This window comes from Oncorhynchus nerka, linkage group LG10 (assembly GCF_034236695.1).
Source record: "Oncorhynchus nerka isolate Pitt River linkage group LG10, Oner_Uvic_2.0, whole genome shotgun sequence".
Taxonomy (NCBI): Eukaryota; Metazoa; Chordata; class Actinopteri; order Salmoniformes; family Salmonidae; genus Oncorhynchus; species Oncorhynchus nerka.
In genome coordinates this window covers 73147640-73265203 of record NC_088405.1, presented here as the reverse complement: position 1 = coordinate 73265203, position 117564 = coordinate 73147640, and the positions used below count along the sequence as shown (strand labels likewise).

The 117564-nt window shown below is 42.1% G+C and overlaps 4 protein-coding genes and 1 long non-coding RNA gene across 9 annotated transcripts; 3 read left to right on the top strand and 2 right to left on the bottom strand.

Moving 5' to 3' along the window:
• The first annotated feature begins 16338 nt into the window (after nucleotides 1–16338).
• On the top strand, nucleotides 16339–18570 carry ripply3 (ripply transcriptional repressor 3). The gene is made up of 4 exons (XM_029626053.2): nucleotides 16339–17139; nucleotides 17225–17285; nucleotides 17501–17574; nucleotides 17787–18570. The coding sequence occupies exons 1-4, from the start codon at nucleotides 17036–17038 to the stop codon at nucleotides 17992–17994; spliced, it is 447 nt and encodes a 148-aa protein (XP_029481913.1). The 5' UTR covers nucleotides 16339–17035; the 3' UTR covers nucleotides 17995–18570.
• A 10234-nt stretch (nucleotides 18571–28804) lies between these two features.
• pigp (phosphatidylinositol glycan anchor biosynthesis, class P) lies at nucleotides 28805–30545 on the bottom strand. The gene is made up of 5 exons (XM_029627983.2): nucleotides 30541–30545; nucleotides 30355–30442; nucleotides 30097–30169; nucleotides 29771–29889; nucleotides 28805–29255 (listed from the first exon to the last, which is right to left on the bottom strand). The coding sequence occupies exons 2-5, from the start codon at nucleotides 30434–30436 to the stop codon at nucleotides 29143–29145; spliced, it is 387 nt and encodes a 128-aa protein (XP_029483843.1). The 5' UTR covers nucleotides 30437–30442; nucleotides 30541–30545; the 3' UTR covers nucleotides 28805–29142.
• Nucleotides 30536–35118, top strand: LOC115105690 (uncharacterized). Of its 3 annotated transcripts, XR_010464917.1 has the most exons (4): nucleotides 30536–31153; nucleotides 31571–31646; nucleotides 31794–31948; nucleotides 32568–35118. It is a non-coding gene; the product is annotated as an uncharacterized LOC115105690 (long non-coding RNA). The 3 variants fall into 3 exon arrangements; XR_003859901.2 differs by lacking the exon at nucleotides 32568–35118 and having other exon boundaries at nucleotides 30539–31153; nucleotides 31841–32557; XR_003859902.2 differs by lacking the exon at nucleotides 32568–35118 and having other exon boundaries at nucleotides 30541–31153; nucleotides 31794–32557.
• Nucleotides 35119–44117: 8999 nt separating this feature from the next.
• Nucleotides 44118–81390, top strand: LOC115105691 (dual specificity tyrosine-phosphorylation-regulated kinase 1A-like). 3 transcript variants are annotated; one of them, XM_065023729.1, is made up of 11 exons: nucleotides 44118–44419; nucleotides 60949–65464; nucleotides 67189–67308; nucleotides 67634–67822; nucleotides 68981–69128; nucleotides 73661–73947; nucleotides 75972–76118; nucleotides 76487–76627; nucleotides 76736–77039; nucleotides 77323–77438; nucleotides 77654–81390. In XM_065023729.1, the coding sequence occupies exons 2-11, from the start codon at nucleotides 65228–65230 to the stop codon at nucleotides 78242–78244; spliced, it is 2280 nt and encodes a 759-aa protein (XP_064879801.1). In that variant the 5' UTR covers nucleotides 44118–44419; nucleotides 60949–65227; the 3' UTR covers nucleotides 78245–81390. The 3 variants fall into 3 exon arrangements, with proteins under 3 accessions (XP_064879801.1, XP_029483847.1, XP_064879802.1); XM_029627987.2 differs by having other exon boundaries at nucleotides 44119–44419; nucleotides 65268–65464; XM_065023730.1 differs by having other exon boundaries at nucleotides 44120–44419; nucleotides 67216–67308.
• Nucleotides 81391–95585: 14195 nt separating this feature from the next.
• Nucleotides 95586–112897, bottom strand: kcnj6 (potassium inwardly rectifying channel subfamily J member 6). Its single transcript, XM_029627990.2, has 2 exons — nucleotides 111975–112897; nucleotides 95586–96928 (listed from the first exon to the last, which is right to left on the bottom strand). The coding sequence occupies exons 1-2, from the start codon at nucleotides 112876–112878 to the stop codon at nucleotides 96570–96572; spliced, it is 1263 nt and encodes a 420-aa protein (XP_029483850.1). The 5' UTR covers nucleotides 112879–112897; the 3' UTR covers nucleotides 95586–96569.
• Between the last annotated feature and the right edge of the window lie 4667 nt (nucleotides 112898–117564).

Genomic DNA, 117564 nt, shown 5'->3' with positions numbered 1-117564 from the left:
GGTATCTTTTAGTCTTCACTGTATTAGACTAAGCATAGTTGTATTGATGATATTGACATGTTGAAGTTGAAATGGTGTTGCAATAGTGGAGGCAGCAGGTTTTCTTTGCAACTTGTGACATTTGTTATGAATATAAAGCATTATTTTTAGGGCAAACCCAACACAACAAATCACTGAGTACTCATGTTATGGGTATGCTAGGGAGTTTTTTTGTTTGGGGGGGGGGGTAAAACAATCCTAGAGGAAAATCTGGTTCAGTCTGCTTTCCAATAGACACTGGGAGACAAATTCAGCTTTCAGCAGGACAATAACCTACAACACAAGGCCAAATACACTGGAGATGCTTACCCAGACAACAGTGAATGTTCCTCAGTGGACGAGTTACAGTTTTGACTTAAATCTACTTGAAAATCTATGGCAAGACCTGAAAATGGTTGTCTAGCAATGATCAACAACCAATTTGACAGAACTTGAAGAATTTTAAAAAGAATAATGGGCAAAAGTTGCACAATCCAGGTGTGCAAAGCTCTTAGAGGCTTACCCAGAAAGACTCACAGCTGTAATCGCTCCAAAAGGGGCTTCTACAAAGTATTTACTAGTTATGTAAATGAGATATTTCTGTATTTATTTAAAAAAAAAACATTTGTAAACATTTCTAAAAACATATTTTTCATTTCTAAAAACATTTTTTATGGGGTATTGTGTGGAGATGGGTGAGACAAACATCTATTTCGATACTTCCGGCGCCGACAGAGATGGCCGCCTCGCTTTGCGTTCCTAGGAAACTATGCAGTTTTTTGTTTTTTTACGTGTTATTTCTTACATTAGTACCCCAGGTCATCTTAGGTTTCATTACATACAGTCGAGAAGAACTACTGAATATAAGATCAGCGTCAACTCACCATCAGTACGACCAAGAATATGTTTTTCGCGACGCGGATCCTGTGTTCTGCCTTACAAACAGGACAACGGAATGGATCGCATGCAGCTACCCAAAAAAACGACTCCGAAAAAGAGGGAAACGAGGCGGTCTTCTGGTCAGACTCCGGAGACGGGCACACCGTGCACCACTCCCTAGCATTCTTCTTGCCAACGTCCAGTCTCTTGACAACAAGGTTGATGAAATCCGAGCAAGGGTAGCATTCCAGAGGGACATCAGAGACTGTAACGTTCTGTGCTTCACAGAAACATGGCTCACTGGAGAGACGCTATCCAAAGCGGTGCAGCCAACGGGTTTCTCCACGCATCGCGCCGACAGAAACAAACACCTTTCTGGTAAGAAGAGGGGCGGGGGCGTATGCCTTAGGCTTATGGCTAACGAGACATGGTGTGATGAAAGAAACATACAGGAACTCAAATCCTTCTGTTCACCTGATTTAGAATTCCTCACAATCAAATGTAGACCGCATTATCTACCAAGAGAATTCTCTTTGATTATAATCACAGCCGTATATATCCCCCCCAAGCAGACACATCGATGGCTCTGAACGAACTTTATTTAACTCTTTGCAAACTGGAAACCATTTATCCGGAGGCTGCATTCATTGTAGCTGGGGGTTTTAACAAGGCTAATCTGAAAACAAGACTCCCTAAATGTTATCAGCATATCGATTGCGTAACCAGGGGTGGAAAAACCTTGGATCATTGTTACTCTAACTTCTGCGACGCATATAAGGCCCTGCCCCGCCCCCCTTTCGGAAAAGCTGACCACGACTCCATTTTGTTGATCCCTGCCTACAGACAGAAACTAAAACTAGAGGCTCCCACGCTGAGGTCTGTCCAACGCTGGTCCGACCAAGCTGACTCCACACTCCAAGACTGCTTCCATCACGTGGACTGGGATATGTTTCGTAGATAACAACATTGACGAATACGCTGATTCGGTGTGCGAGTTCATTAGAACGTGCGCTGAAGATGTCTTTCCCATAGCAACGATTAAAACATTCCCTAACCAGAAACCGTGGATTGATGGCAGCATTCGCGTGAAACTGAAAGCGCGAACCACTGCTTTTAATCAGGGCAAGGTGTCTGATCTACTTCCGGCGCCGACTGAGATGGCCGCCTCGCTTCGCGTTCCTAGGAAACTATGCAGTTTTTTGTTTTTTTTACGTGTTATTTCTTACATTAGTACCCCAGGTCATCTTAGGTTTCATTACATACAGTCGAGAAGAACTACTGAATATAAGATCAGCGCCAACTCACCATCAGTACGACCAAGAATATGTTTTCCGCGACGCGGATCCGGTGTTCTGCCTTACAAACAGGACAACGGAATGGATCGCATGCAGCGACCCAAGGAAACGACTCCGAAAAAGAGGGAAACGAGGCGGTGTTCTGGTCAGACTCCGAAAAAGGGCACATCGCACACCACTCCCCAGCATTCTTCTTGCCAATGTCCAGTCTCTTGACAACAAGGTTGACGAAATCCGAGCAAGGGTAGCATTCCAGAGGACATCAGAGACTGCAACGTTCTCTGCTTCACAGAAACATGGCTTACTGGGAAGACGCTATCCGTTGCGGTGCAGCCAACGGGTTTCTCCACGCATCGCGCCGACAGAAACAAACATCTTTCTGGTAAGAAGAGTGGCGGGGGCGTATGCCTCATGACTAACGAGACATGGTGTGATGAAGGAAACATACAGGAACTCAAATCCTTCTGTTCACCTGATTTAGAATTCCTCACAATCAAATGTAGACCGCATTATCTTCCAAGAGAATTCTCCTCGATTATAATCACAGCCGTATATATCCCCCAAGCAGACACATCGATGGCTCTGAACGAACTTTATTTAACTCTTTGCAAACTGGAAACCATTTATCCGGAGGCTGCATTCATTGTAGCTGGGGATTTTAACAAAGCTAATCTGAAAACAAGACTCCCTAAATTTTACCAGCATATCGATTGCGCAACCAGGGGTGGTAAAACCTTGGATCATTGTTACTCTAACTTCCGCGACGCATATAAGGCCCTGCCCCGCCCCCTTTCGGAAAAGCTGACCACGACTCCATTTTGCTGATCCCTGCCTACAGGCAGAAACTAAAACAAGAGGCTCCCACGCTGAGGTCTGTCCAACGCTGGTCAGACCAAGCTGACTCCACACTCCAAGACTGCTTCCATCACGTGGACTGGGACATGTTTCGTATTGCGTCAGATGGAAATATTGACGAATACGCTGATTCGGTGTGCGAGTTCATTAGAACGTGCGTCGAAGATGTCGTTCCCATAGCAACGATAAAAACATTCCCAAACCAGAAACCGTGGATTGATGGCAGCATTCGCGTGAAACTGAAAGCGCGAACCACTGCTTTTAATCAGGGCAAGGTGTCTGGTAACATGTCCAAATATAAACAATGCAGCTATTCCCTCCGCAAGGCTATTAAACAAGCTAAGCGTCAGTACAGAGACAAAGTGGAATCTCAATTCAATGGCTCAGACACAAGAGGCATGTGGCAGGGTCTACAGTCAATCACGGACTACAAGAAGAAACCCAGCCCAGTCACGGACCAGGATGTCTTGCTCCCAGGCAGACTAAATAACTTTTTGCCCGCTTTGAGGACAATACAGTGCCACTGACACGGCCTGCAACGAAAACATGCGGTCTCTCCTTCACTGCAGCCGAGGTGAGTAAGACATTTAAACGTGTTAACCCTCGCAAGGCTGCAGGCCCAGACGGCATCCCCAGCCGCGCCCTCAGAGCATGTGCAGACCAGCTGGCCGGTGTGTTTACGGACATATTCAATCAATCCCTATACCAGTCTGCTGTTCCCACATGCTTCAAGAGGGCCACCATTGTTCCTGTTCCGAAGAAAGCTAAGGTAACTGAGCTAAACGACTACCGCCCCGTAGCACTCACTTCCGTCATCATGAAGTGCTTTGAGAGACTAGTCAAGGACCATATCACCTCCACCCTACCTGACACCCTAGACCCACTCCAATTTGCTTACCGCCCAAATAGGTCCACAGACGATGCAATCTCAACCACACTGCACACTGCCCTAACCCATCTGGACAAGAGGAATACCTATGTGAGAATGCTGTTCATCGACCATAGTACCCTCCAAGCTCGTCATCAAGCTCGAGACCCTGGGTCTCGACCCCGCCCTGTGCAACTGGGTACTGGACTTCCTGACGGGCCGCCCCCAGGTGGTGAGGGTAGGCAACAACATCTCCTCCCCGCTGATCCTCAACACTGGGGCCCCACAAGGGTGCGTTCTGAGCCCTCTCCTGTACTCCCTGTTCACCCACGACTGCGTGGCCACGCACGCCTCCAACTCAATCATCAAGTTTGCGGACGACACAACCTTGGTAGGCTTGATTACCAACAACGACGAGACGGCCTACAGGGAGGAGGTGAGGGCCCTCGGAGTGTGGTGTCAGGAAAATAACCTCACACTCAACGTCAACAAAACTAAGGAGATGATTGTGGACTTCAGGAAACAGCAGAGGGAACACACCCTATCCACATCGATGGAACAGTAGTGGAGAGGGTAGCAAGTTTTAAGTTCTTCGGCATACACATCACAGACAAACTGAATTGGTCCACTCACACAGACAGCATCGTGAAGAAGGCGCAGCAGCGCCTCTTCAACCTCAGGAGGCTGAAGAAATTCAGCTTGTCACCAAAAGCACTCACAAACTTCTACAGATGCACAATCGAGAGCATCCTGGCGGGCTGTATCACCGCCTGGTACGGCAACTGCTCCGCCCTCAACCGTAAGGCTCTCCAGAGGGTAGTGAGGTCTGCACAACGCATCACTGGGGGCAAACTACCTGCCCTCCAGGACACCTACACCACCCGATGTTACAGGAAGGCCATAAAGATCATCAAGGACATCAACCACCCGAGACACTGCCTGTTCACCCCGCTATCATCCAGGAGGCGAGGTCAGTACAGGTGCATCAAAGCTGGGACCGAGAGACTGAAAAACAGCTTCTATCTCAAGGCCATCAGACTGTTAAACAGCCACCACTAACATTGAGTGGCTGCTGCCAACACACTGACACTGACTCAACTCCAGCCACTTTAATAATGGGAATTGATGGGAAATGATGTAAATATATCACTAGCCACTTTAAACAATGCTACCTTATATAATGTTACTTACCCTACATTATTCATCTCATATGCATACGTATATACTGTACTCTATATCATCGACTGCATCCTTATGTAATACATGTATCACTAGCCACTTTAACTATGCCACTTTGTTTACATACTCATCTCATATGTATATACTGTACTCGATACCATCTACTGTATCTTGCCTAGGCTGCTCTGTACCATCACTCATTCATATATCCTTATGTACATATTCTTTATCCCCTTACACTGTGTATAAGACAGTAGTTTAGGAATTGTTAGTTAGATTACTTGTTGGTTATTACTGCATTGTCGGAACTAGAAGCACAAGCATTTCGCTACACTCGCATTAACATCTGCTAACCATGTGTATGTGACAAATAAAATGTGATTGATTTATTTAATCAATTTTGAATTCAGGTTGTAACCCAACAAAATGTAGAATAAGTCAAGGGGTTTTCTTACCCCTTGACTTATTCTACATTTTGTTGCGTTACAACGTTCTGAAGGCGCTATGTTTTTCAATAAAATTAGTAGAAAACATTTCTCTCTATATGTTGTGTGATTAGTACCATTGCAAAACACTTAGAATGTGTGTTTGGGACTTTTACTATTGAAAGTCCTTAGAGATCATCACATTGAAACCGTTAGACGAACATTGGCAGTAGAAGTATCCGTGTGTGGAGAGAGGTGTCATGGTGGACTGAACACAGCGGTGCAGAATGCCTCAAGATAAAAACGTAATATTCAATATCTGTAAATTTAATAAATATTAATACTTCACTCAACATACTCGTGGGCAATAACCTTCAATCTGGATAACAACACAAAACAAATGATAAGGCTACAGAAATGTATCGACCAATATCACCAATACAATCAACACCCAAACATGTCAGAGAGTAAGCATGGAGAACCAATCCCCAAAAGAAAACGAGGCTCCTCGACCGACACACGATTTATGTTTTTCACCACCGGGAATGGTGGTGAAAAGGAAATGTAGAAACCGGAAGTGTAGAAACCGACTTGCTAAAGTTGATAAATGATATAAACTGGGCATGAACTAGTCAGTAAAGCTGTGAAGGAGTTGAAGACGAGCCTCGAGATGAGTGAAGAAAAAGCTGCGACAATGGAGAAAGAAACAAACAAGCTAAAAAGGTATAGGCAATACGATTGAAACGGACGTTAAAGAACTTAAAAAGGAGAAGATGTTTCTGAGAGAAGCCTTACTTGAAATACAGACTAGATCTTTGAGAGAAAATCTAGTAATTGTATTTAACAAAAATGAGGGTAAAGATCCTGAAAGTGTGGTGAAATAATTATTTATTACAGTGCTATAGATCCAAGGTGATACTGTCGACAAAATCAAACTTGAACGTGTACACCGTTTAAGGACAGAGATATGAGCGCCAAATTGTTGCCAATTGTTAAAAGCCTGGGTAAAAGACTCGCTGGCACGAAAATAGGCATAAATTATCAGTTCCCGAAGAAAATTGCAGAACGGCGCAAAGTTCTGTACCCACTCTTCAAGGTGAATAGATTAAAAGGGAAACGTGAGGCTCTCGTAGTTGATAAACTATATTGATAACCAAATTGTTCCGAGACACCAAGACTACTCCATGGCTATTCTAAATATTACAACGTTCCCATAGAGTTGAATAATGGAACACCCAATATTATCCATGGTATGGATTGTAATAATAGAAAAATATTTAACAATAGAAATAAACTACAAATACAGTATACCATTCAAGATAGGAAATGTTGTCAAAATAATTAGTATTCAACTTTCTAATTATAGTATTTATAAATAGATAAAGCCAGCATCAGAAGAAAGGATCTTTATTGAAATAATACATCTTCATTTATAAGGAACTGGAACACAAAAGTACTCAAAAGTCAGAAATTAGGTAGGAATCAACATGGTAGGGATAAAAACACAGCTAACAGAGGACACAGGAAGGCACAGTATGTGGGTATGTGCAAGTGTATTGTGATGGAAGGTGAGGTGTGCGTTTTTGTGTTTGGAAAAGTGTGGAGATAAGTGAGTGAAAAAGGAAAATGGTTGCAAATGCCAGAGCCCATGTGTATCTGTGAGCAGGACTTGTGACAGAGAGAGCTTTCAATTTTATGCAGATTTAAAATAAATTATATCGTTTTTGTATTTATTGTCCTATCAAGGTGGAACAGTCCCCAACCCTATACACCCACCTGAGCGACCCATACACTAAGGAGAAGTCCTTATCTGTTTTACAGTGCCTTCGGGAAGTATTAAGACCCCTTGACTTATTCCATATTTTGTTAGGTTACAGCCTCATTCTAAATGGATGAAATCGTTTTTTCCCCCTCAACAATCTACACACAATAACCAATAATGACAAAGCAAAATGTTTAATTTTATTTCAATTTTTGCAAATGTATATAAAAAGAAGAAGAACAGAAATACCTTATTTACATAAGTATTCAGACCATTTACTATGAGACTCGAAATTGAGCTCAGGTGCATCCTGTTTCCATTGATCATCCTTGAGATGTTTCTACAACTTGATTGGAGTCCACCTGTGGAAAATTAAATTGATTGGACATGATTTGGAAAGGAACACATCTGTCTATATAAGGTCCCATAGAAAAAGGCACCTAAAGTCTCTTAGACCATGAGAAGCCAGTGTGTGTGTGGGTTTAAGGGGAAGGGGTTGTATCTGAACTCCATCAGCTACAGTAGGACAACCCATTCTTGCTAAATTTTGCATGCCTTCTCAAACAGCTACAACTGTATATGCATTCGCACATCAAGTCCTTTCTTGAGTTGGGCTCAGGTATGCAACAACTGTTGAACATCTGAGCTTGTAGTTGTTTGTGGGGGAAGGGTGGGGAGTGTGTATGAGCGTGTCTGTGTGTGTGTGTGTGTGGGGGGGGGGGGTAATGATGTTAAGGACAATATAGGATGAATAACAAGAATTCTTTGCAAAAATTATAATTGCTTGCCAAAAATGTAAATTTTGTAATGGCAGTTCTGGTGTAGGTAACAATCCTTCACATGAACTGCCTAAATTATTATGCATAATTATTAGTTCATTGTGGAAATTATGCTTGTATTATTTTATACATTCCACAACACATATGGAATCATGTAGTAACCCAAAATGTGATTAACAAATCAAAATATATTTATATTCTTCAAACTAGCCACCCTTTGCCTTGATGACAGCTTTGCACACTCTTGGCATTCTCTCAACCAGCTTCACCTGGAATGCTTTCCAACAGTCTTGAAAGAGTTCCCACATTTGCAGAGCACTTGTTGGGCGTTTTTCCTTCACTCTAAGGTCCAACTCATTCCAAACCATCTCAATTGGGTTGAGGTTGAGTGATTGTGGAGGCCAGGTCATCTGATGCAGCACTCCATCACTCTCCTTCTTGGTCAAATATCCCTTACACAGCCTGGAGGTCATTGTCCTGTTGAAAAACAAATGATAGTCTCAACAAGTGCAAACCAGATAGGATGGCGTATCGCTGCAGAATGCTGTGATAGCCATGCTGGTTAAGTGTGCCCTGAATTCTAAATAAATCACCAACAGTGTCACCAGCAAAGCACCATCACACCTTCTTCTCCATGCTTCACGTTTGGAACCACACATGCGGATATCCTCCGTTCACCTACTGGAACCAAAAATCTATAATTTGGACTCATCATACAAAGGACATATTTCTACAGGTCTAATGTCCATTACTCACGTTTCTTGTCCCAAGCAAGTCTCTTCTTATGATTGGTGTCCTTTAGTAGTGGTTTCTCTGCAGCAATTCGACCATGAAGGCTTGATTCACAAAGTCTCCTCTGAACAGTTGATGTTGAGATGTGTCTGTTACTAGAACTCTGTGAAGCATTAATTTGGGCTGCAATCTGAGGCTGGTAACTTTAATGAACATATCCTCTGCAACAGAGGTAACTCTGGGTCTTCCTGAGAGCCAGTTTCATGAGAGCCTTCTTCATGAGAGCCAGTTTCATCATAGCGCTTGATGGTTTTTTCAAATGCACTTGAAGAAACTTAAAAAGTTCTTGACATTTTCTGGATTGACTGACCTTCATGTCTTAAAGTAATGATGTACTGTCATTTCTCTGCTTATTTAAGATGTTCTTGCCATAATATGGACCTGGTATTTTACCAAATAGGGCTATCTTCTGTATACTACCCCTACCTTGTCACAACACAACTGTTTGGCTCAAACGCATTAAGGAAAGAATCCCACAAATGAACTTTTAATAAGGCAAACCTGTTAATTGAAATGTATTCCAGGTGACTACCTCATGAAGCTGGTTGAGATAATGTCAAGAGTGTGCAAAGCTGTCATCAAGGCAAGGGGTGGCTACTTTGAAGAATATCAAATATAAAACATTTGATTTGTTTAACACTTTTTTTGGTTACTACATGATTCCAAATGTTATTTCATTGTGCTGATGTCTTCACTATTATTCTACAATATATAAAATAGTAAAACTAAATAAAAACCATGGAATGAGTAGGTGTGTCCAAAGTTCACATACACTTAGGTTGGAGTCATTAAAACTCGTTTTTCAACCACTCCACAAATTTCTTGTTAACAAACTAAAGTTAACAAAGTTTTGGCAAGTCGGTTAGGACATCTACTTTATCCATGACACAAGTAATTTTTCCAACAATTGTTTACAGACAAATTATTTCACTTATAATTCACTGTATCACAATTCCAGTGGGTCAGAAGTTTACATACAGTAAGTTGACTGTGCCCTTAAACAGCTTGGAAAATTCCAGAAAATGATGTCATGGTTTTAGAAGCTTCTGATAGACTAATTGACATCATTTGAGTCAATTGGAGGTGTACCTGGCCTACCTTCAAACTCAGTGCCTCTTTGCTTGACATCATGGGAAAATCAAAAGAAATCAGCCAAGACCTCAGAGAAAAAATTGTAGACCTTCACAAGTCTGGTTCATCCTTGGGAGCAATTTCCAAACGCCTGAAGGTACCACGTTCATTGGTACAAACAATAGTATGCAAGTATAAACACCATGGGACCAAGCAGTCGTCAAACCGCTCAGGAAGGAGACGTGTTCTGTCTCCTTGAAATGAACATACTTTGGTGCGAAAAGTGAAAATCAATCCCAGAACAACAGCAAAGGACATTGTGAAGATGCTGGAGGAAAACTGTACAAAAGTATCTATATCCACAGTAAAAACGAGTCCTATATCAACATAACCTGAAAGTCCGCTCACCAAGGAAGAAGACACTGCTCCAAAACCGGTTTGACTACGGTTTGGAACTGCACACAAAGATCATACTTTTTGGAGAAATGTCCTCTGGTCTGATGAAACAAAAATATAACTGTTTGGCCATAATGACCATCGTTATGTTTGGAGGAAAAAGGGGGGTGCTTGCAAGCCAAAGAATACCATCCCAACCGTGAAGCACGGGGGTGGCAACATCATGTTGTGGGGGTGCTTTGCTGCAGGAGGGACTGGTGAACTTCACGAAATGGATAGCATCACGAGGAAGGAAAATTATGTGGATATATTGAAGCAACATCTCAAGACATCAGTCAGGAAGTTAAAGCTTGATCGCAAATGCGTCTTCCACATGGACAATGACCCCAAGCATACTTCCAATGTTGTGGCAAAATGGCTTGAGGACAACAAAGTCAAGGTATTGGAGTGGCCATCACAAAGCCCTGACCTCAATCCTATAGAAAATGTGTGGGCAGAACTGAAAAAGCATGTGCGAGCAAGGAGGCCTACAAACCTGACTCAGTTACACCAGCTCTGTCAGGAGGAATGGGCCAAAATTCACCCACCCTATTGTGGGAAGCTTGTGGAAGGCTACCCAAACGTTTGACCCAAGTTAAACAATGTAAAGGCAATGCTACCAAATACTAATTGAGTGTATGTAAACTTCTGACCCACTGGGAATGTGATGAAAGTGATAAAAGCTGAAACAAATAATTCTCTCTACTATTATTCTGACTTTTCACATTGTTAAAATAGTTTGTGATCCTAACTGACCTAGGGCTGGGCATTTGTACTAGGACTAAATGTCAGGAATTGTGAAACACTTATTTTAAATGTATTTGGCTAAGGTGTATGTAAACTTCCGACTTCATCTGTATATATAAAAAATAGGGGGGTTTGGAAATTATGGAGACAATTACATTGATGGAAGCTACAATCTATCTGCAATATTAAGCTGATCTACCCCCCACAACAACAACAAAATACAGAACTGCTGGAGCCTAATAGTTTGCTTGTTCTCCAAACACACCTATGGCTGGTTTCCTGGACACAGATTAGCTTAAGAGAAGGACAAACTGAATTGTTTTCATGGAGGACTGGCTTGAATTGTGAGGATGCCCACACCATTTATTTTCATCATGAGACAAATCTATTGGTTTTCTACCAAAAGTTGAAACACAACAGACCAGAAAAAATGGATAAAAGGACAGTATCAAGAACAGCAGCATCAAGGGGGTAGAACCTGGTACTTTCACTTAATTAATGGAGAAAATGCAAGCAACTTCAATGGCTAATTTTTTTAACAGGATGGGATGGGGAAAATATCACCAAAATGAATAAACAATATTTGCAACTTCATACATCTTGTCAAACATAGGGAACTTATGCTGTATACTGGCCATTGGGGGTGGGCTTGGTGTGGGGTTTGGGTTTAGTTTATTAATTCAACCATTCTAAAAAACAAGCACACATAAAACTTGAAAAAGCCATACATGCACATTAGTAAAATCATTGAGGATAACACACAATAAGGTCTGGGACTTACTTCCATTCTAGTCCTCTTGAAACAAGATGGCTAGGCAAGATCCAGCACGGTTGAACACAGTATGACAGCATGGGTGGCGTTTGATCATTTATTTGGATTCCTCGCATCTTAATCATTGTTAAGAGGTTTTATTATATCATTCCTATAAATTGAAATTGACAATTTGGGTGCAATTAATTATATTGAACAAAAATATAAACGCAACATGTAAAGAGTTGGTCCCATGTTTCATGAGCGGAAATAAAAGATCCCAGAAATGTTCCATACGCACAAAAATACAATTTCTCACAATGTTGTGCACAATTTTGTTTACATCCCTGTTAGCAAGCATTTCTCCATTGCCAAGATAATCCATCCACCTGACAGGTGTGGCATATCAAGAAGCTGATTAAACAGCATGATCATTACACAGGTGCCCCTTGTGCAGGGGACAATAAAAGGCCACTGTAAAATGTGCAGTTTTATCACTCAACACAATCCCACAGATGTCTCAAGTTGAGGGAGCATGCAATTGGCATGCTGACTGCAGGAATGTCCACCTGAGCTGTTTCCAGATAATTTAATGTTATTTTCTCTACCATAAGCCACCTCCAACGCCGTTTTAGAGTCCTACATACTCACCATATATGTTATCCATTGAGCACGTTTGGGATGTCCTGGATCGATATGTACGACAGCGAGTTCCAGCTCCTGCCAATATTCAGCAACTTTGCACAGTCATTGAAGAGGACTGGGACAACATTCTACAGGCCAAAATCAACAGCCTGATCAACTCAATGCAAAGGAGATGTATCGCGATGCATGAGGCAAATGATGGTCACACCAGATACTGATTGGTTCTGATCCACACCCCTACCTTTTTTTAGAAGGTATCTGTATTACCAGTCATGTGAAATCCATAGATCTGGGCCTAATGAATTTATTTCAACTGTAACTCAGTTAAATCTTTGAAATTGTTGTACGTTTATTTTTGTTCAGTGTAGCTTAATTTCTCAGAGATCACATATTTCAACAAAATAATGTTGCAGAAATTCGTATCTAATCTGTTTCATAAACATAAACAATTTCAGAACAATCTGAGATGGTGGGTGTCGAAATCCTCTTTCTTGTGCTTTTTAAAGTGAAACAACCAATATTCAATACTTCCTTTTTAAAGCATGACTTCAGAGGCCAGAGGCTTTCTCTTTCTTTGAGCATTTTTAAGGAGAAAAGCCCCATTGAACACAGAGTGGGGTGAAACCGGTGCAGTCCCACCCAGACATGAGGAACAATGGAGCGGAGGGAAACACTCGGAAGGAGAGACAAAGTGGCTTGTCTCAGGTTCCAAACCTCTGTCAACTCAGCACAAGAGAGCCCCCTCCTGAATTCTCGAAGGCACAGACATATAAGCATGCATCCTCTCAGTCACGCACCAATACACCTTCAATACAGTTAATGGCTGTATTGTAGACCTCAGTGTCTAGTGGTGATATAGCAGTTGGGACTTATTCACTGCAATATAAAACTAGTGTATTGATGTTTTTTCTTACCCACTGTGCACAGACGAAAGTTGTTATTTTCCATTTAACCTTTATTTAACTAGGCAAGTCAGTTAAAGAACAAATGATTGTTTACAATGACGGCCTACCCCGGCCAAACCCTAACAACGCTGGGCCAGTTGTGCGCCGCCCTATGGGACTCCCAATCATGGCCGGATGTGATACATCCCAGGATCAAACCAGGGGCTGTAGTGACGCCTCTAGCACTGAGATGAAGTGCCTTAGACCGCTGCGCCACTCGGGAGCCCCAGTTAAACGTGTAGTTTTGAGTGACATTTGGTTGTTTTCAACTAATGTGAAATCAACAAAAAATCTATTCAAATTGTATTTTATTTTAATGCTCTGAATAGAACAGGTAGAACCTGACCATGAATAGAACCTGACCATGAATAGAACCTGACCATGAAATGCTTACTTACAAGCCCTTAACCAACAATGCAGTTCAGGAAAAAGTTATGAAAAGATTTACTAAATAAACGAAAGTAAAAAATAGTAAAATAAAAGTAACACAATAAAAATAACGAGGCTATATACAGGGGGTACCGGTACCGAGTCAATGTGCAGAGGTACAGGTTAGTCAAGTTATTTTGTACAGGTAGGGGTAAAGTGACTATGCATAGATAATAAACAGCAAGTAGCAGCTGTGTAAAAACAAAGGGAGGGAGGGCATGGCAATGTAAATAGTCCGGGTGGCCATTTGATTAATTGTTCAGCAGTCATATGGCTTGGGGGTAGAAGCTGTTAAGGAGCCTTTTGGTCCCAGACTTGGCGCTCCGGTACTGCTTGCCGTGTGGTAGCAGAGAGAACAGTCTATGACTTGGGTGACTGGAGTCTTTAACCATTTTTTGGGCCTTCCTCTGACACCGCCTAGTATATAGGTTCTGGATGGCAGGAAGCTTGGCCCCGGTGATGTTCTGGGCCATACGCACTACCCTCTGTAGCACCTTATAGTCAGCTGCCGGGCAGTTGCCAAACCAGGCGGTGATGCAACCGGTCAGGAAGCTCTAGATGGTACAGCTGTAGAATTTCTTGAGGATCTGGGGACCCATGCCAAATCTTTTCAGTCTCCTGAGGGGGAAAAGGTGTTGTCGTGCCCTCTTCACGACTGTCTTGGTGTGTTTGGACCATGATAATTTGTTGGTGATGTGGACACCAAGGAAGTTGAAACTCTCGACCTGCTCGACTACAGCCCAGTCAATGTTAATGGGGGCTTGTTCTGCCCGCCTTTTCCTGTAGTCTACGATCAGCTCTTTTGTCTTGCTCACATTGAGGGAGAGGATGTTGTCCTGGCTCTGAGCTCCTCTCTATGGGCTGTTTCATTGCTGTCTGAGATCAGGCCTACCACTGCTGTGTCGTCAGCAAACTTAAAGATGGTGTTGGAGTCGTGTTTGGCCACGCAGTCGTGGGTGAACAGGGAGTACAGGAGGAGACTAATCATGCACACCTGAGGGGCCCAAGTGTTGAGGATCAGCGTGGCAGATGTGTTGCTGCCTACCCTTACCACCTGGGGTCGGTTCGTCAGGAAGTCCAAGATCCATTGGCAGAGGGAAGTGTTTAGTCCCATGGTCCTTAGCTTAGTGATGAGCTTTGTGGGCACTATGGTGTTGAATGCTGAGCTGTAGTCAATGAACAGCATTGTCACATACAGTTGAAGTCGGAAGTTTACATACACCTTATAAAAACATTTAAACTCAGGTTTTCACAATTCCTGACATTTAATCCAAGTAAAAATGTCCTGTCTTGGGTCAGTTAGGATCACTACTTTATTTTAAGAATGTGAAATGTCAGAATAATAGTAGAGACAATGATTTATTTCAGCTTTTATTTTTTCATCACATTCCCAGTGGGTCAGAAGTTTACATACACTCCATTAGTGTTTTGTAGCATTGCCTTTAAATTGTATAACTTGGGTCAAACATTTCAGGTAGCCTTCCACAAGTTTCCCACAATAAGTTGGGTGAATTTTGGCCCATTCCTCCTGACAGAGCTGGTGTAACTGAGTCAGGTTTGTAGGCCTCCTTGCTTGCACACGCCTTTTCAGTTCTGCCCACACATTTTCTATAGGATTGAGGTCAGGGCTTTGTGATGGCCACTCCAATATATCCACATAATTTTCCTTCCTCATGGTGCCATATATTTTGTGAAGTGCACCTGTCCCTCCTGCAGCAAAGCACCCCCACAACATGATGCTGCCACCCCCGTGCTTCACTGTTGGGATGGTGTTCTTCGGCTTGCAAGCCTCCCCCTTTTTCCTCCAAAGATAACGATGGTTATTATGGCCAAACAGTTCTATTTTTGTTTCATCAGAGCAGAGGACATTTCTCCAAAAAGTACAATCTTTGTCCCCATGTGCAGTTGCAAATCGTAGTCTGTTTTCTTTTGGCGGTTTTGGAGCAGTGGCTTCTTCCTTGCTGAATGGCCTTTCGGGTTATGTCAATATAGGACTCGTTTTACTGTGGATATAGATACTTCTATACCTGTTTCCTCCAGCATCTTCACAAGGTCCTTTGCTGTTGTTCTGGGATTGATTTGCACTTTTCACACCAAAGTATGTTCATCTGTAGGAGAGCGTGTCTCCTTCCTGAGCGGTATGACGGCTGCGTGGTCCCATGGTGTTTATACTTGCGTACTATTGTTTGTACAGATGAACCTGGTCCCTTCCGCCATTTGGAAATTGCTCCCAAGGACGAACCAGATTTGTGGAGGTCTAAAGATTTGTGACCTGTTGCCACAAGAAAAGGGCAACCAGTGAAGAACAAACACCATTGTAAATACAACCCATTTTTATGTTTATTTATTTTCCCTTTTTTACTTTAACTATTTGTACATATTATGACATTTCAAATGTCTTTATTCTTTTGGAACTTTTGTGAGTAATTTTTACTGCAATTTTTTTAATTGATTGTTTATTTCACTTTTGTTTATTATCTATTTCACTTGCTTTGGCAATGTAAACATATGTTTCACATGCCCAAAAATCCCCTAAATTGAATTGAAATTGAAAGCGAGAGGGAGATTATTTGCAACTTTATCAGGGAAAGAAAAATTCAAATTTATATTAGGAGAAAATACACAATGTGAGAGCCTATAACTGTTCCTCAACTCACCAAATGTTATACAGTTGCTTTCCTTAAATGAGAATTAAACTAATTCTAATCCATTCAATCTAATTGTACCCAGAACAAATGCATGTTACCTGTACACTTACCAAGAACTATAGGATAGCCCTATAAAAGAAATGCATGTTACCTGTACACTTACCAAGAACTATAGGATAGCCCTATAAAATAAATGCAGAGACAGCCAGGGCCGAAAAGTTAAACAACATAATGAAAAAGAGAACAACAAAACATGATTGCTTTTATATCTGAATAACTAACTTTTCATGATCATCATTTGAAAAGCTTCCATTTCCATATCCTTAAGGGACCAGTGGAGGAAGGGGACCTGCAACTTGACAGCTGAAGACAGATCTCAGACTCCCCCACACAACTCCACTTTTGTTTATTCAAGTGAACGGTCAAGATGAGAAAACCTTGATAAACAGCATACCTGACCATATGCCTCTCAGTCTCGGAGTTTTCAGGTAGTGGGTCAGTCGAGGACAGAAGATGCTCCCTCTTGGTCTGGATACGCAGCTGCCGTCGCTCACTATGAAAGCCAAACCAATGAGTTGCATGAGACGATACGCGGAGACTGAAGAGCCACTTCAAAGGTATGAAAGGTATCTTTAGCCTACTTAACCTACTTGGAATGTGGAAGTAAAAACCACTTCAATAAATTGTTTTCAACATTTACAGTTATCCAGTAATTTGGAGACCATGGATTCCCTGTCACAGAGAAACTGGACTTCTAGATAAAGTAAGGCATTCCCTTCTCTGCAACTGCTTAAGGCCTACAATTAAATTATAAAATCATTCAATTTCATCCAACCTATCAGCACAAGAAACCTGTAGCCTAGTGACCAAGAGTATCTAATACTTAACTGTCACAGGTCCTTGGCAATGCTATATTTTGTTATTATATAGGTCTGTTAATTTGAATTGAAAATTATCATGCCTTCTTGTCCTCTTTAGTTTGGCCAAGGGAATGTGTCATCAAGAACCAGACAGGTGAACAAAGGTGCCCATGGATTCCAGCACCCTGTCAGGTATGTAGACTGTTAGCAGTTGAGGGAAGAAAGCAAGTTGGTATTGTGACCACATTGAGACAAATTTTGGGAAAAGAGCTGTGTCCTGAATCAATTTGATGATTTGATGTTACTATCAACTTCATGATGACAATTGTTGTATATTCTACTTTCTTTAAATAGTAAAACACTGATGTATTTTAAAATACTAAATACATTCATCTGATCCATAGGCTCTTCATGCCAAAGTCCAGGACTGAGGAATATCTGTCTCATTTGGGGAAGAAGGTCTTGGACAGTTTCCCTGTCCAAGCCACTCTCCACTTCTACAACGATGACTCCAGCTCTGAGGAAGAGGATGATGAAGATATGGAGGAAGAGCTGGAGGTTAATTCACTCAGTTTGGATCACAGGTCCCATCCCCTCAGAGAGAATTCATAGGTAGTCTTTGCTGTTTTGGAAACAAGCAGGGGTGATTGGACAAGGGAGAGAGACAGTGCAGCAGGTCACAGGAGATATGCTACTTCCATGGTGAGGGTCTAGTAGAGGATCCAAGGTGTTCACCTGAGACAGCCACAGGAAGCTGGGAAAGGCCAGGTCACTGGCTGCAGTTGGCCTCACTGAGGTGATTCTGTTTACACCAGCTCAGTGTCAACACACCTTTAACCCAGATATGGCCATTTTCCTTGACAACGTCCTATGTTCTCAGGACCTTGTCATGCAAACTCAAGTTGGCCTTGTGCTGGTCCCTCCTTTTTGTTTGTAGTGAAACATTTTCTCTGCCTTCTATCTTTTGTATTTATAATAATTTTTCATTTGTTTATGAAAAAGTGTGTTATAAATTGCTGGACATTTGAGTTACTGTGTAGATGGTTTGTTGGTTGAAATGTAAAGAATGTATGTGGATAGAATTGAGTATTAATGTGCTTAGCTAGTGAGTGAATATGTTGGTATGGATGCAAAGTAAACTTAAAAGGCCTTTTTCTTTATTAATTTCAATTATTTTAGCATTTGAGTTAAGCAATAAACATTTATTTCAAAATCGTATAATTTTCCTGCACTTCTTGTGGACGTGGATGAATACTTTTGTTCAGGTTTGATTCACATGTCAGGGTCTTTATTATACCCTCAGACAAGACATAAGTCATTTCCAATGGGACATGAATGATAAGCCTCTCTATGTCCTATTAATGTCATAACCATAGACACATAAGAAATGACAACCACCCAGATTAGCTGATTTAGTCATCAAGGTTGAGTATTGATTTTATAGTCCATGAGCCAGAGGGTGGGGGGGTCGGTTGAGCTCAATTGAACCGACAATGTCTGGGTTCCTAGAGATGGAAAATGTGTGATAGCAAGCTACCATTGCTGCACTGCTATGTGTTATCACTCTTTCTTTTTTTACCCTATGACAATGTCAGTATACAACAAGTTATTGCTCGCTTATAACCTTTAATCATATATAATTGGAAAGCTTAGATTCAGAGTCAATTTGACCTTTGACCTCTAGGGTATACAGTTGAAATCAGAAGTTTACATACACTTAGTTAGGAGTCATTAAAACTCGTTTTTCAACCACTCCACAAATTTCTTGTTAACAAACTATAGTTTTGGAAAGTTGGTTAGGACTACATTGTCCATGGCACAAGTAATTTTTCCAACAATTGTTTACAAACAGATTATTTCACTTAAAATTCACTTTATCACAATTCCAGTGGGTCAGAAGTTTACATACAGTAAGTTGACTGTGCCCTTAAACAACTTGGAAAATTCCAGAAAATGATGTCATGGCTTTAGAAGCTGCTAATTGTCATCATTGGAGTCAATCAATTGGAGGTGCACCTGTGGATGTATTTCAAGGACTACCTTCAAACTCAGTGCCTGTTCGCTTGACATCATGGGACAAGAAGTCAGCCAAGACCTCCAATTTTTTTTGTAGACCTCCACAAGTCTGGTTCATCCTTGGGAGCAATTTCCAAATACCTGAAGGTACCACGTTCATCTGTACAAACAATAGTACGCAAGTATAAACACCATGGGACCACGTAGCCATCATACCACTCAGGACGGAAAAGCATTCTGTCTCCTAGAGATACACGTACTTTGGGGCGAAAGGTGCAAATCAATCCCAGAACAACAGCAAAAGACCTTGTGAAGATGCAGAAGTATCTGTATCCACAGTAAAACGAGTCATATATCGACATAACCGCCATAAAAAAAAGCCAGACTACGGTTTGCAAGTGCACATGGGGACAAAGATCGTACTTTTTGGAGAAATGTCCTCTGGTCTGATGAAACAAAAATACAACTGTTGGCCATAATGACCATCGTTATGTTTGGTGGAAAAAGGGGGGTGTTGGCAAGCCGAAGAACCCCATCCCAACCGTGAAGCATGGGGGTGGCAGCATCATGTTGTGGGGGTGCTTTGCTGCAGGAGGGACTGGTGAGCTTCACAAAATACATGGCACCATGAGGAAGGAAAATTGTGGATATATTGAAGCAACATCTCAAGACATCAGTCAGGAAGTTAAAGCTTGGTCGCAAATGGGTCTTCCAAATGGACAATGACCCCAAGCATACTTACAAAGTCGTGGCAAAATGGCTGAAGGACAACAAAGTCAAGGTATTGGAGTGGCCATCACAAAGCCCTGACCTCAATCCTATCGAAAATTTGTGGGCAGAACTGAAAAAGCATGTGAGAACGGAGGCCTACAAATCTGATTAAGTTACACCAGCTCTGTCAAGAGGAACGGGCCAAAATTCACCCAACTTATTGTGGTAGGCTACCCAAAACGTTTGACCCAATTTAAACAATTTAAAGGCAATGCTACAAAATACTAATTGAGTGTAAACTTCTGACCCACTGGGAATGCGATGAAAGAGATAAAAGCTTAAATAAATCACTCTCTCTGCTATTATTCTGACTTTTCACATTGTTAAAATAAAGTGGTGATCCTAACTGACCTAAGGCAGGGAATTTTTACTAGGATTAAACGTCAGGAATTGTGAAAAACTGAGTTTAAATGTATTTGGCTAAGGTGTATTTATACTTCCGACTTCAACTGTATATCCAAATTACCTATATAAATGGCTTTAAAACGGAAACCCTGATACATTTTTATCTTTGTTTCAGAAGTGGTTCTGAAAGGTCATGATTTTTTAATGTTTTATCGCCCCATGTTGTACCATTGACATTAGAATGTTGGAAGAAGCTTAGCCATAGAATTCCATGTGATGGGGTAGCTATGTTTTTGGATTTTTACTTTGGTAATAGAAGCACCAAATTGCACACACACAGCTTAAAACAGGTTTTAAAAAATATTTGTAGATACAGGGCCATCACATAATTCACCCATTAACCCCACAGAAGCCTTTTTCCAATATGGCCACCATACAACTCAATTGGGTCTTATTGGACAATTTTGCTTGACCATATCTGTGTGAAATATCATTTTAGTATGCCCAGAAATATCTTAAAATTTTCATAGTGACATAGAATACACAACCACATGAGCTAGGTGTGCCGGACATATAAAGTTGTTAAATTATTCACATAACTGGTGTAAGAATGATTTGCTGATTTCTGAAGATGTTATGATTAATAATTGCCATTTTCATCTTCAAACATGTAAAATTGATATCTACATGTGAATAGTCATGGATATGAGCTGATTAAAATGATCAATGTTATCTTAGTAGCTGTTTTCATTATGAGGACCATAAACCATGCCCTGCTCATGCCATTACAATGTACAGTAGTAAAATCCAATGTTGGGCCTTTTGAGGCCAATTATATTACTTTTAGTAGTCTAGTAACAGACCAATCTGCTATGGCCCCATAGTAAGAATGCATTTTAATTTAGATGAAATGGTTTTCTGCTCTCATCATCAGGTTAAAACGTGTAGGCCTTCCTATGGAATATTACATTGTAATGTTTGCGGCAAGTTTCTAGTTCTCTGTTTTATGAAAACAGTTAATAGGATAACATTGAACATCATTTTAATCAGTTCACATCCATGACTATTCACATGTACATGTCAATATTATGTTTGAAGATTAAATATTGCAATTATTTATCATATCTTCAGAAATCAGCCATTTAGATAGCTTTTGGGCACATTCTTACAATTATGTGAATAATGTAACATCTTTATATATCTGGCACACCTGGCTTACGTGGTTGTGTATTCTACATCACTATTAACATTTAAGATATTTTTGGATATACTAGAATTATATTTCAAACAGGTATGGTCATGCGAAATTGTCCAATAAGTCCCCATTGAGTTGTTTGGCAGCCATATTAGAAAAAAAGGCTTCTGTGAGGTTAATGAGTGAATTCTGTGATGGCCCAGTTGTCTACAAATATTTTTTAAACCCTGTTCTAGCTGTGTGTGCCCATATTACAAAAGTTACAATCCCTAAACATAGCTGCCTCATTACAAGGAATAATGTGGGTAAGCTTCCAACATTCTAATGTCAATGGCACAATATGGGAGATTTTAACAATAGTTGTAGCTGGTGCTTTAAAAGTTGGTTATATTATATATCATTTAAAAGGTAATTTCATGACCTTTCAGACAGAACCACTTGTCAAACAAAGTTTAAAATGTACCAGGGTTTCTGTTTTAAAGTCATGTATACAGGTAATTATGATATGTACCCTAGAGGTCAACAGTCAAAGTTCTATTGATCTGAGCTTTCCAAAAATGTAACTGATGGATAACTGCCAATGATATATGATTAAAGGGTTTATGCGAGCAATAACTTGTTGTATATGGACATTGTTAATCATAGGGTAAAATCCCTATGGGAAAAATGAATGGAATGGAGGGATGAAAGCTATCATACTTGCACTGCTATCACATATTTTCCAACTCTGGGGACATACACCTTTAAAGAAATCACTATCATCGGCCCAAGTGAGTCCAATTGCCCAAATCTGGGGGTCTGGCTCATGGATTATTAGAGGTATTTGCTATTCAGGACATTACTCCCATTTGGGAGTAAAGTAGTAAGTAACATATTCCTAAATATACAAACACCACAGTGAGTATCAATAATATAAATGGGCTGACCAATACTCTTTTTTTTAAGGGAGCAGATATTGCTCCAAAGGGACATTACCGTGCAACACAAAGGCAAATGGAATCAGATGGCATGAACCTGTCAACATTTAGGCCTTGGGGTCCTAGAAGGCCTCGCTAACCCCTAGGACAAGCCAGTACAAGCTCATGCTACAAAGGGAAGAAACAGATCCAATCAACCGTTATAAGCAAAATAGAGGACGAGGAACAGGCATATGTCAAACACTGCAAATCCACTGACTCTTTAGTACATACATTGAGTTGACAAAACATTAGGAACACCTGCTCATTCCATGGCATAGACTGACCAGGTGAAAGCCATGATCTCTTATTGATGTCCTTTGTTAAATCCATTTCAATCAGTGTAGGTGAAGGGGAGGAAACAGGTTAAAGAAGGATTTTTAAGCCTTGCGACAATTGAGAAATGGATTGTATATGTTTTCCAATCAGGGGGTGAATGAGAAAGACAAAACTTTGCTGGGTTTTTCATGCTCAACAGTTTCCTTTGTGTATCAAGAATGATCCACCACCCAAAGGACATCCAGCTAATTTGACACAATTATGGGAAGCATTGGCGTTAACATGGGCCCGCATCGCAGTGGAACACTTTCGAAACCTTGTAGAGGACATGCCCCGACAAATTGAGGCTGTTCTGAGGGCAAAAGGCGTGCAACACAATATTAGGAAGGTGTTCATGTTTTGTACACTCAGTGTAGAAAAGAACATCTCTCACATGAATAACAATGAATTTCAATGGCAGAGAAAAAGTATACAAATGAATTTACAGTGACTAAGGTTGTGATGATCTTATATGGGATCTTCTAAACATTATGGTCCACCACTGAATATTTCCCTGGAACTCAGAGAGATCAGAAAACAGTTGGAAAACCATTGGAAATAAGTTGGATTGGTCACTCCCTAATCACTCCTAATGATACTGGATCCAGTGATCAAAGCCTGGGCTAAAGGTGAGATTGGGGCAAGTTTAGCTCTCAACTGACTGGACAGCATGGCCTTTCGCCTGGCCCCAACCCCCCCCCAAAACAACCACACACTCACAAGGGGGAATGGCAGTGGTCTCTCCATCATCAGGTCCAGCTTGGTTTCCAAGCAAGGCTGAAGGACCTGGTGGCACTCCAGAGGTTAAACTCTGGCCAGCCATCTGATCCCAACCTCTTGTTTGTTTATGATAGTTTATCTGGGCGGCCTGGCTGAGGTGGCCGGCTGACCTGTCTGGTGGGCTGGCTGGGACAGGCTAGGGCCGAGAGGAGAGGATAGGGGGTTGTCAGGCCCCAGTGGGTGGCTTGGTCACTGAGGTGGGCAGTAGACTGATTGAGGAGTCTCAGCGAAATCCTGAAGATGAGGAGATAGTGAGGTGACCATTTCACTTGCAGTCTGATGAGTTCAGAAGGTCATAAACCTACTCTCCTCACCAACTGAATGGAGCACATCATAGAAGCACAAGCATAATACTTGATTTAGATCATCCAAAGGTTAATGCATTCTAAAATGGAGAAGTCAATGATCTCACATTTATGACTTATCAATAGTCATTGGATTAACATAAGACCAACTCGTCTCGTTCCACACAGCACCCCTAATTCTATACATTCCATTACACAACCTTTTCCATCTGCATTTTCATTAGTTAGTCGAGTGGTCGGTGATGATGGATTATCAAACGATGTTGAAGAGCAGATGATGTGCAAGCTGCTGTGGTCAGGTCACCTGGCTGCCCAGGGTTCATCTGCAAGTCAAATATTTGTCCTGTCACATGGAGGTGATGGAAAAGGTGCATCTAAAAACCTTAACCTGAGGAGTGATGCCAGTTATGGCGACAAAACTGCTCTCTGTTTGTCCCAAGCCTTCACTAAGACAACAGGCTCAATACAGTACAGTGGATGGTGGACCATTAAAAATCTAATCAAATTTTATTTGTCACATGCGCCGAATACAACAGGTGTAGTAGACCTTACCGTGAAATGGTTACTTACGAGCCCTTAACCAACAATACAGTTCAAGAAATAGAGTTAAGAAAATATTTACTAAATAAACTTGAGTAAAAAATAAAAAGTAACACAATAAAATAACAAGGCTATAAACAGGGGGTACCGGTACCGAGTCAATGTGCGGGGGTACAGGTTAGTTGAGGTCATTTGTACATGTAGGCAGGGTTAAAGTGACTATGCATAGTGTAAAACTAAAGGGGGGGGGTGTCAATGTAAATAATCAATGGCCACCCGGACTAATTTTTCAGCAGTCTTATGGCTTGTGGGTAGAACCTGTTATGGAGCCTTTTAGACCTAAACTTGGCGCTCCAGTACCACTTGCTGTGTGGTAGCAGAGAGAACAGTCTATGACTTGGGTGACTGTAGTTTTTAAAAATACGTTGAGCCTTCCTCTGACACCGCCTAGTATATACAGTGGGGGGAAAAAGTATTTAGTTAGCCACCAATTGTGCAAGGTCTCCCACTTAAAAAGATGAGAGAGGCCTGTAATTTTCATCATAGGTACACTTCAACTATGACAGACAAAATGAGGGGAAAAAATCCAGAAAATCACATTGTAGGATTTTTAATTAATTTATTTGCAAATTATGGTGGAAAATAATTATTTGGTCACCTACAAACAAGCAAGATTTCTGGCTCTCACAGACCTGTAACTTCTTCTTTAAGAGGCTCCTCTGTCATCCACTCGTTACCAGTATTAATGGCACCTGTTTGAACTTGTTATCAGTATAAAAGACACCTGTCCACAACCTCAAACAGTCACACTCCAACCTCCACTATGGCCAAGACCAAAGAGCTGTCAAAATACACCAGAAACAAAATTGTAGACCTGCACCAGGCTGGGAAGACTGAATCTGCAATAGGTAAGCAGCTTGGTTTGAAGAAATCAACTGTGGGAGCAATTATTAGGAAATAGAAGACATACAAGACCACTGATAATCTCCCTCGATCTGGGGCTCCACGCAAGATCTCACCCCGTGGGGTCCAAATGATCACAAGAACGGTGAGCAAAAATCCCAGAACCACACGGGGGGACCTAGTGAATGACCTGCAGAGAGCTGAGACCAAAGTAACAAAGCCTACCATCAGTAACACACTACGCCGCCAGGGACTCAAATCCTGCAGTACCAGACGTGTCCCCCTGCTTAAGCCAGTACATGTCCAGGCCCGTCTGAAGTTTGCTAGAGAGCATTTGGATGATCCAGAAGAAGATTGGGAGAATGTCATATGGTCAGATGAAACCAAAATATAACTTTTTGGTAAAAACTCAACTCGTCGTGTTTGGAGGACAAAGAATGGTGAGTTGCATCCAAAGAACACCATACCTACTGTGAAGCATGGGGGTGGAAACATCATGCTTTGGGGCTGTTTTCTGCAAAGGGACCAGGACGACTGATCCGTGTAAAGGAAAGAATGAATGGGGCCATGTATCGTGAGATTTTGAGTGAAAACCTCCTTCCATCAGCAAGGGCATTGAATATGAAACGTGGCTGGGTCTTTCAGCATGACAATGATCCCAAACACACCGCCCGGGCAACGAAGGAGTGGCTTCGTAAGAAGCATTTCAAGGTCCTGGAGTGGCCTAGCCTGTTTCCAGATCTCAACCCCATAGAAAATCTTTGGAGGGAGTTGAAAGTCTGTGTTGCCCAGCAACAGCCCCAAAACATCACTGCTCTAGAGGAGATATGCATGGAGGAATGGCCCAAAATACCAGCAACAGTGTGTGAAAACCTTGTGAAGACTTACAGAAAACATTTGACCTCTGTCATTGCCAACAAAGGGTATATAACAAAGTATTGAGATAAACTTTTGTTATTGACCAAATACTTATTTTCCACCATAATTTGCAAATAAATTAATTAAAAATCCTACAATGTGATTTTCTGGATTTTTCTTTCTAATTTTCTCTGTCATACTTGAAGTGTACCTATGATGAAAATTACAGGCCTCTCTCATCTTTTTATGTGGGAGAACTTGCACAATTGGTGGCTGACTAAATATTTTTTTGCCCCACTGTAGGTCCTGGATTACAGGAAGCTTGGCCCCAGTGATGTACTGGGCCGTGTGCCTTACGGTCGGATGCCGAGCAGTTGCCATACCAGACCGTTATGCAACCAGTTAGGATGCTCTTGATGGTGCAGCTGTATAATTTTTTGGAGGATCTGGGGACCCATGCCAAATCTTTTCAGTCTCCTGAGGGGAAAAAGGTGTTGGACCATGATAGTTTGTTGGTGGTGTGGGCACCAAGGAACTTGAAACTCTCGACCCACTCAACTACAGCCCCGTCGATGTGAATGGGGGCGTGTTCGGCCCTCATTTTCCTGTAGTCCATGATCAGATCCTTTGTTTTGCTCATGTTGAGGGAGAGGTTGTTGCCCTGGCACCACACTTCCAGGTCTGACCTCCTCCCTATAGGCTGTCTCGTGGTTGTTTGTGATCAGGCCTACCACCGTTGTGTCATCAGCAAACTTAATGATGGCGTTGGTGTTGTACTTGGCCACGCAGTCGTGGGTAAACAGGGAGTACAGGAGGGTACTAAGCACACACTGCTGAGGGGCCCCAGTGTTAAGGATCAGCATGGCAGATGTGTTGTCTCTACTCTTACCACCTGGGGGCAGCCCGTCAGGAAGTCCAGATTGAGATTGTGTCATTTGTGGATCTGTTGGGGCGGTATGCGAATTGGAGTGGGTCTATGGTTTCCGGGATGATGGTGGGATGATGGTGTTGAAGTGAGCCACGACCAGCCTTCCAAAGCACTTCATGGCTACCGACGTGAGTGCTATGGGGTGGTAGTCATTTAGGCAGCTTATCTTCGCTTCCTTGGGCACAGGGACTATGGTGATCTGCTTGAAACATGTAGGTATTACAGAATTACAGACTTGGTCAGGGAGAGGTTGAAAATGTCAGTGAAGACACCTGCCAGTTGGTCTTCGCATGTTCTGAGTACACATCCCTGTAATCCTTCTGGCCTTGTGAATGTTGACCTATTTCAAATGTTTTGCTCACATCGGCTACGGAGAGCGGGATCACACAGTCGTCCGGAACAGCTAGTGCTCTCATGCATGCTTCAGTTTTGCTTGCCTCAAAGCGAGCATAAAAGGCATTTAACTAGTCTGATAGGCTTGCGACACTGGGCAGCTCGCGGCTGGGTTTCCCTTTGTAGTATGTAATAGTTTTCAAGCCCTGCCACATCCGACGAGCGTCAGAGCCGGTGTAGTACAATTCAATCTTAGTCCTGTGTTGACGCTTTGCTTGTTTGATGGTTCGTCTGAGGGTATAAGCGTCCGGATTAGTGTCCAACTCCTTGAAAGCAGCAGCTCTAGTCTTTAGCTCGGTGCAGATGTTACCTGTAATCCGCGGCTTCTGGTTGTGATATGTACGTATGGGTACTGTGGAGACGATGTCTTCAATGCATTTATCGATGAAGCCGGTGACTGAGGTGGTATACTCCTCAATACCTTTGGATGAATCCCGGAACATATTCCAGTCTGTGCTAGCAAAACAGTCCTGTAGCGTAGCATCATCTAACCACTTCCGAATTGAGTGAGTCACTGGTACTTCCTGCTTTTTTGCTTATAAGCAGGAATCAGGATAGGATTATGGTCAGATTTACCAAAAGGAGGGCAAGCTTTGTATACGTCTCTGTGTGTGGAGTTAAGGTGGTCTAGAGTTTTTTCCCTCTGGTTGCACGTGACATGCTTGTAGAAATTAGGTACAACGGATTTAAGTTTGCATGCATTAAAGTCCCTGGGCACTAGGAGCACCGCTTCTAGATGAGCATTTTCTTGTTTGCTTATGGACTTATACAGCTCGTTGAGTGCGGTCCTAGACCTTGAAATCGGTTTGTGGTGGTAAATAGACGGCTATGAATAATATAGATGAAAACTCTTGGTAGGAAGCGTGGTCTACAGTTTACCATGAGGTACTCTACCTCAGGCGCGCAATACCTTATATCATGCAGGTATATTTTAAGATTAATACCATTGATCAACAGCATATCCACAGCCTGGAATCCTATATAAGTTAAACCAAAAAGCACAAATACAATAATTAATATCAGTTCACATGGTTTTAAAACGAGAAGATAATGAACATATTAACATGAAAATGTGTGTGAAGTTTGTGATAAATGTTACAAAATTGCATCCAAGAACTTTCTACGGAATGCTCTTCTTGAGGAGCTTCTGAGATTTATTTTTCAGACGACTTGTGAATCCAGGCCCAAATCATTTAAACCACAAAATGAAAATTCCAATAAAAAAAGGAAATAATTTGAAAGACATTTACAATAGGGGGAAAAAACTGTAGCTCTTGACAAATACTAAATAAAGATCATATGAGAAAACACTTTTCCATCAAGCAATTATCTCTGCAGTGCATATAAAACAGTGCAATCAATCATCTATTTGTTAATTTTCTTAGTCAGCATCCTCACTGAGGTAATGCCATACTTCCTGGTCCCGTATTCACTTTGCGACGAATCTGGTTGTCATTGAGGTGATAAATAAAAAATTCTGTTCACTTCACTGATGGAAACATCCTTTAATCTGGGTATGGCCCTCTTCTGGCAATCATCTATCCGCTGACCTCTGGCATAGACATCTGTTCAAGACAATAAGGTAGGCTATAGGTTACAGTGAAGGTTACTAGACTAAGAGAGGCAGATATTAGAAAAACGAATAGAAAACAAATCTATGGTACAAAATCCTTTAGCGCTAAAAACTTATAGGTAGTAAATACTGTCATCTGTTAGTCTAATTTTGGACAATTTTGGAGTTCAGTTTCCTTTCTCGGCCATGACTCACTACAAAATGTTTTTATTTTCATGTCAAATGGGACTTCTTGGTTTAAAACCAGGACAAAGATATGAATTCACAACAATAGAATGATTGTAGAACTTTCCAGACATCTGGAGGAACCAGATGAACCTGATCACTGAATTAAGTTACCATGAAAATCAAGGGAAAACATTTCCGGCACTCACACAGGTCTGGTATACTGAAATCTTACAATGCAGATTCTCACGAATTATACTTTCAGATCAGACATACAGTAATTCCAACTGACTGTATAGACATTGTGTCCATACAGTCAGTCTCCAGCTGCCTGATGCTTACCTGTTATGTTGTCCACTGAGCTGAGTGGAGCAGTGTTAATCATGTTCACCCCAAACAACATGACTATACAGACTACTACTGCAGCTAGCAGATAGATTGGCACAGCAACAGCCCAATACCTACAGAGACAGCAGACGGGATATAAAAAATAAACTCACTCAGGACCATCATGGGTAATATACAAAATACGGGTATCAAGGAAAAAGACTAGCAGATTGTCAATAAGTTCAGTAATGTAGCTCTACCTGATATAATGTATTATTTGTCTATATGGATTATTAAGTAAATCATAAACATGTTCAGTGGTCTCATTTCGATTGACTTACTTTTGAGGCCAGTAAGTAAGCCCTATTGAATGAAGCCATTCATCTGGTACATAGGCCCACACCAAATACAAACCTGCAGAAGGAGCAGAAAAGGGTCAAAAACATAAAGTACATAAAACAATTCTGATTGACACTACATCTGAGAGCACATTGGCATTTTCACATAGCCTACAGATAATGATATGGCATTGAATCCCCAACTTCAACAGTAATTGCCTTAAACAGACTAAACACAAAGGACATATGACTGGGACTTACAGAAGCCAAATTGTGAGCCAAGGAACAGAACAAAGCCGTAGATGGCTCTTTCTGGCAGGGGGGAGGGAGAATTTTCCACCATCACAATCTGAATCCACATAGAAAAGAGAGATGAGATAGAGTTAAATATAACACAGCTGAATTGATTGGTTGTAACAGGCTATATGTATGATTACATATATTCACCACAACATCAGCATGCTTCGTTCGAAGATACAGAGACGTGACGCTTTTTCGTTGGGCTAGGAAGGGAATCTTCTAACCATCTTCATTATTTTGTTTCTCTACATTCCGGAAGTGGATGTTGGTAACTTTGTCATGTGACTTTGTCATGTGAACGTAAACTAGGTGGAATGGTTCCACTCGCTATACCGTAAAAATTCATTAAAATAAAAATGTGGTTTTAATTTAAGGTTAGGCATACGGTTATCAGTGTGGTTAAGGTTAGGTTTAAAATAACATTTTAAGAAGACACATTGTAGAAATAGGCGGGGTTTATGACTGCTTATTTATTTATGTACGTATGTGTGATGTGGTTAGGAAACTAGCAACATATTATAAATGCAAGCAACGCCTCCTTAATGAACATGTTGCAAACCATAAAACAGATTTACAAATAATTTCAAGAAGTGAACAAGAAAAGCAAGGTGTGTGCACTGGCAATTATTTTTTTTGTAGCTAGTGTACTTAATGGTCGTGGTGTCGAGATAAAGTAGCTGAATGTTGTCGCGGCAAAGCGAGGAAAGAACGGTGCGTAGTTGCTAGTAAGCGAGCCAACAAATCTAACGTTTGTTTCAAGGTGAGGTTCGATGCTCCGGGCAATCAGATGCCCCCCCCCTGTAGTTAGACAATGGCTCACTAGTTGGATGGATGTATAACTTTCCTGTCTATCATCAAGCTAACGTTCTAGTTAGTTAGCTTCTGGTAGGAAGCACAATACCAGATAACGTTAGCTAACTAACCCAGTTTATTGTAATGTTAGCACTTAGCTAGACAAGTTATTTAGAGGCGGAATTGTCACTTTTAGCTAACGTTAGTTAGCTCGTTTTAGCAGTCAATTAACCTGTGGTACGTTATCTTGGTAACGTTACATGTTCACTGAGTAATAGCTAGCTAACTTGGCTAGTTGGCATGTCGATATAACTAACTAGCGAACGTTAACTCATGCAATGTTAGTTAGCTACTGTGTATTGTCATGACATGATTCTTATTTCAGACTTACCAAAATGTCAGATTCATACTCTGGTCCAGAGTTTGTGGACTACGATGATATCAGACACGGGGCAAAATTTGTAAGTAAAAATGATTATTGTTGACGTGTCATTAAATATGAATGTAAGACCGAAGGGAATACTTATAGTATACATTTTAAAAATGGACTCTACTAGTGTTATCATGTATCATGTCATCTACAAAATTGCTTCCAACACTCTACTCAGCAAACTGGATGCAGTTTATCACAGTGCCATCCGTTTTGTCACTAAAGCACCTTATACCACCCACCACTGCGACTTGTACGCTCTAGTCGGCTGGCCCTCGCTACATATTCGTCGCCAGACCCACTGGCTCCAGGTCATCTACAAGTCCATGCTAGGTAAAGCTCCGCCTTATCTCAGTTCACTGGTCATCCGTAGCACGCGCTCCAGCAGGTGTATCTCACTGATCATCCCTAAAGCCAACACCTCATTTGGCCGCCTTTCGTTCCAGTTCTCTGCTGCCTGTGACTGGAACGAATTGTAAAAAATCGCTGAAGTTGGAGACTTATCTCCCTCACCAACTTCAAACATCTGCTATCTGAGCAGCTAACCGATCACTGCAGCTGTACATAGTCTATCGGCAAATAGCCCACCCATTTTTACCTACCTCATCCCCATACTGTTTTTATTTACTTTTCTGCTCTTTTGCACACCAATATCTCTACCTGTACATGACCATCTGATCATTTATCACTCCAGTGTTAATCTGCAAAATTGTAATTATTCGCCTACCTCCCTCATGCCTTTTGCACACAATGTATATAGACTCTCTTTTTTTCCCCTACTATGTTATTGACTTGTTAATTGTGTACTCCATGTGTAACTTTGTGTTGCTGTCTGTTCACACTGCTATGCTTTATCTTGGCCAGGTCGCAGTTGTAAATGAGAACTTGTTCTCAACTAGCCTACCTGGTTAAATAAAGGTGAAATAAAAAAATGTTTTTTTCTCTTTTGAAGGTCCTTTGGGGGGCACCTTCCGGAAGGCCGACAGGCAGAGCTCCGCCAGCTAAGCGAGCTGCCCCGGGGGCCGAGCCGGGCACCAGGTCGGACCAGCCTGGTTCCCAGGCGCAATGCCTGTCTGCCTGGTACAAGCGCGGCGTTGCTTCCAGGGGCGAAGTGCGAGATGGTCCTGCCACGGTGCATGTAGTTCGGTGTGGCACGGCATTGGGTCCTCCCTTGTCAGCTGCCCCAAACATCTGTGGTGACAACAGTACTCAGAACTCACAGATGGCCGAAGCCCCCCCGAACCCAGAGTGGACCAGGATTCAAACAAACATTTGCACCGAAATACATTGTTTCAACCCCATTGTTTTCAGGTTTCAGGAGTTTTGTGAGTTCAATAAAACATGTCCCTCCACATTCAGACAAGGTTTTCAAGAGTGGTGGAGGTAATAAAAAAAAATCTCCCTGTCATGCTCCCTCAGATGGCGGTTACGGGAGACTCGATGCCTGTTCCAATCAGTGGTGCGCATGAGCAGTTTCGCCCTGGATAAAGAGAAAATTACGTTGGGGCACAGGCTACAATTCGTTGTACGCCCCCCAAGTTTTTGCAGTGTCATCATGTCGACTGTTCCCCTGGCCTCAGCGCCAGTATTAAGTGAGAAAATATCCTCCCTGCTCCAGAAATGGGCAATACGAGTGGTTCCTCTGTCGGAAGCCCAGTACGGCTGGTACAGACGGTATTTCCTGGTTCTGAACAGGGACGGGGGTTTACGCCCCATTCTAGACATGCGTGCCCTGAACAAACGTCTCAGAGTTCGCAAATTCAAGATGCTCACAAACCAGCGGCTGTTGCGATCCGTGCGTCCCGGCAATTGGTTCATCACCATCGACCTAAAGGATGGTACTTTCACAGAAAGTTCCTGTGATTCCATTCCAAGATGATAGACACATTTTTGGTACTCCCATTCGGCTTGTTCCTCTCACATTTCAAAGGTGGTGGAAGAAGCTCTGGCACCCTTGAGCGGCCAGGGGCTAAGGGTATTGGCTGGTAGCAGCAGAGTCTAGGGAATGAGTAGTGTTACACACATCCAGGGTGGAGCAGTGCTCTCTTCAGGAGTGGAGACTACACCAGTGGGTGGTTGGCCAGATATGGGAGAAAGTCGGCAGGGCAGACGTAGATCTTTACGCATCATGAGATAACAGTGTCGTTTATTTTTAAGCCCTCCCAGTTTCTGTTTTGCTAATTCAGTTCGAGGTAAAGCAATCTCTAAGCAGCGGTTACCTCATTGGATTGTGGAGGCATATACAGTGCATTCAGAAAGTATTCAGACCCCTACCCTTATTCCACGTTTTGTTACGTTATAGAGCTTTGCACACTCTTGGCATGCTCTCAACCAGCTTCACCTGGAATGCTTTTCCCACAGTCTTGAAGGAGGTCCCACAAATACGGTGCACTTGTTGGCTGCTTTTCCTTCAACAGGTGTGTTGGATCATTGTCCTGTTGAAAAACAAATGATGGTCCCACTAAGCGCAAGCCAGATGGGATGGCATATCGCTGCAGAATGCTATGGTAGCCATGCTGGTTAAGTGTGTCTTGAATTCTAAATAAATCACTGACAGTGTCACCAGCAAAGCACCCCACACATCACACCTCATCTTCCATGCTTCACAGTGGGAACCACACATGCAGAAATAATCCGTTCACCTAATCTCCGTCTCACAAAGACACGGTGGTTGGAACCAAGAATTTCAAATTTGGACTCATCAGACCAAAGGACAGATTTTCACTGGTCTAATGTCCATTGCTCGTTTTTTTGACCCATGCAAGTCTCTTGTTGGTGTCCTTTAATAGTGGTTTCTTTGTAGTAATTGCAGTAATAAGGCCTGATTCACACAGTCTCCTCTGAACAGTTGATGTTGAGATGTCTGTTACTTGAACTCTGTGAAGCCTTTACTTGGCCTGCAATTTCTGAGGCTGGTAACTCTAATGAACTTATCCTCTGCAGCAGAGGTAACTCTGGGTCTTCCTTTCCTGTGGCGGTCCTCATGAGAGCCATTTTCATCATAGCGCTTGATGGTTTTTGTAACTGCACTTGAAAAAACTTTAAAAGTTCTTGAAATGTTCTGTATTGACTGACCTTCATGTCTTAAAGTAATGATGGACTGTCCTTTACATTTGCTTATTTGAGCTGTTCTTGCCATAATATGGACTTGGCATTTTACCAAATAGTGCTATCTTCTGTATACCACCCCTGTCTTGTCACAACACAACTGATTGGCTCAAATGCCTTAAGAAGGAAATCAATTCCGCAAATTAACTTTCAACAAGGCATAACTGATAATTGAAATGCATTCCAGGTGACTACCTCATGAAGCTGGTTGAGAGAAATCAAGGCAAAGGGTGGCTGCTTGGAAGAATCTCAAATAGAAAAAAATATATTTTGATTTGTTTAACACTTTTTTGGTTACAACATGATTACATATGTGTTATTTCATAGTTCTGATGTCTTCACTATTATTCTACAACGTAGAAAATAGTAAAAATAAAGAAAAACCCTTGAATGAGTAGGTGTGTCCAAACTTTTGACTGGTACTGTAGTTGTAAAAGTTTTAAAGAATTTGAAGTTAGAATAGCCTGAACATGTGAAAGTCAGTGGTAGTGTCGGCAGTAGTTGACTGGTTATAGTTTAAAAGATTGGTTGGTTGGTTTAAATGACAGGATAGCCTGAACATGTGAAAGATGGTTTGGTGTTTCTAGCTGGACTGGTTCAAGAGTTACAATTATTTTTTTCCTAATTTCTTTTCCTAATTTATCCTAGATCGATAGAGCTAGGGTCACCATATTTGATTACAAACAACTTATATATTTCCTCTACCATTAGCAACTGTAATTTAATTTATAGGGTAAATGAGTTTAAATTAAATAGACCAAAAACAAAACTACCACGACCTTACTTTTGTACCTGCCGGTTGGGTGGGAGTAACACAGCCTTGGGATGGAAGTAACAGCTGGTGAGAAGTGCACAATATCTGTCTTATCTCCATGTTTCTGGCTTTTAATACTCATTACTTTCAACAAATCAGCCATAATTCCATGTTTGTGTCAATTTGAATAATTAATGCTATACGTTAACCATGCTATAGGTTAACCAAATTAAACATGCGTCAACATTGCAATATTTTGCCTTACAATATTAATTGGACTAAAATGGATCACATAATAGCTATATTAACCATAATTTTCTCATCTCACTTTAGTGGGAATGTAGTAGGAAATGTTGTTCCACATTTTCAATGAGTTCATGCTTAGCCCTACCAATCAGGTGAGCTCCAGCTGTCATTGTCATGCGCACTCATCCTGTCTTGATAGAATAAACGTATTTATTCTCGTCACAAACGGCAACTCATCATGTTTATCACCTTTTCATGGCTTGACATAAGGTAATTGACCACCGGAATCATGAAGATAATTATAGACCGGGTGGTTCGAGACCTGAATGCTGATTGGCTGACAGCTGTGGTAAATCGGACCTTATACCACGGGTAAGACAAAACATTTATTTGTAATGCTCTAATTACTTTGGTAACCAGTTTATAATAGCAATAAGGCACCTCTGGGTTTGTGATATATGGCCAATATAGCACGGCTAAGGGCTATGTCAAGGCATTACGTTGTGCATACCAACAGCCTTTAGCTGTGGTATTTTGGTCATATACCTCATCTCTTCAGGCCTTACTGCTTAAATACATTTTAACCACGAAGATGTCAATAAAAGCTTATGTGAGAAGCTGATCCATCAAGTCAATTGATTAAGGCATAATGCTAATGATGTCATAACTTTCATACATTGTCACTTGTTGATATTTTGCTAACATTATAAAAGCAATATCAACTAGAAGAGACAATGGGCTGTGCTTTAATGTTTTGTTTTATTCCAGGTCATCAGTTTACATTGTTACTTTTGTCCCACCCGTCTCTCTTGTAACTTCTCTCAGGCTAACACCCAAGACTATCTAGCATGATACTTGAAACCTATGCAGTCACTAGATGGGTTACAAAATGACATGTTTGGAACCTTAAACAACTAAACACAACTATCAACTGAAAAACACTTCCAGGCCCGTTTTTAAAAAACATATTGTTGCTCAGTGGTTCCCAAACCTTTTATAGTCCTGTACCCCTTCAAACATTCAACCTCCAGCTGCGTACACCCTCCAGCACCAGGGTCATTGTATAATGCAGAGAATACATGAGAGTTTAGGGGTCTTGCTTTAAAAAAGTTAACCAAATCAAATTTTATTTGTCACATACACATGGTTAGCAGATGTTAATGCGAGTGTAGCGAAATGCTTGTGCTTCTAGTTCCGACAATGCAGTAATAACCAACAAGTAATCTAGCTAACAATTCCAAACCTACTACCTTATAGACACAAGTGTAAGGGGATAAAGAATATGTACATAAAGATATATGAATGAGTGATGGTACAGAGCGGCATAGGCAAGATACAGTATATACATATGAGATGAGTATGTAAACAAAGTGGCATAGTTAAAGTGGCTAGTGATACATGTATTACATAAATGTAATAAAGATGCAGTAGATGATATAGAGTACAGTATATACGTATATATATGAGATGAATAATGTAGGGTATGTAAACATTATATTAGGTAGCATTGTTTAAAGTGGCTAGTGATATTTGACATAATTTCCCATCAATTCCCATTATTAAAGTGGCTGGAGTTGAGTCAGTGTGTTGGCAGCAGCCACTCAATGTTAGTGGTGGCTGTTTAACTGATGGCCTTGAGATAGAAGCTGTTTTTCAGTCTCTCGGTCCCAGCTTTGATGCACCTGTACTGACCTCGCCTTCTGGATGATAGCGGGGTGAACAGGCAGTGGCTCGGGTGGTTGTTGTCCTTGATGATCTTTATGGCCTTCCTGTGACATCGGGTGGTGTAGGTGTCCTGGAGGGCAGTTAGTTTGCCCCCGGTGATGCGTTGTGCAGACCTCACTACCCTCTGGAGAGCCTTACGGTTGTGGGCGGAGCAGTTGCCGTACCAGGCGGTGATACAGCCCGCCAGGATGCTCTCGATTGTGCATCTGTAGAAGTTTGTGAGTGCTTTTGGTGACAAGCCGAATTTCTTCAGCCTCCTGAGGTTGAAGAGGCGCTGCTGCGCCTTCTTCACGATGCTGTCTGTGTGGGTGGACCTATTCAGTTTGTCTGTGATGTGTACGCCGAGGAACTTAAAACTTACTACCCTCTCCACTACTGTTCCATCGATGTGGATAGGGGGGTGTTCCCTCTGCTGTTTCCTGAAGTCCACAATCATCTCCTTAGTTTTGTTGACGTTGAGTGTGAGGTTATTTTCCTGACACCACACTCCGAGGGCCCTCACCTCCTCCCTGTAGGCCGTCTCGTCGTTTTTGGTAATCAAGCCTACCACTGTTGTGTCGTCCGCAAACTTGATGATTGAGTTGGAGGCGTGCGTGGCCACGCAGTCGTGGGTGAACAGGGAGTACAGGAGAAGGCTCAGAACGCACCCTTGTGGGGCCCCAGTGTTGAGGATCAGCGGGGTGGAGATGTTGTTGCCTACCCTCACCACCTGGGGGCGGCCCGTCAGGAAGTCCAGTACCCAGTTGCACAGGGCGGGGTCGAGACCCAGGGTCTCGAGCTTGATGACGAGCTTGGAGGGCACTATGGTGTTAAATGCCGAGCTGTAGTCGATGAACAGCATTCTCACATAGGTATTCCTCTTGTCCAGATGGGTTAGGGCAGTGTGCAGTGTGGTTGAGATTGCATCGTCTGTGGACCTATTTGGGGCGGTAAGCAAATTGGAGTGGGTCTAGGGTGTCCGGTAGGGTGGAGGTGATATGGTCCTTGACTAGTCTCTCAAAGCACTTCATGATGACGGAAGTGAGTGCTACGGGGCGGTAGTCGTTTAGCTCAGTTACCTTAGCTTTCTTGGGAACAGGAACAATGGTGGCCCTCTTGAAGCATGTGGGAACAACAGACTGGGATAGGGATTGATTGAATATGTCCGTAAACACACCGGCCAGCTGGTCTGCGCATGCTCTGAGGGCGCGGCTGGGGATGCCGTCTGGGCCTGCAGCCTTGCGAGGGTTGACACGTTTAAATGTTTTCCTCACGTCGGCTGCAGTGAAGGAGAGTCCGCATGTTTTGGTTGCAGGCCGTGTCAGTGGCACTGTATTGTCCTCAAAGCGGGCAAAAAAGTTATTTAGTCTGCCTGGGAGCAAGACATCCTGGTCCGTGACTGGGCTGGTTTTCTTTTTGTAATCCGTGATTGACTGTAGACCCTGCCACATACCTCTTGTGTCTGAGCCGTTGAATTGAGATTCTACTTTGTCTCTATACTGACGCTTAACTTGTTTGATTGCCTTGCGGAGGGAATACCTACACTGTTTGTATTCGGTCATGTTTCCGGTCACCTTGCCCTGATTAAAAGCAGTGGTTCGCGCTTTCAACCATTTTCATTGTCGTGTCCAGAATATCTTTCAAGCTGTCAGGCATTCTGTTGGCAGCAAGAGCCTCTCAGTGGATGCTCCAAGTGGTGTCGGGAGCAACTGCTTGCACGCGCGTTACCACTCCACTATGTCTCCCTGTCATAGCTTTTGCGCCATCAGTACAGATACCAACACATCTTGACCAACAAAGTACATTTGATGTCACAAAGCTGTCCAGTACTTTAAAAATATCCTCTCATGTTGTCCTGGTTTCCAATGGTTTGCAGAAGAGGATGTTTTCCTTAATTGACCCCTCATAAACGTAACGGACATATAACAGGAGCTGTGCCAGGCCTGCCACGTCTGTTGACTCATCCAGCTGTAACACATATAATTCACTGGCTTGCATGCAAAGCAGTAATTGTTTCAAAGCATCTCCTGCCATGTTACTGATGCTTTGTGAAACAGTGTTGTTTGATTAAGGCATTGTTTGTATAGTTTTTTGGGCCTTTTCCACCAACATCATCCCAGCCATATCCGCGGCAGCAGGAAAAATTAAATCCTCCACAATAGTATGGGGCTTGCCTGTCCTAGCCACCTCACCATAAAAGACACTTCTAAACCCTTCTTATTAATGGTATCTGTTGCTTTTGTAACAGTATAGCTTCCGTCCCTCTCCCCTTCCTGAGTTCGAACCAGGGACCCTCTGCACACATCGACAACAACCACCCTCGAAGCATCGTTACCCATCGCGCCACAAAAGCCACGGCTCTTGCAGAGCAAGGGGAACAACTACTTCAAGGTCTCAGAGCGAGTGATGTCACAGATTAAAAATGCTATTAGAGCACACCACCGCTAACTAGCTAGCCATTTCACATCAGTTGCACTCACCCCCCTTTTGACCTCTTTCTTTTCCACGGCAACCAGTGATCCGGGTCAACAGCATCAATGTAACAGTATTGCTTCCGTCCCTCTCCTCGCCCCAACCTGGGCTCAAACCAGGGACCCTCTGCACACATCAACCACAGCCACGCTCGAAGCATCGTTACCCATCGCGCCACAAAAGTCAACTACTTCAAGGTTTCAGAGCAAGTAACGTCACCGATTGAAACGCTATTTAGCGCGCACCACCGCTAACTAGCTAGCCATTTCACATCGGTTACACTTTTATACATGTCTTACAACTCAAAAGTCGTCTTTATTCTCGCTCAAACTCCTGTGGCTTATTTTTCAAATTGTCATGTTTCGTTTCTAAATGTCTGCGCAAGAGTGAAGGTTTCCCGCGAGAGAGTAACGGTTAATGTGATTGGATGTTAATTATTTGACTAAGCTACCGGTAGTTGACATTGTGTTGTTATTTCGCTGAACAATAGATGGTTTAATTTTATTTTTTTGGCAGTGAAACGAGGTTACCTACTCAGGCGAGAAAAAACCTCACCCAAATATATAGCCCCGTTGGAAAATATAAATGTACTGTTTGAATTTTTAATTGTCAATCATATTTATATTTGGCGTATCCCCGATGGGGATACCCCTGGGGGGTACTCGCAATGCCATGAACAGTAGGTGGCAAAAATACACCTTATGAGTGTACATTTCCAATAAACCTTGAAGGGCTCCAGATTTTGTCAAGATAACATTAAAAGTATACATTTTTTTGCATTTGAACTCTAACCCTTTTCCTAACCTTAACCTAATTCTCCTAACCTGCTATGATAATTGTCCTAACCTGCCGTGTAAAATTTAAGCTGACTTTAATTTGACAGATGCTGGATGCCTTCTAGTCATGACCTATGGGGGTGCCACAGGGTTCAATTCTCGGGCCGACTCTTTTTTTCTGTATATATCAAGGATGTTGCTCTTGCTGCGGGCGATTCCCTGATCCACCTCTACGCAGACGACACCATTCTGTATACTTCTGGCCCTTCCTTGGACACTGCTATCTAACCTCCAATCGAGCTTCAATGCCATACAACACTCCTTCCATGGCCTCCAACTGCTCTTAAACGCTAGTAAAACCAAATGCATGCTTTTCAATCGTTCGCTGCCTGCACCCGCACGCCCGACTAGCATTACCACTCTGGATGGTTCCGACCTAGAATATGTGGACATCTATAAGTACCTAGGTGTCTGGCTAGACTGTAAACTCTCCTTCCAGACTCATATCAAACATCTCCAATCCAAAATCAAATCTAGAATCGGCTTTCTATTTTGCAACAAAGCCTCTTTCACTCACGCCGCCAAACTTACCCTAGTAAAACTGGCTATCCCACCGATCCTCGACTTCGGCGATGTCATCTACAAAATAGCTTCCAATACTCTACTCAGCAAACTGGATGCAGTTTATCACAGTGCCATCCGCTTTGTTACTAAAGAACCTTATACCACCCACCACTGCGACCTGTATGCTCTAGTCGGCTGGCCCTCGCTACATATTCATCGCCAGACCCACTGGCTCCAGGTCATCTACAAGTCCATGCTAGGTAAAGATCCGCCACTAGGGTAGCCTAGTGGTTAGAGCGTTGGACTAGTAACCGGAAGGTTGCGAGTTCAAACCCCCGAGCTGACAAGGTACAAATCTGTCGTTCTGCCCCTGAACAGGCAGTTAACCCACTGTTCCCAGGCCGTCATTGAAAATAAGAATGTGTTCTTAACTGACTTGCCTGGTTAAATAAAGGTAAAAAAATGTTTAAATAAAATAAATCTCAGTTCACTGGTCACGATGGCAACACCCACCCGTAGCTCGCGCTCCAGCAGGTGTATCTCACTGATCATCCCTAAAGCCAACACCTCATTTGGCCACCTTTCCTTCCAGTTCTCTGCTGCCTGTGACTGGAACGAATTGCAAAAATCGTTAAAGTTGGAGACTTTTATCTCCCTCACCAACTTTAAACATCTGCTATCTGAGCAGCTAACCAATCGCTGCAGCTGTACATAGTTCATCGGTAAATAGCCCACCCAATTTATCTACCTCATCCCCATACTGTTTTTATTTATTTACTTTTCTGCTCTTTTGCACACCAGTATCTCTACCTGCACATGACCATCTGATCATTTATCACTCCAGTGTTAATCTGCTAAATTGTAATTATTCGCCTACCTCCTCATGCCTTTTGCACACAATGTATATAGCCTTTTTTTAAATTAAAAAAACAATTTCTACTGTGTTGTTTACTCCATGTGTAACTCTGTGTTGCTGTCTGTTCACACTGCTATGCTTTATCTTGGCCAGGTCGCAGTTGTAAATGAGAACTTGTTCAACTAGCCTACCTGGTTAAATAAAGGTGAAAAAAAATAAAAATATATTGTTACATTTATAATTGATGGCATTACTGGCCAATTAGATGAGAGCTCTATGCTTATATTGTTTGCAAGCTGGTTTGAGTGTCAGACTGAATTGACCATCTTCCCACGCCAACTGTACAAAAGGCTGTGAAGTATTTGTAGTTCATCATATCAGAGCCATAGCTCCGCCCACCGCTGAAGTGGAGCAGAGCATGCTGGCCGATCTCCAGCTCAGAGAAGAAGATCAACTCGAGAGAAGTCAAGTGAGAAAAAGTTCCATCCACCCGTTTACCCATCAGTTATCTTTCATTGTTAGCCAAGGCCAGTGTGAGTCCTTGTTGATATACCCCCCACACACACTTTGGTTGAAGCAAGTTGCCAGACCACTAAGTGCCTTAGTTTGACTAGTGCAATGTATCACTTGCGCTATAAACACAACAAAGTCCACCTTCACTATTAGCGTGTTGGGATCCTTCTCCTGCATGGGATTCACTGCAGACTGTGGGACATCCACTACCATGTCCTCTACTCACTCCTTCAGCTATTTTCACTGCCTCCACATAGGAGACCTGCTGGATGGCCCTGATCCTAGCTACTGCAACCTCCTTCATCCGTACAGGGCACTACGGGAACGTGATTCCCATCACAACATGCTTCATCTGACTCAACTACTACATATTTATTCTTTCAACAAACACTTGCCACTTGTGTCCAAACTTTTTACAATTGTAACACTGCAGCGGCTTCTGTACATACAGTCTCACCGCATATCTCACATACCCAGGTTTTTACAATAGTTGGGAGAACCACTTCATCAAATGACAGTAAAACCGATAGGCTTTGCTCCTTCTTTGCGTCCTTCATTCAATTCAAGGAAAGTGCGTCTACCACTCCTGGAATGTTATCCCTAAACCACACAGCCTCTATGTCCAACAAGACACCAGAGATGACACCTTTAATCGGTGCCCTACTCTGAAAAGCATAGCTTTCCACATCATATGTCGACATGTTGAGCCACAGAGCATTCTTCTTTCGCCACACACGAAATCAACATCATACCGCTACTGTCCTGGTCACTCTGACCAATCCCACTTTACCCAACTCGTCCTTCAACATCTTCGAGACGGCAAACTGGTCACCCAAAAAACAATCCTTGCTCATGAATAGACTCTCCAACCATAAACTGCTGTTAATTTCTAACTTTAACCATTTTTACTACACTCTTCTTCACCATCGTCTACTCATTCTCACCAACTGTACGGGGCAAATAGAATCACACAATACTTCCACCATTGCTCCTCTAGTCATCCCCCGGACTCCCTCGCTCTTTGCTGTGAAAGATGCCAGTTTGTCATCTCGAAATAGCCCCCGTATTTTTGCCTGTTTGCTTCACCAATTTTCTCAATTTCGTCCGCATGATATATACAATGGCGAACCAACCGAACACTTTTTTTTTCGTGTCATTGGTCTGAGACTGGAATTTATTCGTTTGAATAATAGTCGTCATGGTAACGTTCGTATTCAGCCTCCATTTTGTTAGCCACTTTCCTTTTCTCCAAAAAATGTTTTACCTTCCCGACAGAATAGTAAATTCACTAATCATAGAAATGACAGAAATGGATTCAAATAATCAAAAGGGTTGGTTATAACGTAGCGGCTGTGCTACAACGGCGTTACATGAGTACGTTGGTGGGCTGTAGTTTATAGTCTGCCCGGCCGTTTCGATGCAAAGGTTTGGGAATACGCGCCATTTTGTGAAATATACACAAAAAAGCCTTAAAGAGAACAGGGTCTTCAGGTTTGTAGTCGTCATTTTTAGTCATGCTTTGGAAGTAATGCTGCTCGTTACAATTAATGTCCCGAACAGCTAACAGTATACATGCCTAGCTGCATCGAAATGTTGGTTTCCCTATGGTCAGACCGACTACGTTTCCGCCGTTGACTGAGAGGCGCTGTTGATTTGGAAAAATAATTGACATCTATATTCAGAGGAGTGAGGGTTGTACGTTGGGAAATCTGGGGGGCTCCATGGAGAAGAGACTGTATCGCCGTAAGGCATTGGGGATTGTAAATGAGGATATGTTTCTGGAATAGGAAGACTGACAGGCAGCGACCAAGGTAAGTTTGCGCTGTAACTTTGACTAGCCAGTCACATTGCTATCATTGGAAACATACACTGCAAGCTAGCCAGCTAACGTAACGCTAGCTCTATCGCCAAATAAGATAGATAGCTAACTGGTAAACTGTCTAACCAACGTTCTAGAATGTTCACTCTTGGTTGGAAAACGTGCACCCCCATATAAATGTAACAATTAACATTAGGCTTATGTATCGTTAATCACATTGCTAGCTCGCTAACTGTTTAAGCCATGCTAGTGTATTTGGCTAGCTATGTCACTTTCCATTTCCACAGTTAACAAGTTAGATAACGTTAGAAACCTAGCCGTAATCCATTCCAGTAACGTTAGGTCAGCTAGCTAACGTGTTAACTACTTCAATTCAGCTGGCTAACTTGGATAGTTAGCTAAATGTGAAAACTTAGCGTAGCAGCTACAAATGTCATTCCGTGGAAGGAAGTATTGCTAGCCTACGTTTAATTAGTTAACTGACCTACCTTTAGCTTGTTAAAAAGCAAAGGACTTTTAACAAGCTAAAGTTAGGTCATGTTAAGTTAGCCATCTACATGTGTGCCACACTTCTAGCACTCCTGCTAACGTTACTAGCTACCTAACTTTACTACTTGTTAACACATAATTCAACGTAGCTAAGCTAGCTAACATTAACCGGTCTTGTAGTTAAGTAAAACAATTGATAAGGTAACGTAAACTAGCTACAAATATACCTCAGGCACATGGGTTCAATAGAGTCCATCTCAATCATACGTTGCCTTCCAGCTAGCCTGGTTTATAAGTAAACATACTACCCAGCTGGTTAACTTGACAAGTTGTCAGTTGCCACAGAGATGCGGGCATGGATTGATGGCAAGCTAATCATAAGGATGGAGTTTAACCACTTCAACGCATTCTGTCTTGATACTGCGTTATCAACCAGATAACGTATTTAACTTATCCTGTAACGTTAGTTAATGCTAACTAGAAAGATAGCGAATGTTCATCCGGTCCCTCGATAGCTCAAGTTTGCCTCCTTGGTCCCCCAACGGCTTGAAGTTTTCTAGCTAGTATAGATGGGAACAGTATAGATTCACTTTGCATTTTTATTAACAGCCACAAGGTCATTACTGGGTACGTTCATAAATACAGTTGAATGCTAATGTGACTAAGTGTGTCCGTTTTTTTTTTTTTCGTTTTTTCCCCCTCCACCTTTATTTAATTAACCAGGTAGGCAAGTTGAGAACAAGTTACACATGGTGTAAAACAAACATACAGTCAGTAGAAAATAAGTTTATATACAATGTGAGCAAATGAGGTGAGATAAGGGAGGTAAAAGGCCATGGTGGCGAAGTAAATACGATAGAGCAAGTAAAACACTGGAATGGTAGATTTGCAGTGGAAGAATGTGCAAAGTAGAGAGTCCTAATGGGGTGCAAAGGAGCAAAATAAATAAATACAGTAGGGGAAGAGGTAGTTGTTTGGGCTAAATTATAGATGGGCTATGTACAGGTGCAGTAATCTGTGAGCTGCTCTGACAGCTGGTGCTTAAAGCTAGTGGGGGAGATAAATGTTTCCAGTTTCAGAGATTTTTGTAGTTCATTTTAGTCATTGGCAGCAGAGAACTTTAAGGAGAGGTGGCCAAAGGAGGAATTGGCTTTGGGGGTGGCCAGAGAGATATAACTGCTGGAGCGCGTGCTGCAGGTGGGTGCTGCTATGGTGACCAGCGAACTGTGATAAGGGGGGACTTTACCTAGCAGGGTCTTGTAGATGACCTGGAGCCAGTGGGTTTGGCGATGAGTATGAAGCGAGGGCCAGCCAATGCGAGCATACAGGTCGCAGTGGTGGATAGTATATGGGGCTTTGGTGACAAAATGGATGGCACTGTAATAGACTGCATCCAATTTATTGAGTAGGGTATTGGAGGCTATTTTGTAAATGACATCGCAAAAGTCGAGGATCGGTAGGATGGTCAGTTTTGCGAGGGTATGTATGGCAGCATGAGTGAAGGATGCTTTGTTGCAAAATAGGAAGCCAATTCTAGATTTAACTTTTGGGGATGTTTGATGTGAGTCTGGAAGGAGAGTTTGCAGTCTAACCAGACACCTAGGTATTTGTAGTTGTCCACATATTCTAAGTCAGAACCGTCCAGAGTAGTGATGCTGGACTGGCGGGCAGGTGCAGGCAGCAATTGGTTGAAAAGCATGCATTTAGTTTTACTTGCATATAAGAGCAGTTGTAGGCCACGGAAGGAGAGTTATATGGCATTGAAGCTCGTCTGGAGGGTTGTTAAGTGTCCAAAGAGGGGCCAGAAGTATACAGAATGGTGTCGTCTGCGTAAAGGTGGATCAGAGACTCACCCACAGCGAGAGCGACATCATTGATGTATACAGAGAAGAGAGTTGGCCCAAGAATTGAACCCTGTGGCACCCCCATAGAGACTGCCAGAGGCCCGGACAACAGGCCCTCCGATTTGACACATTGAACTCTATCAGAGAAGTAGTTGGTAAACCAGGCGAGGCAATCATTTGAAGAAGCATGTCCCAGTTTAGGTCACCTAACAGAATGATCTCTGAAGATAGATGGGAAGCAATCAGTTCACATATGGTGTTTAGAGCACAGCTCGGGGCAGAGGGTGGTCTATAGCAGGCGGCAACGATGAGAGACATGTCTTTAGAGAGGTGGATTTTTAAAAGTAGAAGTTCATATTGTTTGGGTACAGACCTGGATAGTAGGACAGAACTCTGTAGGCTATCTCTGCTGTTGATTGCAACACCGCCCCCTTTGGCTTTTCTGTCTTGTCTGAAAATGTCGCCAGAGGAGGAGTGGGATAAGGGTATGGCTAAAAGCTACGATAATTGGTCGTCTAGGACGTCCGGAACAGAGAGTAAAAGGGGCAGGTTTCTGGGGGCGATAAAATAGCTTTTATAATGTATAATGTACAGAAAAAGGTATGGTAGGATGTGAATACAGTGGAGGTAAACCTAGGCATTGAGTGATGATGAGAGTGATATTGTCTCTATAAACATCATTGAAACCAGGTGATGTCATCGCATGTGTGGGTGGTGGAACCTGTAGGTTGTATAAGGTATAATGAGCCGGGCTAGAGGCTCTACAGTGAAATATGCCAATAAACACTAACCAGAACAGCAATGGACAAGGCATATTGACATTAAGAGAGGCATGCTTAGCCAAGTGATCATAAGGGTCCAGTGAGTAGTGAGGTTGGTTGGGGTCACGGATATTCAGACAGCTAGCTGGGCCATCGGTAGCAAGCTGGCAGAAGATGGATGTCTGTTTTTAACCACCTCGTGCGTTTCCGTCGGTAGATTGGTGTGGTTCTGTGTGGTAGAGGGGACCAATCCAATTGGCAAAATAGTTATAGTCGGCCAAGAAAATGTTCCGATGACCTATTCAGATAGCAGCCGATAAGACCGCTAACGATTAGCTGGCCGCAGATGGGCGTTCAGGTTACGTCGCGACGGAGGGGCCAGTTGGATAACTCCTCCGAGCAGATAACGTCGGTAGTCCATTCGTGAAGGCCTGGTGGGGCTCCGCATCAGCAGTAAAATGGGTCCGGATAGGTGATTGTAGCCCAGGAGTGGCTGATGGAACTCTTCAGCTGGCTACCTCCGGAATAATTGAAGTTTGCTCCGGGACCGACGCTAGCTGCAAGATCCAGGTGTAAATGTCCAGAGCTTGTGGTGGAAATCCGGGGGTTATGTTGAAAAAAATAGGTCCTTTATGCTCTGGTCTGAGTCGCGTTGTGCAAAACTGCCGATAGCTTTTCGAGCTAAAGGATGGCTGATGACCGCCAACCGTGGTTAGCTGACTCCTAACGTTAGCCAGTGAACTTGCTAACTTCTGGCTAACTTCTGTTGTGGATTTCAGATTTGAGGTGAATAATATATATACATATTTTTTTTTGTGAGGTGGGTTGCAGGAGAGTGTTTTGAAGTTGAGTTTTTAGAAGAAAAACATATATAAAAAATGGAGTTGGCTAGCAAAGTTTGATAGTTAGCTAACACGTTGACCCTAGTCAAGTGTATTAATGGCCATTGTTGGTAGGCACTGACTTGGCTATTACTAATTGAAATTGAATGAGGAATTTCGTAGATGACACGAATAGTTGAATGGAAGTTCCACATCACAAAATGAACATTACACAATTGATGTCAAAAATATACACTGACTGAAGCAGCAAGTTCAGTAGGGAAAACTAAACAAACCTCGCGTTACTAATTTGAGGAGAACTCAGAAGAGGTAGCCCACCTCTGCGCTCATGCAAGTAGGCATACCCATGACTTTGTACATTTAAATTTGTACAAAGCATGTACTAGGGTATTTTTGATGAGTCAAATACGTTTTATTTTGTTTTTGTAGAGCGCTTAATGGCTTTTATTTTTAATTCAGAAATTGGGCGATTTTAGGAGAATATAACTTCAGTAAATTCCTCCTCTTCAAAGGTCTTGGAGAAGGCCCATATTTTACAGGCCAGACCATGATGAACTGTCAACTGATAGCAGCATCATTGCTATGTAGTAGCACCTGTTCACCATGACGTTTTCCATTCCTAGTCATTCCTTTAATTCCTTGGTAACTTAGGTCTAATATAACAGCTACAAGAGTATTGCACAGCAAGAGCAAAGCACCTCTTTGAATTCACCTCATGGTATGGATGGTCTCAGGTTGGCCTTTGTTTGAAGTTTAACTTGTGGGTCAATCAGTTATCTTGTGACGTTATAGGCTAATTTTATTTAAAAGGGCTTCTGGTTCATTCATGGCATGGTTCGTTTCTTGGAAACAGAATGACCTCAGGGACACATTCTCTAACTATCTATTCTACTTATAGAACCATTCTATGCTGAGTGTACTTTACAGTAAACATTTACATTCTCCCTGCCTTTGACTTCATTCACAGACACACACTCCTCAAGTGATTTATATGGTCATCTGTGTCCCAAGATTACTACCAGTAATTTCAACGCTGTTTCATATTTGACTGTATGGGTGATATCCGTGAAAGTAAAAACAGTTATTTTCAATAACACGAGTGTAATAAATAGATTAGCTGACATCACAAACTATTTGTGCGCTTCCATGGGCAGAAGTCAGCATGTTGCTATTCTGGATGGCCAGATTACTAGCAAGATTGACAAACTGTCATGTAGAGAATCGTAAGTGGCTCATTTCAGCTTCTTTCATCTTGTTCATGATACCATGTCTTGTTTTTGAGGTGGTTTGATGGATTTCATATCAATGTTAAAAATTTGCTAGCTAGCTAACCAACAACTGTAAGTATGTATTTGAGCCAAGTGCTCATTGTGTAATTATAAACTTAAAAAAAAACAAAAAAACATTGGAGACTAAATATGGCTTGTCAACAATATAAGCCAACCCTGTCTGTTTTGCCCCATAGTTGCACTTGCGTTGGTTGTTGCTAAACAACCAACCAATTATGAACATTACATTGAACATTAATGAGAATGGCTTGCGCACTTACACATATAATTTATTAAACCTTTATAGCTCTTTTCATTAGACAGAATCTCAAAGTGCTTGTAAAGCAAAATAAATAATTTAAGTCTATCGACTACAACATTAGCTAGATCAAGTCTGTTTGAGTGGTTCTTCAACCCAGGTCACACGTGTGCACGTAAACGGATGTTGCTGCAGCAATGTTGGAATGGTTTTAAAATGTATCTAGGTTTAACCTTTATTTGCTCCATATCATGATCGGTTGAGGTTCCATGACTCTATTTGATCGAATGTCTATTTTTAAATATATTTGTATACTTTTCTCAAGTCCTCTCTTAGCCCTGTAATTGACCCCATGTCAAGTCCTGCCCTCCTTACCTCCGGTTTCTACCGAGTTCAACATTTTCTCATGAAGCTCAATCCCCAATTCAAACCAATTGAGAAATATTTGAGAAATATCCTCTGATCTCAAACTGTGTTTTTAATACACAATGGAATTTAACAGACTGCCCTTTGCTAATTAGGAGATTCTGGTATGTTGTGGTGGACTGTCATTGAAATCACTTCACTACTTTTCTAATAATACATCAGTGATTCATATTTTCTGCAAACATTCTGAAGTAGCCTACGGTAAGGGAATAAGCCATTGTTTTGTGTAGCCAGTTAGCATGAGGAAACAGTCATGTATAAAGGCTTTCACAAAAAAACGTTCCTATTAAATGTTGACTACAAAGTAGGCCTACTTGGCAAAATTATCATGATGACTTGTATCAATCTCATGGGCATTTGTTTTGCAAACTCACTCATCAAGTGCACTACAGAATAGAGGTCGACCGATTATGATTTTTCAACGTCGATACCGATTATTGGAGGACCAAAAAAGCCCATACCGATTAATCGGCCGATTTTAAATAATCATAATAAAATAATAATAAATGTTTTTTAATTAATTAATAAAAAATATATATATACATATTTTTTTTATTTTTTAAAATAATGTATTTGTAACATCAATACTGAATAAAAAATTATGTTAACTTAATATAATACATTAATAAAATCAATTTAGCCTCAAATAAATAATGAAACATGTTCAATTTGGTTTAAATAATGCAAAAACAAAGTGTTGGAGAAGTTAAAGTGCAATATGTGCCATGTAAAAAAACATCGCTCAGTCAGACTGCTCTATCAAATCATAGACTTAATTATAACATAATAACACACACAAATATGAGCCTTTGGTCATTAATATGGTCGAATCCGGAAACGTATCATTTCGAAAACAAAACGTTTATTATTTCAGTGAAATACGGAACCATTCGGTATTTTATCTAACGGGTGGCATCCCTAAGTCTAAATATTCTTGTTACATTGCACAACCTTCAATGTTATATCATAATTACGTAAAATTCTGGCAAATTAGTTTGCAACGAGCCAGGCTGCCCAAACTGTTGCATATACCCTGAGTCTGCGTGCAATGAACGCAAGAGAAATGAAACAATTTCACCTGGTTAATATTGCCTGCTAACCTGGATTTCTTTTAGGTAAATATGCAGGTTTAAAAATGTATACTTCTGTGTATTGATTTTAAGAAATGCATTGTGGTGTTTATGGTTCGGTACAGTCGTCCAACGATTGGGCTTTTTTCCCCGCAAATGCGCTTTTGTTAAATCATCCCCCAGCGTTGCATCGATTATATGCAATGCAGGACAGGCTAGATAAACTAGTAATATCATCAACCATTTGTAGTTATAACTAGTGATTATGATTGATTGTTTTTTATAAGGTAAGTTTAATGCTAGCTAGCAACTTACCTTGGTTTCTTACTGCATTCGCGTAACAGGCAGGCTCCTCGTGGAGTGCAATGAGAGGCAGGTGGTTAGTGTTGGACTAGTTAACTGTAAGGTTGCAAGATTGGATCCCCCGAGCTGACAAGGTGAAAATCTGTCGTTCTGCCCCTGAACAAGGCAGTTAACCCGCCGTCATTGAAAATAAGAATGTGTTCTTAACTGACTTGCCTAGTTAAATAAAGGTATAAAAAAAATCGGTGCCCAAAAATACCGATTTCCGATTGTTATGAAAACTTATGTATCGGCCATTGTCACTAATCACTCTGACAATGCAAATGTATTCCAAAATCTAATCAAACACTTCGTGAGAGCTCATGTACCTCAACATTTCTATAGGCTATGCAATTGCGGGAGGGCTGAGTTATGGCCTCTAATATAAAGAGGATCCCATCAGCTTCCATAGGCTAGGCCTACTATATTTATTTATTTCTCAACTTTCCTAATGTTAACTTGTTATGGCTGCAATCCCGATATCGGGATAAGTGTCATCAACAACCGCTGAATAGCATAGCGCTACATACAGTAAATATTACTATAAATATTTACAGTGCCTTGCGAAAGTATTCGGCCCCCTTGAACTTTGCGACCTTTTGCCACATTTCAGGCTTCAAACATAAAGATATAAAACTATTTTTTTGTGAAGAATCAAAAAATCAAGTGGGACACAATCATGAAGTGGAACAACATTTATTGGATATTTCAAACTTTTTTAACAAATCAAAAACTGAAAAATTGGGCGTGCAAAATTATTCAATCAAATTAATCGTTTACCTTTGATCTTCGGATGTTTTCAGTCACGAGACTCCCAGTTACACAAAGATTATTTTTAGATCCAAAATACCTCCGCTTGTTTGTCGCGTTATGTTCAGAAATCCACAGGAAAGAGCGGTCACGACAACGCAGATGAAAATTCCAAATTGTTTCCATAATGTCCACAGAAACATGTCAAATGTTTTTTATAATCAATCCTCAGGTTGTTTTAAAATATATAATCGATAATATATCAACCACAAATGTCTTTCACAGTAGGAGAGGGGAAAACGATGGCTGTCCAAATTCTGTTGTACGAGCGAAACTCATGTGAACACTTGACGCGATGTTATCGTTCTCTCTCATTTTTCAAAATAAAAGCCTGAAACTGTGTCTGAAGACTGTTGACACCTTGAGGAAGCGATAGGAAAAGGAATCTGGTTCATATCCAGCAAAGGGAGGCTATGGAACATGGAATTTTCTAAATAGAAGCCACTTCCTGTTTTGATTTTTCCTCAGGGTTTCGCCTGCATTATCAGTTCTGTTATACTCCCAGACAATATTTTGACAGTTTTGGAAACTTTAATGTTTTCTATCCAATACTAATAATAATATGCATATATTAGCAACTGAGACTGAGGAGCTGTCCGTTTACAATGGGCACCTTTTCGTCCAAGCTACTCAATACGGCCCCTGCAGCCATAAAAAGTTAGGCACATTGCTTATATTTAAAATAAACCATGGGGCAAAGCGTCCTCGATTTGTTATTTAACTTCGATATAGGGGGCGCTCTTTTAATTTTTGGATAAAAAAACGTTCCCGTTTTAAGCGCAATATTTTGTCACGAAAAGATGCTCGACTATGCATATAATTGACAGCTTTGGAAAGAAAACACTCTGACGTTTCCAAAACTGCAAAGATATTTTCTGTGAGTGCCACAGAACTGATGCTACAGGCGAAACCAAGATGAAATTTCAAACAGGAAATGCCCCCGATTTTGAAAGCGCTGTGTTCCAATGTCTCCTTATATGGCTGTGAATGCACCAGGAATGAGCCTACACTTTCTGTCGTTTCCCCAAGGTGTCTGCAGCATTGTGACGTATTTATAGGCATATCATTGGAAGATTTGACCATAAGAGACTACATTTACCAGGTGCCCGCTTGGTGTCCTCCATCGAAATTATTGCGTAATCTCCAGTTGCGTGCATTTTTCCATTTGCTTCAGAGGAGAAACCCAACTGCCACGAATGATTTATCATCGAATAGATATGTGAAAAACACCTTGAGGATTGATTCTAAACAACGTTTGCCATGTTTCTGTCGATATTATGGAGTTCATTTGGAAAAAAGTTTGGCGTTGTATTGACTGAATTTTCGGGGGGTTTTCTTAGCCAAACGTGATGAACAAAACGGAGCGATTTCTCCTACACAAATAATCTTTTTGGAAAAACTGAACATTTGCTATCTGAGTCTCCTCATTGAAAACATCCGAAGTTCTTCAAAGGTAAATTATTTTATTTGAATGCTTTTCTTGTTTTTGTGAAAATGTTGCCTGCTGAATGCTAGGCTTAATGCTATGCTAGCTATCAATACTCTTACACAAATGCTTGTGTAGCTATGGTTGAAAAGCATATTTTGAAAATCTGAGATGACAGTGTTGGCTAAGCTTGTGAGCCAATATATTTATTTCATTTCATTTGCGATTTTCATGAATAGTTAACGTTGCGTTATGGTAATGAGCTTGAGGCTATGATTACGCTCCCGGATACGGGATTGCTCGACGCAAGAAGTTAAGTGCATAGATGACATGCATTTTTTCCTCCGCTGCCCCTGTTTTGATACAGGTGCAGAATAATGGTCCATTCTAAATCATGTATTATTGAGTATATGTAAAGACAAGATTATATCAAGAATATTCTGATGGGTGACAATATTAGCCTATCACTTGTGAATTATATAGTATCACTTGTAAATGATGCCCAGCATAAAGTATATTTGAAACTCATTCGAATCATAGTCACACACTCATGTAGCCTAGCCCATAGGCTTATGTTTTTTAAATAAGGTTTATATCACAACTAAAGTGGCCAAATAACTTCTTAAAATTAAGTACATTATTCCGCTTTACAACCAGTGTAGAGCCTAACGTGTGTGTGTGTAAGCAGCGAGCGAGTTTCAAGTTTGGGGAAGAACATTTTCACCATAAAAATACACCTTTTATAATGAAGAATGCATAATTGCATTTGCGGTCACTTTTGATAATGGGATTTTCCTCTAATGGAAGATTCACGCTTATAGCCTACTACCATGTGTGCATTCCTGCTCTTATAATGTGAAGAACTAGCCTAATAGTTTATCAAAATGTTAAGCTAAACGTTCTGATCTGTTGCGTCAGCCACATTGCATTATGTTTTTTTTATGCTTGTGGTTGTATGTATTTGGAATCTATCGCATCCCACAACTGTCCCAGACTGTTTTGGAACATTACCGCGAGGCCGACAAGTGCATAGTAAAAGGGTCCAGGGAAATTGGCAAAATAGGTATTGTAGCCCAAGAAATTGGCTGATGGTCCTCTTCAGCTAGCAGTCCGATATGCTCTAGACAGCTAGCGGGCTGCGGATGGGCCTTTAGGGGACGTCGCGACGGAGGAGCCTGTTGACACCCTTGGGCGGGTTACGTCGGTAGACCAGTCGTGGTGGAATCGGCGGGGCTCTGTGTCGGCAGTAAAAGGGGTCCAGGCCAATTGGCAAAATATGTATTGTAGCCCAAGGAGTGGCTGATGGACCTCTTCAGCTAGCCGGGGGATGGGCCTAGCACAAAGCTATTTTCTGGCTCACTGGTGCTTGCTTCAGGACAGAGACGTTAGCCAGGGGGAAGCCACTCGGATAGCAGCGATGATTCAGGTGAAAGGGTTCAAAGCTTTGGGTAAGAAACGGGAGATGTGGAGAAAGAGCAGTCCGGTAAGCTCTGGGTTTTTTATTTTATTTTACCTTTATTTTACTAGGCAATTCAGGTAAGAACAAATTCTTATTTTCAATGACTGCCTAGGAACAGTGGGTTAACTGCCTGTTCAGGGGCAGAATGACAGATTTGTACCTTGTCAGCTCAGGGATTTGAACTTGCAACCCTCCGGTTACTAGTACAACGCTCTAACCACTAGGCTACCCTGTGCTGTGCAGACTGGCAGGAGTTGACCAGGCTAAGGTTAGCTGATGACCGCTAGCCATGGCTAACTGACTGTTAGCTAGTAACTAGTTAGCTGGTTAGCTTCTGTTGGGGGTTCTAAAGTATAGAAAATAGCATATCCATACCACATTGGGTGAGGCGGGTTCCAGGAGAGTATGTTGAAACTGGGGTTAAAATAGAAAAAAATATCTACGGAATATATACTAAGGAAAGAAATCTATTTATACACAGACACAACAAGTTGAAGACATCTGAACTGCTACGCCATCTTGGATAGGGATGGTTTTCAGTATGTATTTATTGTGCAGGCTGTTCTGCTACTTTAAATAAAATAATGGGAGGGGAAAAAATTTCCACATTAGCTACCGCCGCTGACACGACCTTTAAACTTGCCATCGCTAGCACCTTAGAGGCTGCTGCCCCATATACATAGTCTTGAAATCACTGGCCACATGGAACACTAGTCACTTTAGTAATGAGTTATACAAAATATGTAACCATCTCGTATATCTATATACTGTATTCTATTTTACTGTATTTTAGTCCATGTCGCTCTGACATTGCTCATCAGAATGTTTATATATAATTCCTTTACTTTTAGATTTATGTGTATTGTTACGAAATTGTTAGATGTTGCTGCACTGTTGGAGCTAGAAACACAAGCATTTCCCTACACCCACAATAAAGTCTGCTAAACGTGTGTGACCAATACAATTTGATTTGAATAGCCAGTAGAAAGCAGTTCGGCAGTTATGTCAATACAGCATGTCTCTTATGTCTCGTGCAGCCCAATCAGTCAAACAAAATCGGTCTTGAGTGGCATCAAATCTGCCCAATTAGCTTATTTGTGTTCCATACACCAACACTCCTTTTGACACACCCTTTCTCCCATCGCCATATTGGGCTGTGGCTACCCATACTTGACCAGGTTTGAGTCTTAAGGCTGTCATTTGTGTAATTATGATACCTCCTCCTGTGATTTATGAATCAATTAAAACTGATGTAGCTATAGTTTCAATTGACCTCTGGGGGACTGTTAGTCAACTCCACTTTAGTTGCCACTGATCTTCGGCACAGTTTTGAGGGAAAAGACATGGCCTCACCTTTTCTTATTTTTTGTTGTTGCGAGAGTACACCTGCCTGTCAAGGAGAAATTGGCGTTCCAGTTTACTGTAAAGGCAATTGTAAATTTGCTGTCTCAGCCTGGTTGGATTTCCCAACCGCATACTCATGCGTGTTAAATTGTGCATTAAAAAGCTGATATGACTTTTGCAGAGATTGTATTGGCGCAGTCCAAAATGCTCCCCTCTATTAAAAAGAACAATAGCCTTAACTAAAAGTTAATAGGAAATAATTTCAAATGTGTACTCCTCAAATGAACTTCTATTGTATTATTTAAAAACATTTTTCATGATATATTGTCCAAAGGAAATAGCCTACATTGTGGTCTGGTATCAACTCTAGATTTTTTTCTCTAAATATAATTTGATTCTAATTACCAAATTCATTATATCAGAAAATAAGCAAAAAGAATGTCATTCTTTCCCATCACAGTTGTGGTATTAGGCTCCACTCCCTTATCTTAGGCTGGAAGTTTGTTAGAGCTCTGTTCTTGCAGATACTGGCTCCAGGTTTTAATATACTGCATACATTTCGTTCAGCAAATAATGTGTTAAAAACAGCATGGAAATGTGACAAAGTGAAATTTAATTTATTTTTCATTACTTGTTTTCCTATTGGACAATAGAATGGAGCTCTGCCCTGGCAACAAATGTAGGTTATTTGCATACTGTCTTCTGATTTGGCAAGCCAGAGATAGCACATGCCAATCGCACATTCTTCCTGGTGGTAGGCTATGCTAATTAGGTACTGTTGCTGGGTTTCAAAAGGGTGGTTACTCTGTGATTCTGCTACGTTGTGTTGTCTAATGAAAGATGTTGATAAATGAGTACTTAATGATCTGCAGAATTCCCATTCACTGTGGGCAGACTGAGATTTCAAAATAGAACTGAGAAGATTTGATTACAGGGCTATAGCCTTGTTTTCACTGCTTGGTTGAATCCGTCAAGTAAAACAACTGATGCAACTGGAATGTCTATTTTAGCTACTACTACTTATTCACCTTATTCCATTTTAAAATAATGCAGTTAGGAATTGCCCGTTTAGAATATGTTGTGTAAATACGACCATAGATAATCTGCAAGTGGGATTTTTTGGTGTGTGGATAATTTACACAAGTTGTCATTTTTGATTGCCAGATGCATGTGTACATGCCTTTAAAAAAAAAAAATATTATACATGTATTTACATGTGATCAGACAGTATAAATCTAATATGTGTGAATGATTTTAGTAGACAGTTGATCAAGTGTGCTTAGTCAAAAGCACCAATATTATTTTGGAGAATGTGCCAAACCACAGAATTCTCCTAAAAGTAACCTGTGAATAAATGACCGAATTGGTTAAATATTTCTTTGGTGCCTTTTGATCATATAAAAAAAATGTATTGCTGTGATTTGTGTGTAATGTATTTTTGCTTCAACTCAAGATTTTTTTTAAAGCTATGGTCCTTAGTCAGTGGCTGCCATGATTTTAAAATGTTGCTAAATGCATATAGGGGAACCACTGTGAATATTGAATTGTTAGCAAGTTGTCCATCTTCTATGGGATATATTTATTTTCCTTTTGGCTAGCCTAATTAGTTATTGAAGACTAATCACTTAAGTATTTTTAGATGTTAAAGAGATTTGTAAAAAATCTATAGATCTTAAACTAACAGCCAAATATTTTTTTTCATTATTATTTTATTTTTTAACCCTTATTTTACCAAATAAGTTGACTGAGAAGAGAGAAGACATTGTCATTTACATCAACGCCCTGGGGAATAGTTACAGGGGGGGGATTTGAGCCAATTGTATGCTGGGGGTGATTAGGTGACCATGATGGTATGAGGGCCCAGCATTCATCTGGCATACCATATTGTGCCAGCCCCTCCAAGTATTGTGGACCCTCAATCTTGGTTGGTATCTGGAATAAATGGTAAAACATTTCACTAATTTATTATTAACATTTTTCAAAATCACTCTCAGGCTGTTGTTGATTGATCAAACAGATTTTATGTGCACATTCAGCAGTTAGTCAAAATGAGTTTGGATTACTGAAGTTCGTGATTACCTTGTGCTGTTTAGTCTACGTAATATCTATAATTTTGAGAGATTCCACTGGAAGTTTTGTAGGTATTACAGCATTTTCGTGCATTGTGCCTGCCCATGTCACACACAAAGTTTAACATTTTGGGGATATTACAAGGATGGAGCTGTGAAAAGGATTTTAACCTTAACATGACCATCTGTGCATATTAGTAGGCATGCATTCTCTTGAATACAAAAATGCTAACAATTAGCATAGATGCTAGCTGCCTGTTTTTGTAGTAAATGCCACTGTTGCTTTCAAACTATCAATGCGAAAAGTAATGTCTTGAACTCAACATTATTTTGTTGCTAAATGGCCAATATTGTTATTGTCCAAAAATTTGAATATACTGTTAGTCAAATTTGACCCTAACATGGTCATTGATTGAAGAGTTCAATTATAGAATTTGTGTGGTTGGGGTAATTTGATGCAACGTTCACGCCAATCATTATTCTTTTGGAATAGCTTCTTGATTCAGTGAGGTGTAGTCACTAGTCAGAAAGCATATACTTGATAAAAGCATGACTGTTAAATCTGCTTTTTTAAACGTTGCTTCAGTCTATCATTTAGAGTTTTTTTGCAGTGCTTTAATTTCCTTCACTACAGCAATGGGGAAACTGAATAGTAATTGCAGCAGCAGGGATTAGAAATATATAATCCAGAGTGATGCGTTGAAAGATGATGTTACCCAGGGATTTAAGGGAATATAGCATTGTTTTGTCTCGCTCTCTCGACTATGCTGCCAGAGCAGTATTTGGGAATGAGTTGTGTGTGCGATTGACGCAGTGGTTTCTCAGTGTGAGGTGGTGGAATGGTAGGTAAACGGTAGGGAGGCAGGCCTGATTTTGGCTGATGCTCCCATCATGATGCTGAGTCACTAGCCAGCAGACAACCCTGAGAGGGTACACTCAATGAGAGCCTCCACAGCTCCCCTCTCGTCTTTTGATTTCACCAAGCATGATCAAAGATACCTCCGCACCTTCAGTTACCCTGACAAAAAAAATTAGCTTCATGCACAGAACTCGCTACATGTGCCTTATAATGTTTTATTTTGTTGTGTAACTGACTGCTGATCATTCCATTTACTTTTACTGGCAAATCTCGCCAGCTAATTGAGAGACCATCTGGAATCTTATCAAGAGCATCCGTGTGACAAAAGCATGACTGTGGGCTGTGTCCTCTGGGTTTGTACTGTTTGGGATGAAACCTGATCTGAGGGTGAGCAGACTCCGAGTCGCGCTGCGCTGTAGGACACTTTAGACGCTGACAGGTGCTGCTGCTTTTTTGTGATCTGATTTCACCCTGCATGCCACTGGCCAAGGAGCAACTCTCTGTGCAAAAGGACAAAGAACGTCACAGTTCATCTTTACAAAGCAACTAGGGGCCATTGATTGTGATTTGTAGTTTGTGTGGTGTCTGGGTATGCTAGGATTTCATTTCAAAAGCTATTTTGGATTATAAAATGGGTTGTTTGCATCCTGGATGCTAATTGGTTGATAGCGGGAAGTTATAGCACCACAATCCTCACATTTTCCAGTAAATGCCTGTTAACAGTTCTATTAGATTGATCAATATCCCACAGCCCAGCCAGTCATTTCCCCATGCTACTAGGCTAGTATTTGGTTTGCCTAAACCAGGGCCAACCAAATCTGGCCTAGGGCCCCTAATGAGCTTCCCTGATATTTTCCTGAACTGTCCAATACCTTGCTAATGCATTACAATGACTTACTGCTGCATATACAAATTGTTACACCTTTCCCATATTCAAGTAATTTAAAATGACATATTAAAGTTATTATCCTTATGCATATAGAGCTCGCCAGCTTGTAGTCCTAGAAACCATAAATGAGTTACCTCTGGTTCGTTCAGCAATTCATATAGGGAAAATGTAATGGGGAAAGAATAGGTTTTGGTATAAATGCTGAAAATAAGATCTGAGGTTACAGGCTTATTAGATCTTATATGTTCTATGAGATGTCAGTCAATTAACATGACCTTTTATAACTTATGAAGCCTTTCATGTGCTTAGATTTAAAATAAATTATTACACAGTGCTTCTCAATTATTTTCTGTTACCCCCCCAGGAAGAAGTAAACATTTAGCTGGGACCTGTACTTGGTCTTCAGTGCAGCAACAGCAGTGAAGCCAGTCTCACAAAGATAAGATGTTGCAAAAGGAAGAAGAATGGCCCTCTGCCCTAAGAGTGGATACTGCCTCTCTACACTCAGCCAGAATTCACTCAGTGTCTGTGACTGAGGTTCACATCACAATGTGAAGTCAGACGTCATATCAATGAACTGGTCCTCCTCTGCAGAGCTGAAACCAGTTGGAGCTGGTGCATTGAAAGGATCTCTCACCCAGTCATATTGGGAACTGTTTTCAGGGAAGTACTTTTTAAAGAATCCCATCAGTGATGAAATATGCTCCTTAATATATGGAATCACTGAGGTGGCATCACAGTCAATAGTGTCAACAAATTCATGCAGGTTCTCCTTCATCAAGTCGCCTGCCCCACATTGCAAGCTTTCGAGTGAAAGAGCTGATGTCTGTGACCCGAGGGAGGTGTTTATCTTTCCCTTGAAGCTGTAGATTTATTTAATTTAGCTTTCCAAATATGTCACTCAGGTAGGCCAGTTTTGCCAGGAAGTTCTCATCACAAAAAAATTCTGCGAGGTCATACTTGTGCTCCTGCACCGAAAACATTCTTATCTGCTCTCTGAGCTCAAACTCGGGACAAGACTTTTCCTCATGACAGCCACCTTGCTTCACTGTGACACAGCACAGCTTGATGTTCAGTTCCCATCTCCTCACAGATAGCAGAGAATACTTGTTTTTAGTGGTCTGGTCTTTATAAAATTGACAGAGGGATAGTTTTTATTTTTGCAGCACTTGCGTCATCCAGCATGACAGAGACCATGTCTAATGCTGCAGGCAGTATCAGCTCCTCTGCTATGGAGTGTTTTTTTTTGTTGCACTGAGCAATTTGGTACGCCACATATGATGCTAACAGTGCTCACTGGTTTACTGAAGTAGCATTCACAAAGCGGAACGATTGTTGGCAATATTCGGCACGTTTTCGCTGAAAAAACTCAAGCGGCTTATCAGAGTGATTGGGGTGTAATGTCTTTATGTGACGCCTTAATTTATTTGGCTTCATGCTGTCCGCTGCCAATATTTTTAGACACAGTAAACATACCGGTCTTTCCTCGTCTCCCACCGTAGTCACCGTGAAGCCAAGCGCTACATACGCTTCGTCATATTTCCTCGTCTTAGCTTTCGGGAGACTTACGTTTGTCTCTATCTCCGTCTCTCACCGCCTTTCTTTTCATCCCTGTTAAATATTTTTCCATGGTGTCTCTTAAGGGTTTGTTATCTGCACTTCATATCTCCTGCTCTGTGCTGTGTGCTCTTGTTCGGTACAAAAAAAAACTACTCCCTGCGGCAAAAAAAAGCATGTTCCCCGGGGTCACACGCGCCCCCCTGGCATCGCTCCGAGCCCCCCCAGGGCGGCGCGCCCCACTATTTGAGAAGGACTGCTTAGCGGATGAAGATGATCTCAGAACAAAACTTAAGATCTCCTAAGCCTGTGTTTACCAGACTTACACAGACCGTATTTTCAGCATTTATGCCCACAAAAAGACGTTACTATTGCTGTCTATAAAATGTGTTTTTAGGTGTGAAGTTATATGGCTACAATTTGATTGTTTTAAGTGTGATTTTTATGACTGCTTACTGAAAAAGCTATTGCTTACCTTTCAAATTTCTAAATAGATACTTTATTTGTTTGGCCCGCGGCCCCAAACTCCGATTTATATCTTGGCCCACCAAGCCCAGAAGTGCATATGAACGTGACGAGACTGACAGCGTCTCTGAGCCAAGCAAATTCATTTATCAAGATCCTTATCATGTGTATTTATCCAAAGAAATGGCAGTATAAACAAAGGTAAAACAAATGAAAGTGCACAGTTTGCTGTCATTTTAGCTGCTTGATGTGATTGTGTTCACTTTAGTTGGCTTGCTAGCAAAGGATAAGTACATGAAATATACAAAAGAATGTGGACACCCCTTCAAATTTGTGGATTCGGCTATTTTAGCCACACCGTGGCACCGTCATAGGATGCCACCTTTCCAACAAGTCAGTTTGTCAAATTTCTGCCCTTCTAGAGTTGCCTCGGTCAACTGTAACTGCTGTTATTGTGAAGTGGATATGTCTAGGAGCAACAACGGCTCAGCCGCGAAGTGGTAGGCCACACAAGCTCACAGAATGATACCCTGAATCGCCTGGCGCGTAAAATTGTCTGTCCTCGGTTGCAACACTCACTACCGAGTTCCAAACTGCCTCTGGAAGCAACGTCAGCCCAAGAACTGTTCGTTGTGAGCTTCATGAAATGGGTTTCCATTGATGAACAGCCACACAGAAGCATAAGATCACCACGTGCACAATGCCAAGCATCGGCTGGAGTGACGTAAAGCTCAACGCCATTGGACTCTGGAGCAGTGGAAACGTTTTCTCCCTGGAGTGATGAATCACGCTTCACCATCTGGCAGTCCGATGGACCAATCTGGGTTTGGTGGATGCCAGGAGAACGCTACCTGACCCAATGCATAGTGCCAACTGTAAAGTTTAGTGGAGGAGGAATAATGGCCTGGGGTTGTTTTTCATGCTTCGGGCTAGCCCCTTAGTTCCAGTGAAGGGAAATCAATGCTATAGCACACAATGACATTCTACACAATTCTGCGCTTCCAAAGTTGTGGTAACAGTTTGGGGAAGGCCCTTTCCTGTTTTCGCATGACAATGCCCCCATGCACATGGCGAGGTCCATACAGAAATGGTTTGTTGATATCGGTGTGGAATAACTTGACTAGCCTTCACAGAGCCATGACCTAAACTACATCAAACACCTTTGGGATAAATTGTCCAACATCAGTGCCTGACCTCACTAATCTTGTTCTTGTGTCTGAATGGAAGCAAGTCCTTGCAGAAATGTTCTAACATCTAGTGGAAAGCCTTCCCAGAGGAGTGGAGGCTGTTATTGTAGCAATGGTGGGACCAACTCCATATTAATGCCCATGATTTTGGAATGAGTTGCTCGACGAGCAGGTGTCTACATACTTTTGGTCATGTTGTGTAGCTAGCCTGCATAGCTACATGCCAATGATTTTAGCATGGCAACTATTGCAAATAGAATGAACGACCAGCCCGTTTTGCTAGCAACTTCAGATTCTCAGAACTAACAACTGGCTTTTGCCCGTGCTATATTATATGGTGGTAGAATACAATTCATTTACTCAATATAATAACATTTGTAATATGTTGGCAAGCGTTTTATAGAAGCAATAAGGCCTTCAAACAGCCCATAGTTATTCACACAATAATTCCTGGGTTCTCATTTGTTATTGCTTAACTATTGCTGAGCACACCACTTTAGAATATTCCCTGGAATATTAAGTTTCCTTCATAGATGTCATAGGCCATGAGTCCAGCCGAGGGTCATGGTTTCGTAGAAGGCCCAAAATGTGTCCTCATTCATTCAAAGTTCATTGACATTTTTAAATGCAATGGTCAGCTAGCTATTTGGGATTGAATTTGTACCTTTTCCCCCTGGAGCACTTTTCATCTGCTTTTCTTTGATCAGCTTCTGTAGTTGAGTTACTTTAAGGCCTACTGTATGTCATAGTGCTAAAGAAGTGTTTGTTATAAACAAGTGTATTTTAATCATTTGGGGAGAATCTAACATTTGAGTTACACTGCACATTTCTGTGAGAATATGATGGTGTAGAGAAGGCTATTTGAGGGGTTAAATAACTTTTCCAACCGATTTTCATGTCTCAGTTTATTACACGGCATGCTTTCCTTTGACATCGTTGTGCTTTTATTCTGCCCAATAATTTTATTCTGCCCTAATAATGTTGAAGCTATTGCTTTGGGTCTTTTGTAATAGTTTTCCTAATCAATTATTAACTTCAAATCTGGTGCCATGCTTTTTTAGTTTTGGCCATCATGCAGGGATGTGATGAAATATTCTAGTAGTGTACAGACATCAAATCTCTCTGCCATTGTCCTTTTTGTAGCTTTTTTTTCCTTGTCGGAAAGGTCATTGGTGCTTGTTTTTGTGTATACATTTTGGGTCACGTGTCGGATGCAGTCTTCCAAAATTGCTACAGCTAAATGGGAAGTGGTTGATGGTATATGGAATAATCACTGATGCAATCCTTAATTTAAGACTTGCTCTGATATACAAACGCAGTGATTTTTTTTCAAACCACAATTACATCATTTAAGTTGTATCATTTATGTTAAGGAACACAGTAGCAAGGGTTCACACTGAGAACTGAGAATGGGGCCTTGTGACAACCTATTGAATGTGTGTTGATCAGAAGCTAACATGTCCCTCTTTTTCAGGAGAAGAGACTTCAGCATGCAAACCTTCATCTGTCCAGCTTGCTCCCTTGTTTTCGTTCCACGCTTCTGGGCTTCTGATGGCTGCTCCCATTCCCCATTTGCACCAGCAGTACAGTGAGCAACACCAACAGACTACTGACCCGTCTGTGCCGGCTCTGCCCCACAGCGGGCAGGCGCAGCAGTCTATTGCCAGCCAGGTATGCTAGGTACAGCTACACACACCATATACAGTACACTCATACATACATTGATACAAATACACACACAAAACCTTACGCATACACCAAAACACACTCGCACACAAAGTGGTGCTAACCCCAAGCCCTGCGGCCTGTGGCTTCCTTTACACAACACTGCTTGCTGTCCGCCTTTCCTAGTAAAAGGCACTTAAAAATATATCCTGACCCGCCGTGAACACGGGTTATTCTTACTGTACAGGCAACATTATGGCCTGCGTGTCCAGGACAGTGGACTAACAATAAACAGGGTCATTTCTCACTTGATTTTATTACTGACAACAGTCATGGCTATTACCAAAATAATCTGCAGGGTGCTGTCAAACACGCCCATGACTTCAGTGGCTGCTGCCCCTGTGTGTTTTTCTGATATCAGGCCCTCATCAAATTCTCCTTTATTTAAGCAGAGTCAGTGCCGTAATACCTGAGTACGGAATATAAATGTATATGAACACAGTGTACAAAACATTAAGAACACCTGCTCTTTCCATGACCAAGACTGACCAGGTGAAAGTTTTGATCCATTATGATGTCAGTGATGCCGAGGAACTTGGAAGCTTTCCTCCCTCTCCACTGCCGTCTCGCTGATGTGGATGGGGGCGTGCTCCCTCTGCTTTCTTCTGAAGTCCACGATTAGCTCCTTCATTTTGTTGAGGGAGAATTTATTTTCCTGGTACCACTTCGCCAGGGCCCTCACCTCCAACCTGTAGCCTGTTTCGTTGTTGGTAATCAGTCCTACCACTGTTGATTGAGTTGGAGACGTGTGTGGCCACAAAGTCATGGGAGTACAGGAGGGGGCTAAGCAGGCACAGATGTTGGGCCACCCCCCTGTTGCGGATCAGTGTAGCGCAAGTGTTGTAGCTTAACTTCACCACCAGGCGTCGGCCCGTCGGGAAATCCAGGACCCAGTTGCAAAGGTTGGGGTTCAGACCCAAGTTTATTGATGAGCTTGGCGGGCACTATGGCGTTGAAGGCTGAGCAGCATTCTTACATAGGTATTCCTCTTGTCCAGGTGGGATAGGGCAGTGTGTAGTGCAATGGAGATTGCGTAATCTGTGGATCTGTTAGGGTGTTATGCAAATTGTAGTGGGTCTAGGGTTTCTGGTAAGATAGAGGTGATATGATTCTTAACTAGCCTCTCAAATCACTTCATGATGACAGAAGTGAGTGCTACAGGGCCATTTTTTCCCTTTAACAGAAGACTGTGCCTGTTTCTAAACTACCCCATCAACATTATTTTTGAAAGATAGCTTTTTGTCAATCCAGATGACCAAATATTTATAAGTGGCGATACAACAATAAGGGCACCATCCAAAGTACGCATGAGTCGGATACATTTTTACCTGATTTGGAAAAATAACCTATACTTGGTTTTACCTGCATTAAGTACCTATTTCAGTTCAAGAAAGGCTTTCTGCAGGGAAATACAGAGCCTGGTCAGCTGTGGGGGTAATGGCATGCACCACAGTCATCTGCATACAAGTGCATTTAATTTTTTATAAACCAATTTTGCTCATGTAAATAGTAAAACGAACCAAACCAATAATCGATCCCTGTGGGACACTGTTCTGTCCTTTTAAATAATGTCATGCATAGCAACATTTGCCACATAAACAACAGATGCAGGTGAGTGTGTGTTTCTGAAACGGTGATGTTCTCTGTGTTTGGTGCGTCTGTGTTTTAAGGTGACCCCTGATGTTGTCATGTTACAGAGGCGCATGCCACACTGCTTTCGCGACCCGTCCTCGTCTCCCCTGAGGAAGCTCTCTATTGACCTGATCAAAACCTACAAATGCATCAATGAGGTAAGTTCCACCACTCTCCCTCCGCCACACACTACACCTGTACCTGGAACTCTGGTCGCTCAAGGCCAGGGCTCGCTCAAAACATACACGGAAGGATTAATCACTGCTCAAATTCAAATTTTTGTAAATAACACATCTGTTAAGCCTGAATAAGATGAAATCAGGCCTGCACTGATCACTTGAAGATTTGAATCGAATAGTGACAACATCCCATGCAATCTCAGCTTGTACTGCATAGTGGTGGTTAGGGCCTACCTTTTAGCAACTACCTCCCAGGCTCCGATAGGAGGTGAGTAATCTAGTAACAACACCATTTTGTTGGCAGGTATACTATGCAAAAAAGAAGCGGAGACACCAACATGTCCATGGCGACGACTCCAGTCACAAGAAAGAGAGGAAGGTCTTCAACGACGGCTATGATGACGACAACTACGACTACATCGTCAAAAACGGAGAGAAATGGATGGACCGCTACGAGATCGACTCCTTGATAGGCAAAGGCTCGTTTGGACAAGTGAGTCACATGAAATACATGTATTGTCAACCACCAGGGGAGAAGTTTTACATGGTCCTTAAAATTGACCTGACATGTATGTTTTCAAAAATGATACATGAGCATTTAACCAGAGGCTCACACGTTGTGGCGGAATCGCTGATAGGACTGTGAAGATCTTGGAATTTGAGGTTATGGTAATTGGCCAGGCCAATGTACATGGTCACCGACATAACCATTCTGGGGGTTAAGTCACAATTCTGTTTGTACACTTATTTACATGGACATGCTTCTTAATGAAACCTATTTGAAACAAGCCATTACACTTCGTTATTATCACGCCATTTTCATTATTATTATTCAGGTTATTACTAATACATATTAATAAAATAAAATAAATGTAAGTACCAGGTTAAAGAGGATCTGTCACATGTCCATGTTGACACATTAATGGAGTCAAAATAAAAATGTATGCCTACCTTGTTCTTCTCTGTTGGCTTTTCTGCATATAAAAACAATTAAATACAGATCCTATTCTGATGCACAAAACCATTCAAACAAAGTCCGATGGGGTTTCTCCCACTTTCCCCAAATTATTCACATACTGCCACAAACCCTGCTGCTGTGGTCATTCGATGGCATTGGCATATGTTCTTCAAAGAAAGGAAGCCGTAATGAGAAGTAATGTAGCCTAAGCTACTGACAATAGGCCTTTTACAAGCGTTTGAGTCTTATTAAAGAGATGTAGTCCAGACAGGCTACTTTGAAAAACTTTCTGCATGAACATATGCATATAGAGAATCAGCGTACTCACTCACCAAGGAAAAGCACCTGTCAGTCAAAGCCAGCAGCGTATGACAGACAAGCAAATATCCTTTCCTTAAAACTTATTTTAAAAACAACTAGGCCTACCTTGGGATTTCTGAAAGTAGGCTATAAGCTAAGGAATTGACAAGGAAAGTATGAATGGGACAGATGTGTGTGTGTGTGCGCAGAAGTGTGTGCTGTACACGCAGGAGAGCAGAGAGCTAGCGTGTAGAGAGCGTGTGTCTGTGTGTGCGTGCGCGCGCCTGAAGAGGCTGTAATAAATCAGAGCCCCACCCCCCTGTTTAGTGCATGTGTTCCTGCCGGGCTCATTGTTTTTTTACATGGTTTGTGTTTGGCCTTGCCTCTCTCCAGGTTGTAAAGGCATATGACCGTGCAGAGCAGGAGTGGGTGGCAATTAAGATCATCAAGAACAAGAAGGCTTTTCTTAATCAAGCCCAGATTGAAGTGCGGCTCCTCGAGCTCATGAACAAACATGACACGGAGATGAAGTACTACATAGGTACAGCCAGATTCTCCTTTTTCCCTATACACGTCACTCACTCACTCACTCACTCACTCATATATATATATATATATATATATATATATATATACATACACATACACCGTTCAAAAGTTTGGGGTCACTTTGAAATGTTCTTGTTTTTGAAAGAAAAGCAAAAAAAATGTGTCCATTTAAAATAACATCAAATTGATCCGAAATACATTGTTCATTTTGTAAATGACTATTGTAGCTGGAAACGGCAGATTGTACGCCTTTGTAGATATTCCATAAACAGAGGCCCATTATCAGCAAAAGTCACTCCTGTTTCCAATTGACACGTTGTTAGCTAATCCAAGTTTATAATTTTAAAAGGCTAATTGATCTGAAAACTGTTCTGGTTAAAGAAGCAATAAAACTGGCCTTCTTTAGACTAGTTGAGTATCTGGGACATCAGCATTTGCGGGTTAAATTACAGGCTCAAAATGGCCAGAAACAAAGACCTTTCTTCTGAAAATCGTCAATCTATTCTTGTTCTGTTTAATGAAGCCTATTCCATGCGAGAAATTGCCAAGAGTTTTCTACCTGGTTTTCTAATGATCAATTAGTCCTTAAAATGATAAACTTGGATTAGCTAACACACCGTGCCATTGGAACACAGGAGTGATGGTTGCTGATAATGGGCCTCTGTACGCCTCTATATTTTGTTATTGACATGCATGCATGCATACAGTGGGGCAAAAAAAGTATTTAGTCAGCCACCAATTGTGCAAGTCCTCCCACTTAAAAAGATGAGAGAGGCCTGTAATTTTCATCATAGGTACACTTCAACTATGACAGACAACCCTCGCAAGGCTGCAGGCCCAGACTCGTCCTCAGAGCATGCGCAGACCAGCTGGCTGGTGTGTTTACGGACATATTGAATCAATCCCTATCCCAGTCTGTTGTTCCCACATGCTTCAAGAGGGCCACCATTGTTCCTGTTCCCAAGAAAGCTAAGGTAACTGAGCTAAATGACTACCGCCCCATAGCACTCACTTCCGTCATCATGAAGTGCTTTGAGAGACTAGTCAAGGACCATATCACCTCCACCCTACCGGACACCCTAGACCCACTCCAATTTGCTTACCGCCCAAATGGGTCCACAGACGATGCAATCTCAACCACACTGCACACTGCCCTAACCCATCTGGACAAGAGGAAGACCTATGTGAGAATGCTGTTCATCGACTACAGCTCGGCATTTAACACCATAGTGCCCTCCAAGCTCGTCATCAAGCTCGAGACCCTGGGTCTCGACCCCGCCCTGTGCAACTGGGTACTGGACTTCCTGACGGGCCGCCCCCAGGTGGTGAGGGTAGGCAACAACATCTCCACCCCGCTGATCCTCAACACTGGGGCCCCACAAGGGTGCGTTCTGAGCCCTCTCCTGTACTCCCTGTTCACCCACGACTGCGTGGCCACGCACGCCTCCAACTCAATCATCAAGTTTGCGGACGACACAACAGTGGTAGGCTTGATTACCAACAACGACGAGACGGCCTACAGGGAGGAGGTGAGGGCCCTCGGAGTGTGGTGTCAGGAAAATAACCTCACACTCAACGTCAACAAAACTAAGGAGATGATTGTGGACTTCAGGAAACAGCAGAGGGAACACCCCCCTATCCACATCGATGGAACAGTAGTGGAGAGGGTAGTAAGTTTTAAGTTCCTCGGCGTACACATCACAGACAAACTGAATAGGTCCACCCACACAGACAGCATCGTGAAGAAGGCACAGCAGCGCCTCTTCAACCTCAGGAGGCTGAAGAAATTCGGCTTGTCACCAAAAGCACTCACAAACTTCTACAGATGCACAATCGAGAGCATCCTGGCGGGCTGTATCACCGCCTGGTACGGCAACTGCTCCGCCCACAACCGTAAGGCTCTCCAGAGGGTAGTGAGGTCTGCACAACGCATCACCGGGGGCAAACTACCTGCCCTCCAGGACAACAACCACCCGAGCCACTGCCTGTTCACCCCGCTATCATCCAGAAGGAGAGGTTAGTACAGGTGCATCAAAGCTGGGACCGAGAGACTGAAAAACAGCTTCTATCAAGGCCATCAGACTGTTAAACAGCCACCACTAACATTGAGTGGCTGCTGCCAACACACTGACTCAACTCCAGCCACTTTAATAATGGGAATTGATGGGAAATGATGTAAAATATATCACTAGCCACTTTAGACAATGCTACCTAATATAATGTTTACATATCCTACATTATTCATTTCATATGTATACGTATATACTGTTCTCTATATCATCTACTGCATCTTTATGTAATACATGTATCACTAGCCACTTTAACTATGCCACTTTGTTTACATACTCATCTCATATGTATATACTGTACTCAATACCATCTACTGTATCTTGCCTATGCCGCTCTGTACCATCACTCATTCATATACCTTTATGTACATATTCTTTATCCCCTTACACTTGTGTCTATAAGGTAGTAGGTTTGGAATTGTTAGCTAGATTACTTGTTGGTTATTACTGCATTGTCGGAACTAGAAGCACAAGCATTTCGCTACACTACTAACATCTACTAACCATGTGTATGTGACAAATAAAATTTGATTTGATGAGAAGAATAAAAATCCAGAAAATCACATTGTAGGATTTTTTATGAATTTATTTGCAAATGATGGTGGAAAATAAGTATTTGGTCAATAACAAAAGTTTTTATACTTTGTTATATATACCCTTTGTTGGCAATGACAGAGGTCAAACGTTTTCTGTAAATCTTCACAAGGTTTTCACACACTGTTGCTGGTATTTTGGCCCATTCCCCAATGCAGATCTCCTCTAGAGCAGTGATGTTTTGGGGCTGTTGCTGGGCAACACGGACTTTCAACTACGTCCAAAGATTTTCTATGGGGTTGAGATCTGGAGACTGGCTAGGCCACGCCAGGACCTCGAAATGCTTCTTACGAAGCCACTCCTTCGTTGCCCGGGCGGTGTGTTTGGGATCATTGTCATGCTGAAAGACCCAGCCACGTTTCATCTTCAATGCCCTTGCTGATGGAAGGAGGTTTTCACTCAAAATCTCACGATGCATGGCCCCATTCATTCTTTCCTTTACACGGATCAGACGTCCTGGTCCCTTTGCAGAAAAACAGCCCCAAAGCATGATGTTTCCACCCCCATGCTTCACAGTAGTTATGGTGTTCTTTGGATGCAACTCAGCATTCTTTGTCCTCCAAACACGACGAGTTGAGTTTTTACCAAAAAGTTATATTTTTGTTTCATCTGACCATATGACATTCCCCCAATCTTCTTCTGGATCATCCAAATGCTCTCTAGCAAACTTCAGATGGGCCTGGACATGTACTGGCTTAAGCAGGGGGACACGTCTGGCACTGCAGGATTTGAGTCCCTGGCGCCATAGTGTGTTACTGATGGTAGGCTTTGTTACTTTGGTCCCAGCTCTCTGCAGGTCATTCACTAGGTCCCCCCGTGTGGTACTGGGATTTTTGCTCACCGTTCTTGTGATCATTTTGACCCCACGGGGTGAGATCTTGCGTGGAGCCCCAGATCGAGGGAGATTATCAGTGGTCTTGTATGTCTTCCATTTCTTCAAACCAAGCTGCTTACCTATTGCAGATTCAGTCTTCCCAGCCTGGTGCAGGTCTACAATTTTGTTTCTGGTGTCCTTTGACAGCTCTTTGGTCTTGGCCATAGTGGAGTTTGTAGTGTGACTGTTTGAGGTTGTGGACAGGTGTCTTTTATACTGATAACAAGTTCAAACTGGTGCCATTAATACAGGTAACGAGTGGAGGACAGAGGAGCCTCTTAAAGAAGAAGTTACAGGTCTGTGAGAGCCAGAAATCTTGCTTGTTTGTAGGTGACCAAATACTTATTTTCCACCATAATTTGCAAATAAATTCATTAAAAATCCTACAATGTGATTTTCTGGATTTTTTCCCCTCATTTTGTCTGTCATAGTTGAAGTGTACCTATGATGAAAATTACAGGCCTCTCATCTTTTTAAGTGGGAGAACTTGCACAATTGGTGGCTGACTAAATACTTTTTTGCCCCACTGTACATACATACATTACATTTATTTATTTGACTTCTGTTCAACTTTGTGATGGAGTCTTTACTATAGTAATACCAGAAAGACCCCAAAACATCTTGATTGAAGTGTGCTACCTGCTAGCTACACAGGACCGCCCCGATGTGTCTAAGTTGGTAGAGCATGGCTTGCAGTGCCAGGGTTCTGGGTTCGATTCCCACGGGGGACCAGTACGAAAAAGTATTAATATGTGTAAGTCGCTCTGGATAAGAGTCTGCTAAATGACTAATATGTAAATGTTTTGGAGAACCTTAATTGAAAAGGCTTTTTACTCCAGGATGAGGCTTAATCTGTCCAGGAAACCAGTCCATTAACATGCGCAAGTCAATAATCAGTATCCAATATGTTAACATCACTAGTGTATCAACCTAACTCAAAACAAATGCTCATTAGTCTTTTTTTTGTCCCCTCTTCTCTCTCTTCAGTTCACCTTAAGCGCCACTTCATGTTCCGGAGCCACCTGTGCTTGGTGTTTGAGATGCTCTCCTACAACCTGTACGACCTGCTGCGGAACACCAACTTCCGTGGCGTCTCACTCAACCTCACACGCAAGTTTGCCCAGCAAATGTGCACAGCACTGTTGTTCCTGGCCACGCCCGAGCTCAGCATTATCCACTGTGACCTGAAGCCCGAGAACATCCTGTTGTGTAACCCCAAGAGGAGCGCCATCAAGATCGTGGATTTTGGCAGCTCCTGCCAGCTGGGACAGAGGGTAGGGCTGGGAATTGCCAGGGATCTCACAATACTTAGGTGCCGATACGATATGTATTGCATTTCTCATTATTCTATAGGTATTGCGATTTGATGTTCCAAAAGTATTCAGACCGCTTCACTTTAATGGCTTAAATCGTTTTTTACACAATACCCCATAATGACAAAGCAGGCAGTTTTTTTTAGAAATGTTTACACTTTTATAAAAAAATAAGCTGATATCACATTTACTAAAGTATTCAAACCCTTTACTCAGTACTTTGAAGCACCTTTGGCAGCGAATTACATTCTCGAGTCTTCTTGCGTGTGATGCTACATGCTTGGCACACCTGTATTTGGGGAGTTTCTCCCATTCGTCTCTGCAGATCCTTTCAAGCTCTGTCAGGTTGGATGGGGAGCGTCGCTGCACAGTTATTTACAGACCTCTCCAGAGATGTTCAAGTCCAGGCTCTGGGTGGGCCACTCAAGGTCATTGAGACTTGTTCCGAAGCCACTCTTGCGTTGTCTTGGCCTTCGCCCCAGTCTGAGGTCCTGGAGCAGGTTTTCATCAAGGATCTCTCGACTTTGCTCCGTTCATCTTTCCCTCGATCCTAACTAGTCTCCCTGCCCCTGAACAACATCCCCACAGCATGATGCTGCCACTACCATGCTTCACCATATGGATGGTGCCAGGTTTCCTCCAGTTGTGATGCTTGGCATTCAGGCCAAAGAGTTTCATCTTGGTTTAATCAGACCAGAGAATCTTGTTTCTCATGGTCAGAGTCCTTTCGGTACCTTTTGGCAAACTCCAATCGGGCTGTCATGTGCATTTTACTGAGGAGTGGCTTCTGTCTGGCCACTTTACTATAAAGACCTGATTGGTGGAGTGCTACAGAGATGGTTGTCTTTCTGGAAGGTTCTCCCATCTCCACAGAGGAACTCTGGAGTTCTGTCAGAGTGACCATCAGGTTTTTGGTCACCTCCCTGACCAATCCCCTTCTCCCCCGATTGCTCAGTTTGGCTGGGCGGCCAGCTCTAGGAAGAGTCTTGGTGGTTCCAAACTTCTTCCATTTAAGAATGATTGAGGCCATTGTGATCTTGGGGACCTTCAATGCTGCAGAAATGCTTTGGTACCTTTCCCCAGATCTGTCCCTGGACACAATTCCGCCACGGACCTCTACGGACAATGCCTTTGACCTCATGGCTTTTTTTTGCTCTGACATGCACTGTAAACTATGGGACCTTTTTATATAGACAGGTCTGTGCCTTTCCAAATCATGTCCAGTCAATTGAAGTACTACAGGTGGACTCCAATCAAGTTGTAGAAACATCTCAAGGATGATCAATTGAAACTGGATGCACCTGAGCTCAATTTCCAGTCTCATAGCAAAGGGTCTAAATTGCTTATGTAAATAAGGTATTTCTGTCATTGTGGGGTATTGTGTGTAGATTGATGTGGATTTTTTAAATGTAATACATTTTAGAACAAGGCTGTAACGTAACAGAATATGGGAAAAAATCAAGGGGTCTAAAGTACTTTCCGAAGGCACTGTATGTTTGCGGCAGAGAGACGAGGGAGAGCATGAGAACATTTTTTAAATGATCAGATAAAATAAAATCTCACTATTTAAAAAGATGGTTTACAAGATATAGGATGAAAAATACTGGCGTTTTTGATAGGCAGCGAAAGCTACGGAGCAAAAAAATAGGTGGAATCTTGTACTCAAATTATCGATTATAATTTGTAACTTGTAACTATCGACCCCCCCCCCATCACTAACAGAGGCTAAGTGAATGAGGAGGAGGATGTTTTTCCTGGAGGTTAATATGGTCATTTTATGCTACATAAGTCTTACACCAAAACTGAGAATCTGATATTTTTGTGACCCACTATGGATTCTCTATTTAATGGATTGATTAATTATTGGATAGATGGATTGGTAGAGTATGATGTGGAAAGATGTTTTATGGAAAGGGTTTCATGGCTAGAAAAGGGTATCAAAAATGCCATGTCCTAATAGCTGTGACCCCTTTCTGTCCACTCAGATCTACCAGTACATCCAGAGTCGCTTCTACCGCTCCCCAGAGGTGCTGCTGGGCATGCCTTATGACCTGGCCATCGACATGTGGTCCCTGGGCTGCATTCTGGTGGAGATGCACACCGGAGAGCCCCTCTTCAGTGGGGCCAATGAGGTAGGACTCATGGAATGAAAAGATGTAGTCTTTATTTAGGATAATATAACTTGTCAGATAATGCTTACCTGTGATGCTTCATTGGGCTCATGTGAGAAAGATTTTCAGTTTTTGTCTTCATCAAGATGAGTGTAGGGAGTGAGAACCTAATAAAGACCAACAGAGGGAGCTGTGGTGCTTTGAACGTTTCAGTAGGAGACCGGACTCCACTTTTCACCTAGTTTAGTTGTTGTATTGTTTATAAGAGGCATGTGTCACATGCCTCTCACATGCCACATGTCACACTATACTCAGGTGCAGGCAATTTCATACGCAGTTAGTGCCAAATAGGGTAAGACATTCTTAATTGTGGTCTTCTGATTTTTCAGATTGATCAAATTAACAAAATAGTGGAAGTTCTGGGTGTCCCTCCCAATTACATATTGGACCAGGCGCCCAAGGCCAGAAAGTTCTTTGAGAAGATATCGGACAGCACGTGGGGTGCAAAGAAGACCAAAGATGGCAAAAGGGTGAGTTCAACAAAATCACCCTGTCAATTATGTTGTTGTGATGTCATAAATGTCCTTTGCAATAGTGAGTGTATATATCCTCAAAGTCTCTGTTCTGTGTGTGCACAGTATAAGCCGCCGGGCATGCGGAAGCTGCACAGCATCCTGGGTGTGGAGGCGGGGGGTCCTGGGGGGCGGCGGGCGGGTGAGTCTGGCCACGCTGTCGCTGACTACTTGAAGTTCAAGGATCTGATCCTTCGGATGCTGGACTACGACCCCAAGAGCCGCATCCAGCCCTACTACGCCCTGCAGCACAGCTTCTTCAAGAAGACTGCGGATGAGGGGACCAACACGAGCAGCAGCGTGTCCACCAGCCCCGCACTGGAGCAGTCCCAGTCCTCTGGAACCACCTCCAGCACCTCCTCCAGCTCAGGTAGGGAGAGCAACGCAGCTGCAAAGCTGCATGGAGAACTTGGGGGTTCACTTTGAAGCATTAGCGTGACCTTAGACCCATGTCTCTCAGTCCAATCCTGGGGAACCCCTGGGGTGTTCACTTTGTTTGCGCTAGCCTCGCACACTGGGATTCCCAAGGAATACATTTTTTCAGTACCGGATTAGACATGATGAAATTAGTGTAGGTAGTGCAGAGCCTTAAGGGAGATTGGAACTGTCTCAAATGTTCAACATAAATTTCTGTTTGTGTTTCTGCTCTGCAGGAGGGTCGTCTGGCACGAGCACCAGTGGGCGGGCGCGCTCGGACCCAACACATCGGCACAGCGGAGGTCACTTCAGTGCCGTGCAGGCCATGGACTGCGAAAATCTCTTCCCACAGGCAAGTCTCATACACACGCTATTGCTCCTGGCCAAGTGACCCCCACTAGATTGTCACATAGTCTATAACCCAGGTTAACAACCTTTACCCCAACTCCCATTTGAGATGGATGAGCCCTCTCATATGCACAGCTTGGGGAAGTATTGGGTTTTCTAAGCATAGGTGTAACCTGTTATCAATCATTTGAGTTACTGACTGTTGCTGTTGTGTGTCAGGCGAGGCAGCCGCTCCCTCCCCCAGTTGGCTGGGCAGGTGGCAAAGGGGTGCAGACAGTGACAGTGGAGACCCACCCCGTCCAGGAAACCACCTTTCACGTGCCTCCCCAGGCGCCCAAGGCCATCCACCCCTTGGCCCCCGGCAACAGCTCCTCCGCCCACCAGCACCATCACCACGGACACCATCACTTACACCATCAACCCCACCACCCCCATGGACAGCAGGGCCTGTTTGCGCGGTCCCACCTCTACCACTCCCCTATCAACAGTGCCTCCACAGAGAACTCGGTGGAGGTGGTGCACGGCCACCTGTCTATGACCTCCATGTCTTCCTCCTCCTCCTCCACATCTTCCTCCTCCGCCGGGACCCAGGGGAACAAGGCTTACCAGCTGCGCCCGCTCCCTGCCAACGCAGCCGTGGACTTTGGCCAGAACGGCAGAATGGGACTGGGTGCCTTCTCCAACCCCAGACAAGAGACTGGGATGGCGGGCCACCCCACCTACCCCATGGGCATGAGACAAGGCATAGACAGGGAGGAGTCGCCCATGGCAGGAGTCTGTGTACAGCAGAGTTCTGTCGCCAGTTCGTGACTAAACTGAGAATGTTTTGTTTTTTTGAAGGTGGTGGGTTTTTAGTTCAACAAAAAAAGTGCGTAAAGAATCAAAAAGCTGCTTTAAACTAGAGGGGGAGATTATCACTTACTCTCTACCACAGTGCAAAGCCCACCATTTCTCCAACTCCTCCCCATGCCACCCTTGGGTTTCTCTCTTCACTTTGGTTTCAAATGGGATTATTCGCTCCACCATTTTCAGTGTTCACAGGGAATTAGATTTTTACTACAAACGTTCTTGCATAACATACTTCACAACAGTACTGAAACATCCGTTCATTTCACATACAACTCTCACTCGACTGCATGGTTTGCATTATTCCTTGTTATTGTCAGCCGAGAGCTTAGAAGTCTGTGGATAGAAAATCACGTAGACATTATTTGTTAACGGCTATTTAGTAAAGGAATTGTTACAGCACCGTAACATTTCCAGAAACTCCTATCCACACATTTGCACTTTTTTCCATATTCGGCAAGAATAATTTTCTCTGGATTTATATTCTCATTTGAATTTTTCTGTTCTGTTGTACAATCCCACCTGTGAGCTGTGAGACATGAAGTGTATACTACAAAGCAGGATCAATGAGTTAGCTAACTTTTATAAACAACCAGGTTTTTGTCATTAGACCATTTCCATTTCAAGCTTCTTTTTTTAAAATAAGTTATTTCTGAATATTTAGGCAAGTTGGCTGGCTAACTCATTGATCCTGCTTTGTAGTATACCTGTCCATAGAGTGGCAGAGGATTGAAGCATTATACAGGGAGTTTCCATCTCGCTGGGTTTGTTTCTTTGAGAGGAATGTGGATGCGCTGCGCGGGGCCAGCCATGTACAGCTGTGCAGCAGAGTGCCATGCTGGGAGGCCCCAGGCAAGTACAAGTCCTAGCCCTCCCCGGACTTGAAAAAGGCCACACTGAAGAGATGTACTTAGGAGCAGTGGCCAGGGCCGAGCCACCCCAAACCTACAGTACAGTTGTCCGGGCAGTGTCCGGTTTTTTAGATAACTCTTTGGCCTTATGTTTTTTTGGGACTCTCAAATTAAGGGTGGGGGGTGGGGAACGAAGCTGGACATTATCGTTTAAATGAGAAAATAGCTTTCTATTTTTGAAGTTTGGGTATAAAACAAACATAATTCTTAACAAAGAAAATGTAGAAAAAATGTGTTTTGAGAATGGTAATTTGAGGCCTTTAACTAAAACGTGTGACTTGCGAGGTCCAGTGATTGCCGGGCCTTGTAAGTTCACAGAAGTATTTTTGTTGCAAGATGGATGGAATTGGCTATGACTGTCCCTTCCAACTTTTTACTTGTTTCTTCAGCATGTGGTTCCTCCAACAGAGCATCTGCAAAAATGTCTTCTGTTCATCTTTAATATGAAAACATGCTGAATTTTATGTGACTGCTTTTTTGCCTCACAATTATGCTGTGAATTTTACAGTAATTTATTTTCCCTTTTTGATAATTTATTGTACCAAAGCTGTTTTTATAGCACATAGATTTCTGTAACCAATAATGTAGCAGTTCTGCACTTTGACACAAGGTATATCAAGACCTTTTTAAAATGTCAGCAAAAATGGCTGAATCTATTGCTTTAGCAAAACTGGAGCGGTTGTTGAACTCAGTACATTTACTGTTAGCTGAATCTTCAACAGAATTGGTTGTAAAGGTTTTTTTTTTCTCTAAAAAGACAAACAACAAACAAAACAAATCTCTCATTGGTATAACTTTTCTGTTCTCAAGGACTTGAGGGACAATAGATGCCAACGCTGATTGCTACTCTGCGGGTTCCGGAGTATCAGTATGGTCGCTGTTAGTTGAGGCAAGTCCTCGTATTCATGAGTTGAAAGTGAGAGAGGAAAGATGTGAACGGTGCATTAATCCTTCAATTTGTGACCAGGTATTCAGCGGTTGTTTCAAACGTGCCTGTCTGGATAAAGCTGCCCTGACTACTTTCGGCAGTCTTCATGGCAGTGGCTAAAATGGTGTCCCTTTTCCCCCGTCAATTTAGAAACAACCTTTTTTGACCTAGCTAGCAGAGAGGCATTGTACACATCCACATTTTAGCTGGGATACTGCTCTAAATTAGCTCAAATCCATCTTTGACTGAAGCTCTCACCATGGAGGTTGAATCCAAAAGGAAACTAGTAGGGATGAATGGTGTGAGAGGTGAGCCCTGCCTGCTGGAGTGTCCTACTCCAGTCTCATCGTGTGATGCCTGAGGATACGGGACAACTGGCCTAAGTTTTGTACCCTTTGCAAAAATGTAAGGGGGCGGCAACAGCTAGAGGAAAGGTGTCCATGACATCACAGGCTTCAGGTGTTTACTTTTCAACCCCATTTTAATAGCTGAAATAGAATTTATTATGTATATATTTGTATTTTTTTAATAAAGGAAGTTTAGAACTCACTACTTTTTTCCTAATGGTATTTTGAGTACATTTAAGTCAATGTGGAGACCATGCAGTGGAAGTTCTGTGATATTAGTCAGTGGGTAACCGTGCTTCCAGGCCAAAGTAGTTGACAATGCCAGTACAAATGCAAAACTTTTAGGGTTTAAATTAACAGGAGAGTAGATATTCATACCGTAAATATTATAGACAGGGTATAGTGTGTGGATGTGTCTACAAACCTGAATGACAGCTGTGTTTTAATATATAAATACATACGCAATTATGTACATATATTACAGGAACTATTTTTAGGTGCATCAAAATTGGCATAAGCTTCCACCGTGGGGCCATTTGCAGTCGGGCTACTGATACGTGTGTGTGAAAGTGAAAGCCACGATCGTCAACAAACCATCCAACTTTTACTCCCAAGTGTTCAATATCATTTCTGCTCTGCTCCCTATTTAATTGGAATACAGGCTTTTTATTGCCACCCTTGCCTTCCTGTCCCCCAGTCGTCTGATTTTTGAGTGATTGACAACAGTTTGGTTACAGGACATCTGACGTGCATTGTAAAGATTAAACGGCATGGGAAAAGAAATACCTGTGTCCACAGATTGTAAGATCTAGTCAATACTTGCTCTGTATATGAGAATGTTCCAAACATTTTTTTTAAATGGACAAGCCCTTTGTATTATATTCAAGCGGTCTTATGTATGATATAAACATTTAAAAAATTGAATCAACTGAGTCTATTTGTTTCCTTTTTCCCTGCCACTTTTTTTGGTTCTCAGATGGGTAACGACTGGAATTTAATCACAGTAGACATGTCTAGAATGCCAACCCAAGTATTTTAACTAGTCTAGTTCCCATCGTGACAATGTTATGCTTCAGTAAGGATAATGAAAAGCACAATCTTCAAATAACCTTTTTACACAATGGCATTGAATGTGTTAACCCTCTTCACTTGGTCCTTTTATGAATGGATTGCGATCATTCTTAAAATGTCCGAATAGATCAGTTCCTTTACTCTCATGGAATTTGCCAATAGATCAGTTCCTTTTCTCTCATGGAATTTGCCAATAGATCAGTTCCTTTACTCTCATGGAATTTCAGGAATGTTTCTCATTTTGGAGTCAAAATGGCACTGAAGAACCAAGTAAAACCGAATGTTCAGGCGCTGCCTTCCGGCGCCGACAGAGATGGCCGCCTCGCTTCGCGTTCCTAGGAAACTATGCAGTTTTTTGTTATTTTACGTGTTATTTCTTACATTAGTACCCCAGGTCATCTTAGGTTTCATTACATACAGTCGAGAAGAACTACTGAATATAAGATCAGCGTCAACTCACCATCAGTACGACCAAGAATATGTTTTCCGCGACACGGATCCTGTGTTCTGCCTTACAAACAGGACAACGGAATGGATCGCATGCAGCGACCCAAGGAAACGACTCCGAAAAAGAGGGAAACGTAGCGGTCTTCTGGTCAGACTCAGGACAAGGGCACATCGCGCACCACTCCCCAGCATTCTTCTTGCCAATGTCCAGTCTCTTGACAACAAGGTTGATGAAATCCGAGCAAGGGTAGCATTCCAGAGGGACATCAGAGACTGCAATGTTCTCTGCTTCACGGAAACATGGCTCACTGGAAAGACGCTATCCGGGGCGGTGCAGCCAACAGGTTTCTCCACGCATCGCGCCGACAGAAACAAACATCTTTCTGGTAAGAAGAGTGGCGGGGGCGTATGCCTCATGACTAACGAGACATGGTGTGAACTCAAATCCTTCTGTTCACCTGATTTAGAATTCCTCACAATCAAATGTAGACCGCATTATCTTCCAAGAGAATTCTCTTCGATTATAATCACAGCCGTATATATCCCCCCCCAAGCAGACACATCGTTGGCTCTGAACTAACTTTATTTAACTCTTTGCAAACTGGAAACTATTTATCCGGAGGCTGCATTCATTGTAGCTGGGGATTTTAACAAAGCTAATCTGAAAACAAGACTCCCTAAATTTTATCAGCATATCGATTGCGCAACCAGGGGTGGTAAAACCTTGGATCATTGTTACTCTAACTTCCGCGACGCATATAAGGCCCTGCCCCGCCCCCTTTCGGAAAAGCTGACCACGACTCCATTTTGTTGATCCCTGCCTACAGGCAGAAACTTAAACAAGAGGCTCCCACGCTGAGGTCTGTCCAACGCTGGTCAGACCAAGCTGACTCCACACTCCAAGACTGCTTCCATCACGTGGACTGGGACATGTTTCGTATTGCGTCAGATAAAAATATTGACGAATACGCTGATTCGGTGTGCGAGTTCATTAGAACGTGCGTTGAAGATGTCGTTCCCATAGCAACGATAAAAACATTCCCTAACCAGAAACCGTGGATTGATGGCAGCATTCGCGTGAAACTGAAAGCGCGAACCACTGCTTTTAATCAGGGCAAGGTGTCTGGCAACATGACCGAATACAAAGAGTGCAGCTATTCCCTCCGCAAGGCTATTAAACAAGCTAAGCGTCAGTACAGAGACAAAGTAGAATCTCAATTCAACGGCTCAGACACAAGAGGCATGTGGCAGGGTCTACAGTCAATCACGGACTACAAGAAGAAACCCAGCCCAGTCACGGACCAGGATGTCTTGCTCCCAGGCAGACTAAATAACTTTTTTGCCCGCTTTGAGGACAATACAGTGCCACTGACACGGCCTGCAACGAAAACATGCGGTCTCTCCTTCACTGCAGCCGAGGTGAGTAAGACATTTAAACGTGTTAACCCTCGCAAGGCTGCAGGCCCAGACGGCATCCCCAGCCGCGCCCTCAGAGCATGCGCAGACCAGCTGGCCGGTGTGTTTACGGACATATTCAATCAATCCCTATACCAGTCTGCTGTTCCCACATGCTTCAAGAGGGCCACCATTGTTCCTGTTCCCAAGAAAGCTAAGGTAACTGAGCTAAACGACTACCGCCCAGTAGCACTCACTTCCGTCATCATGAAGTGCTTTGAGAGACTAGTCAAGGACCATATCACCTCCATCCTACCTGACACCCTAGACCCACTCCAATTTGCTTACCGCCCAAATAGGTCCACAGACGATGCAATCTCAACCACACTGCACACTGCCCTAACCCACCTGGACAAGAGGAATACCTATGTAAGAATGCTGTTCATCGACTACAGCTCGGCATTCAACACCATAGTACCCTCCAAGCTCGTCATCAAGCTCGAGACCCTGGGTCTCGACCCCGCCCTGTGCAACTGGGTACTGGACTTCCTGACGGGCCGCCCCCAGGTGGTGAGGGTAGGCAACAACATCTCCTCCCCGCTGATCCTCAACACGGGGGCCCCACAAGGGTGCGTTCTGAGCCCTCTCCTGTACTCCCTGTTCACCCACGACTGCGTGGCCATGCACGCCTCCAACTCAATCATCAAGTTTGCGGACGACACAACAGTGGTAGGCTTGATTACCAACAACGACGAGACGGCCTACAGGGAGGAGGTGAGGGCCCTCGGAGTGTGGTGTCAGGAAAATAACCTCACACTCAACGTCAACAAAACTAAGGAGATGATTGTGGACTTCAGGAAACAGCAGAGGGAACTCCCCCCTATCCACATCGATGGAACAGTAGTGGAGAGGGTAGCAAGTTTTAAGTTCCTCGGCATACACATCACAGACAAACTGAATTGGTCCACTCACACTGACAGCGTCGTGAAGAAGGCGCAGCAGCGCCTCTTCAACCTCAGGAGGCTGAAGAAATCCGGCTTGTCACCAAAAGCACTCACAAACTTTTACAGATGCACAATCGAGAGCATCCTGGCGGGCTGTATCACCGCCTGGTACGGCAACTGCTCCGCCCTCAACCGTAAGGCTCTCCAGAGGGTAGTGAGGTCTGCACAACGCATCACCGGGGGCAAACTACCTGCCCTCCAGGACACCTACACCACCCGATGTTACAGGAAGGCCATAAAGATCATCAAGGACATCAACCACCCGAGACACTGCCTGTTCACCCCGCTATCATCCAGAAGGCGAGGTCAGTACAGGTGCATCAAAGCTGGGACCGAGAGACTGAAAAACAGCTTCTATCTCAAGGCCATCAGACTGTTAAACAGCCACCACTAACATTGAGTGGCTGCTGCCAACACACTGTCATTGACACTGACCCAACTCCAGCCACTTTAATGATGGGAAATGTTGTAAATATATCACTAGCCACTTTAAACAATGCTACCTTATATAATGTTACTTACCCTACATTATTCATCTCATATGCATACGTATATACTGTACTCTACATCATCGACTGCATCCTTATGTAATACATGTATCACTAGCCACTTTAACTATGCCACTTTGTTTACTTTGTCTACATTCTCATCTCATATGTATATACTGTACTCGATACCATCTACTGTATGCTGCTCTGTACCATCACTCATTCATATATCCTTATGTACATATTCTTTATCCCCTTACACTGTGTATATGGAATTGTTAGTTAGATTACTTGTTGGTTATCACTGCATTGTCGGAACTAGAAGCACAAGCATTTCGCTACACTCGCATTAACATCTGCTAACCATGTGTATGTGACAAATACAATTTGATTTGATTTGCAGAAAGCGAGCCTAAAATACTTTGGTCCTTACCGCTTTGCAATGATTTGAATACTTACTTGGTGTGACATGACAGGTAACACTTGCGAGATACCTGGTGAAATCAACATCTTAAACATTTTGCAGTTGCTGTTTTCTTGATGTTTCATATACTGTAAGAGGCATCCTTTGTTTGACACCAGAGACCATGTATTTAGAGTAGTGGCTGAGGTGTTGGACTGATTGGTAGACAGCAGGATTGTATTGGTGTTAGAAGTACAGAACACTTGTTAGGAACTTTGTCATTCCTCCTCAGACCTCACTTCTCAACTAGTCAAGTGTCACCTCTCCTCAACCTTCATCCTTCCCCTAGTCAAGTATCAAACCTGCACTGGTCAAGCTTCACCCCTGCATTGTTCAGGTATCACCCCTCTGACTCACCTGTGCATCAGTTCTCACTCTTGCATTAAAGCACATTTTTAAATTGCAATGAGCTTTTCTATTGACCAGCTAGTGATCATTTATGATTTAATTCATTTCAACAATACAATATCTTAGGGACATCATTGCACACATGATAGAACAACATTATGTACTGAAATACATTTTACTGCGATGCTTCCCAGCTCTGCTTCGTCAAAGAAACGGAGTGGCACTGGTTTCCCTACTGGGTGTTCCATCTTTAACTTGCTAGCTAGCTGTGTTCTTTTATTGACAGGCTAGCTAACACCCAAACTACATAGATGGAGTAGGTCTAGTTACAAAGCAGGATCATTGAGTTATAGACAATTAATTTGCTTTCATTTTTGGAATGGGCATGGTTTGCTTTATTGCTTAAATCAACCAATGTTAATTAGCTATGGTGATGTATCAGAATTCTAAGAATGTAATAGGGTATCCAAGATCTGGGAAGTGGAGTGGTTGAGTTAACTTGCCGCCAGTGGAGTGCCAATGTATGACATTCATATTACCTAGCAACATTTTCATTGAAATTAATTTAATCATAGTTAATTATGAAGGTAATTGCTAGCTACATTTTCCCAAACTTATAACTCCGTTTTTTTTGTTGTCAAATGTGCCTGTTTTTCGGCTAATGGAAAAGTTCACCATTGTGCAAAAAAAGGGCAGGGTGAGAATACAAAATGAGGCTTGATTACTGAGCAATGCAGGGGTGAGGATTGACTAGTGCAGGGTTGATTCTTTTTTTCTTTTTTTAGAGGGTGGATCAGCTTAATATTGCGAAAAGAATGTTGCTTCCAATGTAATTGTCTGCATCATTTCCAATCCCCCATATTTTTGTGGTAAATATATATATCCATACACGCATGCATATATATACACATACCTATATAGACATACTTTTTTAAAGAATACACCTTTATTATTATTCCCCGCAAACCCTTCCGCCGATTCCCCCAATTGGAGTAAACTAATAAACACTTCTGCTTCTACCTTCAATCCATACATCTTATACACACTCTACAGACACAGTCTACTTTACAATAGTTCTCTCTTGTTTGTTCTTAGTCCTTCCTCTATTTCTGATGTCCATCCAGTTTGATGATTTCTATTTGTAACTATGCTATTTCACAAAAGTTCCGAACCTATATACATTTTACAGATCCCGTATGTTTTACATTGTTTATTTTGTTATTAGTCCCACCCTGCAGCTCCACTCAACCCCTCCCATCTGTCTCTCAACATCATCCATTTTGGATTTCTACTTGCCTTATATTTTACAACTGTGCTGTGATGCTTCACAAAATAATTGAACCTTCCTATTCTCATAGCTTCTACAGATTGTAAATTAAAAATAAACATTTTTGCTAAAATAATTATTATATTATTGATTGACTATGGCTTTTCAAATCACCCAGTATTGCTATCTGTAGTGTTAGTTCTAGGCAAATGTTGCAATTCTTCAGCCATTCCTGGACCTGTGACCAAAAATGAGCTACATATGGACAGTACCAAAATAAATTATCTAATGACTCTGCCTCCTCACAGCAGAATCTGCAGAGCTGGGAAGATTGTATCCCCCATATATATAACATTCTATTAGTTGCAAGAATTTTGTATAGTAATTTATATTGAAAAATTCGAAATTTTGAATTCGGCGTTGTTTTGCGTATCAATTCATAAACCATGTGCCATGGAATGGGTACATCGAAAATCTCTTCCCAACTATTTTGCAATTAATATGGCACAGCTGTCAGTTTTTTGGTCCTTAAATAAAAACATATACCAATTTAATTTATCACACTTTTCTTTAACCATTTATGTTCTTTACTACAGGGCCGACATACAAGTTCCTTACTTTTTTCCCCCCTTCTACTTGCCTATTCCATTTTTGTGGTAATGCTGCAATTAATTGGTTGTAATTTTGGGTAGAGCAGACATTTCCATATGTCTGTGTTAGCTGCATGTGCGACATAACTCCACCAGTCCTATTTATGATATCATTCACTAAATGTATACCTTTTTTAAACATTTATTCGATAAATACCGTTTTTTTTAATCAATTAGTATATTTGAATTTAACCACAATATTTGTTGTACTATTTGTTCCGTCCTTTCAGGTGGATTAAACTGAAATTGCAACCAACTTTCTAAGGCTTGTTTAAAAAATAAAGATATTTTGGAGATTATTTCCTTTTCAAACAACCGAAAGTGAGCAGGTGTAATCTGAATAAAGGGGAAAAGGCCCTTCCTAAATATAGGATGAGACATTCGTACCAATTGACTAGAGAACCAGTTTGGATTTAAGTATAACTTTTGTATGACTGATGCCTTTAGTGAGAAGTCTAATGCTTCAATATTTAATCATTTCTGCCCACCGAATTCATATTTGTTATATAAATAGGCCCTTTTAATTTGATCTGGTATGTCTACATATCCGTCAGACCACCCAATCGGCAAACTACATGGTAATGTAAAATGTGAATTTTTTTAGTGATCCAATACGTAATATGGTACATTTATCATAATTTGGTTTTAATCCAGAGAGGATAGCAAAAGTATCTAGATCCTCTAAGAGGCCGTGGAGAGACTCCAATTGTGGTTTTAAAATAAAACATGAATCATCAGCGTACAATGACACCTTAGCTTTTAGGCCACGGATTTCTAATCCCTTTATTTTTGTTTGATCTAATCTTTGCAGCTAACATTTCGATGGCAATAATAAACATATATGCCAATAGTGGACAACCTTGTTTTACTCCTCTAGATAGTTTAAAACTTTCTGAGATGTAGCCATTATTTATTATTTTACACTTAGGGTTACTATACATAACCTTAAGGTTAAGGGTTGATTCTTGACTAGGGGTGGGTTGATTCTTGACTAGGGGTGGGTTGAGGAGAAGGGGTGATGCTGGACTTGTGCAGGGTTAAGATGAATGGCGAGGGAGGAGTGAGGTCTGAGGAGGAGGAATGGCGAAGTTCCTGGGAGGCCATCGAAGGTGTGCCCAGGTGTTAGCAACTTGATATAGTGAAGTGTGGGAAAGAAAGGAGTTGTGTAAATATTGGGACATTTGTATTTCATCCTTCTCAAACCAATGATATGTATTAACCCTAGATTACTTACAGGGGGTGTTGTTTTGAAGCCACCCGCAGCAATTTTGGCACTCCATTGTAAAAAAAGATTTTGAAGGCATTTGGAAATTAATGTCTACATTCGCTTTTGACTAGTGTATTATATTAGACACCTTAATACATACTTTTAAATTATATTAAGTGAACAGAACATGAACATTTTAACTATAATAAAATATATTTTTTAGAGTATTTTCCAGGTACCGGGTGTGCAGGCTCTTGGGACATTCATTGGAACCTTTTCATCTGCGGACCGGCTTTCACAGCTCTCCGTATCTGAGGACAGAAAAAAAGACCAAGAAACCGGCGTCATTATACTAAAATTAGGCAGCACTGAATATTATGTTGCTATTATCTCTCTGTCCTAATACATAGTCTTCCTTGCTATGGACTTGAACTGGAGAATATTTTCGTAATGTCCTCCCACAAAATGACCTGCCCTTTCCAGTAGCCTACTGTCCCTTTACTGACAGCTGGAGCTGCAGTCGTTTCACCCCCTTCCATGGCTCTTATCTACAATTGCATTTCGAGCTTGTGTTTTTAACTTCCAATGATACATCAAGATAGATAGCTAATAGGAAGTTACATTACATTGGATTCACTTAGCTATACAAAGGCCTACTGTAGGTAGCAGTAAAGGGCTTGGGTTACATAAACTCAGCAAAGAAAGAAACGTTCTCACTGTCAACTGCGTTTATTTTCAGCAGACTTAACGTGTAAATATTTGTATGAACATAAGATTCAACAACTGAGACATAAACTGAACAAGTTCCACAGACATGTGATAGGTGATAACTGAGGATGGATCAACAACATTGCAGTTACTCCACAATACTAACCTAAATGACAGAGTGAAAAGAAGGAAGCCTGTACAGAATAAAAATAATTGTTTGTAACAAGGCACTAAATAATACTAAAGAATATGGCAAAGCAAATAACTTTTTGTCCTGAATACAAGGTGTTATGTTTGGGGCAAATTAAACACGACACATTACTGAGTACCCCTCTCCATATGTTTAAGCATGGTGGTGGCTGCATCATCTTATGGGTGTTGTTGTAATTGTTAAGGACTTGGGAGTTTTTCAGGATAAAAAAATGAACAGAATGGAGCTAAGCACAGGCAAAATCCTTGAGGAAAAACCTGGTTAAGTCTGCTTTCCACCAGACACTGGGAGAGGAATTCACCTTTCAGTGGGACAATAACCTAAAACACAATTTTATACCTTATCCTAAACATGATGGGATGTTTATGAACTCAGGAACCATACCAGTGTGGAAGAAACTGCTTTCAGTATACAGTACTTTGTATCCCTCATTTATTTTGGCAGTTACCTGTATCACCAGTGAAATGGAAATGCTCTTGAAGAATTATATTTCCTTGTTTGTTTTTTTGTTTAGTGCATATTAACTATATTGATGTTCCTCATATATGTCTAATGGCTTGTCAACCCCTAACAACACCTAACACACAGCCCAATGACAAGTACGCTGATTCATACCACTTACGCTTTCTCTTGTTTTGGGGGCAAATCAAACACACAAACACATTTCTTTCAAACATACTGTATAAATGTATTTAAAAAATGTGTCACTATAGTCGTTTGGGTTACTGTACAATGATTGTGCTTTCATATAAAGCATGCTTTCCATCCATCCATTGCCCGTGTGCTATCACACTGACATGTTAGGGAAAGGCAGAGATGGTCTATAGAAAAGGACAGGTTTTCATCACTATCTTTTACTTTTGTTTCTTAAGCTGCAATGAATACAAATCCACAGAGAAACCAAAATGAAAACGTTTTTGTAGCAGCACATTTTGATTGTTTGATGCATTACCCTCCTACTCATCTATATGAGTAGGAGGGTAATGCTGAGTAATATAATGGACATCTGATAAAATCCCCCGTTCTGAAGGTCCTGAAATTCAGCCATAAAGTAGGCTACATTCACTTTCACCTCAGATTGTGACTGAAATGTGTGTGGGCTTGTGCGCAACTGGGTGCAGCTGTGAGCTTGTGTGTGCATTTGTGTGATAGCAGATAGCATTTTGGTTTCAGCATTGGGAAATGGAAAACTTCCCCAGGTAGGCCGTCCACCCCACCCCCGCCTCCCACCTCTGCTTGCAACAGAAACAATGAACTGCCATCCGACTTGACTGTTGTCAGGGGCAAAGTGCGTTGCTTAATTGCTTTGCTTAACTGTCAAGCCCGTTCCCGGCCCATGTTTTTATGAAAAATCAAGTCTGATCTATATTAAATCAAAATGGTGCAGGGGCGTTTTGACACACGCTGATGTGATGCTGAAGATACTGAGTTGGTGGATGTTGAAAGGGCCCCCGCTATGAGGGAGAAACATATCTAGTCAATTTGAAACTGGCATTTCAGAGCCACAGTCTTGGAGTCGGGCTTTTAGATCAGAGAGACACAAGGAATATATCATTATCTTGAAAATCATTCACTTAGCTGGGGAACAGACACGCACATACGCGATCGGTGTTCCTTCCCTGGGACGTTTGAGCTAACGTAGGCTAATGCGATTAGCATGAGATTGTAAGTAACAAGAGCATTTCCCAGGACATAGACATATTTGATATTAGCAGAAAGCTTCATTTCTTGTTAATCTAACTGCACTGTCCAATTTACAGTGACTATTACAGTGAAATAATACCATGCTATTGTTTGAGGAGAGTGCGCAATTTTGAACAAAGTTATTAATAAACAAATTAGGAACATTTGGGCAGTCTTGATTTAACATTTTTAACAGAAATGCAATGGTTCATTGGATCAGTCTAAAACGTTGATCATACACTGCTGCCATCTAGTGACCAAAATCTAAATTGCATCTGGGCTGGAATAATACATTATGGCCTTTCTCTTGCATTTCAAGGATGATGCTACAAAAACAAAAGAACGGTTGTTTTTTCTTTGCATGATCTTTTACCAGATCTATTGAGTCATATTCTCCTACATTCCTTTCACATTTCCACAAACTTCAAAGTGTTTCCTTTCAAATGGTACCAATAATATGCATATCCTTGCTTCAGGGCCTGAGCTACAGGCAGTTAGATTTGGGTATGTCAGTTTTGGCTGAAATTGAAGAAAAGGGGCGGGCGGATCTTTACATTTACGGCACCTCTATTCTTGTCTATTGTCCGAGTATAACCTTATTGTTACACACAACACAATGCAGAGAAGACCAGTTCAACATAGATAAACGGCTTAACAATAAATGTATTGGGGTCTCAATCAAAGCTGTAATATGTACTGTATTGCTGATTGGTCCCACTAGCTCATTAGTTGAGCATTTGCATAATAAAGCAATTCAATGCAAGTACTATGAAGTTAAGCATTAATGCTGCTAAACTATATTAAGTCCATACCCAGCCTTAATTACAATATACTATGTACTTTTTCAAGCTGTATATAGTGCTAATGAGAAGTCTTGTTAAATGAATATCGACTCGACTTTGTGCTGTTGCAGTTTCTTTTGGTGGCATTTCTCATCTCTGATTTGGATCATTTTGTGAGAGACAAAACAGATTCATTTTCTACTGTCATCATTTTATATACATTTACATTTTACATTTAAGTCATTTAGCAGACGCTCTTATCCAGAGCGACTTACAAATATACTTCAAATCAATTGCATGGCATGAGAGTTGAGAAGCTCGAGTAACAAGCAGTCCTGGAAGAACAGGACTTTAGCTTAGCTGTGCTGTGCTGTTTGGTACATCACTGAAGCAGAGCTGGCAAACACAGTCTTCCCGAACTCTAGCTCTACCATTTATTGGTCCTGTACTGTACCACATGGTTTAAAAGGTGCCCGCCCTTTAGATTGAATAGGATTGTTCCTTTCAATGAATAATTCTCACAATATTGACCACAGTATGAATATATTTCTCAATTTCATTAAATCCACACAAAAGGTAGAATACGATTTTTATCAATAAAAGACCGTGAGAAGTATTGTTGAAGTTGATTTATGAACCAGTATGTTGGAATGTAATCATGTTAAAGTTACAACTTAATACAACCATGATTGGTATTAAAATGACAAATTAATAAATACAGTCAAATAAAGGAGTCAATATAATAAACATATCTGTTTAGTACAGCCTTTGTTCGGAGATGGACAGAAGTCAAATGAACTGCATGTTGATGCCTGCATGTCGATCACTTTACATTAAGCTGCTTAAATACCACATAGCTGAAATATCAACCCTTTTTATAAAATCAAAGTATTTACCAGTAACTACACCTGTAACAAATATGGATTACAATTAAAAACAATTGAAATGGCTATAGACTAACTGCATCATATAAGGGCAACTTAATGTAAAGTGTTTCCACATGTTCTTCATTGACACAAGTGTGCTATCAGTGACAAGCAGAGCTAAAACGTTCCGCAGTAAAGACATTTCACACGGTTGTAAAGTGATAACATTGTTAGGTCATATTACACTGCTCGTTTTCAAATCAAACATTTTGCCAGAAACACAAATAAATTGCTTTTAGAAAAGTAGTTCTGCAGCAGAAATAAAGTGGGCAAAATATGTGAAAAGAAGAAAAATAACAGCCTCGATCTGCACTGTTAAAGTTGTCGGAGTAGGCCTGAATGCTGTTCCCCAACTTCCCCTCACATGGTTTCTTTACATAGTCCCAGTGTGCTTTCATCTGTCCGCTATGGGCCAATCACGACAGTGGGATTCACCTCAGAGACACACTGAAAGATTGAAGCCTTTCCATCATATTAGAAAAGTGAGCATGTTCGTCAGCGACGATAGGAGCTTTATTGAAAGCATTGTCCATCTGCCTGTGTCCATAGAGACTAGAGGTCGACCGATAAATCGGAATGGCCGATTAATTAGGGCCGATTTCAAGTTTTCATAACAATCGGAAATCGGTATTTTTGGGCGCCGATTTGCTGATTTTTTGTTTTTTTGTACACCTTTATTTAACTAGGCAAGTCAGTTAAGAACACATTCTTATTTTCAATGACGGCCTAGGAACTGTGGGTTAACTGCCTCGTTTGGGGGCAGAAAGACAGATTTTCACCTTGTCAGCTCGGGGGATCCAATCTTGCAACCTTACAGTTAACTAGTCCAACGCAATAACGATCTGCCTCTCTCTCGTTGCACTCCACAAGGAGACTGCCTGTTACGCGAATGCAGTAAGCCAAGGTAAGTTGCTAGCTAGCATTAAACTTATCTTATAAAAAACAATCAATCATAATCACCAGTTAACTACACATGGTTGATGATATTACTAGATATTATCTAGCATGTCCTGTGTTGCATATAATCTGACTGAGCATACAAGTATCCAAGTATCTGACTGAGCGGTGGTAGGCAGAAGCAGGCATGTAAACATTCATTCAAACAGCACTTTCGTGCGTTTTGCCAGCAGCTCTTCGTTGTGCTTCAAGCATTGCGCTGTTTATGACTTCAAACCTATCAACTCCCGAGATGAGGCTGGTGTAACCCAAGTGAAATGGCTAGCTAGTTAGCGTGCGCTAATAGCGTTTCAAACATCACTCGCTCTGAGCCTTCTCATAGTTGTTCCCCTTGCTCTGCATGGGTAACGCTGCTTCGATGGTGGATGTTGTTGTTGTGTTGCTGGTTCGAGCCCAGGGAGGAGCTAGGAGAGGGACAGAAGCTATACTGTTACACTGGCTATACTAAAGTGCCTATAAGAACATCCAATAGTCAAAGGTTAATGAAATACAAATGGTATAGAGGGAAATAGACCTATAATAACTACAACCTAAAACTTCTTACCTGGGAATATTGAAGACTCCTGTTAAAAGGAACCACCAGCTTTCATATGTTCTCATGTTCTGAGCAAGGAACTGAAACGTGTCGCTTTCTTACATAGCACATATTGCACTTTTTCGTTCTTCTCCAACACTTTGTTTTTGCATTATTTAAACCAAATTGAACATGTTTCATTATCTACTTGAGGCTAAATTGATTTTATTGATGTATTATATGAAGTTAAAATAAGTGTTAATTCAGTATTGTTGTAATTGTCATTATTACAAATGCATTTTTTTTTTAATCGGTAGATTAATCAGCTTTTTTGGTCCTCCAATAATTGGTATCGGTATCGGCGGCGTTGAAAAATCATAATCGGTCGACCTCTAATAGAGACAGGTCTTGGAGGGGAAAGGGGCTATGTTTACATTGCCTCAGTTATACTTTCAGTGAGACCCTACACAGTACCATCATTATATCATGAACCCCTACAGTGCCAGTAACTAGAGGGCCTGCATGGAACTTTCCACTGGGTGGCTATCCACGACACTCACTCCGGCCTGTGGTCTGTAGCATAACAAGACCACCTCATCCCCATGGCAACCTCCATATCTTCAGCTGACATACAGTTGCCTACATTCATGTCTGGCCTGGCTGGTTACAGACACCATTAAAATAATACTAGGTTTCAGATAATAGGCATCTTGGTAAGGGAATATTACGCTTTAACAATGTACATTGACAGCCTCTGATGGTCAGTCTTTCATAACGGAGCTTTGATTCGTGGCCAGACAACTACTGAACAAAGGAGCATGTACTTCCTTCCTGTCATTTTCCTCCTCCCTACTGTGAGGTACAGTACTGCCATATAAGACTGAGATTCCACCACACTCTCCAGCGATGATGTCACATGAAAGCCCTGTATTCCCAACATGTTATTTACTATGTCATTTTCTTATGAAGAAATTCCTAAATCATATTTGAAAGTAGTATTTGGGCATATGTTGATTTTAATGTTTAGTTATATGACCAAAACAGAAATACGGCCAAAACAAATGGAGAGAAAACAGTCACACAGACATCAACTCGGTTCCGAAGTGCAATTTAGTTCAACTCCCTTCAGTTCATTCTCCCTTCAAGCTTCCATTCCCAACTTAAAGGGTATTGCATCAAGCCTATCCTATGAGCACAAAAAGGTCTTCAAGGAGGGGAGACTTGGACTGATGATACTCGAGGGTCATGGGCGACAGTTCCCACTACCTCTTGGTGGTATGTTTAGTGGACATGCACAGTCAGGGTCTAACGCATCTCTGCCAAGTGGGCAAGGATGTGAGGATGCCATTGGTCTAATAGTCTATAGGGCTTGCATACAGAATTGTTAAGAGTTATTTTGTCTTGCCTATTACAATCAACATTCTCTTATGTACACAATATAGAATAAATTAACTACAATTTTTGTACATGCTTATATATTTCTGAAAACCCCTAATGTAAAGAAAGCTTCGTACATAAGGCATAGAATATGTACAGACCTGGTCTAAATTAATCAGTATCAAACATCTTCCTGTCAAATATTCACACTTCAGCAACAAAACAAATAGTACATACAAAAAATACAAATGCAAATGCCCTAGAATATATACTTTTATATAGCTTTTAATATTTGAATAAAAAATGTATAATAATAATAGGAATTTGTATTTTGAAGAAGAACTCAAAAGTTTTCAAAACATGCAATTGCCCGCAGAGATTTCCAGTCCAGCCATTGTCGTTTACCAGCTATCTTTGGAGGGTAAATGACCCGATGAGGGCCTAAGCTGTCCTTGTTGCAGGGCTCCTCGGGCTAGACCGTCCCCTTTTCTGCCCTAGCCCTGACCTCTAACCTGGGACCAGCTCACCTGGTCAGCCAGTCATGAGAAGAGATGCCACAGTACGGTTCACACAGCCCCCCTGGCCCTAGGTTCTCTCGCTCCCCTTTACACTTTGGACTCGCTCTCTATGTTAGCAATGTCACCATTCCTCTCTGTCTGTTCCTCCAGCCCCTCCTCCTGGGTTACCAGGGTAGTAGTACTCTTCTTCTCGCGGCCTTCAGGTTCCAGCACCCCCTGCTGGCTGAGCTTGCTGGCCACGGACCAGGTAAGGGGCAGGCGGGCGCGGCAATTCATCTCGGTCAGCTCTCTGGCACTGCAGCTGGGTGTGTTGGTCTCATGGATGTCGTGGAAGCTGTTGTAGTCCACCTCGTAGAAGCCATCCTCCAGTGTGAGCACGGGCATGAAGCGGTAGCCCCACTTGATCTCGCTAGTCACGTACGAGCTCCTGGCCTGGCACGTCATCCCTGTGGGACAGAGAGAAGAGGGCACTTAGCCTCCTCTAGAGATGGACAAAAACACTGTCTAGTTGTGGATATGACTCATTTAATGTCAGCGTCATTACAAGATAATGACACACACAGGTATACAGGAATGTTATGAGCAACAATGTTGTATCATGTTATCATGTCAATAAACATTGTTAAGTGTTAGCGATCAGTGATCTCTGGCTAGGGTCATACGTGCTGGGATTAAGTAAGTTATTAATTGATGATACAGTTGGACACTCAAAACTGAGCACTCATTAATATATCCAGCCCTATCCAGTCCACACAACACTCAGGAAGGGTTGATGTATTGAACATACTGTACAGAGACTATTAATAACTCTTAACTATGAACATAGACACAAACCAGACTCTGGTTTGAGCTTTGATGCAGCAGTACACTAAATGTACCCCAGAGACATACAGTAAGCGTTTATATCCTCATCATTCACGTGCAAGGCTGCACTCTAAGTCTAAGTTCTGTGGAATGTGGTACGGCTGGCTTGTTAAAGCTTACGTTGCTCATGTATAGTCAGAAGACATACAAGTGGAATACAAGCGCAGCAGCTGTCCAAGTACTTATTATTTACTTAGTGCATGTGGTGGGTAAAACATGACTCTCCTTGATAAGCCAGCTCATTTGAAATTCCCCAACATGATCTGAATTACAATAACATGATTTAGGTCTTACTGTTGACTACTGAGCATTGTATGTCATCTTTCACAATCACAAAACCAAACCAAAGCACTTTGACCAGATTTTATTGTCACTCATTAGAATGAATGGTGCTGCTAGGCTCTGTGTGTAGGCTAAGTGAAGCCATCATTTATTATATTTCTCAAGGAAAACAGGCTACTACTTCAATTAATAATTTATTGGGTCAAATATAATGATATGTTAAAAATTACTCTAGAAAGTCTCTGAATTCCTTGCCTCATTAGAGAAAATTCAAGTTGGCCATTTAAAATATTTTCCCCATTTTACAGGAAACCATAAGGAGGGGGATCTTCTGAAACATTTGCCGAAAAAATGTAAACAGTAATACTTACACAAGAGGAAGAGCCTATAATCATGAATAGATTAGCCCTCTCATAATTTAGTGATGAGTGGCCTCGTTTGACCTACGTTTTTCCCCTAACCGGCAGGTTTTATAAGACATCTTAATAAGAAACTGTTAAACAGGCACTGAATGACAAGCAATATCCCCATTGAGATAGTTGTCATGGCTAACCAGCCCCATTGACATGTTTAATGCTGCAGGGCATCGGAATGGCACAATTATTGAGATTATAGCATCAAAAGTGGAGGGAGGTCAATGGGGGATTCATAATGAACATGCAATTCAAGAATAATTGGTGCTCTGGAGCGCAGCCATCAACAGGATATTGAGTAAAGCGAAGAGACGGTATAAAGGACTATATCAAGAGTGTGTTTGTGTCTGTATCATGGTGGTGGAGGGAGGGCTGGTACATCTCGTACTGCAGCTCCATTTGGAAGATGATCCTGAAAATGTGCAGCACCAACGAGCAGCTGGTGTGCTGCAGAAACAATATGGTGTACTGTACCTTAAGGGTTCCAGCAACTATGTCTAAGCATGGATGTTGAATCAAATCTGCTGCTTTGAGGTGTAACACACACCGGTCTCTCAAACTACAACATAGACAAAAAGAGTGTTTATAGAAATTGTAGAGAAGAAGTTCTATAATTATCCTGCTTGGAAACCATTACAAACTGTTGTTCCTGTCATGCACCCTACATTTCAAAAGTGTCCAGAGCCTTTATTCAAATTCAATTCGACAAAGTGCAACATATGCATTTCTCTCGCTACAACAGTTTAATAATGTATTCAATGAAGACATGCAAGGGGTGGATTCAAATACATATAAACTGGTTGAGAATGCCCAGCCGCCCCAGATGGAGACACATTGAGTGGAGTACAGCAATTGTTGTAGATGTTACTCAGACCCAACAATTACTCAGCTTCAGGAAGCCCCCTCCTGATCCTGACACTGTACCAATCACTGTTCCAGTGTCTTTACACAACCTGAACTAAACCAGGCAGGGGAGTGGGCTACCGAGGATGTGAAGCCTTGAATGGGGGCCTGAGACCGAGACATCATTAAAGGGGGCTCACAGTGCAGTCGATAGGTACCTCAGTGGCTGATTACTCTCTCACAGCTGAGACCCCTGAGCAAGACACAGGAGAAAAACACTGACGTGCTCAAATGCAGGAATTTCAACGAACAGCAACAGCCCAAAGGTGAATGGAGAGAAAGGCAGGCAGACACCCACACACAGTCCTAGCTGAGCACATTTATGTAACCCACGCCCCAGCGCCAGGCCCGATTTCACTGTGTGTGTGTGTGTGTGTGTGTGTGTGTGTGTGTGTGTGTGTGTGTGTGTGTGTGTGTGTGTGTGTGTGTGTGTGTGTGTGTGTGTGTGTGTGTGTGTGTGTGTGTGTGCGTCTGTGTGTCTGTGCTTGTGGGCACATGTGCGTGTGTAACGGAGATAGGAACAGCTAGCTTAAAATGTCGCCAATGTTGCTATTGAATTGGAGATCTGTGAGGCTGAGAGTCCTTTAGCTAGCTGTTTCAGACTGCATCTGTTATCAATCAGGAGCAGACCGCAGTCACTTTAAATCCCCCAATAAATTACAGTAAGTCAGTGCAAGGTTGCAGTGAGAGGGAGAAGGGTCTGTCTGTTAAGTCAGGGAGGACATTTATAACTGGAAAGCCACCCAACTTACTACTGATGTTTAGTATGGATAGGCCTGGCAATGGCCCTATCCTGAATGAACACTAACTCCCACTTGGACTGTGGCAATGACAATTAATAAGGACATTGGTGATGCAGAGGGAGAGATTAGAAAGAGAAATCCCCCTTCTAAAGTCCTGACTCACATCTGAGGAGCAAACTCTTCTTCCTCATTCCTAACACTCAAGTTCATTGCATCGCGTGTGTGTGTGTGTGTGTGTGTGTGTGTGTGTGTGTGTGTGTGTGTGTGTGTGTGTGTGTGTGTGTGTGTGTGTGTGTGTGTGTGTGTGTGTGTGTGTGTGTGTGCGTGCGTGCGTGCGTGCGTGCGTGCGTGCGTGCGTGCGTGCGTGCGTGCGTGCGTGCGTGCGTCTTTCTGCACGTGAGTAAGACAAACCTAGAACATAAATGTCTGGGGGACACGTAGTCTATGATCAAATCAAATCAAATGTATTTATATAGCCCTTCGTACATCAGCTGATATCTCAAAGTGCTGTACAGAAACCCAGCCTAAAACCCCAAACAGCAAACAATGCAGGTGTAAATCACACCGTCTCCTCATCCTGCTGTGGCTACATGTGTGTATGTGTTTGTGTTGCATACTGTACATTCACAGCCCTCATAACACAGAACAGGTCAGCCGTGAAAATGGCCACAAGCTGGTCCTGCTTCTCATCATGCCCTCCACAACCTTGCGACCCCTCCCCTGTCACCCGAAACATTCTCCTTCACGCCACTGCTGCTCCGGTCTGTACATGCCCTGGGCTGAATGACAAGGCACCGCTCCCACTATCCATCTGCAATGACATCAGTTGAGCATGCAATACAGTCCACTGCCACTACCACAATAACACACTGGAGAAATGATTCAACATTGAGTCTGGCCTCACAATGTTCACATCACCTGTTTTTACAAAGTATAGAAGTCTAGTAGAACCTTCAAATTAGGGGGAATGGAGTAAATTGATGGTTTCAAATGTTATCTGTGGTTGCACCTGTCTATTTAGGTAAATCTGACTTGAATGTAGACAATATCAGCTACTTTCAACTTTCCCAAAACAATGACTTCTCTGCCTGACCACAGTTATTAGTTTAACATGTAGAGATGAGAAAGACTGGCACCCTATCCACTCAAACCACCAAGGTGTTGGGGCAAAGGGGGACACACAGTAAACTGGTTGCATATTGGGTCTGTGATACCAGAGAGTAGTAATGGCAGTCAGTCAACACCTAAAACCCCTTCCGTCCCCCTCCCTCTCTCCTTTTCTGACAACGTTGGGGTTTGATTATATGCACTGTAAGTTGGCATCTCCATCTGTCCATCTCCGGCTCCTCATATACTTTACTCACAATGGTGCTAATCAGAGACTACAAACGGGACAATTACACATGCAGCCTGGCCCCACGCAAACAGTCATTATCCAATGAAACAAAGGGTGCCCCCCTCTGCCCTTTTCCCCCAACACCTAGGTGATTTAGCGTTGAAAAACAGAAGCATATGCAGAAATGTACCTCATTCCTACTGTAAATATTGGTAGAGGACCTTTGATCTTATGGGCTATTTTGCTTCCACTGGTCCTGGGGCCCTTGTTAGAGTCAACGGCATCATGAACTTTACCAAGTACCAGGACATTTGAGCCAAAAACCCGGTTGCCTCTGCCAGGAAGCTGACACTTGGCCGCAAGGGAATATTCAAGCAAGACAATAACCCCAAGCACTAATCAAAATCCACAAATAAATTGTTAATTGATCACAAAATCAACATTTTGCAAGGGCCATCTCAGTCTCCAAACTTGAAACCCATTGAAAACTTGTGGTTTGAATTGAAGAGGGCAGATACAAGATATCAAGGATCTGGAAAGATTATGTATGGAGGAACAGTCTATGATCCCGCCCAACGTATTCTTCAATATCATCAAATATTGTAGAAAAAGGCTCAGTGTCGTTAAAGGGAGGGTCCTAGAGTATTGAAAACAGGGGTGCCAATCATTTTGAACACTATCTTTTTAATTACTCGTTAAATAAAATATATTTCTCTGAACAGTTGCTAGTATAAAATAATATAATTTCCCCTTTTTTGCATACAATGTAGCTCAGTGTTAGTATTATTTACTTTATACAGTCTTTTTTGCTCATCTATTATCAAGGGTGCCAATAATTACAGACCTGACTGTATAATTGACAGAATCTGAGACAAACATGTACTACATGGCAACACCATATCAAAGTATTGGTCATATTAAAAACAATCAAAATAGAACATGTGCTCCTACGTACAATACATCTCCCTCTGTAAGAACAGAGTTCTCGCCTAAAGTAAAGCAACTACCCACAAGCAGAATTGTTGGAACATAATAGCTATAATAATCAGATAGCTATTGGCTGGTGTGGCCTGCTGTTTAGATAATAGAGCTTACATAACCACAGTGGGCTTTCCTGCTTGCTCACTTCGTATGCTCACAGAGAGTCAAGCTTTACACTCTGTCTCTGTCTGTCTTACACACACGCACACACACACAAACATGCACACAGTAACCGCAGTTGCCACGGCAACCTTACAAACCATCACTGTCGCTTAGAGAGGGAGATAGAAGCAGGAGGAGGGTGGACTTTTCTTCATGTTCCAACAACAAGATGGGGAATTATCCTTGTCTGCAGCTCTTTTTCCATGTCTAACCGAAATATTCACTGTTCTTTGATACAGATACGGTAGAAGTGATGAAGAGCACTGCTCTAAAGTATTACCTCTGTTGGTAATGGTACCCGAGGTATAGTGCATCTGGGATAGTTACCACTGGTATTGATTTAAGTGGAAGGGCCAAATGCAGCAAACCAGAAGCCTGCTTCTCTATTGCATCTCTACACTCTTTATTTCAACCTCATCACTCCCTCCACTGACCAAAGAGTAATGTGACTGTTTGACCGAATGGCTGCTGAGACACTGAAGACACATCATCTCATTCTAACTTTCTTTAACATATGAACTATGGGTACAACAAAATCAAACCAGAAACATCAACCAACCTATCAGAATAATCCGTCTGATATTGCTATAACGCAGTGCTTTGTGGTGGTACATGTGCTTTCCATGTTTGCTGTGAAGGAGAGTAACGAAATAATAATGTTCACGGCTACTTCAATATGTCATAAAAGCTATCAGGCCGCTACTCTGAGGACCAATAGCCAACTGATTTGGTTGCTTCCATTGTATTTTTCCACTGCTTTAATCTATCATTATGTTATGAATGAATATAGATCATGCAGCCAATGTTGCTTACTGTGGTAATCTCTCAAAGAAACAGACTGTAATAGATGTATGTTAATTCAACCCAGTCAAAATTTGCTTAACTGCCACTTCATCAAACAGTGTAATCACTGGCTCCTGTCAGTGATTACCATCTGACTTCCTTCCACTGCCTGTGCTGCAGCTACGTATATCTTTTCACTGAAATGCACAAAGCTTAAAAAATCGAACTGGTCCATTCTGACACCAAATCTCACTTTGTTTGATCTATATATCTTTGTCTTTACCCTAGTGGTATGCCAGAGATGTGGTATGCTAGGTACCAAAAATAAGAGAACAAAATCAGCTGGGATGTGTTAGGGCCTGCTGACTGCCCCTCCAGAGTCAGCCAGCCAGCAAAGCCTTCCTCTCTTGGACATTTTAAACCGTTAAGAAACAATGAACAGCAGTATATTGGGATCTAAATGATAACACCAGATCCAATCAGTCAACTCCTCAACACTGTGGGTCCTCAAGTAAGAGGTGTAAATGTATTTATTAACAGCTGATAAAGACCATTGGGAGATTAGAATGATCAAGCAATTTCCACTGCTTCCAACGATCCCCCCTCTCATCATCTCCTGAGAAACCTTTTGTTGTAAATGCCCACAGGCATGAGAGAGGCGGAAAATATGAATTGTAAAACGTTTTTTTTTATTCAAAGAGAGAAGATAATTCACATTTTACAACCCACACAAGTACATTAGTATTTTATTGGCCTTTTATCATTGTAGGCTCGACCCTAACTTATGTGCTCTCTGTCACCTCTGAGTCTGCATGGCAAATGGCCCAGAAAAACAAGGGGAAAAAACTCAAGGGCCTGTCAGCCCTTCAAGAGGCCAAAATGCCTCTCTCTCTCTTACAGCATCAAGCGGACTGACTATTGAAATGTGTGTTAGGGATTCTATTGTATCCATGTTTGGAATTTATCTGAGACTTGTCCCCTGAGGAGAACTCTGATGCTATCTATATGGACGTATGATCTCTGTGGTAACTTGTATTCGTTCAGAGTGAATCTCAACACTGCATGCACATTTTTTGCACATTTTTTTTTTTACATTCCTGTTACTGAGCATTTCTCCTTTGCCAAGATAATCCATTCACCTGACAGGTGTAGCATATCAAGAAACTGATTTTAAAAAACATGATTATTACACAGGTGTACCTTGTGCTGGGAACAATAAAAGGCCACTCTAAAATGTGCAGTTTTGTCACACAACGCAATGCCACAGATGTCTTAAGTTCTGAGGGAGCGTGCAATTGGAATGCTGACTGCAAGAATGTCCACCAGAGCTGTTTCCAGACAATTGAATGTTAATTTCTCTACCATAAGCTGCTTCCAACATTGTTTAAGAGAATTTGGCAGTATGTCCAGCCAGCCTCACAAATGCAGACCATGTGTAACCACAGCAGCTCAGGACCTCCACATCTGATTTCTTTACCTGCAGGATCGTCTGAGACCAGCCACCCGGACAGCTGATGAAACTCTGGGTTTGCACAACTGAAGAATATCTGCTTAAACTGTCAGAAACGTTGTTTTAGAGAATTTGGCCTCACAACCTCAGACCACGTGCATAAACCGTCTCAGGGAATCTGCGTGCTCGTCGTCCTCACCAGGGTCTTGACCTGACTGCAGTTCTGCGTCGTAACTGACTTCAGTGGGAAAATGCTCACCTTTGATGGCCACTGACATGCCAGAGAAGTGTGCTCTTCACGGATGATTCCCGATTTCAACTGTACCGGACATATGGCACACTGTGTGTGTGGCGTCTTGTGGGTGAGCGGCTTGCTGATGTCAACCCTGTGAACAGAGTGCCCGATGATGGCGGTGGGGTTATGGTGTGGGTAGGCATAAGCTACGGACAACAAACACAATTGGATTTTATGGATGGCAATTTGAATACACAGAGATACCATGATGATATCCTGAGGCCCATTGTTGTGCCATTCATCCACCGCCATCACCTCATGTTTCTACATGATAATGCACGGCCCCATGTTGCAAGGATCTGTACAAAATTCCTGGAAGCTGAAAATGTCCCAGTTCTTCCATGTCCTGCATACTCACCAAACAGGTCACCCATTGAGCATGTTTGGGATGCTCTGGATCGACATGTACGACAGCGTGTTCCAGTTACCGCCAATATCCAGCTTCGCACAGCCATTGAAGAGGAGTGGGACAACATTCCACAGGCCACAATCAACAGCCTGATGAACTCTATGCGAAGTAGATGTGTCGCTCTGCATGAGGCAAATGGTGGTCACACGAGATACTGACTGGTTTTCTGATCCATGCCACTACCTTTTTTTAAAGGTATCTGTGACCAACAGATGCATATCTGTATTCCCAGTCATGTGAAATCTGTAGATTAGGGCCTAATTTATTTATTTCAATTGACTGATTTCCTTAAATGAACTGTATCTCAATAAAATCTTTGAAATTGTTGCATGTTACATTTATATTTTAGTTTAGTTTATTTTCCTTTGACAGACAATTCTCAGAACTTTCTTGATAGCCAATTCCTGTAACTCAACTATAGTCTCTACGAATCCTCTTAATGGAGTCAGATATTCCGTTTTAATTGACTTTGATCATATTAATGGCATAGTCCTATCAAGGGAATTATGTTAGTTATACAGTGCCTTCGGAAAGTATTCAGACCGCTTGAACTTTTCCACATTTTGTTAGGTTACAGCCCTATTAAAAAATGGATTAAATATTTTTTTCCCCTTATCAATCTACACACAATACCCCATAATGACAAAGCAAAAACAGGTTTTTAGACATAGACTCAGTACTTTGTTGAAACATCTTTGGGAGCAATTATAGACTCAAGTATTCTTGAGTATGACACTACAAACTTGGCACACCTGTATTTGGGAAGTTTTTCACATTATTCTCTGCAGATCCTCTCAAGCTCTGTCAGGTTGGATGGGGAGCGGTGCTGCACAGGTATTTTAAAGGTCTCTGGAGAGCTGTTTGATTGGGTCAAGTCCAGGCTCTGGCTGGGCCATTCAAGTACATTCAGAGACTTGTCCCAAAGCCACTCCTGCTGAGTCTGAGGTCCTGAGCGCTCTGGAGTCGGTTTTCATCAAGGATCTCTCTGTAATTTGCTCCGTTGATTTTTGCCTCGATCGTGACTAGTCTCCCAGTCCCTGCTGCTGAAAAATATCCCCACAGCACGATGCTGCCACCACCAACCTTCACCGTAGGGATGGTGCAAGGGTTCCTCCAGATGTGATGCTTGGCATTCAGGCCAAAGAGTTTAATCTTGGTTTCATCAGACCAGAGAATCTTGTTTCTCATGGTCTGAGAGTTCTTTAGGTGCCATTTGGCAAACTCCAAGCAGGCTGTCATGTGCCTATTACTAAGGAGTATCTTCCGTCTGTCCACTCTACCATAAAGGCTTAATTGGTGGAGTGCAGCAGAGATGGTTGTCCTTCTGGAAGGTTCTCCCATCTCCACAGAGGAACTCTGGAGCTCTGTCAGAGTGACCAGCGGTTTCTTGATCACCTCCCTGACCAAGGCCCTTCTCACCTGATTGCTCTGGCCGGGCAGCCAGCTCTAGGAAGATTTTTTGGTAGCCTTCCTCAGATCTGTTCCTCGACACAATCCTGTCTCGGACCTTATTTAGACAGGTATGTGCCTTTCCAAATCATGTCCAATCAATTGAATTTACCACAGGTAGACTCCAATCAAGTTGTAGAAACATTTCAAGGATGATCAATGGAAACAGGATGCACCTGAGCTCAATTTCGAGTCTCATAGCAAATGGTCTGAACACTTATGTAAATAAGGTATTTCTGTTTTTTGTCTTTAATAAAGTTGCAGAAATGTCTAAATACCTGTTATCGCTTTGTCATTATGGAGTATTGTGTGTAGATTTCTGAGGAAATTGTTTTTTAAAATCCATTTAAAATCAAATCAAATTGTATTTGTCACATACACATGGTCAGCAGATGTTAATGTGAGTGTAGCGAAATGTCAGGATCTCAGCGATCACTGCCTCATTGCCTGTATCCGCTATGGGTCCGCGGTGAAACGACCACCCCTCATCACTGTCAAACACTCCCTAAAACAATTCTGCGAGCAGGGCTTTCTAATCGACCTGGCCCGGGTATCCTGGAAGGATATTGACCTCATCCCGTCAGTCGGGGATGCCTGGTCATTCTTTAAAAGTAATTTCCTCACCATTAGATAAGCATGCCCTGTTAAAAAAATGCAGAACTAAGAACAGATATAGCCCTTGGTTCACTCCAGACCTGACTGCCCTTGACCAGCACAAAAACATCCTGTGGTGGACTGCCATAGCATCGAATAGTCCCCACGATATGCAACTGTTCAGGGAAGTCAGGAACCAATACACGCAGTCAGTCAGGAGAGCAAAGGCAAGCTTTTTCAAGCAGAAATTCGCATCCTGTAGCGCTAGCTCCAAAAGGTTTTGGGACACTGTAAAGTCCATGGAGAACAAGAGCACCTCCTCCCAGCTGCCCACTGCACTGAGGCTAGGTAACACGGTCAACACTGATAAATCCATGATAATCTAAAATTTCAATAAGCATGTCTCAAGGGCTGGCCAAGCCTTCCTCCTGGCTACTCCAACCCCGGCCAACAGCTCCGCACCCCCCGCAGCTACTCGCCCAAGCCTCCTCAGGTTCTCCTTCACCCATATCCAGACAGCATATGTTCTGAAAGAGCTGCAAAACCGGGACCCATACAAATCAGCTGGGCTAGACTATCTGGACCCTCTTGTCACGCCCTTGTCAAAGTATTTTGTGTTTATCTTCATTTATTTGGTCAGGCCAGGGTGTGACATGGGTTTTTGTATGTGGTGTGTATGTATTGGGATTGTAGCTTAGTGGGATGTTCTAGTTAAGTCTATGGCTGTCTGAAGTGGTTCTCAATCAGAGGCAGGTGTTTATCATTGTCTCTGATTGGGAACCATATTTAGGCAGCCATATTCTTTGTGTGTTTTGTGGGTGATTGTCCTTAGTGTTTTTGTTCCTGTCGCTGTGTTAGGCTGTTTCGATTTTCGTTACGTTTATTATTTTGTAGTGTTTGTATTGATTCGTGTTTACGTTTGTTTATTAAACATGGATCGCAATCTACACGCTGCATTTTGGTCCGACTCTCCTTCACCACAAGAGAACCGTTACACCTCTCTTTCTAAAACTATCCGCCACCATTGTTGCAACCCCTATTACCAGCCTGTTCAACCTCTCTTTCGTATCGTCCGAGATCCCTAAAGATTGGAAAGCTGCCGCGGTCATCCCCCTCTTCAAAGGGGGTGACACGTTAGACCCAAACTGTTACAGACCTATATCCATCCTGACCTGCCTATCTAAAGTCTTTGAAAGCCAAGTTAATAAACAGATCACTGACCATTTCGAATCCCACCGTACCTTCTCCACTGTGCAATCCGGCTTCCGAGCCGGTCACGGGTGCACCTCAGCCACGCTCAAGGTACTAAACGATATCATAACTGCCATCAATAAAAGACAATACTGTGCAGCCGTCTTCATCGACCTAGCCAAGGCTTTCGACTCTGTCAATCACCGTATTCTTATTGGCAGACTCAATAGCCTTGGTTTTTCTGACGACTGCCTCGCCTGGTTTACCAACTACTTTGTAGACAGAGTTCAGTGTGTCAAATCGGAGGGCATGTTGTCTGGACCTCTGGCCGTCTCTTTGGGGGTACCACAGGGTTCAATTCTCGGGCCGACTCTTTTCTCTGTATACATCAATGATGTCGAACTTGCTGCGGGCGATTCCCTGATCCACCTCTACGCAAACGACACCATTCTGTATACTTCTGGCCCTTACTTGGACACTGTGCTCACTAACCTCCAAACGAGCTTCAATGCCATACAACACTCCTTCCGTGGCCTCCAACTGCTCTTAAACGCTAGTAAAACCAAATGCATGCTTTTCAACCGTTCGCTGCCCACACCCGCCTGCCCAACTAGCATCACCACACTGGACGGTTCCGACCTAGAATATGTGGACTACTATAAATACCTGGTGTCTAGCTAGACTGTAAACTCTCCTTCCAGACTCATATTAAACATCTCCAATCCAAAATCAAATCTAGAATTGGCTTTCTATTTCGCAACAAAGCCTCCTTCACTCACGCCGCCAAACTTACCCTAGTAAAACTGACTATCCTACCGATCCTTGACTTCGGCGATGTCATCTACAAAATAGCTTCCAACACTCTACTCAGCAAACTGGATGCAGTCTATCACAGTGCCATCCGTTTTGTTACCAAATCACCTTATACCACCCACCACTGCGACCTGTATGCTCTAGTCGGCTGGCCCTCGCTACATATTTGTCGCCAGACCCACTGGCTCCAGGTCATCTATAAGTCTATGCTAGGTAAAGCTCCGCCTTATCTCAGTTCATTGGTCACGATAACAACACTCCACCGTAGCACACGTTCCAGCAGGTATATTTCACTGATCATCCCCAAAGCCAACACCCCATTTGGCCGCCTTTCCTTCCAGTTCTCTGCTGCCAGTGATTGGAACGAATTGCAAAACTGAAGTTGGAGACTTTTATTTCCCTCACCAACTTTAAACATCAACTATCTGAGCAGCTAACCGATCACTGCAGCTGTACATAATCCATCTGTAATTTGCCCACCCAATCTACCTACCTCATCCCCATACTGTTTTTATTTTATTTACTTTTCTGCTCTTTTGCATACCAGTATCTCTACTTGCACATCATCATCTGCTCATTTATCACTCCAGTGTTAATCTGCTAAATTGTAATTATTTGCTCCTATGGCCTATTTATTGCCTACCTCCTCATGCCTTTTGCACACACTGTATATAGACTTTCTTTTCTCTACTGTGTCATTGACTTGTTTGTGTTATTGGCTTGTTTATTGTTTACTCCATGTGTAACTCTGTGTTGTTGTCTGTGTCACACTGCTTTGCTTTATTTTGGCCAGGTCGAACTTGTTCTAAACTAGCCTACCTGGTTAAATAAAGGTGATATAAATACATAAAATATGATTATTTTATGACTCATTTACATGTATCAGCTGATATCGTCCATAAAGAGAAAAAGGGAGGAAATGGAAAGACGGAGGAAAGAGATTGATATGTTTGGCCTGCCCTCCAGATCCGAGCCAGAGAGTTACAGGATGACTCAAGAAGCGGGGGACAGATATCTCTCAGAGCAGTTTCATAGCAGGATCATTTCTAGTTCACTCTTTGACCCAACCTTTAATGGGCATGTTATGAGTGGATGCATTTGAGCTCCCATTTTCATAGGATTTTTTGTCTGTTATTTATAAAATAACAGTATCAGAAACTACAGTGTAATGATTTCTTACATTACAACTCAAGGCCAGACAAACTCTCACTGCACCTTGTGCGATGTAAAATAGAACACTATGCAACAAACAAACCATACTTTTCATTTAAATTGTCTTTGTGCAAATCATACAAGCTCATTCACACGCCATACAGTACAGCACCCTGCATTTATTGAACTCTTAGGTCCGTATACAACCAGTTTCAAGGATGCCATATACAGAAGTATTGTTCCAGAAAACATCCTGAAATGTGCTTAGTGTTGGCATTTTGTTGGCAGCATTTTTTAACAAGGTCCTGTATTTTGTAACGTGTGTGCACAGCTTCTGACAAGCTGCCAAATTTGGTCATGTCTATCTCTCTTTAGGGCTGCCCTGTTAGGTTCCGGTGTGAACCAGGTGCGGAGACCTGCTTCTCACCCCACTAAGTCACTTAGCTGCTTTTCTGCCACCTCCAAAAAGAGCCTTAGAAAATCCTCACTGCAACTTCTTTGAAACAGTGTTTTCATTTATGAAAATGCCTGTTTGTGTTTATCCTTTTATTCTGACCACCATGTCTTGCTTCCAAATTGTCTCGGACGGTTTTGTTTTGTCTGAGTGAGATTCAAGCAGACTGGTAAACATAACCTTCAAATATTTTTGGGGCATTGTCTGCAAGCAAGACGCACAATACATCTGGTATTTGGACTGGAAGTAATTAGTCTGGAATTCTGGATAGGGCAGTGCATTTGATTTCAGTAACACATGGATATGCACTGAGGTCAAGCCAAATCGAATGCAGTAAAGCTAGACTAACCAACAAACTAACCAGCAATTTGAAGCACGAAAAACATACAGGTCTTTTTCAACTCACAATGGATACCGTGAGTAAGCTTGTGTCAAATAGTGTGTGTGTAATATGTGTGTGTTTTCATATCAATGCTAAAGGAAATACATGTGTGCTATCTGTAACCTGTGTGCACACCTGGCTGCACTGTGCCTCATAGTTTTATTCCACACCGAAGACTATGGCCTCTTTACTGCTTGTGTAATCAGGCAAAAGTGTCTGCAGACAGTGTTTTCAATGGTCTATGTGGTTACACAACCAGGGATGCACCTGCCTTTTCCTATTGGTAATGAAATCTGATCTTATTTGCATCTCCCCCACAATAAGCCTATTGTGCAGCCCATAACCTAACAAAAGGCTATGGGGCAACACCATGGTGCACACAAGGGCTGAATCTAGATTAATTGAATTATATCGCCTTGTCTGTTTTCCCTCATGCCTTTCAATGACTCCCTCTCAAACCTCAGTGGAAAATAAGGTAAAAAAAAGACAAGAAGAGGAGACAAGCACATATGAATGCATTATTATGATAAGAGATGAAACATCCTTGTTCACTTCTGAATAAACCATTAACTGCTAATGCAAATCAGAGGTAACATGTAACGGGATGATGAGCATATGGACTTTGCTACTGTATGAAATTGCTATAATTACTATAATTGTCATAGTTAATACAACACCCACACACAAATTAAATATGTATTATTAAACTGGAGCAACATTTCAGTTTAAAGTTTCAGTTTGACAGTTTGAATTTCAGTGGAATCTGTGATTAGGAAACAAAGAGAAGGAAAAGTTGATGAATTAAACCTGTAATTTATATGTTTGATGCTGCTTACCTGTAGCCTCCACCATGCCCTCCAGAATGACCACAATCTCCAGGTCCTCTTTGTCAAGGTCGGCCTGGGAGATCTCCCAGAAGGGGCTGTTCTGATTGATTTCATGGCAGATGATGAGCGGGGACACCAGGAAGAGCCTGTCATCCCCCGTGTCATAACCCACATTCATGTCTGTCTGGTTGAGGGGTATGAACTCCCCTTCCTTGGTCTGCTTGGACTTGATCAGCTTGGCCCTGATTGAGGCCTCCACGATGTGCGAGTTCCGAAGGTCCCCTACCCTGAACATCAGACACAGCCGGCCATCCCTTACGGAGATGACAGCGCTGGTGGAGAACACTAATGTTTCTGCCCGCTTCTTCGGTTGTGAGATCTTGACAAACATGCAGCCCACCATGAAGGCATTAACTATGGACCCCAGCACTGACTGAATCAACAGCAGAAGGATCCCCTCTGGGCATTGGTCTGTTATAACCCTATAGCCGTACCCTATGGTTGTCTCTGTCTCTATGGAGAAGAGAAAAGCTGAGACAAAACCGTTGAGATTATTGACACAGGGAGTCCACTGGTTGTCCCCTATGTGTTCCAGGTCGCCACGGACATAGGCGATGAGCCACCATGCGAAGCCAAATAAGAGCCATGTCACTGTGTACACCAAGACAAAGATGAAGAGGTTGAACCTCCACTTGAGGTCCACCAGTGTGGTGAAGATGTCCGTCAGGTAGCGATAGGTCTCCTGGACGTTGCCATGGTGGACATTACATTTGCCGTCCTTACGGACATACCTCTGGATCTTCCTCTTTGCCCGCACCTGGTCTACCAGCTGCTTGGGCAGGTCCTCGCGAGCCTGCTTGGGTAGCTTGGGCTTTCGGGTGATGACTGCCGGACTTTCCACATCCTGCTCCATTGGGGCTTCAAGAAAGAGTCAAGCCTACAGGGAGAGAGAGAGAGAAGACAACAAAAGAAAAGGGCAGGTAAGACAGAGGCACAACTACTGAACTGCAACACCTTAAACTTTTAGATGGTAATTTCATCCCAAATCCCACAATGTCTCACTCCAAATGTTGTAGACAGATGGTAGGATCTTGCTGCAGTTTGATTTATCTTGTAAAATACAGACTTTATTTTTCTCTTAGAAAACCTGTAAACTAACTTCCTAGTCTTCATACAGTGCAAGACAAGATATATTGAATGTCTATTTGACTCATTTGTTATTGCATAATGCACTGACAATCTTAGACAGATTTCAATCATGAGGGGCCTTTTAAGTAAAGAAAGTTAATCTGTCAAAAGGTTAATACACTGGTTCTCCAATGCTATTTTCTATACTCTCCAAATTGCATGATATTTACCAAAGCAATTTCCCATGCTTTGAACACAGCCGTAACAGCAGGTGGGGATACTGACAACGCACTTTTGAAGAGCCTCTTCAATTTACAACATTTTCTGTCGTGCTTCAAATTTTAAGAGGTTGGCGGAGTGTTATATGGAATTTTTCACCAGCTAAAAATAGAATCATGGAGGAGGTACTGGTTAGGTCATCATGAGCTGAGAGGAGCGATGAGTAAGGTTATAGTGAGGCTTCTGCCCAACACTCTAACTATCTCCACATGGGGTCCTTTGAGGGCTGATGGACGGTCGTCCAGTTGAACCATGACCACCACCATCTTCTCGCTCAGTGCATTTCCAGATACCATCAGATTAGAGGGCTGTCACAATCCATTCCGTCTCTGAGAGAACTTCTAAGAAGAAAATAAATGCTCACAATGTTGTAATTAAAGCTAATCCATTCCACTTAGTCGGCTGGGTCAAGAATCCAATGAGGGTTTCTGCCCTTCTACCTCATTTAGTCTCGACTGGTAGTGAGAAGTTAAATTGGGATGACTAGATTATGGAATTGTTTGCAATATTTGTTGCTTTTCCACAATACTTTTCACAAGCATTTCTCTACACCCGCAATAACATCTGCTAAACACATGTGACCAATCAAATTTGATTTGATTTATCTATGCAATTCCACTTACTTTATTCTGCTGTTACAGGACTTTTTTTTCTATCCAAAGTACTATATTTATTGAAGGTCTCTAAGCTCAAGTATTTTGTTTACAATAAAGACATATACTAGGACAGTCACTTCACTCCACACTACTGAAAAAACCCAGCATACATTTCAAGCTAGACCATGCTGGTTTTATGCTGGTCTACTGTATGCTGGTCAGTGCTGGTCTGATGCTGGTCAACCTGGTCTGACCAGCATGGTCTAGCTGGTCTAACCTTCATGGTCTAGCTGGTTTTGCTGGTGCACAGCCTTCGCTGTGTTTTGGACGCTGGTGACCAGCCTTCGCTGTGTTTTGGACGCTGGTGACCAGCCTTCGCTGTGTTTTGGACACATACCAGCTCATGCTGTTGATGCTGGTATGCTGGTGACCAAGCCGGTCTATGCTGGTCTAGTACACTGGCAGAGTATGTGTCTATATTATCAGCAAAACACTTGAGCTTAGAAACCTTTAATACATATGAAAACACAATGAAGGCACCAGCAAAAACACAGCGAAGGCTGGTCATCAGCATACTAGCACCTACAGTGCATTCGGAAAGTATTCAGACATCTTGTCTTTTTTTGTTACGTTACTGCCTTATTCTAAAATGGATTAAATAGATTTATTTCCTCATCAATCTACACACAATACTCCATAATGACAAAGGGAACACAAATTTAGCAAATTTATTTAAAATAAAAAACAGAAATAACTTATTTACATAAGTATTCAGAGCCTTTGCTATGAGACTCGAAATTGAGCTCAGGTGCATCCTGTTTTCATTGATCATCCTTGAGATGTTTCTACAACTTGATTGGAGTCCACCTGTGGTAAATTCAATTAATTGGACATTATTTGGAAAGGCACACACCTGTCTATATAAGGTCCCACAGTTGACAGTGCATGCCAGAGCAAAAACCAAGCCATGAGGTCGAGGGAATTGTCCGTAGAGCTCTGAGACAGGATTGTGTCCAGGCACAGATCTGGGGAAGGATACCAAAACAATTCTGCAGCATTGAAGGTCCCCAAGAACACAGTGGCATCAATCATTCTTAATGGAAAAAAGTTTGGAACCAACAAGACCAAGGGAGGTGGGAGGTAACCAAGAACTCGATGGTCACTCTTGTGGAGCTCCAGAGTTCTTCTGTGGAGATGGGAGAACCTTCCAGAAGGACAACCATCTCTGCAGCACTCCACCAATTAGGCCTTTACGGTAGAGTGGCCAGACTGATGTCACTCCTCAGTAAAAGGCACATGACAGCTTGCTTGTAGTTTGCCAAAAGGCCCCTAAAGGACTCTCAGACCATGAGAAACAAGATTCCCGAAGGCCAAGCGTCGCGATTTGAGGAAACCCTGCACCATCACTCTGTGAAAAATGGTGGTGGCAGCATCATGCTGTGCGATGTTTTTCAGCAGCAGGGGCTGGGAGACTAGTCAGGACCGAGGGAAAGATGAATGGAGCAAAGTACAGAGAGATCCTTAATGAAAACCTGCTCCAAAGTGCTCAGGACCTCAGACTGCAGCGAATGTTCACTCACCAACAGGACAATGACTCTAAGCACACAGCCAAGACAACGCAGGAGTGGCTTTGGGACAAATCTCTGAATGTCCTTGAGTGGCCCAGCCAGAGCCCGGACTTGAACCCGATCGAACATCTCTGGAGAGACCTGCAAATAGCTGTGCAGCAACGCTCCCCATCCAACCTGACAGAGCTTGAGAGGATCTGTAGAGAATAATGGGAGAAACCCCCCAAATACAGGTGTGCCAAGCTTGAAGCGTCATACCCAAGAACACTCAAAGTTGTAATGGCTGCCAAAGGTGCTTCAACAAAGTACTGACTAAAGGGTATAAATACTTATGTAAATGTCATATTAAGCTTTTTATCTTTCTGCTTTGTCATTATGGGTTATTGTGTGTAGATTGATGAGGGAAAAACAAATATTTAATCAATTTTAGAATATGGCTGTAACGTAACAAAAAGTCAAGGCGTCTGAATACTTTCTGAATGCACTGTATGCTGGACCAGCCTTTGCTGGTCTATGCTGTTTTCTTCAGCAGGACAATTCACCTTTACTGCTCCTGAGTTTTAAAATCTCCATGTGTGTCAAACTGCTTATGTCAGAAAAGGCTTGGCATGCGTTTATATTGAATATAGCATTTTATACCTAGACTTAATTCAGCATTCAACTAGCACTAACACTAGAGTCATGTACAACTAGCACTTGATAAAAGGCCAGGGGGGACAGAATGAGGGATGTGTGCGTTCTGAAGTGCTGGACTTGTGATGCTTCACTCCGTGAAAGAGAGAGGTAGGGAGCCTTGCTCTATGAGAGCTTGTCTGGTATTGTGTTTACACCTGTTTGTTCTCCAGTCCCCTGGGTAATGGCACAGCCAGATTCCAAATCTGCCCTTTACATCCCTGCTCCCACTGGATAAAGCACACTCCCCGAGACAGGCATATTAAGAGGTAGCTACTGCAACATCCACAGAAGGGACAATAATATAAGTGTAAATACAAGATACAGGTAACTGCCAAAATAAAGTAAAAACCAACATAAAGTGTCTTAAAAGGATCGGAACCTTTTTTTCTCATTTTCACCTAAAATTTCATACCCAAATCTAACTGCCTGTAGGTCAAGACCCGAAGCAAGGATATGCATATTCTTGATACCATTTGAAATGAAACACTTTGAAGTTTGTGGAAATGTGAAATGAATGTAGGAGAATATAACACATTAGATCTGGTAAAAGATAATATAAAGAAAAATACTATTTTTTTCTGTATTTGTTTTGTACCATCATCTTTGAAATGCAAGAGAAAGGCCATAATGTATTATTCCAGTCCAGACACAATTTAGATTTTGGCTACTAGATGGCAGCAGTGTGTATGTGCAACGTTTTGGACGGATCCAATGAACCATTGCATTTCTTTTCAAAATGTTGTATCAAGACTGCCCAAATGTGTCTAATTGGTTTATTAATAACTTTTCAGGTTCATAACTGTGCACTCTCCTCAAACCATAGCATGGTATTATTTCACTGTAATAGCTACTGTAAATTGAACAGTGAAGTTAGATTAACAAGAATTTAAGCTTTCTGCCAATATCAGATATGTCTATGTCCTGGGAAATGTTCTTGTTACTTACAACCTCATGCTAATTGCATTAGTCTATGTTAGCTCAACCGTCCCGTGGGGGACCCACCGATCCTGTAGAGGTTCATTAATATGGTATTGGGCCACCACGAGACAGAACAGCTTCAATGTCCCTTAGTGTAGATTCTAGAAGTGTCTGGAACTCTATTGGAGGGATGCGACACCATTCTTTTACTAGAAATTCTATAATTTGGTGTTTTGTTGATGGTGGTGAAAAACGCTGACTCAGGCGTCGCTCCTGAATATCCCATAAGTGTTCAATTGGGTTGAGATCTAGTGACTGAGACGGCCACGGCATATGGTTTACATAATTTCAATGCTCATCAAACCATTTAGTGACCACTCGTGCCCTGTGGATGGGGGCTGCCCCACATTTTTATACATGACCCTAAGCATGATA

Bases quoted from the DNA above. Each gene is read 5' to 3' on its own strand.
- LOC115105691 (XM_065023729.1), top strand. From the start codon at position 65,228: ATGTGTGTTGATCAGAAGCTAACATGTCCCTCTTTTTCAGGAGAAGAG. The intron at 76,628-76,735 runs GTGAGTTCAACA...GTGTGTGCACAG, and splicing joins AGACCAAAGATGGCAAAAGG to TATAAGCCGCCGGGCATGCG. The intron at 77,439-77,653 runs GCAAGTCTCATA...GTTGTGTGTCAG, and splicing joins GCGAAAATCTCTTCCCACAG to GCGAGGCAGCCGCTCCCTCC.
- ripply3 (XM_029626053.2), top strand. From the start codon at position 17,036: ATGCTCCCTCTTGGTCTGGATACGCAGCTGCCGTCGCTCACTATGAAA. The intron at 17,140-17,224 runs GTATGAAAGGTA...CAACATTTACAG, and splicing joins ACTGAAGAGCCACTTCAAAG to TTATCCAGTAATTTGGAGAC. The intron at 17,575-17,786 runs GTATGTAGACTG...TCTGATCCATAG, and splicing joins GGATTCCAGCACCCTGTCAG to GCTCTTCATGCCAAAGTCCA.
- kcnj6 (XM_029627990.2), bottom strand. From the start codon at position 112,878: ATGGAGCAGGATGTGGAAAGTCCGGCAGTCATCACCCGAAAGCCCAAG. The intron at 96,929-111,974 runs GTAAGCAGCATC...TCTGTCCCACAG, and splicing joins GGGCATGGTGGAGGCTACAG to GGATGACGTGCCAGGCCAGG.
- pigp (XM_029627983.2), bottom strand. From the start codon at position 30,436: ATGGTGGAAAATTCTCCCTCCCCCCTGCCAGAAAGAGCCATCTACGGC. The intron at 30,170-30,354 runs GTAAGTCCCAGT...CTCCTTCTGCAG, and splicing joins TGGCTCACAATTTGGCTTCT to GTTTGTATTTGGTGTGGGCC. The intron at 29,256-29,770 runs GTAAGCATCAGG...TGTCTTGAACAG, and splicing joins CTCAGTGGACAACATAACAG to ATGTCTATGCCAGAGGTCAG.